The 137792-nt window shown below is 39.2% G+C and overlaps 10 protein-coding genes, 1 long non-coding RNA gene, 1 other non-coding gene and 2 pseudogenes across 14 annotated transcripts; 6 read left to right on the forward strand and 8 right to left on the reverse strand.

Annotated features, from left to right (window-relative positions):
- Positions 1–1784: 1784 nt before the first annotated feature.
- Positions 1785–5709, reverse strand: LOC126629858 (uncharacterized calcium-binding protein At1g02270-like; annotated as a pseudogene).
- Positions 5710–6798: 1089 nt separating this feature from the next.
- TRNAM-CAU (transfer RNA methionine (anticodon CAU)) lies at positions 6799–6883 on the forward strand. The gene is given in 2 exon segments: positions 6799–6836; positions 6848–6883. It is a non-coding gene; the product is annotated as a tRNA-Met (tRNA).
- An 898-nt stretch (positions 6884–7781) lies between these two features.
- LOC126629847 (NAC domain-containing protein 69-like) lies at positions 7782–13991 on the reverse strand. The gene is made up of 9 exons (XM_050299986.1): positions 13742–13991; positions 13337–13400; positions 12804–12872; positions 10245–10727; positions 9689–9957; positions 9227–9373; positions 8802–9116; positions 8394–8708; positions 7782–8299 (listed from the first exon to the last, which is right to left on the reverse strand). The coding sequence occupies exons 4-9, from the start codon at positions 10438–10440 to the stop codon at positions 8006–8008; spliced, it is 1536 nt and encodes a 511-aa protein (XP_050155943.1). The 5' UTR covers positions 10441–10727; positions 12804–12872; positions 13337–13400; positions 13742–13991; the 3' UTR covers positions 7782–8005.
- A 3132-nt stretch (positions 13992–17123) lies between these two features.
- Positions 17124–34395, forward strand: LOC126629843 (uncharacterized). The gene is made up of 3 exons (XM_050299984.1): positions 17124–17966; positions 18000–18334; positions 33703–34395. The coding sequence occupies exons 1-3, from the start codon at positions 17162–17164 to the stop codon at positions 34228–34230; spliced, it is 1668 nt and encodes a 555-aa protein (XP_050155941.1). The 5' UTR covers positions 17124–17161; the 3' UTR covers positions 34231–34395.
- Positions 19490–20141, forward strand: LOC126629856 (uncharacterized). Its single transcript, XM_050299999.1, has one exon. It carries the CDS (start codon positions 19596–19598, stop codon positions 20124–20126), a length of 531 nt encoding a protein of 176 aa, XP_050155956.1. The 5' UTR covers positions 19490–19595; the 3' UTR covers positions 20127–20141.
- On the reverse strand, positions 25517–46536 carry LOC126629849 (uncharacterized calcium-binding protein At1g02270-like). Of its 2 annotated transcripts, none has more exons than XM_050299990.1 (11): positions 46356–46536; positions 46033–46227; positions 45746–45850; positions 45482–45587; positions 44692–44912; positions 44506–44582; positions 44224–44332; positions 43982–44107; positions 26389–26499; positions 26206–26313; positions 25517–26079 (listed from the first exon to the last, which is right to left on the reverse strand). In XM_050299990.1, exons 1-11 carry the CDS (start codon positions 46356–46358, stop codon positions 25852–25854), a joined length of 1389 nt encoding a protein of 462 aa, XP_050155947.1. In that variant the 5' UTR covers positions 46359–46536; the 3' UTR covers positions 25517–25851. The 2 variants fall into 2 exon arrangements, with proteins under 2 accessions (XP_050155947.1, XP_050155946.1); XM_050299989.1 differs by lacking the exons at positions 25517–26079; positions 26206–26313; positions 26389–26499 and adding exons at positions 42749–43311; positions 43439–43546; positions 43622–43732 and having other exon boundaries at positions 46356–46527.
- Positions 27973–30987, reverse strand: LOC126629845 (protein BEARSKIN2-like). Its single transcript, XM_050299985.1, has 6 exons — positions 30661–30987; positions 30105–30373; positions 29699–29845; positions 29302–29586; positions 28770–29168; positions 27973–28675 (listed from the first exon to the last, which is right to left on the reverse strand). Exons 1-6 carry the CDS (start codon positions 30854–30856, stop codon positions 28376–28378), a joined length of 1596 nt encoding a protein of 531 aa, XP_050155942.1. The 5' UTR covers positions 30857–30987; the 3' UTR covers positions 27973–28375.
- Positions 46537–49078: 2542 nt separating the features above from the next.
- On the reverse strand, positions 49079–50028 carry LOC126629857 (14-3-3-like protein; annotated as a pseudogene).
- A 7216-nt stretch (positions 50029–57244) lies between these two features.
- On the forward strand, positions 57245–58432 carry LOC126629855 (uncharacterized). The gene has a single exon (XM_050299998.1). The coding sequence runs from the start codon at positions 57342–57344 to the stop codon at positions 58314–58316; it is 975 nt and encodes a 324-aa protein (XP_050155955.1). The 5' UTR covers positions 57245–57341; the 3' UTR covers positions 58317–58432.
- Positions 58306–61492, reverse strand: LOC126629853 (uncharacterized). The gene is made up of 11 exons (XM_050299997.1): positions 61125–61492; positions 60933–61013; positions 60702–60797; positions 60504–60587; positions 60322–60391; positions 60060–60142; positions 59722–59801; positions 59342–59440; positions 59120–59228; positions 58717–58806; positions 58306–58581 (listed from the first exon to the last, which is right to left on the reverse strand). The coding sequence occupies exons 1-11, from the start codon at positions 61347–61349 to the stop codon at positions 58543–58545; spliced, it is 1056 nt and encodes a 351-aa protein (XP_050155954.1). The 5' UTR covers positions 61350–61492; the 3' UTR covers positions 58306–58542.
- A 6573-nt stretch (positions 61493–68065) lies between these two features.
- LOC126629852 (WAT1-related protein At3g30340-like) lies at positions 68066–70783 on the reverse strand. Its single transcript, XM_050299996.1, has 6 exons — positions 70222–70783; positions 69969–70031; positions 69738–69854; positions 69069–69489; positions 68432–68583; positions 68066–68321 (listed from the first exon to the last, which is right to left on the reverse strand). Exons 1-6 carry the CDS (start codon positions 70401–70403, stop codon positions 68162–68164), a joined length of 1095 nt encoding a protein of 364 aa, XP_050155953.1. The 5' UTR covers positions 70404–70783; the 3' UTR covers positions 68066–68161.
- Positions 70784–83992: 13209 nt separating this feature from the next.
- Positions 83993–85587, forward strand: LOC126629859 (uncharacterized). Its single transcript, XR_007625875.1, has 2 exons — positions 83993–84053; positions 85411–85587. It is a non-coding gene; the product is annotated as an uncharacterized LOC126629859 (long non-coding RNA).
- Positions 85588–108547: 22960 nt separating this feature from the next.
- LOC126630196 (probable LRR receptor-like serine/threonine-protein kinase At3g47570) lies at positions 108548–118544 on the forward strand. Its single transcript, XM_050300311.1, has 6 exons — positions 108548–108694; positions 108758–108841; positions 110757–110838; positions 115342–117013; positions 117086–117951; positions 118052–118544. Exons 1-6 carry the CDS (start codon positions 108548–108550, stop codon positions 118450–118452), a joined length of 3252 nt encoding a protein of 1083 aa, XP_050156268.1. The 3' UTR covers positions 118453–118544.
- A 1316-nt stretch (positions 118545–119860) lies between these two features.
- On the reverse strand, positions 119861–122474 carry LOC126629850 (probable inactive purple acid phosphatase 29). 2 transcript variants are annotated; one of them, XM_050299991.1, is made up of 4 exons: positions 122048–122472; positions 121477–121871; positions 120877–121327; positions 119861–120136 (listed from the first exon to the last, which is right to left on the reverse strand). In XM_050299991.1, exons 1-4 carry the CDS (start codon positions 122367–122369, stop codon positions 120102–120104), a joined length of 1203 nt encoding a protein of 400 aa, XP_050155948.1. In that variant the 5' UTR covers positions 122370–122472; the 3' UTR covers positions 119861–120101. The 2 variants fall into 2 exon arrangements, with proteins under 2 accessions (XP_050155948.1, XP_050155949.1); XM_050299992.1 differs by lacking the exon at positions 119861–120136 and adding an exon at positions 120232–120570 and having other exon boundaries at positions 122048–122474.
- Between the last annotated feature and the right edge of the window lie 15318 nt (positions 122475–137792).

Here is a 137792-nt window from a genome sequence, read left to right on the forward strand (position 1 = left end):
GAGCAACTCCACCCATGGAGCCCTCCCCCTGGCAATCCACTATTGAATCCACCTTATTGAACAGTAACTGCCTTTAATGAATAGTAACTGCCATTAATGAACAGTAATTGCCATTTGCATCTCCACCATTGGAGCCCTCCCCCTAGCAATAGACAATAAAATATTAGTTTTTTTTGTTTGTTTAAATAATACAAAATAAAATTATTTGTAATTTCGAATAAGATTTTTTAAATCGTTCTCGTTGCGCCACGTGTCATTGTATCTAAAAATAATATCTTTAATTCTTTTGCCAAGAAAGTAATGATGAAAACAAAAAATGGTTTTTTTTTCTTCCTGTAATACAACACCTATCATAGAAAAAGTGAAAATAATGCATATAGATAAAAAAAATTAAAAAAACCGGACCCAACCTGACACAAAAAATGGTTTTTTTTTTTTCTCCCTTGCGTCAGCATGACCCCTCCCCCCTCGGGCAGCAGGCCTGTCAATTTTCCACAGGCCTGCAACTCGGGCTCCCACCCTCACTCAGGCCCTTCAACGCTGGACCTCCTCCCACTGGCCCTCGGGCCCTTTCCTGGAGCATGTCCCCCGAGCAAACTCCATGAGTGGAGTTGCTCTAATAAGGGTTTTTCTTGTTGATCAAGTACTTGTCTGAACTGGAGCAAATGTTTCCACTTTTTGGGTAGAGATTATGATTACCTCAGTTTCTTCTTGATTAAATTTACTTCTTTGAGCAATGTTCCATCAACTGGCAGAACCAATCTATAAAAGCAGAGACCTTGTAGCTATGGGGCTGTAGCTCATGATTACTTTGTGACTTCATCTCTCATTCCCAATGCTGCAACATACAACTAGGAAAATATTGTTTGATAAACCACATGATAAAAAATTTGTTCAATAGAATCTCTAAATGACCAAATAATTGTTAACGCATGATTATTTTAGACTCGTTAAAATAATATATAAGTTGTTTTGAGCTTAACATATAAAACTTGGATAAGCCCACCAGAAAATGAGAAAATTAAGACACAGGGTCTTCAAGCTAGCCCAAGAAATTCAGATGATAGAGTACAACCACGAGAACAAAAGACGACTGCCTTCAACAACCGCTCCTAGCCTTATCTACCGACAAGAAGAGAGGAGCGCAGAACTTAAAGCACTTTTTGACCGCTGAAGCCAGTTGGTAGGCTTGACAATTTTCTAGCATGGAGCTTCAAGACAAGTATGTCCAGATATCAACTTTGAACCATGTGTGTGTTGGCCACCGACGGGAAAAAAAATATATGAAGAGACATACATGTTGTCAGGCTTAGCGCTGTTTTTCAATTACTCTTGAACGAGCGTTGTGCTCAAGACACAACGATCTGGGAAATCATGCAAATAGCTGTGCATGAGTAATGCACAAAGCTATACATTGGTACGAGCGTATGAGCTATGAGGGCTTTGTCTGTAGTATCTCATGGCAGCTAAGATTTGCTTTGTCTTGCTTGTCAATCCAGTACTAGATTTCACGAGAAAGTGATTTTCTGCAAACCCGTTTTGACTTTTTGCAAGCCCATTAATTTTGGTCCCAAATTCTCGTCTGGTTTGTTCAGAAAAAACAAAAGGATGAGATAAAAACGGATGTGTAAAAATCATCCCCAATTACTAATTTAGCATGTGTATCTTCTCAATTTAGATTCTTTTTTCTGTGTACCAACAAACACAAAAGCAAACAATAACTTGGAATTTGATATGATTGTGAGCCCACCTGACATGGCTTGCAATTGCAAAGCAACAAGAAGTGAGACAAATCCATACAAATCAATAACTATTCAAAATCCATTTGTTTTAGGTAAAAGGCATTCCACATTACAGCTGCTGGACACCCACACACATGATTCCAGTCGTTTTAGGTAAAAAGCATTCCACATTACAGCTGCTGGAGACCCACACACATGATCCTCTCCCCTCCTTCCCCAACAACAACAACAAAAAAAAGATCGTACCCAGTGCACAAGGCTCCCGCTTTACGCAGGGTTTGAGAGAGGTGAATATCGGCTAGCCTTACCCCCATTTATGGAGAGGCTGCTTCCAAGTCTCGAACCCGAGACCTACCGCTCATGGGCGAAGGCACTTGCCATCGCACCAAGTGCGACCTCTCCCAACAACAACAACAAAAGAAAAAAAATAATTTGGCCAAGGCTAGTGAGAAACAGTTAAAAGAATGAAGAATATCAACCAGAAAAAACTCTCCAACCCTATATTGCTCTTTTCTTTCTTTTTCTCAAACACAAGTAGTACCACAGAAGGGACCTTTCCTCTGTTGGCTATACACATTTCCTACAGATTCTGGAAATCCCTTCCACGTGCGTCGTTAAGTGAGGTTTATGACTTACAACACCACATCCTTTCTGGTGAAAGTACAACCGAGAGTCGAGCGTGATCAGAGAGAGTATAATCTTCGGGCCATATTCCCTTCTCCACCTCACGGGGATATAGAACTGCATTCTTCACATTGAATCCCAGGGAGTCCTGCATGCCTCGTTTGGACTCCTCTCTACTACCGTTGAGACTTTCCTTATCCTCTGACGCTCTCGAACTCCAAATTCTATTCTGCAATGCCAAAGGTTTTAGACACGCGATGTTAATCTTGTAGTACTTTGGAAGGACTATTACATGACGGCAATGCTAATGTAATTTCAAAAGGAAAATAAAATAAATTATTATGGATGTAATGTACCTTAAATTCTTCGTAATCAAGAACACCATTTGCATCGGTGTCTGCCTGGATCCAGAGATCCCTTGTCTCCTGGAAACCTAGTCCCTTTAGGATGACCAATTAAATTAACCTGCAAATACCTATATGAGCAAGTTTGATCTTTCCATTTGAACTTTATACAGCTTAATAGCTAATAGAACCAACCTATTGTAGTGCTTCACAGAAAGCTGAGGAGGTAATAAAATCACCATGACTATCACCCTTCAGAAAGGCAAATGCATCATTTTCAGCCATCGAAGCTTTTCGAAGCTGGCGCTGAAAACCCCAAAAGGAAAAAGGAAGTTATAGGATTGCATGTAGAAACTGTCTAGAGCTTGCATGCCCTATAATATAAAGGATCGAAGCATCTTTTCAAAAGTTTTGAACAAAGCTTTCTGTGCACAATATATCTGATGAACTACGATTCTTGCCCTCTGTGGCAAGGAATTAGATAGTAGGTAGAGAAAATGTGAACGGATGAGTGTTAATGACAAAAAAATAGAATATGGAAACCAAATTGCTTACCCGTAATATTCCAAAAACAGCTTCACACCAACTAGTCTTTAGTGGTTTTCGTGACTTATTGGGATTACAAAGCCAAATGAAGTCAACACTGCAGATGTTTCCCCTATGATTGCGGTGGCTAACCCACTGTCAGATATAAAATACAAATATTCCGTTAAAACAGATGATGAGCATTGTATAGATGGGTCCTTTGGCAGCCAGTAAATCATTGATTTTAGAATTTAAATCCAGAAAACACCAACCTTGTGAGCATCCGCATTGGTATATTGATGAGCAGTATCATATGTTGATTCAAAACCCTGTGATCTAAGGAATTTGTACACATGGCCTCGCTTACTTCCATTCCAGTCACTGCATTGAGAATAACAAAAAAAGAAATACAAATATAAGAACTACCATCCTACACAAAAGAATACAACCAGAGAAAGCCTACCATTTATTAAAATTCCATTGTTTGTGAAGGCGGCCTTCAAAAGGATTTACCAGTTAGGATAGCTAGCACCTTCAAAAGGATGTATATTTTAAAGATTTTCTTCAGAGTATTAGAAATGAGATACTTTGACATGGAACATTATCTAAAAAAGACAAGGCAGGAGACTCACCCACAGAGTACGATGGGCATCGGGTTTAGCTTCTTTTCATTCTGATATGACTTCACAAATTGCAAAATTTTGTAAACCTATTAAAAAACTTCAAGAAACGGGTTAGAATGATTGCTAGTGCAGCTTGTTAAAATAAGTTGACAATTATATGCCATAAGTTGATAACTTGTTTGGAAACTCTGAATACCTGATGCAATCGTACTATAGAGAGACTGGAATCATGAGGAAACAGCAAATGAGTATTCACAATTAGCATTTCTTGTTGAACGTTTCCTCTTTCGTGAAAATGGGGCAGCTAACTGAACATGTAATAGCTGAGCAACACGGTCTCCAAAATCATTAAAATGCAACTCTTGGCAGTTTCGAACACTAAAACAGTCCCTCCTCACAGCAGTCAGCAAACCTGTATAGAGAAAATACAATAAGTCAAGCCATAGAGCATGGAATAGACTTAAAAAGCTCATTTTAATCATGACAACACTCGCAAAACAAGAAATGAGTTGATATCAAACTTGAGGACCATTCTAAGACACAACCTCTTTGGAAACGCTAGCCGATATATGAAGAACCAGTGGAAGAACTCTCCAATAACTTAGACTGCTAAATTGTACTGGGAAAAGATAACAAAGAAAGGCCAATTCAACTGCAAAGTGTTGTGACAAAGCACTCCAATGCATGAAACATGAACCCATGTGTGCAGAATAATGTACATTTTTTCTCTGAACTTTCAAGTTGTTCAGCATCTGACTTATATTGCAGTTGTGAACTTGGAATTAACATATGAATGTGAGTTAAAAAAAACCGCACATTTTACCCATGGAGCAATGCAATAATGAGATTTAACTAAACTCGAATCCAGATAAGTCTAATGTATTAAAATCGACATTAAGGGGAATAGATTCAAGATAGCAATATACCATCTCCCCGGTTGTTAGTTCGGGCGAGCTTAAAGGTAGTATAGCCTGCATCACCAAGCCTGTCCAGGTACATATTCACAAATTCTTCATTTCCAACCCAGAACTCTTAATATTGCAAAAAATGGGTTAGTGTCAGCACATATAGTTGGAAAGGGCCATGACCCTTAAAACCTCATATGCAACAATGGGTATTTTGTTTGAGGCCCAAAAAAGCAAAAGGGTACTCAAATATCACCTGCAGACAAATAAAGGCAGATGATTCACAGAGCAACCAATCCAAAATCCTGTGGTTCCTGGCCACCCAAAACGGCCCGTAGTCGCTCTCGCTAAGGCTTTGATTCTGTTTCACACACACCATAAAGAAATTGAGAAAACAAACTCAGATAAACTAAGTCCGTTTGATAACCACTTCGTTTTGAGAGTACAAACGGCTCTAAAAACGAAATAGTTATCAAACAAAGTGACTCTAAAAACGAAATACATCAAATCACAAAGAAACGCAAATGCGATAGAATAGGACCTGTTGATCGAGTCTTTTGTAGATTGGAGCCAAAATATTGAAAGTCATGCACGAGACTAAGCAAGGCCCTGCCAAAGTCTCTGGCTTTAGCTCTGCTATCGACGGCAACGATATGCAGCTGCCGCTGTAGCTCCTTGAAAGGCTCTCACTTTCTCTGCGATTAATCTTTGCCACATTAGAACCCGCACCTAAACCCTGCAACGTCTCAAAATTTTCAGTATCCATTATCCAATAAACGATTTCCTGAGTACCCATTTTCTCAGAAACCAAATCCATGGAAGAAAATCAGAAGCAAGAGAGAGAAAGAGGAGAGAGATACTATTTGTTAAAAGTTTTAAATTTTTCGTCGCCAGAAAAATATATACCCCACCGATGCGGTAGCCGGGAACGCATTATGGCACTGACGTTGGGGGGCTTGTGAATCATATTTAATGGGACAACAATGTAAACATTCATATGCTTATAAATATCTTGGCCCACAAATTGAGGCGTAATCTTTTTAAGGGAGGCAGATTGTCTGCCCTCCGTGTTGTAGTGCCCTTCCATGCCCTTGTATTTGTGCGGTCACGGTTAAGCCACGTTAATATTTTATATTTTTATTATTTTTTGTCTTATTATCTCTATTAAAAAATTAATATAAAATGTTGACGTGGTTTAACCATGACCGCACAAAATAGGAGGGCATTATGGCACTTACGTTGGGGGGCTTGTGAATCATATTTAATGTGACAACAATGTAAACATTCATATGCTTATAAATATCTTGGCCCACAAATTGAGGCGTAATCTTTTTAAGGGAGTCGGATTGTCTGCCCTCCATGTTGTGGTGTCCTTCCATACCTTTGTATTTGTGCGGTCACGGTTAAGCCACGTCAATATTTTATATTTTTATTATTTTTTGTCTTATTATCTCTATTAAAAAATTAATATAAAATGTTGACGTGGTTTAACCATGACCGTACAAAATAGGAGGGCATGGAAGGGCACCACAACTAGGAGGGCAAACAATCTGCCTCCCTTTTTAAGTATCAATTTTGAATGGTAATGCAGGTCTCCTTCAAACCATTTTTGACCAAGCAAAATTTTTGAGGCTGGTTGTGTGGGCTTTAAAGTTACGTAATACAACCTTTGAACTAGACTTGTAAACGAGTCGGGTTCAATCCGATCCGTTAAGTTAATGGAGCATCCGAATCCGACCCGTTAAGCTAACGGATCACCCGTTTTACCCTTTAACAATTATTATTATTATTTTGCATAGAGTTTATTTTTTGTTGTTAAGACTTTACTGAAATTACTAAAATATCCTCAACTAACGAGTGCTAACGGGTTGACCCAAGGTGACCCATTAGTTAACGGGTTCACCTGTTAGCAACCCGACCCGTTAAGCATCCACCCAAATACTAATATTAATGGGTCGGGTACAAAATGCCATGTCTGCCATGCATTTTGCATATTCCGTTTAAAGCTTACGTAACACAACTTTTGAACGACATTGGGGTGGTGGCGCAGTTGGCTAGCGCGTAGGTCTCATAGCTTCTGAGTGATCCTGAGGTCGAGAGTTCGAGCCTCTCTCACCCCATTCCTTTTTATCTTTTGCTATTATAGGAAAACAAAAACATTTTAACTTTCAACTTCTAACAACATGAACATGGCCTAGTAGTATTTATCTTTCACAATTTTAAATGCCCCAAGAGTTCGAATTTCCATATGATTTCTTTAACGTCTCAACTTCTAACACTATCATGGTCTAACATGATTTCTTTAACGTCTCAACTTTTTGCTATTATAGGAAAACAAAAACATTTTAACTTCCAACTTCTAACAACATGAACATGGCCTAGTAGTATTTATCTTTCACAATTTTAAATGCCCCAAGAGTTCGAATTTCCATATGATTTCTTTAACGTCTCAACTTCTAACACTATCATGGTCTAACAGTATTTATCTTTTACAATTTTAAGAAAATATCCCAAGAGTTCGAATTTCTGCTTCCCAAATGATTAAACAAAAAAACAATACCGTACTGAGATTCCATTTTATCTTTTGCTATTATAGGAAAACAAAAACATTTTAACTTCCAACTTCTAACAACATGAACATGGCCTAGTAGTATTTATCTTTCACAATTTTAAATGCCCCAAGAGTTCGAATTTCCATATGATTTCTTTAACGTCTCAACTTCTAACACTATCATGGTCTAACATGATTTCTTTAACGTCTCAACTTTTTGCTATTATAGGAAAACAAAAACATTTTAACTTCCAACTTCTAACAACATGAACATGGCCTAGTAGTATTTATCTTTCACAATTTTAAATGCCCCAAGAGTTCGAATTTCCATATGATTTCTTCAACGTCTCAACTTCTAACACTATCATGGTCTAACATGATTTCTTTAACGTCTCAACTTCTAACACTATCATGGTCTAACAGTATTTATCTTTTACAATTTTAAGAAAATATCCCAAGAGTTCGAATTTCTGCTTCCCAAATGATTAAACAAAAAAACAATACCGTACTGAGATTCCAGTACCAGCCATACATCATTACTTCTGGTCCGTAGAAACAGAAACATGTCAAACTCCATAGGCTATGCCAAATGTAAACATTTCATCACTGCAAAACATGGCTGATACTCCCACATTTTATAGCAGCAATAAGCAACCACTAAGTCTGGCATTACTCATTGTGTGACGCTCATCTAGCACCACTGCCCGTATAAAACTACTTCCCAAGCAAAAACAAGGAACAATATCGCACCTAGAACCGTGTTGAAAAGGTATACTGATGGGGGACTTGTTAATGGGGGGGAAGTTTCCCAGGAAATGAAAGAACAGCTCATCCAATTGCCGGCGGTGGTTGCATTGTGTGTCTGCTTCAAACCCTTTTCTGTTTTATTGCCTTGAACCACCTCTACGTCTTTGTTAGATTCTGTTATAAAGTTCCTCTTCGGGGGGAAATCAACAGCAGCTCGACGCTCTGCAGCTACTTTGGCCTGCAAAAATAAACCAGATTAAGTTGTGGAAATAGCCTCTCCAAAGAAACATTATTCATGTTCTCCGTGCTGCAGTTTGGGTTCTCTCACTCACCTTGCTTTGCTGCTGTTCTAATTCATTAGGTTTGCCTAGTGCTAAGAGGGCACTTGTTGGATATGTTCTTCTGCGTGTTCTCTCATTGTTATAGTATTCGTCGGAAGCTAACTGAATAGAGTTAATCTGAAGGCTATCTGCATCTACATCCAGAGAGGAAGCACTCTTTTTAATGGGTCTTGATGCACCAGAATCTTCATCACTGACTGATTGAAGACGATCAGTCTGAGGTTTAGGTAATACATTGGTAGAGGAAGCAGCCTGTATTAAGATCCGGTTACGAAGCGGAACACCTTTCCCGCCCTGGGACTGGCCCTAAAAAATAATAATAATCAGAAAACATGAGCAAGTTTCCAAAGCTTCCAGTACCAAAATGTTGAGCGAAGTTTTAGCAGAACGCTTTTTTACCTCTTCAAGTTCAACTGCATGTTGTACTTCTGTGGCTGAGCCACTGCTTACTCCACAATCCTTTAGATACACCTTCCTAGGTGACTGTGGCAGAGTGGAGTTATTTAAGACGTTAGCGTGAGTTATTTGTTCACTGAAATCCTCATCCGGGTCAACAATAACTGTATTTACGAACTCTTCTGAATCTCCATCCGATTCATTAGCTCCAGGTGCAGATTGCGTTCCATGGTAATCGTTATTATCATGCGCATTTGCAAGCATACTGCCCATATGCCACTGAAAAATGTCCAGATTTTGTGGTGGCTGATTATGTTCCTGTATAATGAACAACAAGCAAGCGAAGGTTTTGGATCTGTTTCTTTTGCTCCAAGTATATATATATATATGAAGAAGTTTTAATCACCATTCGTGCTCGACATTCTCACCTCTTCAACATGCATATTATGTGCTGGTTGCAGTTGATTTTCAAAGTCATGTGCATTGTTGTAATTACTAGATTCAACTTCATCACCGGTTGCAACATCCGTATTCTTACCTGATTTCTTCTTTACGTAACAGAGAACGAAATCCCTCTGCAAATAACTTGGAAAACCAATTATGTAATGAAGTAGCACCAGCAGAAAATTAAACAAGGTTCCAAACCAAAAGCCACTAAACTTTGCAGAGTTACAGAAGAAGCCAATTTGGCTAGAAGCGGCTTCGATTTTGATCCATTCAATGATTTCAAAACAAAAACCCCTTGGAACCAAGCCAAATAGACTTGAGTTTCACAACCAAAACCCCTCCAGCCTCCGGTTTAGAACTTGCCTCATACAATGCTGCAAATTGCACATCATATATCGATAACAATATTAACAAAAACCTGAAAATAGAAAGAGAATGATGACCTGATTAGCATTAGGATTGATTTGAGGGATGGAAAACTCATGCATGACCCAGTTGGTAATTGGGGCATTACAACCGCGACCTTGGCGAAATGTCAGAATCCTCTTTTTACCGATAATTTTGTTGTCTCGAGCCTTGACTATTTTTTCCTTCCCGGTGCTCTTCCAGAAGCCTGTGGCCGTCGCCCTTTCAACTTCGTTTCTGCTGTTTTTTTTGTAAATTGGTCGGTTGTAGAAGTACCATTCATCATCCGACTTTATCAGTGAAATCTCTGCATAAAACACAACATTTGGATTAAACCAATTGCATACACATTTTTAGACTCTTTCAAATGCAAACTAAAATGTATCAGTAAAAGTGAAGAGTGTTGAGTGCTGAAATCTCTGACCTTCGTAAAACGGTCACTCGAGATAAAAAAATAGTAACTTTATGAACTGGGATTGGTAATAAGTTACGTTTGGATTAAACCCAAATACCAATGGCAAATACAGATTATCAGACTCATCGGACTAAGAAAAATAATGAAAATTTAAGACCTGGGGCTTTGCAAATAATTACCAGGCAATTCCCTGGGCTCGTAGTTGCAGATATTGATTTCACGGATGGCGTCGCTGACGAGGGAATCCTTTCCCCGGAGCTTCAACTTCAAGTAATGGCTGATCAGCTCTTCTTCTGTGGGGTGGAATCGGTATCCCACTGGCAGTAACAGGCCTTCTACTTCTACTCTAGTGAAGCGGATTCCATTGGAAGCCATCCTCTTTCATGAAGGAGCAGGGGAATGCTGGCTGGGTTTTTGTAGGATTAAGAAAACAAGAGAAACAGTACGGAAATTGACTTGGTGTTGATCAAGTCTTCGTGGTTTTCAGCGGACGCTTTTTGCTTATGGAAGAAACTATTAAGCTTCGGCTTCTGCTTTTACATGGTGCGGTGGGGAATTTTTGTTGTCGTGACTTTTGGTGGGACCCCGGGGAATCCTACGTGTGGAACTGTTTGCCGTATGTATGGCTGGGTGGGTGTGCTTCCTCGGAGAGGACTGAAAAGCTATAGGGATCACGAGAAAATTTTGTATCCCCTTTTGTCAATCCAAGATTAAATGAGGGTAGGTGTAGGATAAAGAGTCGATAAGGTAGAACGAGAACGTCTAATTGAGAAAATTGGTAGCATTCTCATGGAGTTATTTTCAATTAAAATAGATCTCCATATATTGTCACTTCTCATATTTATTTATGAAAATTTTGTGTTTGCTTAAGAAATACTAGATACATCACTTTAGAGAGTACTAGTCATAGTGCCCCCGCGTTGCTGCGGGTGTTGGTGTATAAAACATGTAAAAAGTTGGACATTAAAGTACAAAACAAGGAGCAAAATTAGTGTCTTCAATATCAAAGTCTGCCAAAATGTTCTTGGATCTTCGACTCATGCTGTAAACCTGGGTACTAAAACAATGTAAATTATTGAAACAATGACAATAAATCTTGTCACTTGAATTTCATCTAGGTTTGATCTAGATTTGAACTACATGCTGATGATCTGAATGAAAGAAGGTAATGGTAACAGTAGAAATTGGTTTGAATTTCTGATGTCATGTGTCAGTGGGTTTTAATTTTTTAGACCACTATGCCTATTATATTTGTAGTAAGGAATGAACATTCACATATAACAAAAGGTTCAGGTTTTATCAAGACATTTCAACACAGTTAACTATCCATGCCGAGCTTTTAAATTAGTTTCCAAAAAGAAAAGTAACGCCTCGTTTCGAATTTTATTATCTAAATCTTACCCTCAAGCAATTTAAAACTCGAAAAGATGCCCAAACTATAGTGATCCCTTGCAAAAGAAACCGGCAAACAAAGAAAAAAGAACAAACGATGAGCAATAAAACTCACAAACCATAATACACAAAATTCCCTATAACGTAAATTGATAAAGCATTTTACCCAATCCAATTGAATTCCTAATCACAACACATAAGAAAAACTAATAAACCATTTTATCAAAATAACCATTTAATTTTAAACATTTAAAACCGAAGAGAACCAAACGCGCATATTTGGAAAAAAAAATGGAGTGTTTTGAGTATCTAAACCTCACCCGCATCACTTATAAAATGTAGCGGTCCCAATGGAAAGAAAACTTGCAAAATGGCGTCCCAGCACAAACACAACATATTAAACAAACAAATGAAGACAAAAAAAATTAAAAAAACCGACAATGAACGATAAAATTCAGAAATCCCAGGACACAAAATCGCAAACGAAATAAAAATTAGTAATAAAAGTTATGAAAAAACAGACACCACTTAACACCAAATGGCTTGACACCAACAACCCCAAAGGCAAGCAAAATCCCAAACCAGTTAAGAAAAAAATTAAGCGTCCATTCCTCTGTCATATTCTTTTCCCCTGTTTTGCTACCCCTAATCCCAAATGCGTCTTCGATGCTCTTTGTCCCGTTTTTCTCTCACCCTAATATCTCACTTGCAAAATCTTAACGCTGCTACTTTCCCCTGCCAGCAAACCCTCAACACCTTGTAATGCTATGTTCTTCCAAATCTATAACAAAAAAATGCATGCATAAACACGATAGAAATTTCCCAATAATCTCTCTTATCAAATGAATACTCCAAAAGAAATTCAATGGTTGATAACAACCCATTTAAAATTGAACCCAAAAAAATTAAAAGCTTCTGACATTTAAAATTGAACAAAACACAATCCATACATTATAACAAAAACTGCATGCATAAACATGCTAGGAATTCACCAATACCCACAGCACTGACCAAGACCCACAAAATCAGCCAAAAGATACAATATAGGGGAAAAAAGCTAAATCTGGAAAAGGAAAAAAAAGAAGGGGGCTGCAGATCGAAGAAGCTGAAAAGAAAAGGAAAAAGGGCGTTAAGGGAGTAGCCAAACAGCTTCGAAAGCAATTCGATGTTGATAACAACCCATTTAATTTGAACCCAAGAAGCTTCTACCATTTAAAATTCAACAAAACACAATCTATACAGTCGGAAAAAAACAGTACCAGATGCGTGATTAGAAGAACTCACCAAAAACAAAAAAACGATTCCATCCAACAAACGATTCAGGAAAAAGAATAAAAATTATATACCTTGTTGATAGAGAGCTTGCAAAGCTGCAGATAAAAACTGGAAAATTCGAGCAACAACTTTTGCTGCAACTAAAAATCAAAGCAGATCAGAAAAGTACACCCAAAGCTTGAAAAAATTAAATCACACACAATCAGAAAAATAGAAAATTCACCAGTAAACGTTTGATCGTATCCTTAACTTTTCCTGAAATCAAAAATCAAAACACATCAGAGAACCACGCATAAACCACGAAAAAAATATATAATAAAATCCCATGTGGCAAGAAAACCAAATAACTCACCAAAGAACTTTAGATCGCATATCACACAATAATGTTATTGTTAACATCCTCTTCGGTTCTATAAAATCAGAAAAAGAAAATTTGCACAGAAGACCCATTTTGATATTCTTATTTAATTATAAACCCACATCATGTGACATTTTTCAGATGCAAGAAAAAAGAAGAACAAATGAATTCCCACGAATGTAACTCTTAAAAAAATAAAATTAATTCTACAACAGAACCCAAAAGCGAGCAACGAAAGTTTCTCACCTTAAGCACAAATGTCTTCCAAAGCTGCAGACAAAAGTTCCAGAAAAATAAAAACCTGAATCCCCTGAAATTCAAAAGAAAACCTGATTATACACCCATATGCAAAACCCGATGGCACAAAAAAAAAACACAAAAAATGAGAAGAGAAACAATTTCAATATAAAATCCATTTACAAATCGAAAATCCATTTCTCAAGACCCACAACACAACCAAACTAAAAAAACTCACGGATTAAAAGTTTCTCCCCAAAAACCCCATCTCTGTCATCAAACGAAAACTCTGAAAGCAAGCCCATTTAAAATTGAACCCAAAAAAATTAAAAGCTTCTAACATCTAAAATTGAATAGAACACAATTCATACAGTTGCATAAAAAAGTAGTAGATGCAAGATTAGAAGAACTCACCGCGAAACCATCCACTTTGAGACCAACAGAGGCGAAGAGAGGAGAGAGCAAACGGCTACGGAAGAAGAGAAGCAAAAGAAATGGGAAAAAAATTGGACCAAAAGCAATGAAAAGGAATCACTGAAGAAAGAAGGAAAGAAAAGGAACCGGGCAAAAATGTTGAAGGGCAAAGTTGAAATAACAAAAAAGAAGCAGGGGCATTTTAGTCCTCACACTGCCCTAGAACAGTAACCAGATGTTTGAGTTTTAGTATATATAGAATTTCTTAAGGTATAAGTTGTTGGAAATTCTTTGGTTGTAACATGAGATTCATCTCAATATATTTATCTCACTAATTACTTAATTCACTTAAGCGTGGTTACTCTTGCAATAATCTTTCTAATAGTTTAGCTTGATTTAGTTTATAGATTCCAAAACAAATTGCGAGTCTCAAGAAGTTGTTTTAGGACGATAGTAAACGAGAGATTTTTTAATGTGTGTTTAAAATACAGAATGAATATAACATATCATTATACTATCGGAGAAACACTTGAAATGAATTTTGTCTAATCAAAAGACATAAGATGAATCACTCGTTAATAAAAATAACAACGATTGATGAGGCTACCCTTTGATTTGATTGTGTGAGTCCACCGTTTCCTCTCATCACATGTCCCTTGTAATAAAGATTTTCTTGTTGATCAAGTATTTGTTTGAACTTGGAGCAAATGTTTCCACTTCTTGGGTAGAGATTATGACTACCTCAGTTTCTTGTTGATCAAGTACTTCTTTGAGCAATGTTCCATCAACTGGCAGAACCAATCTATAAAAGCATAGAACTTGTAGCTAACAGGGCCGTAGCTCATGATTACTTTGTGACTTCATCTCTCATTCCAATGCTACAACTTACAACTAGGTAAATATTGTTTGATAAACCCCATGATCAAAATTTTGTTCCAATAGAATCTCTAAATGAGCATACAATTGTTTACGCATGATCCTTTTAGACGCATTAAAATAAGGGGTGTGCTATTCACACATCATATTTTACTTCTTACACACATTTTGATAATTTCTGTCCGTTGATCTTCTTTAATTTATCCGATCCGACGGCTGAAAATTAAAAAGATGTTTGAGAAGTAAAATGAAATGTGTGAATATCACACCCCTAAAAGAATATACAAGTTGTTTTAGGCTTAACATTTGAGACTTGAAAAGCCCACCAAATGATGAGAAAATCAAGACATAGGGCCTCTAAGCCAGCAAAAGGAATTTCTCCAAAAACTTGGAGGTCCAACTACAAGAAGACAAGTAGTCTGATACAATATGCTTTGTTACTTGTTACTTTTCATTTTGATTTTCTTTTTGTGATTTTTAGATGGGGTACCAGATAAATCTTGATTTGAATCACTGCCTTTTCTTTGACTCTTGTTCTTTATTTATCCAGGAGACGATCCCAAATAAACAGGTATGGAAGCTATAATTGTAAACCAAGATCGAATCTATGGAAGCATTGGTTTATACATTCCTTTTAGTCTCAACTCTAGGAATATTTTTTTTCGCTATCTTTTTTCGAGACCCGCCTAAAGTTCCAACTAAAAAGGTGAAATGATTTGTCATTATCTCAATTAAAGTACGGATCCTCCCAATATTGGGAGGATCCGTACTTCAACTAGTCCCCGTGTTCCTTGAATGGATCTCTTAGTTGTTGAGAGGGTTGCCCAAAAGCAGTATATAAGGCGTACCTAGTAAAACTTACAAGTAAACCAGATAAAAAGATGGCAACTAGGGTTGCTGTTTCCATGATTATATAGTTTTAAGACGTACCACCACGAGAAAGATAGACAACTGCCTTCAACAACTGCTCGTAGCCCTGTCTACCGACAAGAAGAGAGGTGCGCAGAACTTAAAGCACTTTCTAATTGCTCAAGTCAGTTGGCAGGCTTGACAATTTTCTATCATGAAGCTTCATGACAAGTATGTCTAGACGTCAACTTCGAACTATGTGTTGGCCATCGACGAGAAAAGAAATATATGAAGAAATAAAAATGTTGTCGGGCTTAGCGCTCAGTCCTTAATTCTCGTCTAGTTTGTTCACAAAAAACAAAAGGACGAGATAAAAATGGATGTGTAGAAATCATTGTAGACATCGAAATTTTGGTAAATAAATGTTGACCGATAAATCAAAGTGTCAACGCTCATGTATTACATAAATTTTACACGTAGTGTGTGACTCAACGAAAATTGAAATGAGTTGGAAAAGTCATCAAATAGGACACGTGTCAACACCTGGCAAAAACGACTTATTTCATCTGGGATATTATATTCAAAATTAGGCCTTGGAAATTTCTATAAATAGAAGGCTAATTCATTCATTTGGGAGGAACCAAAACCAATTCATATTACACCTTGAAGCTCTGAAGCTCTGAAACTCCGAAGCTCTCAAGCATCCAGGTTCCCGAAGAATCAAGAAAGCTCTCTTCGTTCTTCGTTCATCCTAAGACCAAGCCCCAACGACCCTTTGGATCAAAAATCATCCACCAATTCAAGATCAAGCCCCGATGGCCCTTGAAGAAAGTGTTCTTCGTTCTTCGTTCATCGCTCTTTCAAGATCAAGCCCCGACGACCCTTGAAGAAAGCACCATCGTTCATCATCCGTTCATCCAAGATCAAGCCCCAACGGCCCTTTGGATCAACAACGTCGACAAATCCACACACATCCAACCGTTCTTCAAGATTAAGCCTAAAAGCCCTTGAAGATCTGTTTATCACTGTTTCTTCAAGATCAAGCCCAAAAGCCCTTGAAGATCCGTTCATCACCGTTACTCAAGATCAAGCCCCAACGGCTCCTTGAAGATCCGCTCAAATCCACCTTCAAAGATCAAGCCCACGGCCCTTTGAAGAAACTTCCAACAGTTCATCCAAGATCAAGCCCCGACGGCCCTTGGATCAATCGCACATCCACCAATCAACACCTTACGGAGATCGAATCAGAGGATCAAAATAGAGAGAGATTGTAACCCAAAATCATCAAATACAAATATTTGTTTGTGCACGTTATTCTTGTCTCTTTCATTTCAGGAATTTTCCGTGTTCACAAATTGGCACGCCCAGTGGGACAATCTCTACCTCTCATCTCTTTCTCCGTTCAAGGAATCCAAGCACACCTCAAAGTCAATGACATCAAGCAAGGGACAAGCCGTTCTTGCAACCATTGAGGGAATGATCCTAAGCACTTCTGCCGCAAATGGACAATCCATTGGCGCCACAACGGCTCCTCAACATGCCATTTCAAAATTGGTGCCGCTAAAAGAGCAAGGGGAGCATCCAAGATGTAAGTCTGTCATCAACCTGACCTCGCTGGGGGCACCGAAGCATGATGCTGAGGCACACAAGATGACATCCCAAAGCAGCCAACGACGTTCTTCATCAGCATCCTGGATGTCTAAAGGAAAGTCACGGCTATTGGTCGCACAAGTCATGACTATCGGCGTTACCTCCGTTGAAGAACAACTGGTTCAAATGAATGAAGCAATCGCAAGGCTAACCCGAACTGTGGAAGAAAAAGACTTGCAAATTGCAGCACTAGTCAACCGATTGGAGGCGCAGGACGGCGATAAACCCGACCCAGAGAATGATCCACTAAAAAGAAGAGATGACGAAGAAGATGAGCCTCAGGTAGAGAGAATCGATGAGAAGCCGGAGCCAGACCAAGCAACGACGCTCATGGGATCTCTCTCTATCAAGCAATTGCAAGAGATGATCACCAGCACCATCAAGGCACAGTACGAAGGGAGCTCAAATACCTCCGGGTTGTACTCGAAGCCGTACTCCAAGAAGATTGATGCCCTGAAGATGCCAAGGGGTTATCAACCACCAAAGTTCATGCAGTTTGATGGAAAAGGAAACCCAAAGCAGCACGTTGCACATTTCGTCGAAACTTGCAACAACGCGGAGACGGAGGGAGACTACCTCGCCAAGCAGTTTGTGCGCTCTCTGAAAGGAAATGCCTTTGAGTGGTACACGGACCTAGAGCCCGAGTCCATCAACAGCTGGGAGCAATTAGAGCGGGAATTCCTCAACCGCTTCTACAGCACCCGCCGCACTGTGAGCATGCTAGAGCTAACGAGCACAAAGCAGTGGAAGGACGAGCCAGTCATTGACTACATCAACAGATGGCGCACTCTAAGCCTCGACTGTAAAGACAGGCTCTCGGAAACCTCTTTAATCGAGATGTGCATCCAAGGTATGCAATGGCGTTTGCAATACATCCTTCAAGGCATTAAACCACGGACCTTCGAGGAATTGGCCACCCGCGCCCATGACATGGAGTTGAGCATCGCCCATCATGGGAAGAAAGAACCGATCGCCGACTACAAGAACGACAAAGTTCTTGGGACAAAGGTGGAAAAGGCTGCATGGAAACCCACCAAGGAAGCAATGACGGTCAACACAGCTCCCGTCAAAATCTCCACACGAGGCAAGGCGATTCAAACCGAAGCTTTTCGTGATCAAGAGATGCGTAGACGCACTTTGAAGGAGCTTGAGGAGAAGACTTATCCATTCCCCGACTCTGATGTGGTTGCCATGCTGGATGACCTGTTGGACAAAAAGGTGATTAGTTTGCCTGAGTGCAGACGGCCGGAAGAGATAAATCGTACCGACAGTCCAAGATACTGTAAATTCCACCGCTTCATCAGTCATCCGACAGAAAAATGCTTCGTGCTGAAAGATCTCATCGTGAAGCTGGCTCAGAAAGGAATCATCGAGCTAGATCTTGACGATGTGGTGAAGTCAAACTATACCACCATCACTTATGACTCTTTCGACACAAAGTCTTCACCTCAACCGCTGGGGGCATGCTCCAAGCCAAGCGAAGTTAAAGTATGGACTCAAGTCACTCCTAAGAAATTTCACAAGAAGCATACGTCTCCTCCATAAGTCTGCCAATCGGAAAGGGGGCAAAGCAGCTCTTGTCAAGCTTCAAAGCAACGTGAACTTGTTGAAGATGATGAAATTTCGACACATAGATCGTCCACCCCCATCACGATGCGTGATTTCTTTCCTGAAGACTTTTTCAATCAATCAGTCAAGGCTCCTCGCTATGAAGATTGCGAGGAACAGCTCTCCCGGATCGCTTGACGAACCAATGCTCCTTGTTCGCACGAGCCTAAACTGCACGAACCGAAGCTCCTCGCCTGCATGAGCCTAAACTGCATGGCACAATGCTGCTGGTCTGCACGAGCATAAAAGGCAACACCAATGCTCCTGGTCTGCACGAGCATAAAAGGCAACACCAACGCTCCTGGTCTGCACGAGCCTAAAAGGCGACAACCCAAAGCTCCTTGCCTGCACGAGCTGAAACTGCAAACGGCACCAAATGCTCCTTGTCTGCACGAGCTGAAACTGCAACACGACACCAAATGCTCCTTGTCTGCACGAGTTGAAACTGCAAACGACACCAACACTCCTTGTCTGCAGGACTTGAAACTGCAAACGGCACAAAAAGAAAATACCAAAAAAAAAATGTATTTGAACTACGTTACGACTTGATCTCTTCTTTGGAGGGGTACGTAGGCAGCTCGAGCGTTCAATTTCGAGTTCAGTCATATCAAAATAAAAATAAATGTTTTATTAAAGAAAGTCAATTTTATTACAAAAAAAATAAATAAATACATATGTTATTATGTATTTACAAAGAAAAAAAAATAAAAAAAAATAAAAAAATAAAAAAAGGGGATATATATATATATCTCTAGACCCAATCAATAACACTCTGCAATTGGAAGTAGAAACATCTCCGCTTCCAATTTCCCCATTTCGGTATTTGGCATTTGGCATTTGCTTTTCCCAGAATTCCGAAGCCAGGGAATCCATGGATCCAAACAGGGTAGAAGCCGAGCGATTGCTCGGAATCGCGGAGAAGCTTCTACACAGCCGGGATCCCAGCAGCTGCCGCGACTTCGCAAATCTGGCTCAGGAGACCGAGCCGCTGCTGGAGGGGTCAGATCAGATCTTGGCCGTCGCCGATGTGCTCTTAGCCGCCGACAAACGCGTCAACAACCACCCCGACTGGTACGCCGTTCTCCTGTCCGATCGCCGATCCGACGACCTCGATCACATCAAGAAATCTTACCGACGGCTAGCGTTACTCCTCCACCCGGACAAGAACAAGTACGCCTACGCTGAGCACGCATTCAAGCTCATAGCCGATGCATGGGCGGTTCTGTCCGATCCGGCCAAGAAGCAGATTTACGACAACGAGCTGGGGCCGTTCAGCCGGATCGATCTCGGCTCTTCGATTTCGAACAAATTGCCGGTGCGGCGGGACAGCCGGGCCCGAACCGACGCCGGGGTGGGAAACGACAGCCAACAGCAGCCGAGGTCGAGATTGTCGACTTTCTGAATGACTTGTCCGTACTGTTACGTGCTGTACGAGTACCCTAGGGTTTACGAGAGCTGCTGTTTGAGGTGTCAGAATTGTAAGGGAGAGGTTGAGTGCTGTTGAATCCGAGAGAGGCAAATACGGTTTTAATTCGTTGAATAAGTTGAACAACGTTGGAGAGATTGAACAAATTGAACAACCTGCGAGATTGGGAACTGCGTCTTTGATTGAGGAATCTGCCATTTATGGCCGAGACGAAGATAAGAAGGTTTTGATGAGCAGGTTAGTGTCTGAGAGCAGCGAAGACGGTATAAGGCGCAATGTCGATGTCATCCCTGTTGTGGATGGGTGGGATGGAAAGACCACTCTTGCTCAATTGGTGTATAACGACGACAGGGTCAGAACCCATTTTGATTTGCGAATTTGGGTGTGCGCTTCCGAACCCCTTTCTCCGCCACCGTCTCCGCTCAGCTCCGCTTGGGATCTCCTTAATCTGTTCGATGCCTACGAGAGGAAGATTTACCTAGCACCACTTTATTCTTGCACTAATTTGGATCCTGAAGAAGCTGCAAATTGCATCTGTTGTTAAAACTCACTCTCCTGGGGATTGATCTGTTGGTTAGACATCTGCTACTTCATATACACCCTGATTGGGAGAGCTAGTTTGTTGGAAGCGACTGGAAGATAAGATAGCTTCTGTAGCTGAAACACCTGGAAAGCTTGAGACCCTGGAGGTTGGGTGAGTTGCGACACCACGTCCGACAGCTCACAGGAGCTCAAGTTTGGCGACACGATCTTTGACTCCACCATGAACAGCAACGGCTTGGCGAGTCCCTTCATTGGGGTGGATTTCGAGGGTTTTGTGGCAACACTTGGTGGTTTGGTAGGAAGCGCCCAGGTTGCAAATATGATCCCTTCCTTTGCGACGGCAGGCAGTACAGCGGCTGTGTAATGGCGGCGGTGCAAGGTAGCAAGAATGCAGTGGCGGAGCAATGGTTGTGTAGTGGCAGTGGCAAACATCAACGGCGGAGAACTTCAATAACCGCCGTCAAACGACTAGCCGGTCATGAAGCCTCGACTGCAGCATCTCCGTCATCTTCATCCGCTCCCTGCAAATTCCTCTACCCATCACCTAAATTTATACAGAAAAATATATAATAAAAAAAAGGGATGGTGGAGCAAAGTGGTGCTGCCACCACGTGAAAAAAAAAGTGCATTAGGCACCATGTGCCAGCAAAAAGAAAAAAAGGTGGAGCCGAAAGAAACAAAAAATAAAAGAAAATTTTGATGGTGCATCTGGCACCATGGAAAAGAAAAGAAAAAAAAAGAAAAAAATGATTAAAAGGGAAGTGATGGTGCATCTGGTGCATCTGGCACCATGAGAAACATATATACATATATATATATATATATATATATATATATATATATATAATGCATTTAGTAAAATCCATCTTTTATTTATTTATCTAAAAATTTACATAAATTCGCATTCCACATGTCATAAAAAAAAATCAAATCGAATCAAATTTACAAGAGGGGATCTTCAAGGACGATTAGGCGGCGCCTCACCACTCGGCATAGCTCCAGAAATGAGAGGCGCCAGATGGTGACTGTTTGAAGCCACACCACTCGGCGGAACTCCAGGAAGAAGAGGAGCCAAAGGTTGATCATCTGGAGCTTCATTACGCGGTACAGCCTCAGAAGACGAAGGCAAATGCTGCTGGAACAAACCCACAAACCTCCGATGATCAAGTAAAATCTGACCATCAGATTCCTGCATCTGGTCAATTTTCCTCTTCATGTTTGTGGCATAGTTGTGTGCGAGCTTGTGCAACTGTTTATTCTCATGCTTGAGCCCTCTAATCTCCTATTTGAGACTCATCACTTCAGCCGCCAACGATTCAACTTGACGGGTTCGAGCAAATAGGCGTTGGGCCATGTTGGACACAGAACCCGCACACTGCACACTAAGAGCCAGAGACTCCTTAACAGCCAACTCATCAGACCGCCTGGAAAGTAGTCTGTTATCTTTGGGAGTGACAAGGTTCCGAGCCACCACCGCAGCGGTCATATCATTCTTCATCACCGAATCCCTAACGGTAAGAGGACCAGTAGGGGATATGAAGGATGGGCGCCATATGTTGTCTGGAGAAGGCGGGACTGCCTCTTCACCAAGATTCAAGTCAAAACGACAGTCGGAGGGTCCGGACATTTTCAAAGTGTTGAAGAAAGAAAAGATCGGACAAATCAAGATCTTAGAAGTGCAAAAAGGGAGTTTTCACAAGCGAAAATTCAAGTGTGCTTTGAAACGAACTGCATTCCTCTATAAAAAATCAACACTCGACGGGATTTCAGAGATCAAAGAGGCGAGCTCAGAATTCGAAGAGGCCATTCAAAAATCGAAGAGGCAAGCTCAGAAATCGGAGAAGCATCTTGCTTTTCCAGACGCATCAGCATCCATCACACGCAAACTCAGCTTTGCGGAAATCACGGGTAATTTGTCGAAGCTCCAATCCCAGATATCGAAGAGACGCCAGTCTTTTCCAGACACGTCAGCACCTATCACACGCAAACTCGGCGTTGCAGAAATCACGGGTAATTTGTCGAAGCGCCGATCCCAGTTATCGAAGAGGCGCCAGTCCTTTTTTTCAGCCGCGTCAACACCTGTCACATGCACACTCAGCTTGGCGGAAATTACGGACAATTTGTCGAAGATTTCTGATAAAGAAGAAAGCACGTGAAGCCATACTGATCAATCACGCATTGGTTGCCGACACGAGTGAAAGAATAGTACCTCTACAGGTATCAAAGAACTTCCTATAACTGTCCACCTTCACCTTCCATAGCAAGGCAAACATACAGAGCCTTTCTTCATCTCCAAAAATGCTTTCCCAACGAAGCCTCTCGAGTCATTCAATGTTCCTTATTCCTTGGTGTACCTCTGCAAGCCAATGACTCCAAAGCAAAAGTATCTCATATCACCAGGGTAGAAAGCAAGAGTATCTCATATCATGCGTTCTCCCTGTCCTTTCCTTTGTCCTTGTTCTTACCTACAAAGACAAGGATAAAGAAAACAATATGCCGGAACTTCCACTCAAACTCGGGTAAAGAACCGACTGCTTGGAACCCTTCCCTAATTGCCTACCTAGCACTGCTCTCGAGTACTCGTCTCCCACTGCTGCTGTACTTCCAAAGAAGCTACCACATCTGCCTGAAGAATAGATAAGGCAAGTGAAAATGATACCTTGCAGCATGTGGAGACAACGTGCAGAAGGAACAAGCAGAGAAGAATGCAGTCTGCACAGTCAACTCAGCAGAAGGAGTCCGAGCTGAAGAACTCGAGAAGCTGCCACATCTGCCTGAAGAAACAAGCAGAGAAGAATGCAGCATGCACAGTCAACTCAGCAGAAAGAGTTTGAGATGAAGAACTCGAGAAGATGCCGCATCTGCCTGAGGACGGTGAACTCGTTTTGACCCTCAAATTCTTGGGTTGACTTACTAGGCGTTGTGGGCTGCACGTGCCGATTCACCACCCTTGAATCAAATCCTTAAAGATCAAGTCACCAACTGGAAGAATAGCCCATCAATCTTGAAGATCATACCGTTGACCAAACTGCTCAGGTGTGAATTGGAAAGATTGAACAAAGCAACAAGTAGCCACGACTTCCCCTCGTGCCTGCTTGCCATGTGTCGAGTCAACCTTCAAGAATCAAGCCTCGACGACCCTTGAAGAAGTTTCCAGCCAAATTCAAGATCAAGCCTCGACGGCCCTGGAAGAAATCACAAGTCCGATTCAAGATCAAGTGTCTACCACTCTTGAATCAAAACCTAGTTCAAGAATAAGCTGTGGAAAATCAACAATTAGAGGAATCCAGAAAATCCTCCAACCCAGTTCAAGATCAAAGTTATGGAAAGTCAACAAAGCACAAAAGAACAAAAACGTGCCGATTCATCCACTACCAAAGCCAAAGATCATCTACCACATGAAGCTCCTTGTGGTCCAATTTCAACCTTCAAGATCAAGTCTCAACGGCCCTTGAAGAAATTTCAAACAAAAAAATTCAAGAACAAGCCTCAACGGCCCTTGAAGAAATCTCAAGCCCAATTCAAGATCAAGCCTCAACGGCCCTTGAAGAAATCTCCAGCCCCAATTCAAGATCAAGTCTCGACGGCCCTTGGATCGACGTCTACAGTAAGGGACTTCAAAACGCATCTCCTACACGCGACAAGCACATGTACACGACGCGACTTGAAGTGGGGGCATTTGTAGACATCGAAATTTCGGTAAATAAATGTTGACCGATAAATCAAAGTGTCAACGCTTATGTATTACATAAATTTTACACGTAGTGTGTGACTCAACGAAAATTGAAATGAGTTGGAAAAGTCATCAAATAGGACACATGTCAACACCTGGCAGAAACGACTTATTTCATCTGGGATATTATATTCAAAATTAGGCCTTGGAAATTTCTATAAATAGAAGGCTAATTCATTCATTTGGGAGGAACCAAAACCAATTCATATTACACCTTGAAGCTCTGAAGCTCTGAAACTCCGAAGCTCTCAAGCATCCAGGTTCCCGAAGAATCAAGAAAGCTCTCTTCGTTCTTCGTTCTTCGTTCATCCTAAGACCAAGCCCCAACGGCCCTTTGGATCAACAATCATCCACCAATTCAAGATCAAGCCCTGACGGCCCTTGAAGAAAGTGTTCTTCGTTCTTCGTTCATCGCTCTTTCAAGATCAAGCCCCGACGACCCTTGAAGAAAGCACCATTGTTCATCATCCGTTCATCCAAGATCAAGCCCCAACGGCCCTTTGGATCAACAACGTCGACAAATCCACACACATCCAACCGTTCTTCAAGATTAAGCCCAAAAGCCCTTGAAGATCTGTTCATCACTGTTTCTTCAAGATCAAGCCCAAAAGCCCTTGAAGATCCGTTCATCACCGTTACTCAAGATCAAGCTCCAACGGCTCCTTGAAGATCCGCTCAAATCCACCTTCAAAGATCAAGCCCACGGCCCTTTGAAGAAATTTCCAACAGTTCATCCAAGATCAAGCCTCAACGGCCCTTGGATCAATCGCACATCCACCAATCAACACCTTACGGAGATCGAATCAGAGGATCAAAATAGAGAGAGATTGTAACCCAAAATCATCAAATACAAATATTTGTTTGTGCACGTTATTCTTGTCTCTTTCGTTTCAGGAATTTTCCGTGTTCACAATCATCCCTAATTACTAATTTAGCATGCGTATCTTCTCAATTTTAGATTCTTTTTTATGTGTACCAACCATGCATCCTCTCAAATTTAGATTCTTTTTTATCTTCTCAATTTGAAATGATTGTGAGCCCACCTGACAGGGCTTGCAATTGCAAAGCAACAAGAAGTGAGACGAATCCATACAAATCAATAACTGATCATATATCATCAAGTAGGATCTTGAAAATCCAGTCGTTTTAGGTAAAAAGCATTCCACATTACAGCAACTGGAGACCCACACACATGATCCTCCCCCCTCCTTCCCCAAAAGATAAAAAATAAGTTGGCCAAGGCTAGTGAGAAACAGTTAAAAGAATGAAGAATATCAACCAGAAAAAACTCTCCAACCCTATATTGCTCTGTTCTTTCTTTTTCTCAAACACAAGTAGTACCACAGAAGGGACCTTTCCTCTGTTGGCTATACACATTTCCTACAGATTCTACAAATCCTTTCCGTGTGCGTCGTTAAGTGAGGTTTATGACTTACAACACCACATCCTTTCTGGTGAAAGTACAACCGAGAGTCGAGCGTGATCAGAGAGAGTATAATCTTCGGGCCATATTCCCTTCTCCGCCTCACGGGGATATAGAACTGCATTCTTCACATTGAATCCCAGGGAGTCCTGCATGCCTCGTTTGGACTCCTCTCTACTACCGTTGAGACTTTCCTTATCCTCTGACGCTGTTGAACTCCAAATTCTATTCTGCAATGCCAAGGGTTTTAGACACGTGATTTTAATCTTGTAGTACTTTGGAAGGACTATTACATGACGGCAATGCTAATGTAATTCAAAAGGAAAATAAATGAAATTATTATGGATGTAATGTACCTTAAATTCTTCGTAATCAAGAACACCATTTGCATCGGCGTCTGCCTGGATCCAGAGATCCCTTGTCTCCTGGAAACCTAGTCCCGCAGGATGACCAATTAAATTAACCTGCAATATACCTACATGAGCAAGTCTTATCTTTCCATTTGAACTTTATACAGCTTAATAGCTAATAGAACCAACCTGTTGTAGTGCTTCACAGAAAGCTGAGGACGTAATAAAATCACCATGACTATCACCCTTCAGAAAGGCAAATGCATCATTTTCAGCCATCGAAGCTTTTCGAAGCTGGCGCTGAAAACCCCAAAAGGAAAAAGGAAGTTAAATGATTGCATGTAGAAACTGTCTAGAGCTTGCATGCCCTATAATATAAAGGATCCATGCATCTTTTCAAAAGTTTTGAACAAAGCTTTCTGTGCACAATATATCTGATGAACTACGATTCTTGCCCTCTGTGGCAAGGTATCAGATAGTAGGTAGAGAAAATGTGAACGGATGAGTATTAATGACAATAATATAGAATATGTAAACCGAATTGCTTACCCGTAATATTCAAAAACAGCTTCGCACCAACTAGTCTTTAGTGGTTTTCGTGACTTATTGACGGCAACGAAATGCAGCTGCCGCTGTAGCTTCTTGAAAGACTCTCACTTTCTCTGCGATTAATCTTTGCCACATTAGAACCCGCACTTAAACCCTGCAACGACTCAAAATTTTCAGTATCCATTATCCAATAAACGATTTCCTAAGTACCCATTTTCTCAGAAACCAAATTCATGGAAGAAAAGCAGAAGCAATTGAGAGAAAGAAGAAAGAGACACTATTTGTTATAAGTTGAAATTTTTCGTTGCAGAAAAATATATACCCCACCGGGTGGCCGGGAACTCATGACACTTACGTTGGGGGGCTTGTGCATCACATTTAATGTGACAAAAATGTAAATATTCATATGCTTATAAATATCTTGGCCCACAAATTGAGGCGTAATCTTTTTAAGTATCAATTTTGAATGGTAATGCAGGTCTCCTTCAAACCATTTTTGACCAAGCAAAATTTTTGAGGCTGGTTGTGTGGGCTTTAAAGTTACGTAATCCAACCTTTGAACTAGGCCTGTAAACGGGTTGAGTTTATCAGGTTTGGGTCGAGTTCAATCTGACCCGTTAAGTTAACAGGTCATCCAAACTCGACCCATTAAGCTAATGGATCACCCGTTAACAATTATTATTATTATTATTTTACATAGAGTTTATTTTTTGTTGTTAAGATTTTACTGAAATTATTAAAATATCCTCAACTAACGGTAGGTCTCGGGTTCGAGACTTGAGAGCAGCCTCTCCATAAATGGGGGTAAGGCTAGCCGACATTCACCTCTCCCAGACCCTGCGTAAAGCTGGAGCCTTGTGCACTGGGTACGACTAGACTAGATTAAAATATCCTCAACTAACGGGTTGACCCAAAGTGATCCGTTAGTTAACGGGTTCACCTGTTAGCAACCCGACCCGTCAAGCATCCACCCAAATACTAATATTAACGGGTCGGGTACAAAATGACAGGTCTGCTGTGAACAAGACCCATACATTTTGCATATTCCGTTTAAATATTACGTAACACAACTTTAGAACAACATTGGGGTGGTGGCGCAGTTGGCTTGCGCGTAGGTCTCATAGCTTCTGGGTGATCCTGAGGGCGAGAGTTCAAGCCTTTCTCACCCCCATTTCTTTTTATCTTTTGCCATTATAGGAAAACAAAAACATTTTAAATTTCAACTTCTAACAACACGAACATGGTCTAGTATTATTTATCTTTCATAATTTTAAATGATATCTCAAAAGTTCGAATTTCCATATGATTTTTTTAACATCTCAACTTCTAACTTCTAACACTATCATGGTCTAACAGTATTTATCTTTTACATTTTAAGAAAATATCTCAAGAGTTCGAATCCCCGCTCCCCAAATGATTAAACAAAAAAAAAATATATACCGTACTGAGATTCCAGTACCAGCCATAAATCATTACATCTGATCCGTAGAAACAGAAACATGTCAAACTCCATAGGCTATGCCAAATGTAAACATTTCATCACTGCAGAACATGGCTGGTACTCCCACATTTTATAGCAGCAATAAGCAACCACTAAGTCTGGCATTACTCTTTGTGTGACGCTCATCTAGCACCACTGCCCGTATAAACCTTCTTCCCAAGCAAAAACAAAGAACAATATCGCACCTAGAAGTAGAACCGTGTTGAAAAGGTATACTGATGGGGGACCTGTTAATGGGGGGGAAGTTTCTCCGGAAATGCAAGAACAGCTCATCCAATTGCCGGCGGTGGTTGCATTGTGTGTCTGCTTCAAACCCTTTTCTGTATTATTGCCTTGAACCGCCTCTGCGTCTTTGTTAGATTCTGTTATAAAGTTCCTCTTCGGGGGGAAATCAACAGCAGCTCGACGCTCTGCAGCTACTTTGGCCTGCAAAAATAAACCAGATTAAGTTGTGGAAATAGCCTCTCCAAAGAAACATTATTCATGTTCTCCGTGCTGCAGTTTGGGTTCTCTCACTCACCTTGCTTTGCTGCTGTTCTAATTCATTAGGTTTGCCTAGTGCTAAGAGGGCACTTGTTGGATATGTTCTTCTGCGTGTTCTCTCACTGTTATAGTATTCGTCGGAGGCTAACTGAATAGAGTTAATCTGAAGGCTAACTGCATCTACATCCACAGAGGAAGCACTCTTTAATTTTAAGGCATTAATGGGTCTTGATGCACGTCGCAGCCTGCTTGTTATTTGGTGTGTACCAGAATCTTCATCACTGATTGATTGAAGACGATCAGTCTGAGGTTTAGGTAACACATTGATAGAGGAAGCAGCCTGTCCTAAGGTCTGGTTACGAAGCATAACACCTTCCTCTCTTCCGAAGTGGCTCGAACTAGCTTGTGGCACACCAAGCATTTGTAAACTCGGGCCCTAAAAAATAATAATAATCAGAAAATATGAGCAAGTTTCCAAAGTTGAGCGAAGTTCTAGCATTTGACCTGTGGAAACCATAACACATTGACAAAATTTGATTTTAAGATTCTATGGGAGAAAGATTTTTTACCTGTGCAGCTTGATGTTGTACTTCTGTGTCTGAGTCACTGCTCACTCCACAATCCTGTAAATACACCTTCCTAGGTGACTGTGGCAGAGTGGAGTCGTTAAAGACGTTATTGTGAGTTATTTCTTCACTGTAACCCTGATACGGGTCATCCCCAAAAAGTCCATTTACGAACTCTTCCAAATTTTCATCCATTCCATGGTAATCATTATTACCACGCGTATTTCCAAGCATAAGATCCAATTCCCTCTGAAAAATGTCCGGATTTGGTGGTGGCTGAGTACGTTCCTGCATAGTGAACAACAAGCAAGCAAAGGTTTTGGATCTGTTTCTTTTGCTCCGAGTATATATATATATATATGAAGAAGTTTTAATCACCATTCGTGCTCGACATTCTCACCTCTTCAACATGCATATTACGTGCTGGTTGCAGTTGATTTTCAAAGTCAGGTGCATTGTTGTAATTACTAGATTCGCCTTCATCACCGGTTGCAACATCCGTGTTCTTACCTGATTTCTTCTTTACGTAACAGAGAACGAAATCCCTCTGCAAATAAGTTGGAAAACCAGTTATGTAATGAAGTAGCACCAACAGAAAATTAAACAAGGTTCCAAACCAAAAGCCACTAAACTTTGCAGAGTTACAGAAGAAGCCAATTTGGCTAGAAGCCGAATAGACTTGAGTTTCACAACCAAAACCCCTCCAGCCTCCGGTTTACAACTTGCCTCATACAATGCTGCAAATTGCACATCATATATCGATAACAATATTAACAAGAACCTGAAAATAGAAAGAGAATGATGACCTGATTAGCATTAGGAGTGATTTGAGGGATGGAAAACTCATGCATGACCCAGTTGGTAATTGGGGCATTACGACCGCGACCTTGGCGAAATGTCAGAATCCTCTTTTTACCGATAATTTTGTTGTCTCGAGCCTTGACTATTTTTTCCTTCCCGGTGCTCTTCCAGAAGCCTGTGGCCGTCGCCCTTTCAACTTCGTTTCTGCTGTTTTTTTTGTAAATTGGTCGGTTGTAGAAGTACCATTCATCATCCGACTTTATCAGTGAAATCTCTGCATAAAACACAACATTTGGATTAAACCAATTGCATACACATTTTTAGACTCATTCAAATGCAAACTAAAATGTATCAGTAAAAGTGAAGAGTGTTGAGTGCTGAAATCTCTGACCTTCGTAAAACGGTCACTCGAGATAAAAAAATAGTAACTTTATGAACTGGGATTGGTAATAAGTTACGTTTGGATTAAACCCAAATACCAATGGCAAATACAGATTATCAGACTCATCGGACTAAGAAAAATAATGAAAATTTAAGACCTGGGGCTTTGCAAATAATTACCAGGCAATTCCCTGGGCTCGTAGTTGCAGATATTGATTTCACGGATGGCGTCGCTGACGAGGGAATCCTTTCCCCGGAGCTTCAACTTCAAGTAATGGCTGATCAGCTCTTCTTCTGTGGGGTGGAATCGGTATCCCACTGGCAGTAACAGGCCTTCTACTTCTACTCTAGTGAAGCGGATTCCATTGGAAGCCATCCTCTTTCATGAAGGAGAAGGGGAATGCTGGCTGGGTTTTTGTAGGATTAAGAAAACAAGAGAAACAGTACGGAAATTGACTTGGTGTTGATCAAGTCTTCGTGGTTTTCAGCGGACGCTTTTTGCTTATGGAAGTAACTATTAAGCTTCGGCTTATGCTTTTACATGGTGCGGTGGGGAATTTTTGTTGTCGTGACTTTTGGTGGGACCCCGGGGAATCCTACGTGTGGAACTGTTTGCCGTATGTATGGCTGGGTGGGTGTGCTTCCTCGGAGAGGACTGAAAAGCTACAGGGATCATGAGAAAATTTTGTATCCCCTTTTGTCAATCCAAGATTAAATGAGGGTAGGTGTAGGATAAAGAGTCGATAAGGTAGAACGAGAAAGTCTAATTGAGAAAATCGGTAGCATTCTCATGGAGTTATTTCCAATTAAAATAGATCTCCATATATTGTCACTGTAGACATCGAAATTTCGGTAAATAAATGTTGACCGATAAATCAAAGTGTCAACGCTCATGTATTACATAAATTTTACACGTAGCGTGTGACTCAATGAAAATTGAAATGAGTTGGAAAAGTCATCAAATAGGACACGTGTCAACACCTGGCAAAAACGACTTATTTCATCTGGGATATTATATTCAAAATTAGGCATTGGAAATTTCTATAAATAGAAGGCTAATTCATTCATAAGGGGGACCAATTCAGATTACACATTGAAGCTCTGAAGCTCTGAAACTCCGAAGCTCTCAAGCATCCAGGTTCCCGAAGAATCAAGAAAGCCTTCTTCGTTCTTCGTTCATCGCTCTTTCAAGATCAAGCCCCGACGGCCCTTGAAGAAAGCACCATCGTTCATCATCCGTTCATCCAAGATCAAGCCCCAACGGCCCTTTGGATCAACAAACGTCGACAAATCCACACATCCAACCGTTCTTCAAGATCAAGCCCAAAAGCCCTTGAAGATCCGTTCATCACTGTTCTTCAAAGATCAAACCCAAACACCCTTGAAGATCCGCTCATCACCGTTATTCAAGATCAAGCCTCAAACGGCCCTTGAAGAAACATTCATCCTCAAGATCAAGCCCCAACGGCTCCTTGAAGATCCGCTCAAATCCAACTTCAAAGATTAAGCCCACGACCCTTTGAAGAAACTTCCAACTGTTCATCCAAGATCAAGCCTCGACGCCCCTTGGATCAACAAAATATCCACAAATCAACACCTTACGGAGATCGAATCAGAGGATCAAATTTGAGAGAGATTGTAACCCAAAATCATCAAATACAAATATTTGTTTGTGCGCGTTGTTCTTGTCTCTTTCGTTTCAGGAATTTTCCGTGTTCACAAATTGGCACGCCCAGTGGGACAATCTCTACCTCTCATCTCTTCCTCCGTTCAAGGAATATAAGTACACTTCCAAAATCAATGACATCAAGGAAGGCTCAAGTTGTTCCCATAACCGGCGCAAAGAACAAAGGCACCCTCGTCGCAAGTGGTGTCACGTTGGGTATCACGACTCGAAGCATGGCAAAAGCTACTTCTGCCGCCTCTTTCACCTCTGCATCAACTCTGCCAAGGGAACAAAAACACCCAAGGCACGAGCCTTTGATCACCTTAGCCTCACTAAGGGCACCAAGGGGGGAAAGCCCAAGGAAATACTCTGAATCCATGCTCTCCGATGCCGATTCAAGCGACAGTTCAGCCATGCAAGTCATGACCATTGGAGCAACTTCAATCGATGAGCAGCTAGCTCAAATGAATGAAGCAATCGCAAGGCTAACCCGAACTGTGGAAGAAAAAGACTTGCAAATTGCAGCATTAGTCAACCGACTGGAGGCGCAGGATGGCGATAAACCCGACCCAGAGGATGATCCACTAAAGGGAGGAGCTGGCGGAGACGAAGAACCCCCAGTGAAGAAAATCGATGGGAAGCCGGAGCCAGACCAAGCAGCGGCACTCATGGGATCTCTTTCTATCCAGCAGCTGCAGGAGATGATCACCAACACCATCAAGGCACAGTACGAAGGGAGCTCACATACCTCCTTGTTCTACTCGAAGCCCTATTCCAAGAAGATTGATGCCCTAAGGATGCCAAGGGGTTATCAACCACCAAAGTTCATGCAGTTTGATGGAAAAGGAAACCCAAAGCAGCACGTTGCACATTTCGTCGAAACTTGCAACAACGCGGGGACGGAGGGAGACTACCTCGCCAAGCAGTTTGTGCGCTCGCTGAAAGGAAACGTCTTTGAGTGGTACACAGACCTAGAACCTGAGACCATCAACAGTTGGGAGCAATTAGAGCGGGAATTCCTCAACCGCTTCTATAGCACCCGCCGCACTGTGAGCATGCTAGAGCTAGCAAGCACAAAGCAGTGGAAGGACGAACCAGTCATTGACTACATCAACAGATGGCGCACTCTAAGCCTCGACTGCAAAGACAGGCTCTCGGAAACCTCTTCAATCGAGATGTGCATCCAAGGCATGCAATGGGGTTTGCAATACATCCTTCAAGGCATTAAACCACGGACCTTCGAGGAATTGGCCACCCGCGCCCATGACATGGAGTTGAGCATCGCTCATCATGGGAAGAAGGAACCGATCGCCGACTACAAGAACGACAAAGTTCTTGAGACAAAGGTGGAGAAGGCTGCATGGAAACCCACCAAGGAAGCAATGACGGTCAACACAGCTCCCGTCAAGATCTCCACACGAGGCAAGGCGATTCAAACCGAAGCTTTTCGTGATCAAGAGATGCGTAGACGTACTTTGAAGGAGCTTTAGGAGAAGACTTATCCATTCCCCGACTCTGATGTGGTTGCCATGTTAGAAGACTTGCTGGAAAAGAAGGTGATCGGCTTGCCTGAGTACAGACGGCCAGAAGAGATGAATCGCACCGACAGTCCAAGGTACTGTAAATTCCACCGCTTCATCAGTCATCCGACAGAAAAGTGCTTCGTGCTGAAAGATCTCATCATGAAGCTGGCTCAAAAAGGAATCATCGAGCTAGATCTTGACGATGTGGTGGAGTCAAACTATACCACCTCCACTTTTGGCTCTTCCGACTCAAAGTTTTCACCTCAACCGCTGGGGGCATCCTCCAAGACAAGCAAAGTTGAAGGATGGACTCAAGTCACTCCTAAGAAATTGCACAAGAAGCATACGTCTCCTCCACATGTCCGCCAATTGGAAAGGGGGCAAAGCAGCTCTTGTCAACCTTCAAAGCAACATGAACGTGTTGAAGATGATGAAATTTTGACACATAGATCGTCCATCCCCATCACGATGCGCAATTTCTTTCCTGAAGACTTCTTCAATCACTCGGTCAAGGCTCCTTGTTATGAAGATTGCGAGGAACGACTCTCTCAGATCGCTTGACGAACTAATGCTCCTTGTTCGCACGAGCCTAAACTGCATGAACCAAAGCTCCTTGTTCGCACGAGCCTAAACTGCACGAACCAACGCTCCTAGTCTGCACGAGCATAAAAGGCAACACCAACGCTCCTTGTCTGCATGAGCATAAAAGGCAACACCAACGCTCCTTGTCCGCACGAGCTTAAAAGGCGACAACAATTGCTCATTGCCTGCATGAGTTGAAACTGCAAATGGCACCAAAAGAAAATACAAAAAAATATCTATGTATTTGAACTACGTTACGACCTAATCTCTTCTTTGGAGGGGTACATAGGAGGCTTGAATATTCAAAATTTGAGTTCAGTCACACCAAAATAAGGAATAAAGATTTTATTAAAAGTTTGATGCTATTACAATTTCTTTGTACAAAAAAAAAAATAAGAGAGAAAAAGAGATACATGTTTTATGTATTTACAAAAAAAAAAAAATATGTTTTTGTATTAAAAAAAAAATATATATATATATATAAAGGGCCTCAAAAGAAGCCCCTGTCCAAAACCAGATCAAATTAGGCCCAGCTCCCGTAGCCTACTATCTGCCAAAATTCTTCAAAGCTCCCAAGCCACTCCCACCTCCTCACGGGCCCAACTCAGCACTCGGCTCTTCAAACCCAGAAGACATCAAGAAGGGCAGTCTTGTGGTGGTTCTGGTGCACCCATACTCCGTCCTTGGCGGCTGCGAAGGCCTGTTGAGAGGAATAGCAGCTGGGGTGGCAGACAGAGGTGCCCCAATTGCAGGCTCCGCAGTAGATCAGATAGAACAAGTCGTGGAGCATAGTGGCTCGTGAAGCACCAAAAAACATACAACGACATCGGGGAGGAGGAGAGGAGGTTCGAGATCTTAAGGACAACTTGAAGTTCATCGACGAGTATAACGCACTGGACCATCCGTACAAGGTCGGTCTGAATGCTTTCGCTGACCTGATCAACCAGGAGTACCGTGCCAAGTTTTTGGGCACCAGGAGTGACCCTAAGCGCAGGGTCATGAAAACCAAGAACCCGAGCCTGAGGTACGCTTTTCGCGCCGGCGAGACGTTGCCGGAATCTGTGGATTAGAGACTCAAGGGTGCCGTCAATCCCATAAAAAATCAAGGAGGTTGCGGGAGTTGCTGGGCTTTTTCAACAGTGGCAGCAGTGGAGGGCATAAACCAAATAGTGACTGAAGAATTGGTGTCTCTCTCTCAGAGCAAGAGCTCGTCGACTGTGACACGTCCTACAACGCCGGATGCAATGGCGGTCTCATGGACTACGCCTTCGAGTTCATTATCCTAAACGGCGGCATTGACACTGAATCCGACTACCCTTATCAAAGCCCAAAGGAATCATCACCTCCGGAGCCCAAATCTATGAAAAGGAGCAGCCCAAAAAACCCTTCTTTCCCAAAGCTCTCCATCAGAGCCTCCTCCTCCGACTCCAACCCGGCGAACCCAACTCCTTTGGCCACTTCACTGCCTCTATCAGACATCAAATTGTGGTCGTCTACTGCCGTTTCTTCCAGAGGGTTCGACATGCCGGTGAGTCTTTGTCTGTTTACACAATGAAGGAACTACAGAAATCCAACTGGAAGAGCATCTGGATCCAGATTCGAAACCGCCAAAGCACAGAATCAAAAGCAATAGAGATTTCCCGCAGGAGAACGGGGGGCACTGCAATTAATCTTCACTCATTCCTTCCACCGTCGCTCGACTCGGACGCCATTGCAGACACCATAAAGTCCTTTTTTTCCCAACAATTGCGGAGAAGACGATCACTTTCCCTGGTTCGGGGTGGAGTGCTCGGATGGAAAAGTGGTCATCCTGAATTTAAGAGATATTTTCGTCTTAGTAGAACGTTGGCCCATGATTTAGGATTTCTTGGTTCCATATCTCCTGAACTCCACCAATTGAAGATGCTTTTGGAATGCCAGGTAGATCAGGATCAACGACTGACAGTTGCCGCTTTCTGAACGAGCAGATCTATCAGCTGGAAGCTCAGGAGGCTCAGTCTCTGATGCCAAACCAAGTGCCTCTTCCTCTGGAGCGTCAACTGCCAAGGTATCGACTGACAAGTACCGAAATTCTGCTGTTGTAGCTGGTGTTATAACTACTACTGCTTCTCTCAGTTGGTCTCCCAAAGCTAGTCGAAAGAAGGAAGAAGTGCAAGACTGAGGTTGTGACTTGGGTTGGTGCTGCAGGATCCATGCTTTCCATCTTCTCCATCCTCATCCTCCTTCAATCCAGATACATAATGTTGCAAGGCCCCTTCCCATTTTTGTTGCCAATAATGTCACTAGTTTTACGCTTGTGCTTGAGTTCAACAAGAGCAAGCTGCAGAACTTGTACTAAAAAAGGGATGGGTGCTCCAAATGTTCAGGAAGCTCCACCGCAAAAAAAAAAAAAAAAAAAAAAAAAAAAAAAAAAAAAACTATCTCTGCACATCCGTGGTGGTCCCTGCCAAGCTCAGCCTGCTCTCCGCCATCACCTTCTCCGACTGCATTGCGCAAACCTCCAGCGAGTCGAACATGGTCCAGTAGTAGTGCAGCGCCTTCGTAAACCGGTCCAAAAAGTTGGGTTTTGTTATGGTCTGCTTCCTGCTCCACTAACCACCCCTCGTACGTCAACATCACTTCATCGTCGGTCCTCCAGCTGCCTGACGACTTGCTGTGCTCGGTGGCTGGCCTCAATGACAGTGCAAGGATGACAGGCAGTGCAATGGTGTGCAGCAGGCAGTGCAATGGTGCAGCGACGGCGGTGCAGCAAGGACAGCAGAACGTGAGCAACCCGGTTCGATACATCTTCTTCTTCCTCTCTACCGTCGGTTTGGTTGAAAGTTATGGCCCTTCTACTATGCGATGAAGTGGGAGAAGGCAGCAATTCTTTTATAAAGCCACAAGAGGCTAAGTGGAATACCCGTGCTTTCCACTTTGCTTCTCCGTCGAAGAATCATTCTTCTGGGTTCTCAAGAATAAAAAATAAAAAAAATAAAAAATAAAAAGAAAGAAAAAGATAAATATATAAAAAGAGTGATGGTGCATCTGGCACCATGTGAAAGAAAAGAAAGAAAAAAATATATAAAAAGAGTGATGGTGCATCTGGCACCATGAGAAAGAAAGAAGAGAAATAAAAAAATATATATATAAAGAGGAATGGTGCATCTGGCACCACGTGAAAAAAAAAGAGGGAATGGTGGATCACACCATGTGAAAAAATAGAGGGAATGGTGCATCTGGCACCAAACAAAAAAAAAAAAAAAGAAAAAAAGAGAGGGAATGGTGGATCAGTCCACGTGAAAATATATATATAATATATGTATATATACATAAAAAATATATAAAAAAATATAAAAAAAAACAAAAACAAAACAAATGCATTGAGAGAAATAAAATCTATTTTTATTTATTTCTCTGGAAAAATTACATAAAATTGCATTCTACAAAAAAAAAAAAAAAAAAATACAAATGTGCAAGCAGCAAACATAAGGGGCCTTCATTGATCAGATGGCGCCTTATCACTCGGTGGAACTCCGGGAAGAAGAGGAGCCGGAGGTTGATCATTTGGAACTTCACTACGCGGTACAGCCCCAGAAGACGAAGGCAAATGTTGTTGGAACAAACCCACAAACCTCTGATGATCAAGTAAAATCTGACCATCAGATTCCTGCATCTGGTCAATCTTCCTCTTCATGTTTGTCGCATAGCTATGTGCGAGCTTATGCAACTGTTTATTCTCCTGCTTGAGCCCTCTAATCTCCTGTTTGAGACTCATCACTTCAGCCGCCAATGATTCAACTTGACGGGTTCGAGCAAATAGGCGTTGGGCCATATTAGACACAGAACCTGCACACTGCACACTGAGAGCCAGAGAATCCTTAACAGCCAACTCATCAGACCGTTTGGAAAGTAGTCTGTTATCTCTGGGAGTGACAAGGTTCCGGGCCACCACCGCAGCGGTCATATCATTCTTCACCACTGAATCCCCAACGGTAAGAGGACCAGTGGGAGATATGAAGGATGGGCGCCATATGTTATCTGGAGAAGAAGGGACTGCCTCTTCACCAAGATTCAAGTCAAAACGACGATCGGAGGGGCCAGACATTTTCAAAGGTGTTAAAGAAAGAAGAGATCGGACAAATCAAGCTCTTAGAAGTACAAGAGGGGAGTTTTCACAAGCGAAAATTCAAGTGTGCTTTGAAACGAACTGCATGCCTCTATAAAAAATCAGCACTCGACGGGATTTCAGAGATCGAAGAGGCGAGCTCAGAATTCGAAGAGGCCATTCAAAAATCGAAGAGGCAAGCTCAGAAATCGGAGAAGCATCTTGCTTTTCCAGACGCGTCGGCACCCGTCACACGCAAACTCAGCTTTGCGAAAATCACGGGCAATTTGTCGAAGCGCCGATCCCAGATATCGAAGAGGCGCCAGTCTTTTTCAGCCACGTCAACACCCATCACACGCAAACTCAGCTTTGCGGAAATCACGGATAATTTGTCGAAGCGCCGATCCCAGTTATCGAAGAGGCGCCAGTCTTTTTCAGCCGCGTCAACACCTGTCACATGCACACTCAGCTTGGCGGAAATTACGGACAATTTGTCGAAGATTTCTGATAAAGAAGGAAGCACGTGAAGCCATATAGATCAATCACGCATTGGTTGCCGACACGAGTGAAAGAATAGTACCTCTACAGGTATCAAAGAACTTCCTATAATTGTCTACCTTCGCCTTCCATAACAAGGGAGACATACAGAGTCTTTCTTCATCTCCAAAGATGCTTTCTCAACGAAGCCTCTCGAGTCATTCAGTGTTCCTTATTCCTTGGGGTACCTCTGCAAGCCAATGACTCCAAAGCAAAATTATCTCATATCACCAGGGTAGAAAGCAAGAGTATCTCATATCATGTGTTCTCCCTGTCATTTCCTTTGTCCTTGTTCTTACCTACAAAGACAAGGATAAAGAAAACAATATGCCGGAACTTCCACTCAAACTCGGGTAAGGAACCGACTGCTTGAAACCCTTCCCTGATTGCCTACCTAGCACTGCTCTCGAGTACTCGTTTCCCACTGCTGTTGTACTTCCAAAGAAGCTACCACATCTGCCTGAAGAACAGATAAGGCAAGTGAAAATGATACCTTGCAGCATGTGGAGACAAGGTGCAGAAGGAACAAGCAGAGAAGAATGCGGTCTGCACAGTCAACTCAGCAGAAGGAGTCCAAACTGAGGAACTCGAGAAGCTGCCACATCTGCCTGAAGAAACAAGCAGAGAAGAATGCAGCATGCACAGTCAACTCAGCAGAAAGAGTCTGAGATGAAGAACTCGAGAAGATGCCGCATCTGCCTGAGACGGTGAACTTGTTTTGACCCTCAAATTCTTGGGTCGACTTACTAGGCGTTGTGGGCTGCACGTGCCGATTCACCACCCTTGAATCAAATCCTTAAAGACCAAGTCACCAATTGGAAGAGGAGCCCATCAATCTCAAAGATCATACCGTTGACCAAACTACTCAGGTGTGAATTAGAAAGATTGAACAAAGCAACAAGTCGTCACCTTCACCTCGTGCCTGCTTGCCGTGTGTTCGAGTCAGCCTTCAAGAATCAAGCCTCAACGGCCCTTGAAGAAGCTTCCAGCCAAATTCAAAATCAAGCCTCGACGGCCCTGGAAGAAATCACAAGTCCGATTCAAGATTAAGTGTCTACCACCCTTGAATCAAAACCTAGTTCAAGAATAAGCTGTGGAAAATCAACAATTGGAGGAATCTAGAAAATCCTTCAACCCAGTTCAAGATCAAAGTTGTGGAAAGTCAACAAAGCGCAACAAAATATGTGCCGATTCACCCACTACCAAAGCCAAAGATCATCTACCACATGAAGTTCCTTGTGGTTCAATTTCAACCTTCAAAATCAAGCCTCGACGGCCCTTGAAGAAATTTCAAACAACAATTCAAGATCAAGCCTCAACGGCCCTTGAATCGACATCTACAGTAAGGGACTTCAAAACGCATCTCCTACACGTGACAAGCACATGTATACGACGCGCCTTGAAGTGGGGGCATTTGTAGACATCGAAATTTCGGTAAATAAATGTTGACCGATAAATCAAAGTGTCAACGCTCATGTATTACATAAATTTTACACGTAGCATGTGACTCAATGAAAATTGAAATGAGTTGGAAAAGTCATCAAATAGGACACGTGTCAACACCTGGCAGAAACGACTTATTTCATCTGGGATATTATATTCAAAATTAGGCATTGGAAATTTCTATAAATAGAAGGCTAATTCATTCATAAGGGGGACCAATTCAGATTACACATTGAAGCTCTGAAGCTCTGAAACTCCGAAGCTCTCAAGCATCCAGGTTCCCGAAGAATCAAGAAAGCCTTCTTCGTTCTTCGTTCATCGCTCTTTCAAGATCAAGCCCCGACGGCCCTTGAAGAAAGCACCATCGTTCATCATCCGTTCATCCAATATCAAGCCCCAACGGCCCTTTGGATCAACAAACGTCGACAAATCCACACATCCAACCGTTCTTCAAGATCAAGCCCAAAAGCCCTTGAAGATCCGTTCATCACTGTTCTTCAAAGATCAAACCCAAACACCCTTGAAGATCCGCTCATCACCGTTATTCAAGATCAAGCCTCAAACGGCCCTTGAAGAAACATTCATCCTCAAGATCAAGCCCCAACGGCTCCTTGAAGATCCGCTCAAATCCAACTTCAAAGATTAAGCCCACGGCCCTTTGAAGAAACTTCCAACTGTTCATCCAAGATCAAGCCTCGACGCCCCTTGGATCAACAAAATATCCACAAATCAACACCTTACGGAGATCGAATCAGAGGATCAAATTTGAGAGAGATTGTAACCCAAAATCATCAAATACAAATATTTGTTTGTGCGCGTTGTTCTTGTCTCTTTCGTTTCAGGAATTTTCCGTGTTCACAGTCACTTCTCATATTTATTTATGAAAATTTTGTGTTTGCTTAAGAAATACTAGATACATAACTTTAGAGAGTATTTCTTAAGGTATAAGTTGTTGGAAATTCTTTGGTTGTAACATGAGATTCGTCTCAATATATTTATCTCACTAATTACTTAATTCACTTAAGCATGGTTACTCTTACTTGCAATAATCTTTCTAATAGTTTAGCTTGATTTAGTTTATAGATTCCAAAACAAATTGCGAGTCTCAAGAAGTTGTTTTAGGACGGTAGTAAACGAGAGATTTGTTAATGTGTGTTTAAAATACAAAATGAATATAACATATCATTATACTATTAGAGAAACACTTGAAATAGATTTTGTCTCATCAAAAGACATAAGATGAATCACTCGTTAATAAAAATAACAACGATTGACGAGGCTACCCTTTGATTTGATTGTGTGAGTCCACCGTTTCCTCTCATCCCATGTCCCTTGTAATAAAGGTTTTCTTGTTGATCAAGTACTTGTTTGAACTTGGAGCAAATGTTTCCACTTCTTGGGTAGAGATTATGACTACCTCAGTTTCTTGTTGATCAAGTACTTCTTTGAGCAATGTTCCATCGACTGGCAGAACCAATCTATAAAAGCATAGAACTTGTAGCTAATGGGGCCGTAGCTCATGATTACTTTGTGACTTCATCTCTCATTCCAATGCTACAACTTACAACCAGGTAAATATTGTTTGATAAACCCCATGATCAAAATTTTGTTCCAATAGAATCGCTAAATGAGCAGACAATTGTTTACGCATGATTCTTTTAGACGCATTAAAATAAGAGGTGTGCTATCCACACCTCATTTTATTTCTCATACCCCTCTTGATAATTTCTGTCCTTTGATCTTCTTTAATTTATCCAATCCGACGGCTGAAAATTAAAAATATGTGTGAGAAGTAAAATGGGGTGTGTGGATATCACACCCCTAAAATAATATATAAGTTGTTTTAGGCTTAACATTTGAGACTTGAAAAGCCCACCAAAGGATGAGAAAATCAAGACATAGGGCCTCCAAGCCAGCAAAAGGAATTTAGATAATAGAGTGCCACCACGAGAAAGAAAGACAACTGCCTTCAACAACTGCATGTAGCCCCGTCTACCAACAAGAAGAGAGGTGCATAGAACTTAAAGCACTTTCTGACCGCTCAAGCCAGTTGGCAGGCTTGACAATTTTCTAGCATGGAGCTTCATGACAGGTACGTCCAGACGTCAACTTCGAACCATGTGTTGGCCATCGACGAGAAAAGAAATATATGAAGAAATATAAATGTTGTCAAGCTTAGCGCTCAGTCCTTAATTCTCGTCTAGTTTGTTCACAAAAAACAAAAGGACGAGATAAAAACGGATGTGTAGAAATCATCCCTAATTACTAATTTAGCATGCTTATCTTCTCAATTTTAGATTCTTTTTTATGTGTACCAACCATGTATCTTCTCAAATTTAGATTCTGTTTTTATCTTCTCAATTTGGAATGATTGTGAGCCCACTTGACAGGGCTTGCAATTGCAAAGCAACAAGAAGTGAGACGAATCCATACAAATCAATAACTGATCATATATCATCAAGTAGGATCTTGAAAATCCAGTCGTTTTAGGTAAAAAGCATTCCACATTACAGCAACTGGAGACCCACACACATGATCCTCCCCCCTCCTTCCTCAAAAGATAAAAAATAATTTGGCCAAGGCTAGTGAGAAACAGTTAAAAGAATGAAGAATATCAACCAGAAAATACTTTCCAACCCTATATTGCTCTGTTCTTTCTTTTTCTCAAACACAAGTAGTACCACAGAAGGGACCTTTCCTCTGTTGGCTATACACATTTCCTACAGATTCTACAAATCCTTTCCGTGTGCGTCGTTAAGTGAGGTTTATGACTTACAACACCACATCCTTTCTGGTGAAAGTACAACCGAGAGTCGAGCGTGATCGGAGAGAGTATAATCTTCGGGCCATATTCCCTTCTCCACCTCACGGGGATATAGAACTGCATTCTTCACATTGAATCCCAGGGAGTCCTGCATGCCTCGTTTGGACTCCTCTCTACTACCGTTGAGACTTTCCTTATCCTCTGACGCTGTTGAACTCCAAATTCTATTCTGCAATGCCAAGGGTTTTAGACACGTGATTTTAATCTTGTAGTACTTTGGAAGGACTATTACATGACGGCAATGCTAATGTAATTTCAAAAGGAAAATAAACGAAATTATTATGGATGTAATGTACCTTAAATTCTTCGTAATCAAGAACACCATTTGCATCGGCGTCTGCCTGGATCCAGAGATCCCTTGTCTCCTGGAAACCTAGTCCCGCAGGATGACCAATTAAATTAACCTGCAATATACCTATATGAGCAAGTCTGATCTTTCCATTTGAACTTTATACAGCTTAATAGCTAATAGAACCAACCTGTTGTAGTGCTTCACAGAAAGCTGAGGACGTAATAAAATCACCATGACTATCACCCTTCAGAAAGGCAAATGCATCATTTTCAGCCATCGAAGCTTTTCGAAGCTGGCGCTGAAAACCCCAAAAGGAAAAAGGAAGTTATAGGATTGCATGTAGAAACTGTCTAGAGCTTGCATGCCCTATAATATAAAGGATCCAAGCATCTTTTCAAAAGTTTTGAACAAAGCTTTCTGTGCACAATATATCTGATGAACTACGATTCTTGCCCTCTGTGGCAAGGTATCAGATAGTAGGTAGAGAAAAATTGAACGGATGAGTATTAATGACAATAATATAGAATACGTAAACCAAATTGCTTACCCGTAATATTCCAAAAACAGCTTCGCACCAACTAGTCTTGAGTGGTTTTCGTGACTTATTGGGATTACAAAGCCAAATGAAGTCAACACCGCAGATGTTTCCCCTATGATTGCGGTGGCTAACCCACTATAGGATAGAAAATACAAATATTCCGTTAATAAAGATGATGAGCATTGTATAGATGGGCCCTGTGGCAGCCAGTAAATCACTGATTTCAGAATTGAAATCCAGAAAACACCAACCTTGTGAGCATCCGCATCGGTATATTGATGAGCAGTATCATATGTTGATTCAAAACCCTGTGATCTAAGGAATTTGTACACATGGCCTTGCTTACTTCCATTCCAGTCACTGCATCGAGAATAACAAAAAAAGAAATACAAATATAAGAACTACCATCCTACACAAAAGAATACAACCAGAGAAAGCCTACCATTTATTAAAATTCCATTGTTTGTGAAGGCGGCCTTCAAAAGGATTTACCAGTTAGGATAGCTAGCACCTTCAAAAGGCAGGAGACTCACCCACAGAGTACGATAGGCATCGGGTTTAGCATCTTTTCATTCTGATATGACTCCACAAATTGCAAAATTTTGTAAACCTATTAAAAAATTTCCAGAAATGGGTTAGAGTGATTGCTAGTGGAGCTTGTTCAAATAAGTTGACAATTATTTGCCAAAGTTGATAACTTGTTTGGAAACTCTGAATACCTGATGCAATCGTACTATAGAGAGACTGGAATCATGAGGAAACAACAAATGAGTATTCACAATTAGCATTTCTTGTTGAACGTTTCCTCTCTGGTTTTGTGAAAATGGGGTAGCTAACTGAACATGTAATAGCTGAGCAACACGGTCTCCAAAATCATTAAAATGCAACTCTCGGTAGTTTCGAACACTAAAACAGTCCCTCCTCACAGCAGTCAGCAAACCTGTATAGAGAAAATACAATAAGTCAAGCCATAGAGCATGGAATAGACTTAAAAGGCTCATTTTAATCATGACAACACTCGCAAAACAAGAAATGAGTTGATATCAAACTTGAGGACCATTCTAAGACACAACCTCTTTGGAAACGCTAGCCGATATATGAAGAACTAGTGGAAGAACTCTACAATAACTTAGACTGCTAAATTGTACTGGGAAAAGATAAAAAAGAAAGGCCAATTCAACTGCAAAGTGTTGTGACAAAGCACTCCAATGCATGAAACATGAACCCATGTGTGCAGAATAATGTACATTCTTTTCTCAGAACTTTCAAGTTGTTCAGCATCTGACTTATATTGCAGTTGTGAACTTGGAATTAACATATGAATGTGAGTTTAAAAAACCGCACATTTTTCCCATGAAGCAATGCAATAATGAGATTTAACTAAACTCGAATGATGCCAGATAAGTCTAATGTGCAATGCAATAATGAGATTTAACTAAACTCGAATCCAGATAAGTCTAATGTATTAAAATCGATATTAAGGGGAATAGATTCAAGATAGCAATATACCATCTCCCCGGTTGTTAGTTCGGGCGAGCTTAAAGGTAGTATAGCCTGCTTCACCAAGCCTGTCCAGGTACATATTCACAAATTCTTCATTTCCAACCCAGAACTCCTAATATTGCAAAAAATGGGTTAGTGTCAGCACATAAGCACATATAGTTGGAAAGGACCATGACCCTTAAAACCTCATACAAGTGCAATTTGTTCTCATATACAACAAGGGGTATTTCGTTTGAGGTCCAAAAAAGCAAAAGGGTAATCAAATATCACCTGCAGACAAATAATGGCAGATGATTCACAGAGCAACCAATCCAAAATCCTCTGGTTCCTGGCCACCCAAAACGCCCCGTAGTCGCTCTCTCTAAGGCTTTGATTCTGTTTCACACACACCACAAAGAAACTGAGAAAACAAACTCAGATAAACTAAGTCCGTTTGATAACCACTTCGTTTTGAGAGTACAAACGGCTCTAAAAACGAAATAGTTATCAAACAAAGTGACTCTAAAAACGAAATAATTATCAAATCACAGACAAACGCAAATGGGATAGAATAGGACCTGTTGATCGAGTCTTTTGTAGATTGGAGCCAAAATATTGAAAGTCGTGCACGAGACTAAGCAAGGCCCTGCCAAAGTCTCTGGCTTTGGCTCTGCTATCGACGGCAACGAAATGCAGCCGCCGCTGTAGCTCCTTGAAAGACTCTCACTTTCTCTGCGATTAATCTTTGCCACATTAGAACCCGCCCCTAAACCCTGCAAAGTCTCAAAATTTTCAGTACCCATTATCCAATAAACGATTTCCTGAGTACCCATTTTCTCAGAAACCAAATCCATGGAAGAAAAACAGAAGGAATCTAGAAAGAGAAAGAAGAGAGAGATACCATGCTAAAAATCCTTGCCACTGTAACTGTTTCTGATACAAAAGTTGCTAAATTTCGAGTAGTTCTGATTAACAAGATGAAACGAGTGATGGGTTTGCTTCCAATTTTGCAATAACTTTCAAGTTATTAGAAGTTGTGGAGATTGAAGAGCAATGTGGTTGGATTTTTTGATGAACTGCGTTACTTATAGCAAAATGCGGGCATGAAAAATAAAGGTTGGAACTTTAATTTTGTCGTCCGCGTTGGAAGATAGAAGTGAAAGGAATTGGAAGCTTGTGTGGTGGGGACCATACCGAAGGTTCTGCTTCTATCTTAACCAAGAATATTGAGGCTGTCCAGCTAGACCTTGTGCTGTAATTGCAATCTTAAAATATGAAGGAATTGAAGAAGATCCTTCTGATCCATTAACCTGGACCGTTGAATTTTAATTCAACGGTTAAAATTATTATAAATGTCTTCCTCAATCTTCTCACTTTAAATAATCAAATCAACCATTTGGCAATTGCAATTTGCAAGCGTGTGTCCTACTCCTACTCCAACTAGCATAAAGTGGCACAGATTCTTACAATTTTAGATGCAACTGTGACGGTGTAAACCAAATTCAATAGCAATTCCACTTAGAAAATGATTTTTGCACATTCATATTCTTTTTTATGTACGAATAATTGTATTTTTCTGTTAGATTTTTTAAGGAGTGTGAGGAAATTAATTTTCTTTAGTTTATGTCATCTTGTAATGATTTGAGCATTAGGGTTAATCATTAAGTGCAATTTGAGTTCAACCACCTATACATTATATGTTTCACTTGCATCACAGACCAAAATTAGCCTCCGAATTTTGTGGCTTGAAACCTAGCGCTGCAACTACCACTGAGTAGTCCAGTAGTTGGTGACGAATTACAGGCCTGTATTTCACACGGCACGTCCTAAGTTCGATTCCTATCGCTAGTGAATCGCACGATGATGATCAAGAGGAGGTTGAAATGCCCATATGAGTCTTCTCGAATCCCGAAAGGGTAAACTGCCATTACGAAGCTACCAGGTATCCTTTTGGTAAAAACAAAAAAAAAAAAAAAACAACCCTAGCACTGCTCTTTGACACATCAGCAAATCCATGTTAGGCCCTAATTTATCCACATTACGCCCTGTGTATCTTTTGGTAAAAAACAAAAACAAAAAAAAGCCCTAGCGCTGCTCTTTGACACATCAGCGAATCCACGTTAGGCCCTAATTTATCCACGTTACGACCTGTGTATCAATATGGCTCACCCTGTCAATTGTTTTTTTTTATGCTCACTTTAAACATGATTATCATAAAAGCAAGACATTAATACCTTAAAAACAAAAATAAGAAGTCAAGTAAAGTGGTATAGCTTACCCTTAAAATAAAATTTCCTGAATCTACCATTAGTCACGCAATTTAATTTCAACTTTCTTTCAACCTTGATGGGTAAGAATTTATTAAATAAACCCAAAATAGTACTATGTCACATGAAATGAACCCAAACACGGGGCCGAAAGAAAAAAGAGAAATAATGATTTGTCACAAAAATCTTGTACCGAAAGCCGAAACATGTGTACGTACTGGACTACTACTAGTTGCACCTTAAACGCGCAAAAAACATGACAAGACACCGCGTCGGTGACGTCTGTGCATTTGTCGGTCCATCATCATTGATAACCCTTTTATTTTTATTTTTCTTTTATTTTTCATTTTTCTTGGGAGGGGACGTTTTATATTTTAGGGTTTTGTTAAACCACTTGGATTATTATCCTGCTTGGATGTCATTCTCATCTCCTTCTATTTGTGCGGTATCAGTTAAGTCACGTCAATATTTTATATTAATTTTTTTTATAAAGATAATAAGACAAAAAATAATAAGAATATAAAATGTTGACATGACTTAATCGTAACCGCACAAATAGAAAGAGATGGGAATGACATCCAAACAGAAGTGCAGACAATCTGCCTCCTATATACTCCCCAACCCTAAGCCAGGTGTCTCAAAGTGCATTACATTACAAAAAAAAAATTATTTTGAAATATAGGGTCAAAACTAATAATTAGTGGTATGTTTGATTATTTCTGTATTTACAATAATGTTATTGTAAACTAATTTATCCACAAGATAATAGTATTATATGGAACAATTTCCTGAGAAAATAGTATTGCGAAAACAATATAATAAAATTGCAATGGATGTGTTTAAGGTAACAGTCATCCAATTAACGTCTAGGCGTTTATAAAACTAAAAAAGCACCTATATTGCTTAGGTCATAACTTTTATTTAGACAAAAAATAGATAACTTTCATTTTATATTTTATTTTATCGAAAAACTGTAAGTGACTTGTTGAATACTTAGATGAACACTCATTATATCATTATTCCCCATGTTTTATATGTTTAATACTTTATATCTATATGTCACTTTATTTTACAATTTATGAATTCCATACAATTATGTATTTGTTAAAGTTTTAAGTAGACATTTATTTATGTTATATAATAAATTTAGCTGAAACTGAAAAAAAATCGCATAAATCCTTCTAGACATCTAGGTACTAGACCTCCTCCAAGTTCCCGACTAACGGTTTTTTAAAGTTTAAGCAACCTTGCTTACTACTTCTTTAGAGGAATATTTTTGCTTTAAAACAATAATTTCAAATTTCAATGGGCAGTTCGAGTAAATCGATATTTTCAACTATAAAGTCAGGTTAAACCGTTCAAGTCTTCAAGAAAACGTCTATATATCACTTTCATCATATTTACTTACTGTAAATATGATTGCACACGGACTGGCTACTTTATGAGGCCGAAAGAAAAAAGAGAAATAATGATTTGTCAAAAAAAATCTTGTACCGAAAGACGAAGCATGCGTAAGTACTGGACTACTACTTATTGCACCTTAAACATGAGTACCTAACAGTTATGATCAAGGTCTGAAATGCCGATATTATCGACGATATTTCGCTGATAATATCGATTTTTTGAGTTACCGATATTTTAATACTTATCCACTGAGTTTTCGTCAAAATATCGCGATATTATCGACAAATGAACTCGGCGGCCTCCTTGTGCTCGGCGCCGGTCTTGAACTTGGCAAGATAACGGTGGTAATCGCCCTTCATCTTGAGATAAAAGACCTTGGAATCGCCGCCGATGGCGGAGGGGATGAGCCTGGAGTCGAGGAGCTTGAGAATGTTGTTGCAGATGTTGGAGAGCTAGGTCTCGATCTTGGATTGGTAGTCACGGATCGTGGCAATGTGGTCGTCGTTGTCGCGACTCTCCTCCTTTTGCTCGATGGAGGAGATGATGCGCCAGGAGGCACGGCAGGCACCGATGACGTTCTTGTAGGCGACGGAGAGGAGGTTGCGCTCCTCGACGGTGAGCTCCTCTTTATAGGCGGAGGCGGAGACCTTCTCGACGAACTCAACCATCTCCTCGTAACGCCCGGCTTGCTCAGCCAACTTGGCCATGTAGACATTCTCTTCGCGAGGGGAGGGGGTGGTTGCCGCCATTGTTGTTAGGGTTCGGAGGTCGATGGAGGGGTTGGATCTGGAGATCTGAAAAGGATTGTGTGATTTTTGGTAGGGGAAGGAGAGGAGAGAGGTTTGAGGTTCGAGGGGAAATGGGGGTGTTATTTTTGGGAGTAGTGGAGCGATAATTGCGTTGGGAGGAGGGGAGATGTGGGCCGTTGGATTTGTACCGGCCTTGTTCCCCAATTGGATGGTGTGGAAGTAGCAGCTGGCAAAGCACCTTTTTTTTGTTAAATTTTAATTTTTTTTTTTTTTTTTTTTTATAAATCCTTGTGGTAATAATAAATATCGATATTATCGGCGATTCGTTTTTGTGAGAGGACGATATTTTCACACTTATCCACTTAATTACGCGAGATGAAACCCAAAAATACTTGAAAAATGCTGAAAAGTCTCAATCTTGCGCATAAAGGGATTCGAACCCCTCCCTTCGTATAAAGTGTAAAATATTGTACTAATTCATTATATATAAATGATTATGGTGTGTTTAAACTTCTTTCATTAATTACTACATATTTTCTACAATCACAATGTTTGCTAGCTCGCTATATAATCAACTTAAATCAGTTAAATCCATCATGCAATGCATTTCCTTCCAATTTTTTTGTGATAAACTAATAGATAATTGACTAAATAAACATCGTGCAAAGTTTCAATAAAAATTTCCAAGTTTTTCTTACAATTTCCGTGGTTTCCATATTATTTTTATCGATATCGATAATATCCCGATATTTCCATCGATATTTCCGTGTTTTTGGACTACCGATATTTCCGATATCATCGATATTTTATACCTTGGTTATGATCATACTTCTTTTTTTTATGGGGTATAATATCCACACACCTATTTTTACTTCTCACACATCCTTTTAATTTTCGGTCGTCGGATTGAATGAATTGAAGAAAATTAACGGATATAAATTAACAAATGATGTGTGAGAAGTAAAAAGGGTGTGTGGATAGCACACCCCTTTTTTATAAGAGTTATGATCATACTTTTATATAGTTTACTAATTTTCCTAATAATGTCATTCATTGGTTAAAACTTGTCATCAATAAGTTAAAAATCCCTCGAAGGTCTTTCTTTATACTTTGTTTGTAGTCACAAATATCAATTTCATGTGAAAATTCCAATAAGAAAATTATTTTAAAAATGCAGGGAGATAGGGTAAGGGGAAGATTTTTTCTGTGTCTTCCGTAGGAATGAGGTGGTCTGGTATTCTGATCTTAGAATTTTTTGCATTAGAGATGCTCTAAGAGCACCTCCACCCCAAAAAATCAAGGTTGGAGCCTGCGGGTAGGTGCACTCAGCCATTCAACAAGAAATCAGGGTTCGGGCCCCCGGGTAGGTGCACTTATTAGCCATTTTGAAGTGATGTGGCTCTTCCTGAGCTGTTGGATTTCCATCGGCTATATTTCTAGGACATTGGATTTTCAATGGTAAAAAAAGTTTGAAATCCAACCCCAACGTCTAGATGACGTGTAAACTTTTGGACTGTTTCGATCAATGGTCTAGATTTTTTGGCCTAAAAAAATCTGAAAATTTTCAATTGTTAATAATACGTGTCACAATCTAGGCTGTTCGATTACAATTCTTTTGTAATCCAACCGTCCATACTAATTAAATTATTAAAAATATATATTAAAAAAAAAGTTTACACTTTTTACCTGTAAATACCTAAACATTCTCTTCCACCTTACACCATATTCAATATTTTCAAATACTTTCAACTAATCTCAAAGTTTTCATATGCTTTTGTTTGCAAAAAAATGGCTAATGATGCAAGTTTGAATTGGTCAATCATTGAATATGTTACGTTATGTGAATGTTGAGGTCAAGCTACTCATGATCTGATTATGGGGCATGAGCAGAAGTTGTGAGAACTTTGGAAGATTGTTTGTACCTTGTTTTATGAGAAGTTGGGTGCTAGAAAAACAAATCAAGCTCTTCAAAGTTGGTGGAAAATGCTCAACCAATCGTTCACTAGTTGAAGAAACATCCTCGCTAAAGCTTGTTATAATCTTCAAAGTGGCAAAAATTCATTAGATTAGTTGACAATATTGTATTTATTTATTTGTATTACCCCCAAATTGACATTAATTAGTTTGAATACAACTTATTTTCTCCCTTTTTTATAGGCACTTCAAACACAAGCTTGGTACAATATGGCCAACAAGAACTAGGGATGTCAATTCTAACTGTTAAACCAGATAACCATGGATAACCACTCAAATGGAACAAATTTGGGTATGAAAATTCGAGTATATTTTGGATATGGGAAAAAACCGTGAATACTATTTGGTTATGGTTTTGGATGGTTATAGAGGTCCCAATCCGTATCAGTACCTGAATCCAACCCGAATAACATATAATATAGTAGTATAATTTTGTATATATGTGTGTGTGCATGTTCATTATTCACCGAATCTGTTATCTTGACAATACAAAAGTTGTATTGTGTGAGTTGCAATTTGTAGGAAAGTTCAAAAGTTTTGAATTAAAATCAATGAGAATACAATGATGCTTATGAGAGATATTAAAGATCAGCCAACATTATCAATATTTTAAATTCAATCTTTTAATTTTTATACTCCACAAGATCCATTCATTAAATCATTTTATATATCAAATGTTTAATATCTACTAAATTATAATGCGTTAATTAAACGAATATATGTTTTGTATTGACGAAGATGGATATAACCGTTAACCTATGAGAATCCGATACTTGGTGGGTATGGTTATGGATAACCCTCGATGGTTAATTCACAATTATGGATGTAGTTAATTTTCGTGGTTATAGGGATGGTATATATTTTCGTTCCCCAAACCGAACCGTTGCCATCCCTAGCAAGAATAAATCATTCAACCACTATGAATGTAGGAATGTTGTCAAAGATTGTCCCAAATACAAAAGTATGTCAATCGGTACAAAAGTTATCATGAACGACACCCCTCCACACTCTACGCCAGGAGAAGACTCGCCTGTTTAGGAAGGTGACACATTTGAAGTGTCAGAATCGACCAGTGAAGAAGTGCCGGAACAAACCTGTCATTCGCTTAGGCCTCAAGGTAAGAAGGCTGTAAAGAAAAAAAAGGAGATTGTGATTATACAAAATATATGGAAGAACTTAATCTCGGCAAGGTGAAGTGAGTTTGGCATGGTATGTGGCCAGAATTGAGGCTAAAGCTATCGCTACTAAGAGACAAAAGAGCTACTTAGGCTAAAAAGAGAGATGCTTAGAGAAGAAAGAAGGGGAGAAAGATTGTGAAATTATGAACAAGCCTATAGAACGAATGTCTTCGAATTCTAAATATTTTTGGAAAACGGAAAAAACGACGTAATGCGGATGAGGCGTGCAAGAGAAGAGGGACAAAGTGGAGATGGTCTCGAGCACCACAAATTCATTAGGTGATTTGTAGGGAATTTGTTGTAAAATCGGAGCCCATTATTTACTGTTCACTTTGGGTTGTAATTCGGTATTTATCCAATTTGGTATGTTATTAAAACTAAGAAAATCGTTAAAAAATCCTATCCGAAATTTAGGAATACAATAATCTTTTATTATTTTATAAAAAAATTATTCTAAACCAATAGCATGCTATTCAGTTTAAGGATGAAGATGCACTTGGACAGTTACAGTTCACTAAACACAGTAAGGCCATCTCCAACCGAAGGGTCCAGAGGGCCAGAGGGCCGAAAATAGCCCTAAAACCGTCTCCAACCGAGGGCTAGGCCAGAGGGCTCTGGAATTTGGGAGGACCCCACGGGATCGGAGAGGGCTGGAGGGCTGGCTGCTTTCGGCCAGCCAGCCAGCCCCGGGCTGGCTCTTTTTTTTGTTAATGTTTTGTTATTCCTGTCGGTTATAACCGACAGGAATACATGCTATTATTTAATATAATAAATAATGGTGTATTCCTGTCGGTTATAACCAACAGGATTGTTTTAAAAAAAATTCAAATGAAACGGCTACTAGCCATTGCATTTGATTTGTTTTTTTTTTTTTACATTATTATTATTCTTTTTTATTTACAACATTTTTCATATAACTTCTATTTTTTCCTATAACTTCTATTTCACAAAATTTGGTTTTTTTTAAATTCCATTTTTTTTTCCTATAACTTCTATTTCACAACTTCTATTTCACAAAATTTGTTTCATATTTTTTTTTCCTATAACTTCTATTTCACAAAATTTACTTCATATTGTTTTTTAAATTCCATTTTTTTCCTATAACTTCTATTTCACAAAATTTGTTTCATATTTTTTTTAAATTCCATTTTTTTTCCTATAACTTCTATTTGACAAAATTTGTTTCATATTTTTTTTAAATTCTATTTTTTTTCCTATAACTTCCTAAGCCATTATACAACATTAAATTAAATTAAGTAACATGAAACAACATTAAACAATATGAAACAACATTAAATAAAATTAACCAACATAAAAATTATACAACATGAAACTTAAACAACATTTTAGTTGTGGTTTTTAAATAATAAATTATGTATGGCCCTCGGTTGGAGACGGTTTTTTGTGATAGGGCTAAAACGAGCCCTCTGGCCCTCTGGCCCTCGGTTGGAGACGGAGGCAAATATGACCCTGTACTGTTCATTAAAATATTAATATCTTGGAGAATCTTGGAGGGCCAGAGGGCTAAAACGAGCCCTCTGGCCAGCCTTCGGTTGGAGATGGCCTAATTACCTTGCTCAATAGCCTTAACAGTAATCGCTTGGGCCATTTGATAGGGGTAAAGGTGCTCTAAGGATTACCTTATTTATTGTGTTGAAAAACAAAATCCAATATAAGGAAATACGTCTACTTTTAACAAAGAACAAAAATCCAACAACAAAAAAAGAAAATGAATAAAAAAGAATAATTCAAATGTCATCAATAATTTATTGTGGCCAGTGGCCATTGTCTGAGAAACTGTGGTCACTTATTGTAGCATCGTTCGATCTTAATTTACGGTAGGTGATCATGTAACTTTTATGTTTTGTATTTTTTCCTATATCGTTGAATTAAGATCAAATGGTACTTAAAACGAGATTCTATAAGTATAATCCAAAATTTGCAACATTTCACCACTCATATAATACCTTAGCTTCTTCAACTATTTCAAAGCCGCATTCGTCAGCATTAGGGATGGGCAAATACCCATTGGTTATGGGTAACCGTGGTTATCTGCTTATTTAAATTTGACGGTTATGGTTATGGGTAACCGTTTAGATAAATAAACAGTTATGGGTATAACCGTTTACCCGTGAAATTTAAATGGGCAATTATGTGTATTATCTGTGGAGTACCCATTTAACCATTTATTTTAATATATGTAAAACTTAAAAAAAAAAATTAGTTTCTAGCTAAGTTTAGTATCCCGAAACATATTTGGCTATAAAGGGCCATAATATATATGCCTCACTTGAGAGAAAAAAATAGTTAATAGAACAGGCCAATGTTTAATATATGTGATTGAATGTGCTAAAGCATTAGAGTATTCGACAGTTTTGTTTTGGAGTCTTTTGGAGCTTTGGCCAATTCAAGATAATGATTACTTTGAGTTTTTAGAAACACGTCATTGTCGGCTGATGTGTACCTATATATATGTGTGTGAGTATATATTTAATTGGCCTCGGGTTTTCAATAAGTATTTGACCCAAAATTTAGAAATCAATTAAATGGCTTGGATCTATGAACATATGTTTCTAAATAAAAATCCAAATATTTATCAAATTAGCTTATTAGCAGACTGATGCGTACTTACATATATATATATATATATATATATATATATATATATATGTATGTATGTATACAAGAATATTAATTAACCTACAACCATGCATGATTCTTGTAATAGATTGACTGTCAAATAATTGGGAGACATCACATATATTCATAAATAATATTGCCGTTAATACAAAAATTCATGTTAAATGTATTTATAACGGTATTTAATTGTTAGAAAAAGAAAATTATGACAAATTTCTTTTTAATTTTCAAGTTGTTAAAAAAATAGGTAGACGGGTGAAAAAAAAAAAGAGTAAACGGGTTTAAAATGGGTAAACTGGTAAGCGGTTATGGGTAAATGGGTATGCGGTTATGGGTATGGTAAACCGTTTATAAACGGTTATGGCTATGGGTATACCCGTTTATGTAAATACCCAACGGGTAAACGGTTATGCGGGTAAAAACTTTAACGGTTATAGGTAAATAACCGCGATTACCCGCCCGCCATAACCGTTGCCCATCCCTAGTCAGCATCTTAACCATTACTCACCCTCTTTTTCTCTATCTTATTTTATAGACTCGGCTGGGGTTCAAATTCCACCTTTATGTTTTTAAAAACCTCTTTGCTTAGAACAAAATTAAAGAACAAAAATAATACTCTCTTAATACTTTTTCTTTTTGCTCAAAAATCCATCGCCATTCCATCAGTTGCAAACTAGCAATCATCTACCAAACTCAAATAGCCATTCCTTTGAAATCAAGTTCCCTCAACCAGTCACACTCCCACCTCACCTTGTAACTCAATTCACTTCTCATGACAGTTCCTTCTTACTCGACTCTAGTTCTAAATAAAAAATATACCTCTAAATCCCATACTTGCCTTTAAGGACCCCGTACGTAGATGTGAGGTTTTATCACAAAATGCTTGGATTTTATTTTAACACAAGCTTTGTATCCAATACTTGTTTTAGTGTCTATGAGCTCGTTTGATACATATGATTGGATTGGAATGGAGAATCGTGTTCCCGGCACATAGAAAAATATCTTCTCCCCACACCTCATCAATTAATAATTCTTACCAGAACAAAGTCTACTCCGCATAAATTATGGGGTTAATGAAACATCCACAAGAATCTTTCAAAAAATTGTCAGCTACTCAAAACGGTTCATAATTAGACCGCAGTATTTGATTCACCAAACTGCCCAAACGCATTATTATTGTAGTGGAAGTACACACTTATAATTTGTATACTATTTTGTCAAGGTTTTGACGTGAGATTTTACATTCTTCAACACAAAGAAGGCGCGGGAAAATGTTAGGATTAAGGCGGTCCATTAATTCAAATCACCTCAAAATGTTCACAAAAACATACTTACAATAGTAAGCAGTTGGGGTTCAAATTCCTCCAGCAAAAGGGCGTAATAGAAAGCTTTACAAGTTGTCAAACTAATAGCAAATATATCCCTTTTTCTTAATAAAATGTGGTTCCCATGAAATTAAAATAAACCCTATAGTTATTTGTGGATGAGGAAATACAAGAATAGTTGGTTGATCTTTCTTAATCCATTTCACCTTCTGCAGAAACATTTGAACTAACAAATAAGCCAAAGGTTTCATTTCTTAGAGAGCAAACACCAACATTTCATGTCCTCGATATATATAAAACATGTTTTATGACCTGCAGGAAGAATCACGGTTCAAAAGGTTAACAACACAATGAATTGGAACCTCTTGCGTCCTGAGTATGCAACATGGCAACCCGAATGGACTGAGGAAGAAATCCGATCAACATTCTTCAAATGCACAAAATGGCAGGTGGAAGAAACGTTGGATCCAATCAACTGCCCTTACCACTACTACTGTACCAGTTCTTATGCCGGAAACTATTCGCAGGCTGTGGATTTTCTGCTTCTGTTCTTTGCAGCAGCTTCATACTTGGCAACCCTAGTCTTTATGGTAATGCACGTATCAGGAAAGGGCCAAAAAAGTATTCAGTCAAAAAGATATTTGCTCCCGTCCGGTCCGGTTGCCCTTCCATTGATCATCTTGGCCTTAGCCTACGGCCACCGGATCAACTCCGCCTTTCCTCTCTCATGCACTGGCCCGGCAATCCTCATTCTCGTTCTGATATCTGCGCTGACCTTCGACAATGGAGCCCAGTCAGACTTCAAGTACGTGTTTTTTGAGACATCAACAATCTCCGGAATTTTGCACGCCAGCATGTACTTGGATTCAGTCATCTTACCCTACTATACTGGTCTTGACGCTCTAGTGTCATCGACTTTTTCAGGCGAGTGCGCATCATGTGTGTGTCGTAAAGAGGTTTTGATTGTCGGAGGAACGTTGATATCCTACCGGGGATGGTCGCTGACCACTTTTTCGGTCGTGGGAACCCTATGTTCGAGGATTATATGCCGGGTTGCAGGAGCGAAAACCGGCAGGTCCATATGGATTAGTTCAATATTCGAGAGTTCGAGCTGGATCTTGATAATTGTAGATTGTGTTTATCTAACCGCAAACCCCCCGCCGGAGCGATTGGAGTTGCGAGTTGCTGCTTTCGGAGGTATCTATGTTTTGATTTGCCTTTATGTAATTAGAGAAGCATGCATTCATATCACACGGCTACATTCTGCGTATAAAAGTAGGACAGCAGTTGTTTGCAACGCAAGCAAAGTAGAAATGCGAAAATGATGGGATGTAAACATATATTTTCAGGAAACATGCACAAAGCATGATAATCTTTTTTCCAAAATTCAATACAGAATTCACAAGTCATCGGAATCGAACATCACAAAATTGGTCTTAAAGCTAGAACAATGGTCCGGGCTGATGTACTTCTTGCCGTGCAGTAGCGACTCTTCAACTGTAACACTTGTGTTCCATCAATGATAAACTTGAGCAATATGTCCAAAGCAAATCACAAGAAAAATCTCCTTCTGCTTGTGTCCATTTCCGGCTATAAAACAAATGGGTAGGAAGAAAAAATGCAGCAAACAGTGAGTACGAAACATGATGGAATAGTTTATTAAGAACAAAAAGAGATGACGCCAATATACAAAATGAATTGATTAGTAAATGTCAAATCGAGTACCTTGTGAACCCACTCATATTCCCCGCCTTTAGTATCGAAGGTCCCATGCTGCAGACTAATTAGTTTAAGGGTGAAACGAGGGCCACACTCCTGTGAGTTTAAGATGGAAACAGTGTTATGATTAACTACAAATGTTCTTGACAAGATACGCATTCAATTGCTTCCGAGTATGTAAAGATGGGACCTTATTAAAACCCATAATTTTATCCTAATGGATTGCTTTGTATGGAGGGCCATGCGTCACTAATTTTTTTTTATTTCTTTGTGAACCACACTGGCCACAATAATGGACCACAACAAAGCATGAAACATACTTCAAGTAGTGAAGTAAGGCCTAAGCCAAACAAAGCATAATGTATAAAAAGAATATGAAAGAAGAAAAGTTGAACTGAGAGACACCGACCTGTAGGCGAGCAATTACTTTCCCTTTAGGTCCGCTCTCACCATTTGCATCCTTGGTCTTTTTACCTTTGGACTCGATCTGTTTAGCCTCTTTTTCTTCAAAGATATACCTGAAAACATGGAAATGAAATGTATTCATTAGTAATGGAAGCTTTACAAGACGGAAAAAATAAGTAAAAAAAAATTCATATTTCTACAACTTAAAAATGCCAAAGAAGCACACCGATGATGCCGGAAGAATATAAAATCTCGCTGGTTGTGAAAAGTTACAACTCGCCGACCACGAAAATTTGGTTCTTGTGGGAAAAGTGACTGAATTAATCTGAAGAAAGCAGGTTGACAATGAAAACCATTAGAAACTGAGAGGTTGATTCATATCAAACTCGTATAGATATCAAAAGGCTATTAAAGCAAATTGTACAGGCAGAAGAATACAAAAACTAGGGTCCACTCATTTTGGTACCAGGTACAAGGATGTGTGCCTAAATCCAAAAGTACAAAATACATCACAAATAATTTTGAAGAACATTGTTCCTTTTCAAACAATAATAAAAATAAAATAATTTTGTTTGGAGAACATTTAAACAAGGTAAAGAACACAACCTTCCAATTCGATGACCAAGGCGTGTTGTAAAGTTGTTCAGCACAAGCTCGGGCTCATGACTGGTTGGATTTCCATGATTCTGCAGGTATATCAAATAAACACAATAAGAAAAATAATATACACGTGCAGTCATGCACACACACAAAAACAAAACTTTTCCATAAATCAACCATCTAATAGGCAGTTCAAGAAATCTAAGAAGCCTAAATTGTAGGATTTATCGTTGCACTCAACTTTAAGAAAAGAAAGTTAAAAACCCTTCAGTGCAGTATGTGTAAAGCAAGACTAGAACCAAAGGCTAGTGTTGTCTTGATGTGAAAAACAGAATGCGACTTACCTTGATATCCTTGCGTAAAACAAGCTTTGAGAGCTTAAAATGGGCAGTAGGCCCGGAAGGTAGGCCAATTATTAGGAGAGCATCTACATGATTATAACAATAGCTGACAGTTAGATATATTAACAAAAGGACACGAAGTGGAAGATAACACTTCAGAGACTTTACTAACAATCTCAAAGTTTTTGTCATCAGAAACAAAGCCAGAGGGAGCACTAGTAACACAACAATTCTAGAGAACCCTTCAAATAGAAACAGAACCAACCTGGTTCTCTGCGATTGGTGTGAACAACAATTAGAGAAGTGAAGTCCTTCTTATTTGCGTACTCCACAATCTGCAACCAAAGTTAAAAAACATACATATATAAATTGTTCGAATTTAATGATCAACATATTAAAAATGGAAGGGGGGAAGGAGGGGGGGGGGGGGATTCTAAAAGAAAGCACCTTTTTCAAGTCATATGTTCCTCTTTTGTAGTAGGTTGCATTTGGGATCACTGAAAGTAGTTCCTTTATAAACTCAGGCCCCCTCTGCAGACCCGAAACACAAAAAACTGTAAATCAACAATAACCAAAACAAAGAATTCCCTAACCACATCAAATTCGGAATGCTGTAAAAAGCAGGGACAATGGAAAAATACGTACAGAAGAATGGAAACGGCAAGTAGTGATTAATATCTTTGGGTTCATTTCGCGCTTTAAAATCGAACTGAATTCATCGGCATCATTTCCAGCAAACAGCTGCAATTGAACACATAAAACAAAGCCGAAATCAAGCAAACCATCATTCGATTTCCCACGCATAAAAAACAAAACTCATTCACATTTGCCACATTGTAAGCCAATAAAACACAATCGAAAGGTGCAAAAACGAACCTCTTCGTCGTCAGGCTTACAAATAGTCTCATCGACTTCCCTGGTGTTCTCAATCGTCTTGGGAATCTTCTTCGCCGGCGGCTACAGAGTGCAATGAACAACACCAATTAGCTAATTAATCCAAAATTAAACATCAATTAACAATAAAAATCCCAATTTCTCAATTCAGAATTCATAAATTCGTAAAATTACCTCCTCGCCGAGTTCGAGAGCGCGCTTCTCGGCGGCGTCGCGCGCTTTGGCCTTCTTGCGCTTCTCGAGCTTCTTCTGCTGCTTGAGCTTGGCGTGCACCGCCGACCTCTTCTCCTTGTTCTTTATCATCGACGGCAGAATCTCCATCTTCTTCTCCGGCGGCGGTTCTTCTCCTCCTCCTCCTTCGCTTTCGCTTCGCTTCCTTTTATTGTTATCGCCTCCCATTTTCGCAGTTGCCGAATCGATACCGCTGGTAGCTCAGATGTCAGATCACCTTCTTCAATTTCGCGCTAGGGTTTTTGTTCGGCCACTACGATAGCCGCTAGGGTTTATCCAATTACTGCGTGCTCCTATCCGCACCGTATTTCGCTCTTCTGTTTTTAACCTTTTAACTTTTAAACCTTCGAAACAAAAAAAAAAACAAAAAAAAAAAACTTTTAAACCGGTAATTAGCTATTTTATTTAACTTTTGTTTTGTTTGAGGCTTTTGCTCATTTAACTTTCGTCATCAATTTTTACCTGGTACTCTTTCTTCTTTTTTTCTTTTATATTTTTTTTATTTTTAAACAAACCATATTATCAATATTCTATATTAAAACCTACTCCAATCTTAGGCGAAAATTCAAATTTTAAGTTCTAAACTTACCCTAACTTGCTCCAATCATTGGGCAAATATGAGTTTTTAACGCAAAACTCATTTTTGGGGCAAATTCAGGTCAAAATTGTCTGGCTACGGGTTTGCTGTTCCGAAAGTTCTGTCTCCTTCATATCTCTTTTTTTTTTTACACGTGTTATACCAATTAACACCAATTTAACTCTGCTAATTTTTTAACTGTTAACAAATTTTTAAAAAATATAATCAAAATTAAAAAATTCTTAGGGCGTAGAGTTCTCAGTCCCTGCAATACACAAAGCAATTGATCGCAAATCATCCTAACCCCAGGGCGTCTGCAGAGGATAGAAGATTCAAGAGACGAATCAAAAAAATGTCTCCTTCATGTCGATGAGATGCATCGCGTCGACAGTGGCGGTTTCCCACTGCTGCTACGACGCCGACGACATTTGTATTTCCTGACAGATTTAGAAGATTTCAGAGAATTTGGTGTTTGATTTCAGAGAATTTGGTGTTTGAAATTTCAGAGATTTTGGTATTTTAAAATTTCAGAGATATTTAAACCAAAAAAAAAAAAAAACAAAAGACAGAGATATGTACCAACGCTCTCGACTCTTCGGCCAATTTGATTAAAAAAAAACCAATCTGAATATTAAGCCAAGAAAGTGAGGGGATTTAACTCAGGGCTGGGGATGGGTAAGAGGGGGGATGGGGGTAGGTGGGGACCGGAAACAGGAAACTGAAGAGTTGTTCCAGCCAAGGAAGAAAATATAAGTAATATCGGAAATATCGGTAGTCCGAAAACACGGAAATATCGATAGAAATATCGGTAAAATATCGATATCGATAAAAATTACATGGAAACCACGGAAATTGTAAGAAAAACTTGGAAATTTTTATTGAAACTTTGTAGGATGTTTATATAGTCAATTATCTATTAGTTTATCACAAAAAATTGGAAGGAAATGCATTGCATGATGGATTTAACATTATCAAGTTGATTATATAGCGATCTGACAAACATTGTGAGTATAGAAAATATGTAGTAATTAATGAAAAGTGATGCTATTATTCGTTGTCCATTGTCTGCAATTGTAAAAAGTGATTGAAAAATTCATGAGGTGAGTCAGATGGGGTCACTCAACCACAGAGGCACACACACACACAGACATGCCATCACACACGCACACAACACACGCACACATATCTCACACGCATACGGCTCTCTCTCTCTCTCTCATTCTCGATCCTTCTCTCTTCTTCTCTGAGTCTGAGGCGCCGGACCTCTCTTCTCCCCCTTCTCCATTCGACCAACACACACACAGATCTCCCCCTTCTCGATCCTTCTCTCTTCTTCTCTGAGGCCCTCGATCCTTCTCTCTTCTTCTCTGAGGCCTGACCTCTCTTCTCCCCCTTCTCCATTCGACCCACACACACACAGATCTCCCCCTTCTCCCACTCTCTCGATCCTTCGCCCACTCTCTCGATCCTTCGCTGCCGTTGATCGTGGCTCTGGCGAAGTCGGACTTGGCTCAGTCGTCTCTGGTGGTGTGCCGCTGAGCAAGGAGTTGGCCCAGTCATCGATTTTTCAGGTGAGATTCCATTGAAACCCTAAGCCCTAAACCGACATCACATATGTTGAATCGTTGATGCATGCGTGAAATTGGAAGCTTATATGTGAAATTGAAGTTAAAAATCGTGTTTTTGCAAGGTTTTTGGGACGAAATCGGCTCGGGAATAGGCACACCATCTCCGGCGTTCTTCTTCGGCGTTCGATATCGGAGTCCGATTGCACCGTTCAACAAAATATCTCGATATTTCCAAAATATCGCGATATTATCGATAATATCGCGATATTTTTACGAAAACCACACGGATACCTATTTAAATATCCATTCCCCGAAAAATCGATATTATCGGCGATATTTCGCCGATAATATCGATATTTAAATCCATGGTTCCAGCTAGGTTTTCTTACTTTTATTATTTTCTTTTATTTATTTATTAAAAGTTGAAAAGTTAACAGAGTTAACTTGAAGTTAAGTGTACTTTTTCAAAAAAAAAAAAAAAACTTGAAGTTAAGTATGATGACATGTGTCAAAAAAATGAAGAATGAGACATGAAGGAGACACTATTTTTGGGACAGCAAACCCGCAGCCAAATTGTCTCTGGGTTAATGGGGCTGACCCATTATATATGTGTATTTTTTAGTTTTATATTTATAAATTCATTGAATCCAATAGTTAAGATCTAATATGACCAAATCCAATGATAAAAAATAAAAAAAATAAAAAAAATAAAATTCTTTTATGTGTTTCATATTCTTTCATAGGGTCACGAGTTTCATGGTGTCGATTTAGTGATTTTTAAATATTTATCAAAATTTAAATATGTTTAGGTTAAAATGTTTAGAAAATTAAATTAGGATAGTTTACATTATTATTTTTTTTAAGTTACTTTAAAAAAATATCATAAATTCATTCTTTAATAATTTCAGATTAAAAATTTAACCCATAAGGATTAGAGGAGAAAAATTGTTTCTTGGTTAAAAAATTTAGATTTTAACCAAAGGGTTGGAGATTGTCTAAGTGAGAGGAGGTGAGTTAAGCTTCATAATGGCTCTGATACCAATATTATAAACTCTACTTCTTTCTCAATTGCACAATAACTTGTATTACTGAGAACTATTACAACATCAACAACTCCTTTTAATCCCTCAGCTACCTATTCATACAACATATACTATTAATATGATGCCGACGCGTGACATCCTAGCAGCTAGTTATAATGTGATCAAAATTTTCTTTTGATGAACATCAAACCTAAGACTTCTAATTTACAAGTGAAAAAGAAACTACTAGACAATAGTATTGCACCTTATATTTTTATTTTAGCCAATTTATACGCCTAAATTTTCATAAATATCCAATTTTTTGCACGGCCTATTTTTTCGTTCATATTTATCATGTAATTAACATGTGAACCACTTAAAATGGTAAAAAACATAACTTTATAGCAACAGAGACGTTATTAGACAAGACGAAGGAGAATTAGGTTTGCAAAAGTGAGTTTTAGTGCGGCAAAAAATCGTATTTACTTTAGACAAAAAGTGAATAGGGATCACGTGACAAACACCAATTAAATCTTAGGCATAATCTGATGTAAGCCCATTTTTGTAAAGCACATTAAAATTAAGTCCAATTTTGTTTTATTGTTCAAATAGATCCAATAACTAAAACTCCGCATCAGCTTAATTATTTTAATTTGCACCTTAGGCATATAAATTGTAGGAAGTACACATAATCCCTTCACTACAGGATTATTTGTGGTTGAACTAATTCATTATTTGTGACGCTTAGTACTACGATTTAATGGTATTCAACTTTACTTGTGATTGAGAGATTAAATTCGATTATTGCCAAAGATAAATTCGAACCAAATTATTATAGGTAACCCATTGTAAGGCTAAACAAACTCAACAACATAACTAATATGGCCTATGTTGCTTCAGTCTGTTTCATCCCTCTTTTTTTTTTTTTTCCTTTTTCTAAACTTTTCCCTCTCTTAGACCATGAAATCAAAATTATTTCTCAACTTCACCAATAAAAAAGAAAATTATTTCTCATCAAATCCTCCTCTTTATCTCTCTTCTTTCACGAATTGCAGGGTGATGAATCTTGTGTTCCTATCTCCAAATTCGTTCATCATGATTTCAATTGTTACATGTTTTTCACAATTTTATTTTGGGGTGTGATATCCACACACCCCATTTTGCTTCTTACATACCTTTTTAATTTTTGGCCGTCGGATCAGATGAATTAAAGAAGATCAACGGACAAAAATTATCAAGGGGCGTGTGAGAAGTAAAATGGGGTGTGTGGATAGCACACCCCTTTTATTTTTTTCTACCTGTTAATTCGGTAAGACAATATTCTTAACGCGGGTCTCCAGAATAACTTGGTCCTACTTTTGGCATGTCATCATTGTGATAGAAGACTCTTTAATTGGGACCTAAATTGTCGTTAGATGGAGGAGACCCTTTGGCACGTGATAGACCACCTCTTCCAAGTGATCAAATCTCTAATGGCCTACTCTTTAGTGATATGTGCTCAACGAAGACCACTAGACAAGAGTGCTCCACTGAGATCACTAAACCAGGGTGTTCTATACTAAGACCATCAGACAAGGGTGTTCTACTAAGACCACTAGACTAGGGTGCTCTACTGAGACCACCAGACTAGGGTGCTTTATTGTGACCACCATACTAGGGTGCTCTATTGAGACCACTAGACCGCCTCTCCAGAGCGCTTTATATATATACTACTATTGAATGAAGACTCGTTGACTAAGACTAGATATTTGTTGGTCTAAATATTTATTGGGTGTATTGGAAGAGGCCACATCACCTCTTCTTTGAGGCCACACACTTGACCTTCCTTAGGATGGTGGCTTTTTTTCTATATAAGGCCATCTCTAACAGAAAGCTGGCCAAATGGCTCGTTTTATCCCTTTGGTCTTCCAAGAAATTAATATTTTAATGAACAGTGCATTGTCATATTTCTTACCATCTCCAACCGAGGGCCATAGGGTCATAGGGCTTGTTTTAGCCCTGTCACAAAAAATCATCTCCAACCAAGGGCCAAAGGGCTATAGGGCCAAATATAATTTATTATTTAAATTTAAAAACTACAACAATTTACATTAAATGTAATATAATTAAATATTTAAAATAAATTGTGAAAACACTTACTTCGTCGTAGTAATTGGCACTGCTGTCTTGTCTACTTGCGGCTGTTAATAGTTGTATGTTAAATTAATTTTTTAATTTAAGTGTCCAATTACTAGTACAACTTAGTTTGAGATAGTTACATGTATAAATGCACATTTACCATCTCTAATAGGAAACTTATATTTGGGGCACCCATTATATTTGTCCCACATCGGGATAGAATTGAACAAGCAAAAGCTTGCATGTGTGGTACCCATTATATTTGTCCCACATCAGTTGTGGGAGAAGTTTGAGCAATCAAACATGTTTATAAAAACAACATCCCCACATAGAATCAATCACCTTTTCGAGCCTTAATTAAATATTCTTTTTAAATTTTTGGCCCAAAAAAAAAAAACTGTATATAAAAAAAAATTTCAAAAATAACGGCTAGCTGACGTCATTGAGATTCAAACTTTTTAGCTCGGCTCGGGATCGGCTGGCTGGCTCATTTGGGCCACCCGATCGGCCCTTTGGCCTTTTTTGTCCAATGGGGTTCACGAGCCCTTTGGCTTGGCCCTCGGTTGGAGACGATTTTAGGGCCATTTTCGACCCTCTGGCTCTTTAGATCCTTCGGTTGGAGATGACTTAATGAAAAGGAGGACGGAGGAGAGAGGATGACTAGCTAGATGATAAAAGCCTACTGTTCTTTGGCTACAATGCCAACTAGAAGCTTTGAGCGGTTTCATGTAGCATTTGTAACCTCACACAAATATATATACAGATGACAGTGGACATAGCCCTTTAAGCTAACCTCTCAATTTTAAGCGTTAACAAGCATCGATTGCAAACATCATCATGCATTTAGTGGATTTTTTTAGGTCGACAGGCCGAGGGCCCACTCCAACAACACCAATATTGTCCTCACTTAACCACCTGCACAATCCTTAGGTGTGGGGTTTTATCACAAAAGGCCTCAGTGTTAGTTAGATAGGGGTATTTTTATTTAAATAGCTCTTCTCTTCTCCCTTTGTCCAATGTGGGACAAATGAGGGTTCCAACACTCCCGCACGTGAGACCCCATTTTATAGGTCACACGCGGAAATCTACATCGGCAATCACGTGGAGCCAATGGGGGCTCACCCATCGTGTGGGGCCAAACGGGGACCCACCCAATCACGTGGCTTCTTTGGCCTACGTGGACATCGCGTAGGGCCAAAGGGGACCCACCCAATCACGTGGAAGTATGGGCATGTCCCCTGGCTCTAATACCAAGTGGAATTTTTCAGGTCGACGGGCCGAGAGCCCATTCCAACAACACCGATAATGTCCCCACTTAACTACCTGCACAATCCTCAGGTGTGGGGTTTTATCACAAAATGCCTTGGTGTTAGTTAAAGAGGCATATTTCTATTTAAACTGCTATTCTCTTCCCCCTCGGTCCGATGTGGGACAAATGAGGTTCCAACTCATTTGCTCTATATACGTATCATAAAGGTAAAAACAAAATTGGCAAGGTGGTACAAGTTCCCTTTGTAATTGTCTATTTGATGCATCTACTTCACATAACAACCCAAGTTATGGGTTGCCAAAACCAGAAAGAAAGAGTTTAGAGGTTGCAAAGTTCTGCTTCTTATTTCAATTGGTTAGCCGTGCTTACAACATTTGATACGACCAGTGCGGAAAAAAGTTAAAAATCTCAACATTTCAGAAGGGTTATCTGTTTACATCAAGGGGCATGCCTTGTGGCGTTGGACCAGATTCTGGATCTTGGTCAACTGCTTGTGTCTGCTTGATCACCATTTCCTTTTTATCGTTGCTTTTACCCCACAGTAAAATGTACATGCCAATTATGACAGTAACAGATCCCACCATGCTGATCAATTAAATAAGGCCAAAAATTAATTAGTAACGGGTTAATACGAAGATAATTAAAATTAATGATGTATGTAAACATTCAACATTAAACATAATTGAGTGAATTACCTTCCGAGGTAAATTTGTTCATGCAAGAAAGAGAAGTCCAACATGGCCACAAATATCTGGGTGACGGGGGTAAATGCTGCTGTGAAGAGTGCACCCTTTTGTTTCACACACCTTGACATCCCTACATAGCATAACCCTGATCCTACTGCTCCCTGCAATGTCAACACACATGAAACCCTAATCAGTTCTTGAAATAATATTCTAGACTGTAGCATTTGTATGGATTACAAAATGAAATCGAAATTACCGAACACATCCACTAGCTGTTAAACAACCACTAGACCTAAAGCTTATGTTGTATGGAAATATTGACCTATAACAATATTGTATATCAAGGTTACACCCTTCTCGCGTGCATGTTCATCTTGTACGTGGAGAGATGAACTAGTAGGCGAGAAAGAAACATATAGGTGCAGCCATGACACCATGTTAGACAACCAGTAAACCCTAAAAACTTAATTTGTTAGAGAATGAGCACCAACAATATGTATGAAAATACTAAACCCTAAAAGCTGCTTGAGTTGTCTCGGAGGGAGATACTATTTTAGGCAACCATTATAGCCTAACGCTCAAGCTTACATTAGCTAGGAAAGATTTGAACGGTGAATATTGGAGAGATGCGAAAGAAAATACTCACAGCATATACGACACTCAAGATCTCCAACTTCCCCTTGAGAATCCACATTGACATGATGATGTGCCTCTGGGTTATGAAGCACAAGATGGCGGATTGAATGGCGCCGAAGAAGGACAATATCGCGGTGCTAGAGTACTGAAAAGGGTAGCTCTTGCCGATCTTTGCTTGGATGAGAAACCACGAAGACCACAAGAGGCAGCCTGATGCCAAAAACGCTGAACCAGCCCACCTCTCAGTCATTTTAGCTGTTGATGAAGCCATTGTATTGGCATGGTTTTGCATTTGATGTGTGGATTCTGAATGTTGGTTGGTTAGTGGCATTCCTTTGTATAAGATCAATGATACAGCTCCACCAATACATATGAAGGCACCCAGGATTTTAGCTATCCCATCCTTTCTCTTTATGTTCACTTTCTCTAGACTGCAAAATCAAGTCCGAAAAATTGAAGTTATAATTCCATTAACAACATGTTTACCTACTTAGAATGCGAGAAATTGTGAATGGGGAAGTCGGGCACATGAAATAGAGGGAATGAGTATATTTTATCACATACTTTTTTATTACGTCTGTATTAGTAAACATAGAGGAAGTCAGGATTCCAAATTATATATTCCAATACCCATTTCAGATAATTAATCAGACTTAAAAACTTATTCTTTGTACTTTACCCAAATGGTAGAGCCAATAGGAAAGTGTAGACAGGCACCATGTTGACGAATGCACAGGAATATGTAGCAGAGGTGTATTGAAGTCCAAGAAGAAATAAGTATTGTGTGAAAGTTACCCTGAAAGACACAAGTATTTGCCACAAAATTTCACAAAAAGATAACAACTCAAATGAAAAAACATACAAATATAAAATTTGAGAAACCGTATCAATTGTAAATACTATTACTAACCCAATAAGAGCACTGATGAAAAGGAGGCATAATATTCGAGTTGTAAGCTCCGGTCTGCTTTTGCTGCAAGAAAACTAACTATACGTTTAGTATACTAGTGGCGCAAATAAAACTACATATACCATATTTACTGATCATATTTTTTATAGAGATAAGATTGACTCGATCGTCAGTGTTCTCTACGTGGAAGATATCTAATATGATACATGTAGCATTAAACATAAGTAATAACTCAAGTAAATATAGGTTTTACCTTTCCCAAAAGAAGGCAATGGGTGTCAAGAAAACAGCAGAAACCGACTGTCGATAAGTAACAATTACCAAACCGTTTAATCCTCCATCAAGAGTCTTCTTAAGAAGAACATTTACAATAGCTAATGCAAGGTTAATGACCAGCATGACAATAACAAGCTTCCATTTTCCCCAGCAATTCATCTTAACAATATATAAGTATACTGTGATTCAAAGCATAATGTTGTAAGTTATTAGACTCGTTATATGCTTATATATACTTATAGGTGAACCAACCAGCTGCTTCCCTCCTACATATGAGGATATCAATGGTTAAAATTCTTGGCATCATTTCAACAGATTGATGCAATCAACATGCAATTCTTTATAATATTTTCATCCCTTTTAGATGTCTTTTTACTGCAACATTTTTTATTAAGTTAAGCAAAGAATCAATTACTATATGTGGCCTCAGATAAAATATATTTCAATTTATTTTTTTTATGTTACTTCATTGTAACTAATTAAGAGTATTCTTCTTGAACACTGTTTTACTTCTTGACATTATTTTACAATTCAAATATCATAATAGAAATTGTTTATTCTCTTTATTATCATCTAAAGATCATCGATGACAAAATTCATTTAGTTTGAAATCCGTTCAGTAATCCGTAGGAATCAAACAAATTGACGTTTTATCATGAAAAGTTACTTAATAACATAATCGTCAATTTGTTCATCTCATATAGATGGCTAAAGTACTCCAAATTGAATGAATTTTTCTACAAATGATAATAAAGACAATGACAGTTCAAATTGTACAATAAAATTATGTCACAATATTGTTGAAGGAAGAACATTACTCCTTACATATAAGAAGCAAAGCATTTTGACTATTATTCTTGCCATCTAGTTTTTTCTTTTCTTTTGAATAATTCATTGCAAATTAATCTGGAAGAAACAATACTGCATCAATGAGCATCTTCTCAAAAACTACTAGTGGTTGATATGATGGCACACTATCATTTCTTCAAAGTAGTATCTAATACTTCCATGTAAGAATGCAATATTGCATTATTTGGATGACAAAGTATTGTTCATTGCTATTGCATTGTTTTGAAGAACAATATGTCACATCTTAAAAAAAAGATATAACCCAAATATAAAGCTAATGGTTATTGCTAGCTGGGTAATTGACACGCCAATTATTTTGTTATTTAACTCAAAAAAGAATGTTGCTGATGTATGTTTAGGCGCGTCATATAGCCAAACACATGCTGAAAATGGTAATATACTTTATATTATATATTTATATAATGTATGAGAATGAGAACTTTAATGAAAAGCTCCTGGTACTGTTCACTTTAATGAAAAATTATATTTTTACACTAAAAAGTTAATCCTGGTACCGTTCACTGTACCATTTATTTTGTCATTGTCGTTAAAATTCAAAGTTTTCAAGCCATGTTCATTAGTTTTCCTTAGTAATATTCCAGAGTCCATTTGATATCTGTGTGAAAGCATATGTCTATGCAATGCACATAGAGGCCTTTCTTTACATCACATTTTAAAAGTTTTTTTTTTTTTTGATAGTTAACCCTAATGATCCGAATTTTTATCAAGTACAAAGTTATTATTGTAGAGATATAAATTAACCACATCCAATAGGATAAAGACACTGGACAATATGCTCAATATGACTATCTTACCTTTGACGTCGTGAGTAGACCACAAATCACCTCAAGGGAATAAGACATAGTCTGCCCTAGGGTAATGAGCCTTTATGCCACTAAAAAACCATGGACTCTCTGAGCTATCCATCGTACAAGTCAAGTCATGGGTTCTCCAGGCCATCAATACATATATTATGAGATCTCCGGCCCGTCCATAATTATTGTCAAATTGATTTTCGACAAAATAAAAAACACATAAAAGGTAGAACTGTAACTATAGAATACGACCCTAATCGAAATGCATACATTTGTCTCATACACTATGAGGATGGTGAGAAAAGATATATTTTATTTTAGGTTTTGCCATTGGGTCATACCTGGCCCACTGGTGGCAGGACACCGATTCTCCGAAGTCTCCCTTTAGGTGTTTGACGCGACTATGCTATTACCAACAGGGACCTTTAAGATTGCGGAGACTGGCCTGCATCATCAAGGACTGCCTAATATGCTCTACAGCCCCCCATTCCTAATTGCTAAGGTTTAGTCTCTGTAAATAGCCAGGTCAAAGAAAAGAAAATGTAATCGCCACTTACGACTCATAACTCTCTCAAGTTCTCTTTTTTATCTCCACTCCTTAGGCATCAAAGGCATGTGGCAGACACATTTCCTTATTTAGAATAGAGAAAATCACGAATCGAGAAAGTCGAAAATAGGAAAAAGACAAAAGGGCTAACTAGTGTTACTGAATATCTAGGTTTATTTTTTAAGAGGGTGATGTTATCCACACGCTCATTTTTACTTCCTACACATATTCCTTGTTAACCTCTATCCATTAGTCATATTCAATTCATTCAATTCGATGGCTGCAAATTGAGAAAGGTGTATGAGATTTATAGATTAAAAAAATGTGTGTGGATAGCACCACCCTTTCAAGAAACCATAATAGTTTTGATACCTACGTGTAACCTATAGGAAGTCAGGACTCTTAACAATTGTTTTTTTTGGTCAAACAAGATTACTTCCATTAAAAACTAGAACAAGGCCCAAAAAGAGCCAACAAAACAAAAATAGATAATGTAAAAGGCCTAAGCAAAAGAGGAGCAATAACCCATGATACAATGGGAGTCCTTCACAAGCTTAGGCCCGAAGGCAGTAAAAACAAACAACAAAAAAACCCTAACCTAAAGCAGCTTAGGCGATCACATCCTTGGAGGAAGACATACTCAAAACCGAGAAAGTAGACATCGAATTTAAGTCCCCTTCACATACCCTTGCAAATATATACAAACAAAGTACCTTATGGATATAAAAGAGGCTACGGGGCTGTAGACATCAAAATTTTGGTGAAACAAATGTTCACCAATGCATTAAAGTTTCGACGTGCTAGGGTATACGTGGCATGCACATGTCGCACAAATTGTACATGTGGCATGTGACTCAACAAAATCGGACGAGTCATCAAGAAGGACACGTGTCAACACTTGGCATAAGGGAATTATTTGATTGTAATTAAATTAAATCAAATATTAATTGATTGAGACAAATCATGGACTGGGGCCCACAAATCGATTATTGGTTTTTTCGTTAATCAAGCCCACAATAGAGCTCAAATCCATCAATGAGCAAGGCTTGGAGAGTCTATAAATAGGAGGTTCCAAGACAAAGAAAAGGGTCCAGAAATCATTTCATGTCCAAACGCTTAAGCTTTGAAATTTTGAAACTCTAAAGCACTCAAACCCCATAAACACTCAAACACTCAAGAAGACTTGGAAAATCCTTTGTGTTCTTCGTCAAATCCCGTGAAGAACCACCAAGCACCCCTACATATGCCGGTTCCTTCATTGCCAAAAGCCAAAACCTTGTGGCATTCGTTTATCTAAGATCAAGTCATCGGGACCCTTGGATCAACAACACTGCACATCTACACATTTCTGAGATCGAATCAGAGGATCAAGTTGTAAAGAGATTGTAACCCTACAAATTCATTAATAAAAACAATTATTTTTCTTGTCTCATTTACCGTAGGAAAATCATGTTTGCAAATTTGGCACGCCCGGTGGGACCATCTCTACCTCTCATCTCTTTCTCCATTTAGAAGTCAAGTCATCCAAGCACACTCAAAATTCAATGGCATTAAAGAAGGGACAAACAGTTCTTGCAACCAAGAGAATAACCATGAGCACTTATGCTGCATGTGGAGAATCCGTTAGCATCACAACTCAGACCAAGGCAAAGATGGTTGCCACTCTTCAACATGCCACTTCAAAGTTGGTGCTGTTGAGGAAGTAAGGGGAACGTTAGAGGCGCGAGATCGTCATCAGCCTGACCTCGTTAGGCACACTGAAGCATGCTGCTATGGCACACACGAGGACACCTTAGAATGGCGAGCAAGGTTCGTTCATGTCAAAAGGTTCACGAGAGCACTCATTGTCACTAGCTTCGAACTCAGACTTAAGTGTGAAAGCTTATTGCAGATCACCAACCAGCAACCGCTGCACAGAGACTTTGTTAGCACCCTCGATGTTTGGAGGAGAGTCACATCCTTTGGTTGCGTTAGTCATGACCACTAACGCCATCTCCATTGAGGATCAACTTGCATAAATGAATGAGGCGATCATGAAGTTGACAAAGATCGTTGAGAAGAAAGACGTGTAGATTGCTACGCTTATGAGATGGTTGGAATCGCAGCATGATGGAGAAGTCGACCCTGACCTAAAGAAGAATCACCATGACGAAGAGTATGGCGAGGAAGAAGTGCATCATATTGACAAAGTTGAAGGGAAACAAAAGCCATAGTCCGAAGCTACATCAATGGGCTCTTTTTCCATCTAAGAACTTTGTTGGTACCATATTATATTGGGCCTCGTTACTTGGGCTTCTAGACATTGAGCCCATGATTTATGTAAAAGGGGAGGAGCCCTTAGTCTATAAAAGGGACTCCTTACCCTCATAATCCTGAGGCATCACATCCCTAAATAGAGGCTCTCATATTCAGAGCAACCCTCTCACAAACAGAGAAACTCTCTCAAACTCTCTCTTTCTCTAGAGGACTCCCCCTCACACTTGTAATCCATACATTCATATAGAAAAATACAATCAACATCAGTGTGGATGTAGCTTAAACATTGGGGTGAACCACGATACATCTTATGTTCTTTACTTTCTTGCAGATTCATGGTCGGATTTACGTTGTTCCAAGATCCCTTCGGTTTTGTGCATCAACATTTGGCGCCGTCTGTGGGAATCGACATAAAAAGCTATGTCGGTTATCTCTCAAATTTTCATCTCACCATCGTGAAACCTTCACAACCTCACCACTGTCCACCGTGGATATGCAAAACCCAAGAGACACCCAACTCTCTCTCCATCTGTCTCAGTAATGGAAAATATCGAGCACAAACATGTGGAAGTAAGAGGACTCAAGCTTCACGTAGCTGAAATCGGAAGCGATCCAAAGGTTGTGGTTTTCCTTCATGGATTACCAAAATATGGTACACATGGAGGCATCAACTAGTTGCTTTGGCAAACAAAGGCTATCGGGAAATAGCCATTCATTTCATGGGCTATGGACTGGCTGATCCTGAAAATGACACCCTCATTGATCTTGTCCACGATGTCGTAGCCCTTTTGGATGCTTTGGCCATTAACAAGGCTTTTCTTATTGGGAAAGATTTTGGAGCACTACTTGCATACTTAGTAACTGCTATCCACCCGGAGCGTATATCTGGTGTCGTTACACTAGGTATTCCTTTCACGCTACCAAGTCCCTTTGTTGTCTAAAATCATCTCATTTTTGAAGGATTCTACATATCAAGGTGGCAGAAACCTAAGAACCAAACAGGAAAGCAGGAAAGTAGGAAAGTACGCCGAACGTGTCGGTACTGGAGCTTTAGTCCACCTCTCCGTTGTCCTTGAATACCTTACCGCTGAGGTCGACGAATAGTTTCGACCAGAGAAGTTCAGAGGACTCCAACCCAAGTCTCCGACGAAGAAACCAGTCTCATCTCTTTCTCTCGGTCTTTGCTCATAAAAGAGCCCTAAAGATTCTTTCTTTTTTACAACAAGTTCGCAGTGCTCCAGCCGGCGACGATCAACAACGATGCGCTCCAGATCACGCCGGACTCCGCCACAAACTTCACCCTCAACAACCGCTTAGGTAGAGTATTCTACAACCACTCTTTCACGCTCTGGGAAGATTCAGGTTCAAGTTCTTCTGATCCCGCAGTAAACGGAAGCCATGTGGCGTCTTTCAGTTTGTCACTCCTCATTAACGTCTTTTATCCCAACAGTTCTACCATCCCTAACGAGGGCCTGTCGTTCCTCATCGCGCCAGATATGACCCTTTCGGTGACCAGTCACGACCAATATCTCGGTTTGCCCGACGTCACCACCGACGAGGATCCCAATAACCACATTCTCGCCGTCGATCTCAGCGATGATAGTGCATTCGCCATCAAATGGGCCATCCAGAACTATCTCTGCCCTAGCGATGTTGTCATCTTCCTCCACGTTCGCCCCACCAACGGGCTCTACGGCGGACTGGGTAGCCACCGACGTCTCCATCTCACGACTTCCCAGGTCTTAGGACTCTCAGGGACTTTCTAGAGGAAGAGGAGGACACTTGGACCCGCTATCTGCCGAAGCTAGTTGAACTACCATTTCTATTGTCTCTCATCGAATTCAATCGAACAGAGAAAGTTTGAGTGGTTGGGGGTATATCTACCATCCAAGCCCAGATCTTTCTTTGCGATGGCGCACCACAGAACCAAGCTATTATGAAATACCGCAGGTGCCCAAGGGAGCCTCCAACGAACAGATCAAAAATATCTGATTGTGGGCGCTCAGATTCCGCTGGGACGCTGATTGGCTTTTGGGCAGAAGTACTCCAAGGATGAAATTGTGACATTTGCTCTCTATGGTGACGGTGTGGCCAAGCATGATTACAACTGGTCACATGCTGCCATCTCCACTGTCTAGGGGAAGATAGAGATGTGAACTTTATTATCAGGCAAAATGGCTTTTGTCGACCACTAAAGAAGATGCCCACCAACAATAAAACTTTCATCATGAAAGCGAGTGGATGTTCCATGCCCATTTTCTGAAAAAAACCACGGGAAAAGCGGAGATAAGATTCTTTTCTCATAACAACTTTATTATTATTCCCTGCCATCTGCCAAAAGAAAAAAGAAAAGAGCTTTACTATCAAAGTATGAGAGACCATACCTGCTAACCAAACCTGCCTCCACGTGAAGGTTTCCTCCAACAGCTGGACCGCTGAGGTTGATGTGAATGGAGAAATCTCGCTGTTACCAAGTCCCAGTAGTTTTATTTTTTTTTTAATGATGTGATTTACTTTTCTTATCTTTTAGAGACATCTATATAGCCCCACTAGAGGGTAAACATAAATAAAGAAAGAAGGCAGCATGCCAAAAAAAAAGGGGCAAAATGTCGGCAAGCCCAAAATAGTGAGCTGGAATGTTATGTGAGGGGGGCGAAGGCCTATATGCCCAAAAGAGCCAGGCCCTATGGCTTCAAACTCTAACCTCTATCCATCCACTAAAGGTTCACCCTCTATTATCACTAACCAGGTGATCAAAAGTACGTCCAATACTCCAAAATTATTCGGCATCCTGCCGTTATTATCACCAACTAGGTGATCAAAAGTACGTCAAGTACTCCAAAATTATTCAGCAGCCTGCCGTTATTATCACCAACCAAGTGATCAAAAGTACAATCTGTGTAACACCCGCCCCCTAATTATAAAGATATATATTTGTAATTACCCCTAAGTGTTTTAAATATATCAATTTCATCCTTTTTGGTCTACCAAATCAGGATCCAAAGCATTGGATCCCTTTCTTTCTAAATCTGCCACGTGGCAGCATCCCCTTCACTCCCCTCACTTCTCTCTCTGTCCCCCCCCCGTGAACCTTCTTTCTTCTTTTCCTTTTCTGTTTTTCTTTTCTTTCTTCTGTCTGTCCCTCTCGGTTCTCTCTCGGCTCTCGCTGCTCTGCACCGCAGCAAGCACACACACGCACACATTGCACCTGCGCAAGGAAGAACCATCACCCTTCATCATCGCGTTCTGCTCTCTCTCTCTCCTTCTCGTTCCCGCAACCCCATAAGCCGAAAAAGGAACTCCGACGAGATTTTGTAATTTCCCGGTGAGGTAAACCTCAAATCCCTCTATTTCATCCTTGAATCTTGTGGGTTGTGATGTAATTGAGTTTATTTCATGATTTTGGAGGTTTTTAGGACGAAACCACCACAGGTGTAGGCGCACCCATCTCCGGCGACCTCGGGAGTGTCGGGGGACTTTCCGGCCATCTCCGGCCGTTCCATGATGAAAGGAAGGTATATAATTACTTCCCTCGTCTTGCTCTTCGTTTTGGTACCTAGATCGGGGTCTAGGTTTGTGTTTAGTGGTCGGCCGAAGCTGTTGAAGCTCCGGTGGTTGTGCTTGGCGAGACCAGGCCTCCCAGGTCGGTTCCAATGTCAAGCGGGCCTTAGGCCCGTGTGAGGAGTCAGCCCAAATCCTAACCCTTTTCCTTTTAAATTGTTTTTAGTTTTTTTTATTAGTTGTTTAGGACCTTAAGGCCCTCGGGCCGTTTATGTTTAGGGCTTATAGCTCGTGACCCAACCCAAAACCTTTTAAGGTTTTAATTAATTTCTGTTTTAGAAATTAAGGCCTTAGGCCATTTAGAAGGTGGGCTTTCAGCCTTTTTCCCAAAACCCATTAGCTTTAGATAAAACCCAAAACCCTTAAGGCCTTTCGGCCCAACCCAAAACCTCAAACCCAATCTGACTTTGACCTTGACCAGTTGACTCTGACTGTTGACTCGGTCAACGGTCAGATTTGACTTTGACTTTGACCGGTCAACGGTCAACGTTGACTTCTTGAGTTGACTTTTTGGGGTTTCGTCCAGGACCCCTCATAGGCTAATTTCGACGTCCTGGACCCGTTTTTGAAGTCCATTTTCCCAAATTCAATTGTTAAAATAGAGTTTTATTAATTGAACCCTTTATGTGCTTATGGGCAATTATTGGTGACGTTTTCTTGTTCGTTAGTTTGCGTGGCTCTTCGGCGGCTAAGTACTGTGAGTGGACGCCTTCTAAAAATGCATGTTTTAATAGTAGAAATGCATACATGAAAGGCATGATTTAATGATTACGTTTTATGAAATGTTTTGAGATAATATGCTTACTAAGGCTAGTTTGAATTATTACTATTTTTCTTATAACCCATGTTCTTATAGAATATCCGATGGATGACGATATGATATTTAGAACTTGTTTCGAACACCTCTTTATAGTATAGATGATGGATGACTTTATACTATGAAGTTGTTTTTCAATATATATATGTTCAATGGTTTTGTACTTACCTAGTGGTCATTTCCGCTACGGGACGTAGTGATAGATTCCGGTCCGTCCCGGGCGACGGTTTGGTGTTGGCATAGGGCCTGGATGGTGTTTCCTCTGGCATTTAAAACCAGGGACGGGGAGCCGGCATGGGGCCTGAAGTGTATTTTCCTCTGACTGTCTGCTCAGAGACGGGGAGCCGGCATGGGGCTTGGGGGTTATCGGACAATTCACTAGTGATTATTATATATGAGTTATGATTTGAGATACTGCACATCATGCTAGGTTTCGGAAAACCTATGTTTATCATTATATATGTGTTTTCATAAACCTGGGGGTTAGTATGTTGATAATTGTTTTATTATAATTATATCAAATTGGTCCACTCATGTTTGTTTTGCGCCCCCTTCAGGATTTAGAACCGAGGCGTACAATCCAGGCATCCAGGCACTTCCGCTTCGGTATCTTCGAGTCCTCTTGGTGTGGGACCCATTCTTTTATTCATTAAATTTTATATTATTTCTTTTAGTATTCTAGTTAGTTATATGCTCTGAACACGTTCCTTAAATGCATATTCCTTATTCTTTTACATTTATAAGTTTTATCTATCCTTTATTTTCAGCAATTGCACTCAATAAATGGCTTTCGTCACCCTCGGGTTCGGCCAGCACGTGACCATCCTGATGTCCCAAGGATATCGAGATCGGGGCGTGTCAAATTGGTATCAGAGCGTGGTTTGTTCAGAGCATACTTAGGATTCTCTTCTATTATCGTAGAGTGTTGGTTTTGACATCATTTGGATGTCAGGACTTCTAGATTTGGTGCCATTCGGCGCAGTCGTGCGAATCTTCCTCTGTTTGAATTGTCACATTCGGGTTGATATACAAGAATTTGTGTCGAGATTGTGCCTCATCGGTGACGTGTTTGAATTGTTAGATGACTTTCAACTTCGGATCGATGCTCTGTGACGTGCATTCCCTGGGAATGACGAGCAGAATCGGTGTTACCTAGAAGCGACGTGTTTGAGAAATCTCAGTTTGAGGAAATCTGGTCAAGACCAGCTGTAAATTCGAAATGGCGATGCCACTCTGCAACATGCGTTCCTTAGGAATTGCGGGCAGAGTCGGCTTTGCATCAAAATCTTGGGACTGGTGATACGAATTGGTTAAGACCAACTGGAGATCTGAAGTGATGATATCACTCTGCAACATGCGTTCCCTAGGAATGGCGGGCAGTCATATCTCTTGGAAATTGCTTGAAATATTCGAAGTGCGTGCTAAAGAAGTGAGTAAGTGCTAGTGGTGACGACGGTTAGTAGGTGGTAGTTAGTGGGAGCAAATCAACGTTCTCGGACTCATTACCACCGAAGAAATTTGGGTGAATCTTTATAACAATTCTCGGCAATTGTTCTATCGATTACCTTCTTGTTTACTCAATGACGAAGACAAGTTCACGAACCTTTGATCTTCGACTTCACATCAAATTCTTTGAGTGTTGACTTCATTTATATTAATTGTTTTCTTAGGAAACTCCACGGTAGCAGACGTTATTCTCACCAATTTCCAAATGGAGTTGCGATTCTTGTTGTTGTAGTTGGATTTGGATGATGAAGATCCAGTCTTGTTTGGATAACAGACTCCTTGAACTTTACCTGGGTCTGGTACTCAGTGGTAAATCCTAGCTCCTTGTCCACGTACTTTTTGGTAAAGGTGAACTTAGCTTCTTGCTTGTAGCCCAACTGAGCAGTGCTCTTGTCCACTAACTGTTTAGCCTTGTAATTTTCAGTGTAATGGTTTGAGACTCTACCATATTCATCATTGTACGAAGATCGAGCTTTACTTTGAACTTCTTTGGACTCATTGAGCTTTGGTTTGCTCAAGAGGATCACTTTAAGGTAGCCAATCGTGTCACTACATGTATACACAGGCTGTTTTGTATCTTTCTTCTTTGTCATCCTGTTGATTCGGAGGTTCTATGTTTAATTTTGGAACTTTGAAACAAATCTCACAAAGTATTGTGAATTTCGAAATGTCTTTAGCCTCGTCAAATCTTATTAACAGTTCTTAACTATTCTTAATCTTAGACCTGTTTCCCTTTTTGGCTAAGAAACCCGTCAACCTTATTGTGATGATTAGCCAAATAATCATAAACAGTGACTTCTATTTCTGCATCTTCATTTTCCTTCGCTTGTTTGTTTCTCAATGTGAACTGGATCATGCCAGGACATTACACGAAGGGTGTAAAAAAAAAAAAAAACGTTTGTTCTCGGCGTGGTTTCTCGTTCAAATCGCAATATCTTGTACTCCAGTTTTAATGGACTTGTTTTGACTCTCAAATTCTTGAGTGTTCTTTTAGCCTTCTCGACATGGTTTCTCGCTCAATCAGTGAGGAATTCACGATCGATCGATTCGGTAGAAGTGTGCACCCAATTCTTATCGTTTTGGACAGGAATGTTGGGAGCATAATATTTTGACAAGCTTACCAGACTTACCAAAAAGAATTCCTCGTGGGTGTGAAGTTTGAGTCGTCTTTTGGTAAGAGACCGGTGAAAGATTGTGGTGCAGATGAGTAGCATATTGCATCACTATCTTCTTGCTGAATTGAATGGTCACCACTCATTATCTTGTTGCAATTCATCACCATCATATCGTACTCTGGTAGATCTCTTCGATGATGTGATGTGTTCGCCTCAACGCACCGCAGTGTAACTTTCCACTTCCTCGCACCAGGATCTTTCTGTTCGAGAGCACGTGGGCATAAGGTTTAAGCGGTCTTTTAGTAAGAGTTGGTTGAAGGTTTTAGTACAAAAGGTCAGCATATTGTATAACCATCTTACTAGAATTCATAGGCATCACATCGGTTATTTTCCAACGATATGTGTTCGTCTCAACGCATCTTTCCACTGCTTCACTTCCGAACCTTATTGTTATGAGTACATGGTTGTCGAAACACTTATAGCATATCTGTTTGGTGCACTCTGGAATGACACCACAACGCTGTTGAGGCGAGAATCGGAAGATCTTTAAACTTCTCTGGAATGGGGTGTGCTCTCATGGGGTTTTTACGTTGATCACTTGAGAGTCCTTATTCTTTCCTCCAACTTTGACTTTGTTTGACTAGAAGTCTGCAACTAAGCAAAAATGGAGAGTTGGATTGAGCATTACAACAACTCCCAAGAGATATTGCGTGTTGAGGAAGATGACTTCTCATTTTCTGCTCGCTTGGTTCGAGCTTTTGGGTCTACTACTAACATGGTAGCCACTTCTCTTGAATCTCAAGGTACAATTTTCAAATGGGTTCTTTACTGGTGACACTCTGGAGTAGTTGGTCACATTTGGAAGAATTGAGGAGGATAGGATGCTTGGTGCTGGATAAAGTTTTACGACGACAGTTCTTATTTTGTTCGGTTTGAGTATGGCACTTTTGTGACATGGTACGAGGGTTTCTACATGCAACACTGGTTAACAGAGGAGTATTGTGAACTGGTATTTGGAGGATCGAATTTACAACGTGAAAAATTGTGCACCCTCAGGAAATTACTGCTTGCTTATCGAGACAACAAATATGTGATCGATATCACGGGCGACCGATTGTTGAATCGATAACTAATTCGTTGGGTTCGTTAAGCAAGTGGGCAGGAAGATCCGTCTACGACAATTGTTACAGATTAGCTATTCTTGGGATTCGACCCAAGGGCACATTTTTTTCTCGGAGTACGTGAAGCTACGAATTCTTGGGCGAGACCTACTTCCATTTTCAGTTTTGGTTTTTAGTATAAGTATTTTAACTTCCTTTACTTTAGTTATTTGTTTTTGTCGTTATAAATGTTTTGGGGGAAGTATTTCTGTTTTCAGTTTTAAATTCAGCTCGAGTTTTCGACCTATATGTTAGTACATATCTATTTTTGACGTTATAGTATTTTGCGTACTTATTTTTGACCTTACGTCAATATATGTTTTTGACCTTATATCTTATTAAAGTATGTTTTCTACTTTTACACTGATGGGGAAGAAAGTAAGAGTTTGGAGGCATGATAGAGGATTTTGCAAATCGCTCGCGACGGTGTGGCATATTCTCTTTGATGCATCCACTCTGACTTGATTTCTCTTTATACATATATTCTTCTTACTATTTTCGAGTCTTTCAGTTTAGTAAATGATTTTAAATTTCGGGGACAAAATTTTTATAAGGGGAGTAGATTGTAACACCCGCCCCCTAATTATAAAGATATATGTTTGTAATTACCCCTAAGTGTTTTAAATATATCAATTTCATCCTTTTTGGTCTACCAAATCAGGATCCAAAGCATTGGATCCATTTCTTTCTAAATCTGCCACGTGGCAGCATCCCCTTCACTCCCATCACTTCTCTCTGTCCCCTCCCCCCTCTCCGTGAACCTTCTTTCTTCTTCTCCTTTTCTGTTTTTCTTTTCTTTTTTCTGTCTATCCCTCTCGGCTCTTTCTCGGCTCTCGCTGCTCTGCACAGCAGCAAGCACACACACGCACACATTGCACCTGCGCAAGGAAGAACCATCACCCTTCATCATCGCGTTCTGCTCTCTCTCTCCCTTTCGTTCCCGCGACCCCAGAAACCGAAAAAGGAACTCCGGCGAGATTTTGTAATTTCCCGGTGAGGTAAACCTCAAATCCCTCTATTTCATCCTTGAATCTTGTGGGTTGTGATGTAATTGAGTTTATTTCATGATTTTGGAGGTTTTTAGGACAAAACCACCACGGGTGTAGGCGCACCCATCTCTGACAACCTCGGGAGTGTCGGGGGACTTTCCGGCCATCTCCGGCCGTTCCACGACGAAATGATGGTATATAATTACTTCCTTCGTCTTGCTCTTCGTTTTGGTACCTAGATCGGGGTCTAGGTTTGTGTGTAGTGGTCGGCCGAAGCTGTTGAAGCTCCGGTGGTTGTGCTTGGCAAGACCAGGCTTCCCAGGCCGGTTCCAATGTCAAGTGGGCCTTAGGCCCGTGTGGGGAGTCAACCCAAATCCTAACCCTTTTCCTTTTAAATTGTTTTTAGTTTTTTTATTAGTTGTTTAGGACCTTAAGGCCCTCGGGCCGTTTATGTTTAGGGCCTGTAGCCCGTGACCCAACCCAAAACCTTTTAAGGTTTTAATTAATTTCTATTTTAGAAATTAAGGCCTTAGGCCATTTAGAAGGTGGGCTTTCACCCTTTTGCCAAAACCCATTAGCTTTAGATAAAACCCAAAACCCTTAAGGCCTTTCGGCCCAACCCAAAACCCCAAGCCCAATCTAACTTTGACCTTGACCAGTTGACTCTGACTGTTGACTCGGTCAACGGTCAGAGTTGACTTTGACGGGTCAACGGTCAACGTTAACTTCTTGAGTTGACTTTTTGGGGTTTCGTCCAGGACCCCTCTTAAGCTAATTTCGACGTCCTGGACTCGTTTTTGAAGTTCGTTTTCCCAAATTCAATTGTTAAAATAGAGTTTTATTAATTGGACCCTTTATGTGCTTAGGGGCAATTATTGGTGACGTTTTCTTGTTCGTTAGTTTGCATGGCTCTTCGGCGGCTAAGTACTGTGAGTGGACCCCTTCTAAAAATGCATGTTTTAATAGTAGAAATGCATACATGAAAGGCATGATTTAATGATTACGTTTTATGAAACGTTTTGAGATAATATGCTTATTAAGGCTAGTTTGAATTATTACTATTTTTCTTATAACCCATGTTCTTATAGAATATCCGATGGATGACGATATGATATTTAGAACTTGTTTCGAACACCTTTTTATAGTATAGATGATGGATGACTTTATACTATGAAGTTGTTTTTCAATATATATATGTTCAATGGTTTTGTACTTACCTAGTGGTCCTTTCCGCTACGGGACGTAGGGATAGATTCCAGTCCGTCCCGGGCGACGGTTTGGTGTTGGCATAGGGCCTGGAGGGTGTTTCCTCTGGCATTTAAGACCAGGGACGGGGAGCCGGCATGAGGCCTGGGGGTTATCGGACAATTCACTAGTGATTATTATATATGAGTTATGATTTGAGATACTGCACATCATGCTAGGTTTCGAAAAACCTATGTTTATCATTATATATGTGTTTTCATAAACCTGGGGGTTAGTATGTTGATAATTGTTTTATTATAATTATATCAAATTGGTCCACTCATGTTTGTTTTGCGCCCTCTTCAGGATTTAGAATCGAGGCGTACAATCCCGGCATCCAAGCACTTCCGTTTCGGTATCTTCGAGTCCTCTTGGTGTGGAACCCATTCTTTTATTCATTAAATTTTATATTATTTCTTTTAATATTCTAGTTAATTATATGCTCTGAACACGTTCCTTAAATGCATATTCCTTATTCTTTTACATTTATAAGTTTTATCTATCCTTTATTTTCAGCAATTGCACTCAATAAATGGCTTTCGTCACCCTCGGGTGTTGGCCAGCATGTGACCATCCTGATGTCCCGAGGATATCGGGATCGGGGCGTGTCAACCTGTCCTAAAAAAATCATACATGAGCATCACTCATGACAATCACCATCATAGATGAGCCTCACTCATGTCAATCATACATAAACATTCATGAGCATCACTCATGTTAGTCATACATAAACATTCATGAGCATCACTCATGTCAACATCCATGAGCATCACTCATGTTAATCAACATAAACATTCATGAGCATCACTCATGTCTATCAGCTTCGAAAGCTTCATTTACAAAGCTCTAGCTTCGAAAGCTTCATTTATATAGCTCCAGCTTCGAAAACTTCATTTACAGAGCTCCAGCTTCGAAAGAGTCATTTACTTCGAAAGCTTCATTTATAGAGCTCCAGCTTCGAAAACTTCATTTACAGAGCTCCAGCTTCGAGAACTCCAGCTTCGAAAGCTTCATTTACAAAAGCTCCAGCTTCGAAAGCTTCATTTACAAAGCTCCGACTTCAAAGCTTCATTTACAAAAGCTCCAGCTTCAAAGCTTCACTTTCAAAGCCTTACCTATAAAACTTCACTTTTAAAGCTTCACCTACAAAGCTTCAGTGCATGGTATACAAAGACCGCCTCCGAACAATTGCCACTTCGGCCCATACATGGATTGAATTTGAAGTCTCCAGCCAACATACTCTATTGACTGAAGACTTAGGGGACTACACTATATACCATATATTGGGCTTCCGCAACTGGGCCTCATAAAAAATACTTAGGGGACTTAGCCCATTATTTATGTACTGAGGAGCGAACCCTTATTCTATAAAATGGACTCTCTCACTTTCATTAGAAAGCGCCCATTATTCATGTATTAAGGAGCGAACCCTTATTTTATAAAAGAGACTCCCTCACCTTCATTAAAGAGAGACTCTTAGCCCATCACTTATGTATTGAAGAACGAACCCTTATTCTATAAAAGGGACTCCCTCACCTTCATTAGAGAGCATCGCCACCAGTTGAGCAACCACCTCGCAGCGAGCATCACTCCTAAACCATCACTTATGTATTGAGGAGCGAACCCTTATTCTATAAAAAGGACTCCCTCACCATCATTAGAGAGCATCGCCGCCTGCTGAGCAACCGCCTCGCCACGAACATCAACTATAGCCCATCATTTATGTATTAAGGAGCGATCCCTTATTCTATAAAAGAGACTCCTTCACCTTCAACGCCACAAGCCGAGCCAACCAAGACAACATAAGCCACAAGCCGAGCAGCCTCGCAACATGTGCTACTTCTAGTTGAGCATCATTTCACGTTGAGCACCGCCTCATATCGAGTATCAGCTCTGGACGACATCTAGTTACTTCGGCCCACACATGGACTGAATTTCAAGTCTCCAGCCAAAAGACTCTCTTGACTGAAGACTTGGGGGACTACTGTTGGTACCATATTATATTGGGCCTCGTTACTTGGGCTTCCAAACATTGAGCCCATGATTTATGTAAAAAGGGAGGAGCCCTTAGTCCATAAAATGAACTCCTCACCCTCACAATTCTGAGGCCTCACATCCCCAAACAGAGGCTTTCATATTCGGAGCAACTCTCTCACAACAGAGAAACTTTCTCAAACTCTTTCTTTCTCTAGGGGACTCCCTTTCACACTTGTAATCCATACATTCATACAGAGAAATACAATCAACATCAGTGTGGACATAGCCCAAACATTGGGATGAACCACGATACATCTTGTGTTCTTTACTTTTTTGCAGATTCACGGTAGGATTTACGTCATTCCAAGACCCCTCCAGTTTTGTGCATCAACAAACTTTAAGACATGTCACAAATACCATCAAGGCACAATATGGAGGCACTTTGAAGGATGCATTGATGTACTTAAAGCCATACACCAAGAGGATTGATAGCTTGCAGGTGCCGACGGGGTACCAACCACCAAAGTTCATGCAGTTTGACGGAAAGGGAAACCCAAAGCAACACATCGCTCATTTCGTCGAAACTTGTAACAACGCTGGGATGGATAGAGACTACCTCGTAAAGCAGTTTGTTTGTTCTTTGAAGAGAAACGGGTTTGATTGGTACACAAACCTAGAGCCTGTGTCCATAAATAATTTGGAGTAGATGAAGCGATAATTCTTGAACCGTTTTTATAACACCCATCGCACCGTCAGCATGATGGAGCTTACAAATACAAAGCAGTGGAAGGACGAGCTAGTCGTCGACTATATCAATTGATGGTGCTAATTGAGTCTCGACTACAAAGATAGACTTTCGAAGATCTCCTCGATCGAAATGTGCATACAAGACATGCATTGGGGACTACACTACATCCTTCAAGGTATTAAGCCTTGAACCTTTGAAGAGTTGGCTACCCACGCCCATGATATGGAGTTCAGCATCGCCAATCATGAAAATAAAGAGCTGATTGCTAATTATAAGAAAGACAAATTTTTTGGGCATAAAATGGACAAATCTGTGAAAGAGTCTGCCAAGAAAGCAATGGTGGTTAACATGGTTCTCGTCAGAATCTCCACAAGAGATTAAAATAATGAGGTGAAGCAGAACGAACCTTTTCATGATCAGGAGAGTTATAAACACACTTTGAAGGAACTTGAGAAGAAGAGTTACCTATTCCTCGACACCGATGTGGCTGCCATGTTGAAGGATTTGCTTGACAAGAAGCTGATCGAGTTACCCGAGTGCAAACGACCAGAAGAAATGAATTGAGTAAACAACCCAAGATATTGAAAATAGCACCGCATCATCAGTTATCCAGTCAAAAAATGCTTCGTGTTGAATGACACACCCCGACCAGAGTCAAGGCATGCTAGCCGTCACCCGAAGATGACATAACCAAAGTGTGAATGATGTAAAAATGTGGATAAATTAAAACTGAAACTATAACTTATTTAAACTACTAAAGTGAGTGCGCACTAGTGGGTAGAACTCATAACATACAAATGATCAGAGCACAGATGACAAATACTGCAATCGAAACTAGAAAAGTACTTAGTACATAACTGGAAACAGTTCTTACATTAAATAGACATATGTCATAAATTTCTCATCGAAGGTAACCGTCTACCCCAAGATTTGCCAAGAATCCTCGTCGATATGAAAGCTCAGATACTAAAACCTGGAAGACGAAAAACAAGGGTAAGTGGGCCTGAAAATAAAGTTTTAATAAAAACCTTTGAAAATGTTATAACCCATCACCGTAAAATATGTATAGTTTCCAAAATATACATATTACGTATAGTATGAAAATACTTACCATAGCCTGCAAAACGTAAATAAGGCATGACATCCCAAAATCACAAAATCTCAACAATAATATAAGTAAAATCAGGTGCTCAACAACCTATGCTAGCACACCAGCCGAAGTCGCCTAATGCGACCTGTACGATTGAACCTATTGCTCATTAATCTATACTAGCACATGGTTGATGAAACTTTGATACGAAGATCATCCATCCCCATCACGATGCGCAATTTCTTCCCTGAATTAATCACTCGATCAAGACTCCTTCCTATGAAGATTGCGAGGAACGCCTCTCCAAGATAGCTTGACAAATTCAAACCAAAGGCTCATTGCTTGCATGAGCTGAAACTGCAAAGGCACTACACGCTCATTGCCTGCACGAACTGAAACTACAAAGGCACTACACGCTCCTTGTCCGCACGAACCTAAAAGGTGACACCAAATGCTTTTCATCTGCACGAGCCTAAAAGGCAACACCAAAGCTCCTCGTCTGCACAAGCATAAAAGGTGACAACAAATGCTCATGGTCCGCAAGAGCTACGTAAGGCACCAAATTTTTTTTGAAGAAAACGTTCGTTGAGTTGAAACCCGAAAGGGCGACTCAAGCAAAAGTTAAGACACCAAAAAAACATATTTGAACTACGTTATGACTTGATCTCTTTTTCGGAAAGGTACATAGACAACTTGAAAACGAGAGTCAAGTTCAGTCACATAAAAAAATAAATGTTCCAACCTTATAGACGAAGAGGCAAGATCAAGGCATCATTCCGAAACTAAGTCTTCGAAGTTGTTATGCAGAATCTTGAGCAAGCATTCCAATGTCTATATTCCAAGAATGAGCAAGCATCAAAAGTATTGTGGAGCAGAGAGTCTCAAAGGCGGTGCAAGCACAATGTGCATCAAAGGCAACGCAGTCCCAAATGCGGCACCTGTAGCAGTGGCAGCCAGTAGCGACGTGTCCTTGTCCTCTCAGGTAGCAATGTGTCATTTTCCTCACAGTGGCATCAAAGCTTGTCATAGCAGCATCACAGCAGCGATTTGTCCTCACAGACAGCGGTGTGTCCTCGTCTTCGCAGGTAATGGCAATACGTGTAGTCAGGTGACTCCCTTGCAGCAGTGGCAATACGTGCACTCCATCGACTTTCTTACGGCTAGCACACTCTTTTGTAGCTATCACACTCCCTTGCAGCGAACACACTTCTTTGCAGCAGTCTCTATTACGGCAAACAACATTTCTTGCGACGAACAGATTCTCGTGCGGCGAATAGCCTCCCTTATGGCAACCTTCATTACGGTAAACAAACTCTCTTGCAGCGACCAGTCGCTATTGCGATAAGCAGCAATCCCTTGCGACGATCACACTGCCTTACGACAATCACACTCCCTTATGGTGAGCACACCTCCCTTACGGCGATCACATTTCCTTGCGGCGCGTAGCCTTTTTTACGGCGATCACACTCTTATATGTTGAGCAACCTCCCTTGCGATAGCAACAGCTGGCGTTGCAGAACCAATGCCGAAAGTTGCACCAAACTAAAAAAAAAAAAATAGCCACCACCTATGGTTGGAAACTACACTCGAGGACGGCACGCAGACTTGATTCGAAGAAGGTAGAAACTTGCAGAGAGCTGCCACTAACTGCAGAAATTTGCAGAAAGCCGCCACTAACTAAAAACTTGCAAAGAGCCACCACTAACTGCAGATACATGTAGAAAGCCGCCATTAATTGTAGAAATTTGCAAAAAGCCACCACTAACTGCAAAAACTTGTAGAAAGCTGCCACTAACTACAAACTTGCAAAGAGTTGCCACTAACAGGCAATGCAATGAGAGTGCCGCGATGGTTGTGCAGTAGTTCTGCAACGAGAGGGCAGTGACGGTAGGTTATCATGCAATGCAGTTGCTGTGTAGTGTACAGTGGATGTGCAGTCCAATCAAGCCCAGTTTTGACAATGCAAGTAACAGTGCAACACGGAAAAAAAACCCTACAAAGAAGAAGGGTGTTAGGCTGCTACAAAGAATGTGACAATAAAAAAAAAGTTTCACTTACTCAACAAAGAGCCAAAACCTTGTGGCATTCGTTCATCCAAGATCAAGTCATCACGACCCTTGGATCAACAACACTACACATCTACACATTTCAGAGATTAAATCGAAGGATCAAATTGTAAAGAGATTGTAACCTTACAAATTCATTAATACAAACATTTAATTTTTACACGTGTTATTGTCTCATTTGTCGCAGGAAATTCGTGTTTACAGGGGCATGTAAAATATCCTTACTGTAACGAAGGCCACATAACACTTGGCCTTGATGGGAATTTGGCATGCTGGTTGGGGAAGGGAAATGGATCTGATATCCAATTTCTGATCGGAGCGTACAAATTTGAGCACATGATAGGGTGGGAATGGAATATCATGGCTAAGGAGGAGGGATGAAGGAAAAGTAAAAGACAAAAAGCAGTAAAAACATGAGAAACTCCAGATAGGTGGCATAAGGCCCAAATCTGAGACAAGCTCAGAGATATTATGGTCAAGCTCAAGGAAAACTGGAAAAGGGAAGGAAGAGGAGGAGGGCAGAGGAGATAAGAGGGAAAACGTGAGGGTGTAGCGGGCTACGAGGGGGGAAGGATGAGAAAGGGGTTGCTGTAAGAGAAAATGGGCAGAGGAGATAGGAGGGAAAAATGGAGCATGCAGCGGGCTTCGAGGAGAGAGGGGTGGGCACCAGTACCCAAGCCAAAGGCAAGGGCCGACGACAAATGAGCTTCTAGGTTTGTGTTACTACAGAGAGAGCTTTTTTTTTCTTCACGCATTTTCTCTCTAAGCTTCCACTTCGTCTTCTGATTTGCCATCCGAACTTGTATGTTATTTTTACTTACCCATTCCATATACATCCTAAGTAAAGGTGACTTCAGCGAGATTATGAGTTTAATAAAGTGTGCTTAATCGACAATGAATGCTCGCCTAGATTCTGAGGTTGCCAGGGTTAAAGAAGATGATAAGAATTTGTCCACCGATACTGATCAGTGGTCATCATCTCAACATATGGATCAGTTGGCTAATCAACTTAGGTCCACCGACCACTCATCTCATCTGTTTTCATTGTCCAGGGGGCAAAGAGTTCAAGCAAAAGAGGAAAGCACTTTTATTTTGACATGGTTAGTACCTTTTTATCCTTATTCTTGGCCAAGGGAAAGCTAAGTATAACGTGCAAATTTTTTTAGAGTGCTGATAAAACTACCCACATGTCCTATTTTCCCATCCACCTGTTAATAAAAACTTTAACGACATATTTAACCACTTGTCAAAAGACTTTAAAAAGCCTATTTAAAACTAATTTAATATATTTTTGACAAAAAAAAAGAAAAAAAAAGAGCTAAAAAATAGGATGAGGGTCCAGCCCGTTCTTTCTTCCTCCCCTCCTTCCTCTGTCTTCCTACCCCAACCATAATTTTGTCTTCCCCCTTCTCTCTTCTCTCTCATTTATCTCTTCTCCGTCCCCCTATCTCCCCCCAAACTCTCTCCATCCATCCCTTTTTCTCTTCCTAATTTTCAATTGCAACACAAAATGTGGTAAGACATTTACTTTTGATGTGGTATTGTGTTAACTATAGATTTGGTGCGGGAGACAAATAGAGAGCTAGGAAGACAAAAGAGAAATAAAATAGGTATGTCACTGCACAGGAGAAGCACATATGCTTTTAGAAACAGGGAAGAGAGCATGAGATAGTTAAAGAAGCAACTAACACTATTCTTTAAGGATGAACCCAACTAACACTTGTGAGTCTATGATAACCGAACACTCCGTAGTAGCTACCAATAGAAAACAAATCTATATATACTAAAGCCCAATTCCCCTCACTGTTCATCATGTGAGAGGGGTTACTGTTCACGGACAGTGTATGGATACTAAAGCCCAGTTCCCCTCACCGTTCATCATGTGAGAGGGGTTACTGTTCACGGACAGTGTATGGACGAAAACGCCCTCCAAATGCTTCTTTCTGTGGCATTTTTTGTGTTTTTTCACAGTAAAAAGGTGGTTTTACCCTCATTAGCCTACGCGTCCCTCATTGCTCCGCCTTCTTCCTTTGTTTTTCTGCTTTCTTCTTTCTCTGTGCCATGGAAGAAAATATCGATAATATCGGCGATATATCGCCGATATTATTGGTTTTTTCCCGAACCGATATTTTAAATGGTATCCAAGGTGTTTTCGTCATAATATCGCGATAATATCGATAATATCGCGATATTATCGCGAAATTTCGGAACTGTGCACGTCGGAGACGAACGCCGAAGCTTCTACAGCTCCGGTCGACTGTAAAACTGCCCTCTAGCCTCGCCGGAGATGGGTGTACTTATTCCCGAGTCGATTTCATCCCAAAAACCTTGCAAAAACACGACATATAACTTCAATTTCACATCTAACCTTCGATCTAGAATATAAAAAGAAAAACCCGAAGCTTACCTACCTGAGAAATTGAAGGAACTCGCTGGAGCAGGTGCGATGGTGTGCGTGTGGGTCTCGGTGCAGAGAGAAGAGAGATCTCTGTGTGAGTGTGTGTGGTTGGACTGGGAGAAGGGAGAAGAGAGATCGAGAGATCTCTGTGTGAGTGTGTGTGTGGTTGGACTGGGAGAAGGGAGAAGAGAGATCGAGAAGGATCTCTGTGTGAGTGTGTGTGTGGTTGGACTGGGCGAAGGGATAAGAGAGATCGAGAAGGATCTCTGTGTGAGTGTGTGTGTGGTTGGACTGGGCGAGAGAGAGAGAGAGAGAGAAAGAGAGAGAGACTTTAACATACCACCCAAGGTGGACGGGTAGTGGACGGGAGACTTAAACAAACAAAACCATTGGCTTTGATGGTTGTAACTTGTAATTATGAGGTGGACAGGTGACGTGAAAGAGGTGAAGTGCACCTCTGATGGTTTTAACTTTTAATAAATGTTATATAAATTATAAATTATAAATTATTTAGATAATATTTTGTTTTTTTTACTAAGCAAGCAGATTATATTCGAACCCTCCCTTTGTCAACCACGCACCTAAGCTTTATCCAACTCGCTACAGATGTGTTTGTGATTACATATTCAGCCTGTAATATTTATATGGTCGTTAAGATGTCTGCAAGGCTTGCAAGCTAATATTTATTATCTAGGATAAATTTCTATATTTTAAAAAACACCAAGGTGAAAATTTTGAACCTCATAGGAACTCTATGTGGTACTAAGTCACTCATGTATCTTACCATGCAATGTATAAAGTGTAAAATATTGTACTAATTCATTATATATAAATGATTATGGTGTGTTTAGACTTCTTTCATTAATTACTACATATTTTATACACTCACAATGTTTGTCAGCTCACTATATAATCAACTTGATAATGTTAAATCCATCATGCAATGCATTTCCTTCCAATTTTTTGTGATAAACTAATAGATAATTGACTAAATAAACATTCTGCAAAGTTTCAATAAAAATTTCCAAGTTTTTCTTACAATTTCCATGGTTTCCATGTAATTTTTATCGATATCGATATTATCCCGATATTTCCATCGATATTTCCGTGTTTTCGGACTACCGATATTTCCGATATTACCGATATTTTCTTGCACATTGCACACGCGTCCTCATCGTCCTCATCCGTGTGCCTTTTCGTTGGATTTTCTTACTGCTATACACATGTTCTTCATCCCAAAACGGAGGAAAGATGGAAAATCAAGGCTCTTCCATTTGCTTCCACAAATTTCTTGATCTCTCTCGAGCTCCGGATCCTAGCCTCCGCATGAAGGTTCGTCTCTTTCTCTTACCTTTTTTTTTTTCAATTCGTGATCGAATTTTCTTTCCAAGAATGTTAGATCTGTTGCCTTCGGGAAGAAAGTTTAAACCTAGAAAAGTTTGGTTTTCAGGAAATCGTCAATCTTGCTGAAACCTTGGTTTCCTGGTGAGTTCTCCGGCATATTTGTTTTGGGTATGGTTTTTGAGTTCTCTTTTTTTTGTTCAATTTTTTGTGATTTTAAATCCTCTCGGTGGCTACAGATTTCATCAGTTTTTCGGTTCGATCAGGATCACTTTTTTACCCACGAAATCTAGCATCTTCTGGTGAGTTTCGCGACTTTCTTCGTGTGGCTTTTTTGAATTTTGTTTTTGTGGTTTTCGATGTCCACATGGGTTTTTTGTTTGAATTTTGTATTTGTGATTTTGCTGGTTGTTTTGAATTTATAGATGGCTTTTCTGTTCCAATTTTGATTCTGTGATTTTGAGAGTTTGTTTATATTGTCAGATCCGGCTTGGGTGTATGATCAAGAGACCTTGCTGTTTGTTTTTGGGCTTTGGTGTATAGACTTCGAAGTCCTTTGTGCACAAGGTAAATAATTTAGTATCTTCCTTTGAGGATTTTGTGTCACAAAATTTTTACTTTTTGTGTGTTGTGGAGGTTAAATTTTGTGTATTGTGAACGTTGAATCTGTGCAATTCCATTTGTTCTTAATTTTTTTGTGTATTTGGATAATGTCGTTTTTTTTGGTGTTTTAGGTGGTGTTGCTTAAGTTAGTCTCTTTTGTTCTAAGTTGTAAATGATTTTCATTCCATGTTATGTTGAGTTATGTTATTGCAGCATTGAAAAGAGATTGAGGGTTTTGGTTTAGTCAGACGGAGGGGGAGATAAAGAGAGAAGTGGATTATGTGCATGAATGGGGTATGTAGTTCAGTTGTTTCTGAGTATTTGAATTTCAGTTTTTATTTTTGTGGTTCACCCGTATTCATTTTGGATTGTTTTTTTTTTTTTTTCAATTTTATTTTACATATTGTTTTGGATAATGTGATTGGAGCTTTTAAAAGAGAAATATAGAGGTTTTTCTTTAGCTAGAGAAAGGACATGAATTGTGTCCCCAAATGGGTTTGTTGGGTAAGGTATAAATCTTGATTAAGAGTGAGTTTTAAAAGAAAAACAAAAGAAAAAATGAACTCAATGCAATCTCCTTTAATTAGCTCTTAAACCTAATTTCTCTCTCTCCTCTCTCTAAAATCCATTTTTCATTTTCTGAAAAGGGTTCAACATATATTGTCTCTTTGTGTAGGTGGTACTCGGAGAATTTTGTCAAGGGCCAATGGGACAAGGAGGATTGCATTTCAGATTGGCAGAAATACAAGGCCTCCCATCTGTGTGTTTCCAATCTTTCCCCTCCTCCTAAATTTTCATCTAAATCACAATTTATATGATTATTTTGCTGATTCTATTTTTTGGTATTTGAGTTTTTATCTCCTGATTATTTTTTTTTTCCAGAGAACTCCGCCGTGTAAGTTTATCTTACATTGCCGGTCCCAAGTCCGGATAAAGGAGGAGGGGGAGGGCGTCAGGTAGTCGACAGCCGGCATTCCATGATCACGTCGAATTCTAATGAAAATGAATCCAGAACAAAATCGCGCTAAAGCTAGGGCGTCACCCGTAAGTGGCGCGTTGTGTGGCCCGAGCACAGTGATAAGTGAGCAAGGGTCGCTGTATCTCCATCGGCACCCGGATGCAGTGTTAAATGAGCAAGGGGGCTATAGAAACTTCTTTTCGAACGACTCCACTCAAAGTTGTTTGGGAGCATATGCTCCTATCAACTTTACACGGGACACACAAAAGAAGTACTTTGATCCTATTAGACGAGGAAGGGTGAAGAAGCTAGGACAGAAGGGTAGAGTTCAAGAGAGCAAAATGCGTTTAGGAACGTGGAATATAGGAACCTTGACGGGAAAATCTATGGAAGTAGTAGAAGTTATGGTGAGGAGAAGGATAAATATTATGTGCCTACAAGAAACTAAGTGGGTTGGTCGTAAGGCAAAGGATCTAGAAAACTCAGGGTTTAAACTATGGTATTCGGGCACAAATAGAACGAGAAACGGTGTTGGCATCATCGTGGACAAGACCTTGACACAAGATGTTGTAGATGTCAAGAGGGTAGGAGATAGAATCATGGCAATCAAGATTGTAATAGGACAAGAACTTATCAATGTGATTAGTGCGTACGGACCTCAAGTAGGGTTGGATACGAGTTCGAAGGAGAAATTTTGGGAAGACCTTGGAGACTTGGTGCAAGGAATTGCTCAGACGGAGAAGTTATTTATAGGAGGAGATTTAAATGGACACGTAGGCAGGGAGACAGGCAACTATGGAGGTTTTCATGGTGGCCATGGTTTTGGGGAGAGAAACGAGGATGGGGAAGCTATCTTGGATTTTGCAATGGCATATGATCTCTTCTTAGCCAACACCTTCTTTAAGAAGAGAGAAGAACATGTGATCACCTACAAGAGTGGGTCGTCAAAAACACAAATAGATTTTCTTCTAATGAGGAAAGGGGATCGTATAACTTGTAAGGATTGCAAAGTTATACCAGGAGAGAGCGTGGCTAATCAACATCGCTTGTTGGTGATGGATGTACATATCAAAAGAGTGAGAAAAAAGAACAAGACTTGGAAGTGCCCAAGGACTAGATGGTGGAATCTAAAAGAAAAAAAACAAGCCATTTTCAAAGAGAAAGTAATCACCCAGTGTGTGTGGGATAGAGAGGGGGAAGCTAACCAAATGTGGGATTCCATGGCTAGTTGTATCCGAAAAGTAGCAAAAGAGGTATTAGGAGAGTCCAAGGGCTTTGACCCACACCAAAAGGAATCTTGGTGGTGGAATGAGGAGGTACAAACAAAGGTGAAGGCTAAGAAGGAATGTTGTAAAGCCTTATACAAGGATAGGACCGATGAAAATGGTGAAAGGTATAGAAAAGCGAAGCAAGAGGCGAAGAAAGCTGTGAGAGAAGCTAAGTTAGCGGCTTATGACGATATGTATAAGCGACTAGATACCAAAGAAGGAGAATTGGATATATATAAACTAGCTAGAGCAAGGGAAAAGAAGACAAGGGACCTAAACCAAGTGAGGTGCATCAAGGATGAGGATGGAAAGGTTCTTGCTACAGAGAACGCGGTTAAAGACAGATGGAAAGGTTATTTTCATAATCTTTTCAATGAAGGACATGAAAGGAGTGCTTCTTTAGGGGAGTTGAGTAACTCAGAAGAGTGTAGAAACTACTCTTTTTATCGTAGAATCCGGAAGGAAGAAGTGGTTGTAGCTTTGAAGAAGATGAAGCATAGAAAAGCAGTAGGCCCAGACGATACACCAATCGAAGTGTGGAAAGTTTTGGGAGAGATAGGTATAACATGGCTCACTGACCTTTTCAATAGGATTTTGAAAACAAAGAAGATGCCAAATGAGTGGCGAATGAGCACTTTGGTGCCTATCTACAAGAATAAGGGCGATGTACAAAATTGCATGAACTATAGGGGTATTAAGCTAATGAGTCATACAATGAAGCTTTGGGAGAGAGTCATTGAGCATAGATTGAGGCAAGAGACACGGGTTTCGGACAACCAATTTGGGTTCATGCCAGGGCGCTCAACCATGGAGGCAATCTATCTCTTACGAAGATTGATGGAAAGATATAGAGATGGGAAAAAGGATTTACACATGGTCTTTATAGATTTGGAAAAAGCATATGATAGGGTCCCAAGAGACATTCTTTGGAGGATTTTAGAGAAGAAAGGAGTACGAGTAGCATATATCCAAGTTATAAAGGATATGTATGAAGGAGCAAAGACTGCCGTAAGAACTCATGAAGGACAAACCGAAAGCTTTCCCATAACTGTAGGATTACATCAAGGCTCATCCTTAAGTCCTTACCTTTTTGCGTTGGTAATGGATGAGTTAACAGGACATATTCAAGATGATATTCCTTGGTGTATGCTTTTCGCAGACGATATAGTGTTGATAGATGAAACTCAGGAAGGGGTAAATGCAAAGCTTAACCTTTGGAGAGAACTGTTGGAATCTAAAGGTCTTCGCCTAAGCCGATCAAAGACAGAATATATGGAGTACAAGTTCAGTGCAAATGGAGGCCAAAACGAGTTAGGGGTGAGGATCGGAGATCAAGAAATACCAAAGAGCGACCGTTTTCGTTACCTAGGATCTATCTTGCAAAAGAACGGAGAATTAGATGGAGATCTCAACCATAGAATACAAGCTGGATGGATGAAGTGGAAGAGTGCATCCGGCGTGTTGTGTGACCGCCGTATGCCACTGAAGCTCAAGGGAAAATTTTATAGGACAGCAATAAGGTCGGCGATGTTGTATGGCACAGAATGTTGGGCGGTGAAGCATCAACACGTACACAAAATGGGTGTAGCGGAGATGAGGATGCTTCGTTGGATGTGTGGGCACACGAGAAAGGATAAGATTAGGAATGAGGATATCCGGGGTAAAGTAGGAGTAGCCAAAATTGAAGGAAAGATGAGAGAAAATCGATTATGGTGGTTTGGACATGTGCAAAGAAGGCCTACTGACGCTCCGATTAGAAGATGCGACTATAGGACAGAGGTTCAGGGCCGAAGGGGTAGAGGAAGACCTAGGAAAACTTTGGAAGAGACCCTAAGAAAAGACTTAGAGTACTTGGATCTAACGGAGGACATGACATATGACAGAACACAATGGCGTTCTAAGATTCATATATTCGATCCCACTCAGTGACTTGGATTTTCCAAGTCTCCAACCGAGAAGTTTTCCTCACTCGGGAAATTAAGGGAACACTACCTCAACCTACATGCTCCACTCACAAAGCTTCAACATACAAGCTTCAACAAAAGAAAATTCAAAGAACTTAGCGAAGAAGGCTTTGGTGTATTTAACACAATACGTTGAAATGAAAGAAAGCTTATTTATTGATATCCCCGATAAGTTACAAATATGTACATATACTTGAGTCAAAATAAACAAACAAGAGGGAGCCTTCACAAAGGTTGCTTAGGAGAAGTCTCAGCAGTCGGTAGAGCCCCAGAAAGAGAAGGCACCGGAGGGGGATCATTCGAAGCCTCAGTACTGGACAAAACCCTAGAAGGAGGAGGCATCAGAGGTTGATCATTTGGAGCTTCATTACGCGGTACAGCCCCAGAAGACGAAGGCAATAAATGCCTTTGGAACAAACCCACAAATCTCTGATGATCAAGTAAAACCTGACCATCAGATTCCTTCATCTGGTCAAGCTTCCTCTTCATGTTTGTAGCATAGTCATGTGCGAGCCGGTGCAACTGTTTATTCTCATGCTTGAGCCCTCTAATCTCCTGTTTGAGACTCATCACTTCAGCCACCAATGATTCAACTTGGCGGGTTCGAGCAAATAGGCGTTGGGCCATATTAGACACAGAACCTGCACACTGAACACTGAGAGCCAGAGAATCCTTAACAGCCAACTCATCAGACCGTTTGGAAAGTAGTCTGTTATCTTTGGGAGTGAGAAGGTTCCTGGCCACTACCGCAGCGGTCATATCATTCTTCATCACGGAATCCCCAACGGTAAGAGAACCAGTAGGGGAGACGAAGGATGGGCGCCATATGTTGTCTGGAGAAGGCGGGGCTGCCTCTTCAACAAGGTTCAAGTCAAAACGACGGTCGGAGGGGCCAGACATTTTCAAAGGTGTTGAAGAGAGAAAAGGTCGGACAAATCAAGATCTTAGAAGTGCAAGAATAGAGCTTCTACTGGTGGATATTCAAGTGTGCTTTGGAACTTAATGTCAGCCCCTATAAAAATCTGCACTCGACGAAGCTTCAGAAATCGAAGAGGCGCCTGCTCAGAAATCAAAGAGGCGTTTGCTTTCTCCAAAGATGGGCTGCTCAGAGACCACGAGGGTCGATCTCAGAAATCGAAGAGGCGTTTGCTTTCTCAAAAGCTGGGCTGCTCAAAGACCACGAAGGCCGATCTCAAAAATCGAAGAGGCTTGCTTTCTCAAAAGCTGGGTTGCTAAGAGACCACGAGGGCCGATCTCAGAAATCGAAGAGGCACCTACTTTTCCAGCCTTGTCAGCACCTGTCACACGCACACTCAGCTTTGCGGAAATTATGGGCATTATGTCGAAGATTTCTGGCGAAGTAGAAAGCACATGAATCGTACTGTTCAATCACCCACTTCCCACACGCAACAGTAACTCATGGGTACCACAGATAACTTTGCCAAAGTTCTCTGACAAAGTTGAGACACGTGAAGCTTGCAGCTCCCGCTACATCGCTCTGACCAAGAAGGGTAAAAGAATTGCAAAGAAACAACACTAACAAAGTTTAGACACATAAATTTTGAAGGTCTAGCTACCATATTATTACCCACAAGGGTAAAGGAACAGTACCACTGCTGGATAATTGGAAAGTCCCGGTGTGTTAACCTCTGTGCTTCGTGACAAGGTAGACTAGCAAACATGCCCAACCTTTACTCACATTCGAGAAAACACTCCCAACAGGATTGCTTGCTCCAAAATCGAAGAGGCACCGCCCTCCGAATCTCGAGAGCCAGACTCCCAACATGATTACTTTCTCAAAAATCGAAGAGAGGGTAAAGGAATAGTACCACTGCTGGATAATTGGAAAGTCCCTGTGTGTCAACCTTTGTGCTTCGTGGCAAGGTAGACTAGCAAACATACCCAACCTTTACTAACATTCGAGAAAACACTCCCAACAAGATTGCTTGCTCCAAAATCGAAGAGGCACCGCCCTCCGAATCTCGAGAGCCAGACTCCCAACATGATTACTTTCTCAAAAATCGAAGAGATGGTAAAGGAACAGTACCACTGCTGGATAATTGGAAAGTCCCTGTGTGTCAACCTTTGTGCTTCGTGGCAAGGTAGACTAGCAAACATGCCCAACCTTTACTCACATTCGAGAAAACACTCCCAACAAGATTGCTTGCTCTCAAATCGAAGAGGCACCGCCCTCGGATCTCGAGAGCCAGACTCCCAACATGATTACTTTCTCAAAAATCGAAGAGACACCGCTCTCCGAATCTCGAGAGCCAGACCCCCAGCAGGATTGCTTTCTCAAAAATCGAAGAGGCATCGTTCTCTGAATCTCGAGAGCCAGATCCTCGACAGGATTGCTTGTTCGAAAACCGAAGAGGCACCACTTTCCCAACTTCAAGAGCTGGATCTCCTTGGATAAAGCTTGTCTGTAATCTTCACACGCAACATCAGCTTTCAAGATACCACAGACCACTTTTTCAAAGTGCTCTGACAGAGTTAAAACATGTGAAGCTGGCAGCTCCCACTACCGTGCTATGACCAAGCAGGGTAAAGGAATAGCATTATTACTTGATGTTAGGGAGACTCCTATATATGTCGACCTCCATCCCTAACGGACAGGCAGACCTGCAAAAATGCTCAACCCTTTCTCTTATCTGAGAGGGCACTCCCAACGAAGCCTTTCGAAATATTCAGCTTTCTTTCCCCCCGATAATACCTCTGTAAACAAGCTATACTAGAGCAAGAATATCTCATATCATCAGGGTTAAAAGCAAGAGTATCCCATATCATGCTTTTTCCCTGTCTTTTCCTTTGGCCTTGTTCTTACCTGCAAGACAAGGAGAAAGAGAGCAATCAGTCAGCACTTGGAATCAAACTTCCAGCCAGGAACTGACTGCCTGGAACCCCTTACCTGATTACTTACCTGGCATTGCTTTCGAGTACTCATCTTCAACATCTTATGCTTCCAGGGAAGATACCGCATATGCCTGAGGAACAGATAGGGTAAGTGAGAAGGATACAAGGAAGCATGTGGAGACAAGCGTAACAGCACACGTGCCGATACATCCACTACTCTGTTAAAAGCAAAAGTATCCCATATCAGCAGGGTCGAACGTACTCTAGATTTGATGGACTTGTTTTGACCCTCAAATTCTTCAGTCGGCCTTATACTCTGGAGGAAACCAGAAAACCCTCCAGCCCGGTTCAAGAATAAGCCTGTGGAAAGTTACTTCTTCAAAAGCAAAAGTATCCCATATCATCTCTTCTCATTTTTCTTCTCTTTATCCTTCATGCTGCCTGCAAGATAGGGAGAATGTGAACAATCAGCCGGAGCTCTGATTGCTTACCTTGTCTGTCACCTCTTTCAGCAGATCCCCTAGCCCGACGACTTGGGGGACTCCTACTACATGGTTTGTATCGCGCTTGACCAAGCCTGAAACTACAAGTAAGCTTCAAATGAAATTGATACATTACCTTGTGCATCTCCACCAGTTACAGATACCACCCCTGGATGGAGGAAGAGTACTTCCAGAGAAGATGCCACATCTACCTATGAGACAGATAAGGCAAGTCAAGACGATACCACACTTCGGTACTTAGAAGTTTCGTGGTTACGAGATCATTCTCCCACAATATTTCCTAATGTCATTTGTACTAAATCATTCACTTGTACTCACTAAAGGAGAGCTTGAACCTATGTACTTGTGTAAACCCTTCACAATTAATGAGAACTCCTCTATTCCGTGGACGTAGCCAATCTAGGTGAACCACGTACATCTTGTGTTTGCTTTCCTATCTCTATCCATTTATATACTTATCCACACTAATGACCGGAGCAATCTAGCGAAGATCCTACCTAGGATCTATCTTGCAAGAGAACGGAGAATTAGATGGAGATCTCAACCATAGAATACAAGCTGGATGGATGAAGTGTAAGAGTGCATCCGGCGTGTTGTGTGACCGTCGTAGGCCACTGAAGCTCAAGGGAAAATTTTATAGGACGACAATAAGGCCAGCGATGTTGTATGGCACAGAATGTTGGGCGGTGAAGCATCAACACGTACACAAAATGGGTGTAGCGGAGATGAGGATGCTTCGTGGGATGTATGAGCACACGATAAAGGATAAGATTGGGAATGAGGATATCCGAGGTAAAGTAGGAGTAGCCAAAATTGAAGGAAATATGAGAGAAAATCGGTTCCGGTGGTTTGGACATGTGCAAAGAAGGCCTACTGACGCTCCGGTTCGAAAATGTGACTATGGGACAGAGGTTCAGGGCCGAAGGGGTAGAGGAAGACCTAGGAAAACTTTGGAAGAGACCCTAAGAAAAGACTTGAGTACTTGGATCTAACGGAGGACATGACACAAAACCGAGCGCAATGGCGTTCTAGGATTCATATAGCCAACCCCACTTAGTGGGAAAAGGCTTTGTTGTTGTTGTTGTTGTTGTATTATTTTTTCCAGAGGTTGTATTAATTTTCCTTTGAGTGGAAATTTGGGGTTTCTTCAGATATAATGTTATCAACTTCTATTTTTTTAATTTTCTGATTTTGGGGTTGTACAGGAAGTGATATAAACTGAATTTTTTGGGTTTTACAGGTCTAATGTTATCAAATTCTTTTTTATTTTTTATAATTTTCTGATTCAGGTATAATGTCATCAAATTCTAGATGAGGTGCATCCAGACATCAGTTTGGTAAAGGTAAAGATTTGCCTAATCCTATTGGTACATACTCATATGAGAAAAGAAGGATTTGAACATGTTAATTAGCTAAGAATTAGTTTACATTAGAGAATATATATGATTTTGGATTTGTGTTGGTGTAGCTAGGGACAATTATATATGTGAATAGATGCTGGGTTGGAAGGTCTACTCATAAAGAAGAACAAATCTAAGGGTAGAGTGAAAACGATTTGGTGACATAGGTTTTGCAACTTATCATGTCAGACTAATAATTTTTCCATCAATTTCTTAATTTTTTTTTTTGGTTTACGAACGTTAATTGTTTGATCCATGGCATACTATATTGAATGATAACATGTTAACAGTAGTTTTAAACTGACATGATCTTACCCCATTTTGAAAGCAAATTAAAGAAATAATTATGGACATGCATGTAAAATATTATGAATTTAAAGAGGTGAAACCGAACTTACAACTGCTACCTGTTTAGTTTAACACAATTTTGCTCTGCTTAGTTGCTGAGAAAATGTTGGGAAACAAAGGAACAAGATTTGAGTGCTATTTTTATGATGGATGCTTATTTTGATGAGCTTATTAAGTCTTGGATAATTTATGAATTTAAGATCTTCAATTTTAGTATTTAAAGAGTAATATGTGTTATTTATTTATTTATTATGCAGCAGTTAAAGAAGGGTGCGAGGAAACTTTATAAAAGATTAAGGAAGGTGAATTGATCATGGTATTTAAATTTTAACAGTTCAATTTCTTAAAATTGGGTAAATGCTGGCTTTTAATAGTACTTTGAAGATGGATTTTTTACTTTGAGTTTTGACTCTTTATTGTGCATTTTTTTTATTCAGTCTTTGGCAAGCCATAATACATGATAAACAAAATAATTGGGTTTTAGTAAATATTGATTTTGTAAAATTCTTTATTTAAATTTCTAGGTTCTGATGAATTCTCATTTAGAGTTGGTGACAACCAATTGACTCACCACCGACTTTAGATCAAGATTCAAGTATGCCTTAAATTTGTAAGTCATATTTTCATTCTATTTTGTTGATTTTGTCATCACAATTTATTACAAAGTTGGGATATCGGTTAATTTTTATACTTGGATTTTAACTTTTTATTTGTATTTCTGGAAAATTGCAGAAAGAATGCATTAAGATTCAGCTCTCCGATCCGAAGGACCTTAAGATTGAAGGCTGAATTATTGTAAGTCTGTCTTCTGTCACATGTTTACCCATATTCTTCTGTCCAATCATTTCTTGACACTATGTTAGTAATCCCAATTATTATAGGGATTAACAGATTAAGATATATTTAGATTCTTTTGAATGTAAATAGTATTAATCTTCTTACAATCTTTCATATGTTTACACAATCTTCCATACAATTTTTAATCCCGCAGCAACGCGCAGGCATCGATTTCTAGTAAAACCTAAGACCCAAAAGAGAGAGAAGTCAACCCATTGACGAGGACAATTTTCAAGCAAGACAAGATTTTAAACTTGTCATTATATGATTTTAAACTTGTCATTATATGCATTGAATTGTAGTAGTTTTCTAAATATATGAAGGCGAGGAGGAACCACAACCTAGTATCTTGGAAAACCATGCCAAATGCCGTAAAAACAAAGGGCAGCATAAAAGTAAAGGAGCTGCCGCCAGCAGGGTTTGTGCCAGATTTATTGTCGTCGGCTGGGGTGGGTGGTGTTGTGGCTGTTGGTTTATAGTTTTAGTTTTTTAGTCTTTTTGTTCTTATTTTTTACAACTTAAGCTAGTAGGGATAGTTTTAATTATTTTAATGAATTTAGGTGTATTCAATCAAGATTTTAAGTGATTCTCTAAAATTCAATGTGTATTCAATCAGGATTTTAAGTTAGTTTATTAAAATCCTTATTTAATTAAGATTTTAAAGAAGTTTATAACATTTCAGGTGTATCTAATTAGAATTTGATTTTAAAGAATTTGAAAAGGTTGAGGAATTAGAGGGAATTAGAGAGATTTCGTAGTGTATTTTAAACTTCCACAAATCTTACCTCTCTCCATGAGATTTCGGGAGAATTGAATCAAAATTTTATATGGAATCTTTACAAATCAATTAAACTCCATAAAAATCCATGGATTTATAAATCCATTTAAATTTTATGGTGGGTGAAATTTTATGGGGTGGGTCTAGTAGCACTCTTTTTATATGGTGAGATGTGTAAATTTTATGGTGGGTGAAATTATCATGTGAGTAGGGAAATAAGACAATGAGATAAGTTCAGTAGCACTCTTTTTTATTAGTACCCTACATATTGCCAAATACAACCCACAATAAAACTTGTTGTAAATGACTTATATACCCTTATATAAAATGACTATTTAGGCCCCATAAGATTTTAAAAGTAAATTAAAAATTCTAAATACACTGCAAATCACTTTCAATGTGTATGACCTAAGACTATTTTTTTTTTCAAGTGTTCAAGGTCATTCTCATCCACTATTGTAAAATAACACCCTAACCAATAAAGTATAAACATGTTGATAAAAAATGTTATTTTTTGACGATCAATGTTTGGCGACTTCTCATGATATAAGACTTCAAATGTTTCGTTCTCTTAGTGATTTCAATGACATCATATGTGTATTAAGGTTGCCAATAGACATTTTGTCAAAGAGAACCATGATTGACAGTAAGACTACTAATTAGTTGATATCTTGATAGGATGACTTTTCTTTCGTTATTTATTTGGTTGTATTTCTCTTACTGTTTTTGAGTTGCGTTATGAAACTCCTTTTAGAAGAACAATTTCAACTATTCTTGTGCTTATTGTAGAAGAATTTCATAACCGATCAGTCTAGAAGGTATGTAGTGAATCTGTGGTGGGGTGTGTTTTCGGCGCAGGGGGGGGTGGTGTTTTGGTGTTGTGTGTGGTGTTGAATAGTTCTTGTTGACAGTTGGTGTGCGGCCTTGGCTCCACCACAGATACGGAATACAGTTTGATGTGGGGCTGCACATGTAGAGTGTGGGATGTATGAAAGTGCGGGGTGTGCAAGTAATATGAAAAAAATATGTGGGGTGTATTAGGATAAATTTGAATTAAAAAATTAATTGTGAAGTGCACTTAATATGTGGGCGTATTCAACATTATGTCGAGTGTGAATAAACAACCCAAAATATAATTCTCGTCTCATTCTTGTTTCAATTCCAAGTTTGATAGAAAAAATGAATTAAACATGAAGAAAAATCAGAAATATTTCTAACCGCCTTTGTGAGAACTTTCCGTCTAATAGCAGAATATGTAGAAGAAATTGGAATCTCAAATGCATATGCATATGAAAACTCTTAAAATGGTACGGATCCTCTCAAACAGATTCGGCTTCCCTTCTAATAACCTTTAAATTTCAACCATTCATATACATTCAGTGGTTGATTCATAGTATTTTACAATTTTTTGCCTTCTTAAAAGTAAATTATTTGGGTGACAAACTCTGAAGTTAAGAAAGGAAAAGAGGTAAACTGGGAATAGTGCAGCCAATCGAACTCTGAAAGAGGATGCAGATGAGATTAGGTTCTCCATACAATAGTTAGGTTTTTCAATCGTGATTCATTCTTTATTTGTTTGCACTTTGCACTCAAACGCCCAAATAGAAGTGAAAAATGCCTTGAATTCAAAAGCAATTCGAATATGGAAAACCGACTTCTAATTCTTGCACGTTCATATGTTATGATCTCTCAACCCCATATCAGATTCTCATTTCAAGGTTTAGACAATTTTGTATCTCATTGGTTTCTTTTACCTTGGAAATATCAAGTGTAAACATGTAAATTTCGGTGAAATGAACACTTTACGGTCTAATGGTATTCATTTTCACTTGTAAATGCGAGATATTGAGCTCGATTCTTATCAAAGGAAAATTTGAACCATATTATTGCTAGCCCATTGTTAGGCTTTAGTCCATTCCCCCACTTCTTTAGTGTAGATAATATCGTTTGTTAAAAACAAAGTGATTAAGGCTATCTTAATTAGGTCATTGTAACTACAAGAGGTTTTCCTTGGTTTTAATTATCTCTTGTATCAATGAAATGTATCTCCTTATTCAAAGGGCTCCATATGTAAGCTTAAGTTTGTGAATTAGTGATTTAAAAATTAATCTAAGAAGAGAGTGTTTTTCTCCTTAAAAAAACAAGCATTTGATTTGGTCGTGTTGAGTGATTCCATAATTAACAACGTTGACAAGCACCATTGCCCCTGGTTGAATGATTCCCAGGTTCTATCCCCTGTCTCCTCGAGATACATTGGTTTTTCCCTACATCAAGTGGCATTAGAGTAGGTTTTCTGCTGCGTTTGAAGACCATGGTTGTGATTTACAATCTGTTAAAAGATCACACTGTCAAAGAAATTAGTTTCGCCGATTGGAATTCACCACCAATTGATGAGCATGTTGATAACGATGAAGTCAACCATCCTTCTGTAAATGAAGTTGATGAGGATGGTAGAGAGGTAAGCAAGTTATACTCCTCAAATTTGTATGATTTCTTAGAAGTTGATATTGTTATTCACTAGATCAATAAGATTTTTGAACCTAGGGTTGAGCACCAAGTCAAGATTGTGTATGTGAAGGAAACTTTAGAGTTTATGAACGAGGTGGTAAATTCATACTTAAATTCTCAACTTCTATAGTAAGCAAAAAATCCTTACTTTGAAATTCATAATTATATATGGGATAAATTTCTTTATCGTGGTGATTTAGTTGAAAATATTTGAAGAAGAGAAGCCTTGCACACCTGGGTCATGTGTCATTTCGACCATATCCATTTGAAGAAAGAATGTGGAAGTCTTCTATACATGATACTCGATTACATTGTTAAGAAGAATCAACTAATATGTTAGAAATTTAGAAAGTGAATGTGCACCTCTCTGGCAGCTAATCATTGTTCATTAGTGAACAAGTGAATTAAAATTTATCTAAGAAGAGAGTAATTTTCTCTTAAGCATTTGGCTTAACCGGATTGAGTGAATCTACGATTAGCAATGTCGAGCAAGCTCTGTTGCCCTGATTGAGTGATTCATAGGTTCTATCCCTATCTTTTCGAGATACTTTTGTTTTTCCTTGCATCATTTTCCAACACGAAGAGACACTTATTGGGCATCCTTTTCTTCCACTAACAAAAGTTGGAATTAGATACAATTAAACCTCGTAGAAAATTACTCTATTTTGATATCTAACTTATCTTCTTTTACTTGTTTAAGTATCTGAATTACATGAATTTGGACCACATATTGAAGAAAGAGTTCATACTATTACCATTCTAGTTTGACAACGTACATGATCACATAACATGTCAGATTATTTAAAGAGAGATGTTTTTCATACGAAGGTATGCCTCGCTGATACACAAGAATCTGCCGAGAGAAAGAGGGGCAAAGAAAGTTGTCAGGATTGTGATGGATGTTGATATCCATCTTAGCTCTAGACTAGTCAACTCACTTAGTCTAAGAATTCCATTGATGCTTTCTTAGTCAGTTGTACTCTCTTAGTCTAAGGTTGCTTCGAGTGATTCTGAAAATTTTCCAAAGTTGTCTTTACCAGAGTCTTCTTAAAGCTACTGAAGGATTCTCTTCTGCCAACTTGACTGGTACGGGAGGTTTTGGGTCAGTTTATAAATAATTTATTTGATCAAGGTGAAACAACAATTGCCATGAAGGAATTCTGCCCCGTTTGATGGGAGCTTCCAATAGTTTCAAAGATGAGTGTGAGACATTGAAAAATATTAGACACTGTTAGTGGCGAAGTCAGAAATTATAGGGAGAAGGACGAAATTTAAAAAGGGCAAAAAGTAAAAAAAATCCAGACAACTAAATCATTTTAGATAATAGACGATACTAATGTCGCTCATAATTTGTCAATAGAAACTAACTAATTATATTATATTAAACTATATCAATTAACCATATAAATTAATCTAAATTAAACTATATAAATTAATTTAAATTAAACTAACAAAAATTCATATAATTAGGAATTTAAATAACTAAAATTTGGAAAATTAGGGATTGGTGTTGCATGCTCCGCAGATGTGCCTGGGGAAAGGTCGGACATATCGCTCATGCTATGGCTGAGATGTGTCGGATCAAAAAAGATAAAATGTTGGATTAGAATAAGCAAACTGATACTATTAAGTATTAGCATGTACGTAATAATCTTATTTCCTTAGGCCATCTCCAACCGATCCGGCCAGAGGGTCATAGGGCCGAAAATAGTCCGAAATAACATGAAAACCGTCTCCAACCGAAGGCTAGGCCAAAGAACTTGTGGGCCCCACCAGGTCAAAACCAATCAATCAGGCCAGTGAGCTAGCCATATTCAGCCAGCCAGCCCACTTTAGGGTTTAGGGTTTAGGGTTTTCTTTTGCCCAACCCACTTTTTTTTTTCTTTTTTTGCTCAGCCCACTTTTTTTTTTTTTAATTTCTAATTTTTTCCTACACTATTTCTCACATATTTTTCATCATTTCATACTATCTTACCTCATTTTATTTCAATTCTTCACATTCCATACTATAGCTCTTTGGCCCTCGGTTGGAGATGGTTTTTGGTCACAGGGCTGTGTTTGGCTTATGGCCCTCTAGCCCCTTGGTTGGAGATGGTAAGAAATATGATCATGCACTTTTCATTAAAATATTAATTTCTTAGAGGGACAAAGAGTTAAAACGAGTCATCTAGCTTTCATTCGGTTGGAGATGGCCTTATGTGAAAGTAGAAGTTTTCAGATTTTCTTGATCAATATAAACAGTATAGTTGATAACTTGTCTGAAGTCGATTTACTATTTCGTCCAGTTGAGTCGTTATACTTCTATGCCTTTCTATAATGAGTTTGTTTGCCAAGAAGGGCTACTTCAGTGAGGTTTTCCCCACAGACATAGCTACATACATTTTGATAACTCAAGGTTTGGGGTAGATGGAAAGAGCAAATTTAGCGAGTTCTGTCCCGATAAGCTAATGAACTCGCTAATGAAGCAGGGGGTTTATCAACACCTTGATTAATGCGATAAGGAAGACTAGCCGGATTAATTGACGAAGTAAACAAGCTCTTTGTGATGAAGAGAGGTTTATCAACTTTTCTTTCTTTTTTCAAAGGGAATTGCTATTGACACTCCAAAATCTCATTCTGCACTCCAACTTTTTATAATTTGAAAAAAAAAAACATTTGTGAAGAGTCTAGAATAAGATTTTTGGAGTACTAGTAACAATTTCTTTTTTAGAACTCTGAAACATAATTGAGATTTGTTAAGCAATTATTTGTTCTTTCTGCAATTTTGAAAAGATGTTACGAATAATCCTTCATATATATTTCCTATCTAATTAATCTTTGTTTCGATTCTAACTTCGATCAAAATAAGGACCGAAACATGAAGAAAAATCTGAAATATTTTCAACTCAAATTGTAAGAACTTGCCATCTAATTGCAAAAGTATGTAGCAGCAGACATTGCAAACCCTAACAGCAAGTACTTATTTTCCCCAACTTTTAAGTTTGAAGTAGATAGAAAAGTCATGCAGAAAATATTTTCCAAACGCACTAGGTCGTTAATGGTTGATTTAAAACGCAATGCATGAAATTTCCCAACACCAAGAGAGAATTATTAGGGCATATTTTTTCTTCCACTAACGAAAGTTGGAATTAGATGCAACACTATTTAGAAAGATAACATCAAAGTTACTTTGTTCAACATACAAAATTAAACTAAATTCTGTTGACATACGGGACAACATATTTGAAAACGAGTGCACTCTATCACTGTTTTAGTTTGAAGGAGTGATAATATATAACATTTACGACTACCTAAAAAAATTGATTTCCTACAAACCCTATATTTTTCTATTTTTATGAAAATAAAATGCTTCAAACTCTTTTTCTATATACACCTTGTGTTCTCTCTTAAGATGGGAGAAAAGTCATGGATGTCCCCGAACTTATGTAATGATTGTTGAGAGTATCAATTCCACATCGAGAAAATGAGGGACCATGCACTACTACAAAAAACACTTTGCGTGACGAAATAAGTTTGTTTCGCAAAGTACAATTTCTTCGCGCAAAACCTTTTGCGACGAAATTTTGGTCGCGCATGTTTCGTCTTGCAAAGCTTGTGACGATAGGGTTTGCGCGACGAAAATTAATCTTCATCACGCATAGCTACTTTGCGCGACGAATTAGTTTGTCTCACAAAGTATCTTTGCGCGATGAAGTAGTTTGTCGCGCAAAGCTTGATGCAACGAAATATTTTAAATTTTAAATTTTTGTTTTTAAAATATTTTAATTAATTTAATATTTTGCGCGACGAAATATTTTGGCACGCAAGGTTTTTGACTTTTTGTTTTATTATTTCTCTTATATTAATTTAATTATATTAATTGTTTACGCAACGAAATATTTGGTAGTGCAAGATTTTTTGAATTTTTACTTTTTTAATTTAATTTAATTGTATGATTTTATTTTTTTTAAATACTTTAATTTAAATTGACATATTCAAAATAAAATTGCATATGAAAAATAGTGATCAAATTATCCAATATATATATAATATATTCAAAATGTACACATAAATTAACAAGGTACAATAATAAAATTCTAATACAAGTCTATTGTGGTGGTGGTGGTGGGGGATATGTTTCGATAGCGTCCTAATCCTCAACTTTAGCCGTCAAAGTCTCGATGATTCCCTACAAATATATATATATATGGTCAAATAACAAAAAATTGGCATAATCTCCACTAAAATTGGTATACCCCAAATCCGACCCCAAACTCCACTCCTCATCCTATACTCGACCCCAAACCTTGCACCAAACTCAAAACTAACTCCAAAAACACATATTAATGAAAAAAAATTAAAATGTGGGGAGAATATACATTTTGGAAAGATTGAGAGTGAGTGAGAATGAGAGGGAGGAGCAAGTGTGAGAGAATTAGAGGAGATAGTGAGAGAGAGATGAGAGAGTCAATGAGAGTGACAGGTAGTGAAGAGAGAGAAGAGAGATTAAGTGAGAGGAGTGAGTGTGAGAGAGAGGGTCGGATTTGGGGAGAGGGAAAGAGAGAGGAGAGGTAAGAGTAGAGAAAGACATTGAGAAAATTGTGGAGGAGTTATTTTGGTTTTAAAACCGTATCACTTTGCGAGATGAAGGATACGAGTTTGCGCGATGAAATATTGGTCGCACAAAGTCTTAAAAAAAAATTTTAAAAAAAACTCCCACGTCCCATTTTTTTGCCCGCCCAAATTTTTAGAGTTTTGCACAACGAAGTATTGGTCGCGCAAAGTTTTGAGCAACGAAAAATTGGTCGCGCAAAGTTTTGCATGACCACTAAAAAAAATTTAAAAAAATTCCCGCAGCCCATTTTTGGTGCCCGCCCAAATTTTTAGAGTTTTGCGCAACCACTTGAAAAAAATTAAAAAAAAATTCCCGCGTCCCATTTTTGGTGGCCACCCAAATTTTTAGAGTTTGGTCGTGCAAAGTCTTAAAAAAAAATTCCCTCATCCCATTTTTGGCTCCCGTCCAAATTTAAGAATTTTGCGCGACGACGCAAAATTTATAAAAATAATTTTTATAAATAATAAAAAAGAAAATAATAAAATTTATTGAAAATGTGACTTTACTCCCTTCAAATTCAATTTTTTTTATATAAAACCCACAATATTATATTTTTCTAACAAAAACCCAATCCGTACTATAATAATAAATTTAAAGCTACATAATAAATATATATCATTCAATTCTTAAGTGTTATACGTACAAAATAAATAAATTTAAAGTTACTTAATATATATATATACACACACCATTCATCAATCCAACCGTCAAACTTGTTTGTATATACTTCAAGATCGTATACTCCAAAAATCTCAAAAAACAAATATTCAGAGATCAAGTAACGAGACAAAACTTTTCGACGGTTATAAACGAAAAATCACGATTTAACGGTTATTTTAACTCCGATTTTGATGACTTTTTACAGCTACACTTCTTGATCCTATATGAATAGAATGACTGAATTCGATCTTCAATTTAAAATACTTACACTAGTGATGTTATACATAATGAAAATATAAATAAACTCTTTAAGTGTTAGTGAATCTATTGTTTTGATGGGATATGCATTCTACAAAACTAGTTTCAACGATCCAACCGTCAAACTTGTTTGTATATACTTCGAGATCATATATACCAAAAATCACAAAAAACAAACATTTAGAGATAAAGTAATGGGACAAAACTTTTCGACGGTTATAAACAAAAAATCACGATTTAACGGTTATTTTAACTCTGATTTTGATGATTTTTTACAACTACACTCCTTGACCCTATATGAATACAATGACTAAATTTGATCTTTTTTATGGGATATGCATTCTACGAAACTAGTTTCAATGATCCAACCGTCGAACTTGTTTGCATATACTTCGAGATCATATACACCAAAAAACATTAAAAAAACAAACAAACATTCAGAGATCAAGTAACGGGACAAAGTTTTTAATAAATTTTCATCGCGCAAAGTTTCATTGCGCAAGACTTTGCGCGACGATGTGTGTTTCGTCGCGCAAAATTTCGTAGCACAAGGGTTTTTTTTTACTAGTGATGCAAACGCTTAAAAGTAATTTAACTACTCCTCATATTACCAATTGATTTTATAGTAGAACCTTAACTACTTTCTGTCGAAAAAAAATTGCGAAGAAAACTAGTCAATTCTCTAATTAGTCTAGAATTCCATCTTAGCTCTACACGTCAACTCTCTTTAGAATTCCAGTAATGCTTTGACTAGTAGTCTGTACATGTTTAAGGAACTGATACACGCACATCCGTTTTAGCCTCTCGCTGCCAATATTTAATCATATTCATTGTTTGTACTTGATTTATCTAGTTCGATGACTGGAAATAAATAGTGTGTTTGAAAATCAGCGACCTTTATTTACCAAAAGATGCATGCTTATAAATTGGGTTATCCTCAAGCAGCTAGACAACCACAACTTACACACTAGACAACCTTAGCTCACCCAAACACACCATGGGGATTTACAAGTTTATTTCATCACTTCTCTTTTTCTCATCTTTTTGCATCCATGTTGTTGTTCTTACCTCATGTCTTAGTTCAGGCCTCGCCGGATCAAATGAGACAGATAAACTGGCCTTGCTTGAATTCAAGGCCAGGATAACCAGTGACCCCTTTGGTATCATGACTTCATGGAACGAAACCATCCACTTTTGCCATTGGTACGGTGTTACATGTGGTCACCGCCACAAGAGGATCACAATGTTGAAGTTGCGGTCCTTGAAACTTGGAGGCTCTATATCACCACATGTTGGAAATTTGAGCTTCCTCAGAGTGTTTAGTCTCATAAACAACAGCTTCCGCCATCAAATTCCTCCAGAAATTGGCCGCATGCGCAGGCTGCAACGTTTGGTATTGCAAAATAATTCATTGAGTGGAGAAATTCCCGCTAATTTATCAGGTTGCTCAAAACTCAACCGGATATATGTTGGCTTCAATTCGTTAGAAGGTAGTATCCCTAAGGAGCTTGGCACCTTGTCAAAGCTAAAAGAATTTGTTATTGACTTCAACAACTTTAGAGGAAGAATCCCCTTCTCTTTTGCCAATTTGTCATCTCTTGAAGTGATTGCTACACTTTTTAATAATTTTGGTGGCAGTATTCCAGATATCTTTGGTCGACTGACCAATCTTTATTTTCTTGGATTGGATGAAAATGAATTTTCTGGTATGTTCCCTTCCTCAGTTTTCAATCTCTCTTATCTCGAAACCTTTGCTGCCGTAGAAAACAAACTTCATGGCACTTTTCCTTCAAACTTAGGCATTGCCTATCCAAGACTGCGAACCTTTGCCATTGGTTTGAATCAATTCAGTGGAACTATTCCCGTTTCAATATCTAATGCCTCTAATCTATTTGAGCTAGGACTCGGATCTAATCAATTGCATGGAGAAGTTCCCTCTTTGAAAAATTTACACAAGCTCGGGAGGTTTAATCTTGCTTATAACCATCTTGTAAGCGGGGGAATTGGTGATGACATGAGCTTTCTCTGCGATCTGACTAATGCCACCCTTTTACAATCTTTGTATATCAATTCAAACAAATTTCGTGGTACGTTGCCTCAATGCATAGCCAACCTATCTTCTTCTCTTGTATCTTTTGCTATAGCCGAGAATGATATATTTGGCACTATCCCAAATGGGATGGAAAATCTGCATAACCTGGAAAGCCTAATGATATTTAGCAACCAGTTTGCAGGTCCCATCCCCCCCAAAATAGGAAAGCTCCCCAAATTATATCAAGTTGGTATGGCCATGAACTCTCTCTCTGGGACTGTTCCATCCTCTTTCGGAAATTTAAGTCGATTAACTAATCTATATCTAGAGGATAACAACCTTCAAGGCAGCATCCCTTCAAGTTTGGCCAAGTGTCACAACTTGGAGATCTTATCTCTTAGCAGAAACAATTTAAGTGGTACCATATCTCCCGAAGTCATTGGTGGTCTGTCTTCTTCGTATATTTTTGTGGATTTATCTCGAAATCATTTGACTGGCTTTGTTCCCAAGGAAGTCGGACATTTGATAAATCTAGAGCATTTTGATGTTTCCGGAAACATGTTATCTGGTGAGATTCCAGCAAGTCTTGGAAGTTGCAAAATCATACAATATCTTGACATGCAAGAGAACTTCTTCCAAGGGACAATTCCATCATATATGAGTTCACTAAGAGGTATTGAATTCTTATCTCTCGCTCGCAACAACTTGTCAGGCACAATTCCAAAATTCTTGGAGCAATTTACATTTCTACAATCTTTGAATTTGTCTTATAACAATTTAGAGGGAGTCATACCAACTGAAGGAGTTTTTCAGAATGCAACTGCCACATCAGTCCAAGGGAATACAAAGCTCTGTGGGGGCATACCAGAGTTTAAATTGCCAAAATGCAAATTTCGACATTCCAGCAAGAGAAGGTTGAACCTAACCTTGAAACTGGTAATCTCTCTCCTTTGTGGGCTTTCTGGAGTCACTTTTTCATTGGCGTTTTTGTACGTTTGTTGCTTTCAGAGGGTAAAGAAGGAGCATCCTTCAAGTGATTCTGAAATTTTTCCAAAGATGTCTTACCAAAGTCTTCTTAAAGCTACTGATGGATTCTCTTCTGCCAACTTGATTGGTACAGGAAGTTTTGGGTCAGTTTACAAAGGATTACTTGATCAAGGGGAAACAATCATTGCCATCAAGGTACTCAACCTTTTTGCTCATGGGGCTTCCAAAAGTTTTACAGCTGAGTGTGAGGCCTTGAAAAATATTAGACACCGCAACCTTGTGAAGGTACTTTCTACATGCTCAGGATCTGACTATCGTGGTTGTGATTTTAAGGCTTTAATTTATGAGTACATGGTGAATGGGAGCTTAGATGAATGGTTGCATCCAACTCAGACAAGTATTGAGATGAATGAGAGGCCACAGGGCTTAACTTTTTCTCAGAGGTTGAACATTGCTATAGATGTTGCAATGGCATTGGATTATCTCCATCATCAGTGTCACGTGCCAATAGTTCATTGTGACCTCAAACCCAGCAATGTTCTTCTCGATGATGATATGATTGGACATGTAGGTGACTTTGGGTTGGCGAGATTCCTTCCAAAAACTCCTGAAGATGGTTTTGGTAATCAATCAAGCTCCATTGAAGTAAAAGGAACAATCGGGTATACTCCTCCAGGTGAGTACTTACTTTCTTCTCACCTTAATCTGTTTTCCTTAATATTTTAGTAGGGCCTTGAGCAGATATTTAGACTGTTAAACAAATTGTATAAATGCAGAGTATGGTATGGGACATGAAGTGTGGACACAAGGTGACGTGTACAGTTACGGCATCCTCTTGCTGGAAATGTTTACTGGAAAGAGGCCAACCAGTGACTTGTTTCAAGGAACTTCAAATCTCCACAACTTTGTCAAGGTAGCTCTGCCTAAGCACGTGGTAGAGATTGTGGATCCTGTTCTTGTTCAGGAAAAAGAGGAAGGGGAGACGAGCGCAGACCAATGTTTTACTAAGGCTAGCACAAAGATCCACATCAAATTTGAAGAAGGCTTGATTTCAATTTTGGAAATCGGCCTTGCCTGCTCTGCAGAGTTGCCTAGAGAAAGATTGGACATCACTGATGCTGTGGCTGAGATGTGTCGGATCAGAAACAAACTTCGATCAGATAAAATGTTGGATTAGAATAAGCATATTGTTAATTTGTTGCATTAGCATGTAATAGTTTTGTTAATCAGCACTGTGTTAATTAGCACTGTGGTCGAGGCGTTGCATGATAATAGGAGGAATAGCCCGAGGAATTCTATCTTCACGAAGATTCAAGTCTTAGAGTTGTACATAGCGATTTGAAACCGAGCAATATCCTATTAGTTGTTAATATGAATCCAAAAATATCATACCTTGGGATGGCCAGGATGTTTGGAGTTTATGATGAAATTGAAGGAAACACAAGAAGAGTTGTCGGTACTTAGTAAGTTTCTTCAACTTAATTATCCCTCTAGGATTAATCATCTCAAACAACTTACATATATATATATATATATATATATATATATATATATATATATGACTTTGAAACTCATCTTTGATTGCAACTATATTTTACGTGCAATTAGCGGTTACATGGCTCTCGAATATGCTATGGGCAAGATTTATTCCATAACTAGATGTTTTTAGCTTCGGAGTAATCATGCTTGAGATTGTAGATGGGAGAAGGAACTTTTTAGGGAAAGGGATCCTTCCGGATCCCTTCCACCTAATCCTATTAATCAACAAATCAGGGCCCTTAAAATTTGATCCAACGGCAAAAATTATTATAACTTTTAAATGAGCCTCATGTTTTTAGCCGTTGAATCAAATTTCAAGAGTCCGGATTTGTTGATTGGTAGGATTAGGTGGAAGGGATACAGAGGGATCCCTTTCCACTTTTTAGGCTTTCATCTCACAGACAGTGCAGCTACTCTTTTATTTTAGTACATGTAAGCATGATTATACAAAATATTTTCCAACTAATTAATTACCTATCTATCAACTTAATTAGTTGTGTTACTATTACATCCTCGATCGCATGCAGGCTGGGCAGTTGTGGAATGAAGGGAAAGGGTTGAAGCTGATGGATCCATTGTTCAAAGATTCATGCAGCGCTGACGAATTTTCGAGACACATCCATATCGGACTATTATTTGTTAATGTTATTAAACGAATATGGCAAGAAGATCGATCCCGTATGAAGCCACCGTCATAGTATGTCACGCACCCTACCTTCCAAGATTGAAGGTTTTGCGGACAAACGCTTCAGGGTCTTAATTACGGAGTGAGTTTCTGCAACAAGATGCCAATCATCGGCCAACCATGTCATCAGTTGCTCTGATGTTGAAAAGTGAAACTGTTAAGTCTATCCAAACCCGAGCAACCGGCCTTCTTTGCAGGAAGATGTACGACTCACCGACATCAAACAAGTGCTCATAGTTGGTCTCTGCAAATGGTTTGACGATTCCAGAAGATGTCCGACGTTGAGAATTTGATGGGCGACGATGGCTTGCACGATCAACACAAGCCACTGTCACCAATTGTAGATAAACAGTGTGTAGTATAAATGACAATCAACCTTGTTACATCATTTTTCTGGGTCCTGTATACCATATTTCACAATGCACTTATATAGCATACAAACAGTACATTTACTCCCTTTTTTTTTCTTAGATTTCATTTATTGTCTGTTACGTTACAAAGAAACAAATGACAATTTCCTCGCCAGGATTTTCACAACTTTCTCATGCCTGGTTTCTTGCCTATAAACTCTCCCTACTTACTGTCTGGCTTGTGGTCGTTACTCAGTTACCGCCAACAGGTTTCTTTCTACGCATGCCTGTTCAATATAGATGAAATAAGAAAATGAGATGAAGCGGGCGACAGCATGTGAGAAATAGTAATGCATTTTGATCTTTGTGATAAGGATTAAACCGTAATGACAGTTGAAGCAGAGGATACAGTATTTAACACAAATCATCACTATCATAGATCAAGATCAGATGTTTCCAGTTTCTCTTTTCAGATTTCGAGCGAGAAATGGGGAGAAGGTGTTTGGTCAAGATGGTATAGAGATGTACGAGGAACTAGTGTCTGTGTATAAGGGATTCCTTTAGCAGCAAGCAACGATGGCTTGTGATCAACACAATAAGGGAAGTTGAGAAGCGGAAGAAAGAATTTTACTGTTGTATTGTTGTGGCAAAGCTGCTGGACAGATAAAAACACAACTCTAGATCCAGTATCACATAAGCATGGGATCGAACAATTTACAAGCTGTTCAGAAAAATGCAAGTTTTAGTGAACAGGCAGAAGTTTTGAGCAGTAAAACATCTCCGCATTGACGGGCATAAAAGAATTATCCATGGAATGAAATCAAGTAAAAATCCTACATGGATGCAAATGCATATTTAGTCAATGGATCCCTGGAATCCATGCCACAAGCTTGTTACGTCATTATGTTATGTATAAACGTAACAGAGACCACTTATTATGTTCCTAGAAGACCATTTATCAATGTCTAGAAAGAACTAGGAATAGGGCAGTACTGAAATTTTTCGTGCTCCTTTAAGGAATACGTACCCACAGAGCTCTTGCTCCAGAGAACCTGACCATTGATAGCAGTGAGGTGCTCATCATCAAGGCGGTTCCATGTTTTGATTGACTTGACCGCTCCCCAACCTCCCTTAACCGTTTTCTCTAAGCTTGCTACCACCACCCTTGCTCTCCTATCCCATCCAGCCTTCCCATAAGCATGGTATCCAAATCCCCCAGCATAACAAAGGTTTATACCACTTAGCTCCCCACAGAAGTCATTGAGGTGATCATGACCTATGAACGCTGCCTTCACATCTCCTGCTGCAACCATGGTTGTGAAGAAGCCCGAGTTCACAGAAGCAGAGCTAATGCCTTCTTGTTTCACTCCTGTAAAGTTTGATGAGTCAAAACTAGCAAATTCCGGCAATGGTATGTGAAAGTATGCGATCCCTGGCGCAGGCGCTTTCTGGGGTAGGGGCTTGCTCATGTATGCTTTCTGCAGGGAAAAAGCTGGTGTCATCAGAACTAATTAGAAATAAGTTAATCATCACAGACAAATATTGTGCAAGGGTTGATGGAAATGACTAGTTCAGGTAAATGTGAGCCATAAAAAAAGAACGGTGAGCAAAGTAGCGAGGTTAGTACCTGAAGCTTTGCAGAAGTTCGTTCAAACCAATATTGTTGGGAGGGTTTGATCCAACCATAGCCACCTATGGAGGGAACCGTGGAGTAATCTCCGCTGTCAAGGAAGTAAAGATTGAGAACCGATTTGTTTTCAAAACTAAAGCCCTCAACTCCGGCGACTTCTAGGTTATAGTTCCCAAAACCATCAATAACATCTTGGCCTAAAGGATTAACTTGAGCCAGAGTGTTCTTCAACCCAACTATGTGTTTCATTACCCCTTCCCTCGAGAGGTCGGATTCCTGATCATGGTTCCCCAACACAGCTGCCCACGGGATGTTGGACGCGATTGCTGGGGCGAACGCCTCGTTCAAAGATTTAGCAGCATTCGTGGCATCAAACCCGTATATGTTATCTCCTGTCCCACAAAGTTCAGATTGGAGAACCAATCAGAAATCCCAGTATCATAGCTAAAATCAAATCTTTGCTAAACAAAATCCAATGCTCATCGTGTCCTATCCGATCCTATCTAATCCCATCCCAACAACAACTCATAAACATAAACAAGAACAATGAAAGGGGAAGAACAAATACCGGTGAAGACAATGAGATTCGGCTTCTCCGCCTCGATCATGCGGCGGACAAAGGCGGTGGTGTTGAGGTCAGAGCAAGTTGCAAATTGGGACGGCAGCACATCCTCGCAAGGCGTAGTCTTGCCATTGCCGTAGTGCATATCCGCCACTTGCAGAATCTTAAACTGCCCATCTGTCCCAAACCTCAGCTTCTTATCCCCAACTCCTCGTTGGCGGTGGTGGTTCTGTTGTTTTGCGGCAGCCATAACCCATATCGGCAGCAGCGCCGCCGCCACAACCGCCGCTAAAAATGGACTCCTTAGCACCTCCCTGTCCCTCTTCATCCTCACTGCACCACCTCATCTCCCAGACCACCGACTCTGAACCACCATTATAAACTCACGAGTTGCACCAACAAAAAACCTTCTTTTTCTCACCTCTTTTTGGAACTTTAACAAAAGGCAAAGCCCCGATACTGTTTATTTTAACGAAAAACCATATTTTTACACTAAAAAGTCAATTCTGATACGATTCACTTTACCCTTTATTTTATCTTTATCATTAAAACTCAAAGTTTTCAAACCCTTCCTATTAGTTTTCTCTTTTTTTTTCCTTCAAAGTTTTAACTTTTTCTCGGTAACCAAACAAAAGTAGGTCTCAGTCTGCCTGCCATTAATTAAGCAATAAATACCAAAAACCGACAGAATTCCTGTGTAAGCATATTTTCCAGCCGATCAGGTATAGGCAGCAATGCAGCGTCATCAGCACGGCACTTCGATTTCTTGTCGCCACGTGGCAGTTCTCCATTGGAACCTCCGCCACATTAAAAAGGATATTATTGTCTTTAAAATGGATTAATTGGTTTTTGAGTTTTTAGTCGAAATTGGTTTTTTTTTTTTTACATATAAAAATTACGTCCGCCGGCTGCAATTGGTTTGCCTGGTTTTCAGTTCAGTTTTTTGACTAAATCAAATCCAAAATTAATTATCAAATCAAATTTCTGTAATTCACAACCTTAACAATTAATTTGACAAACATAATTGTAGGTTTTCTTCGGTGTTTAAAAATGTTGGAAGTAAGCATGAGTTAACAGCAACATCATGAACCAATAATGCATCATTAGTTCGAGCCGGCCCTGAGGGTGTGCAACAAGTACTACCGCACAGGGCCCCCGATTCGGAATGACCTCTAAATTTCCATTACATGTATACAGATACATATAAAATAAATTAGATGCAAAAGATAATCTTATCTGTGGTTCTAGCACAAGCGGTTTAACTCTTCTTTCTTATAGCCCATGTGCAAAAGAATCCCAGTGATATTGTTTTGTTATATTTTAAGTTTTTACAAATTTGTAAACAAAAGATAACAAAAAAGCATTCAACGTGTATCGAACTCAGGACCTTTGAAGGTAAGGAAAAACATCTTGTTGATCAAACAACTTATTTTTATTGCAATAATTTATAATATTTTGATTTTATAGATAAAAAAATTGAAAAATATAATAATAAAGAAATATAACATTAAAAAAATAAAAGATCTCTATCTAAATTTTGCACATGACTTTTCAATACTCAGGGGCGGCCCTGCCTTTGTTGAATTGTTTATTTAAAAACTATTATTAGGAAACATTAGATGCGGGTATGAAACGCTCAAGCTGAGGCTTTTGAGTTAGTGCGAATAAAGTAATGAGTATTAGAATAGGACGAGAGTTCCGTTCCGTTTCCTCCAATATCTTAATAAAAAATAAACACTTGGACAAGAGTTCCGTTTCCTCCAACATGATAAAAAAAAAATTTTTAAAAATCAAAAACTTGTAGTAGCACGTTATATATGTCTTGACTTCTTGTTACAACTTGAGAGTCTGAACATTATCATTATTGTAGTCAATACATGCCAGCTATTTATTTTGCATTCAGCCCTTCACATGTTATTGAAAGTCTGAACATGATCTTTATGTAATCTCAATAGTTTTTTGAGTTTGAAATATTAACAGGTTCTTAAAGGATCGGAGGAGCATATTGCCTAAGTAAATTAAAAAATTATCATCCCTTAATCTAATTATCTTACAGTAAATAAAATTAAAGTAGTTAAACCAATATTTGATTGAATTTGTTATAAATAGGCAAAAGTTAGAGAGATAACTTTTGCTAGTGACAAGAGCGAAACATGTGTAAAATATCACATTGTAACTATAATACAAGAGGATGATGATAAAAGAAATGTTATTGATATTTTCTTTTCACAGTATAGTTTAATAGCACACGGAGCGCTCTATTTATAGAGCAACCCCAAACGAACATAATAATTACATCTTGAAAGGCACACACTTTTTGAAAGTATCACACAAATACAATCATCATTCTTTTCCCAATTCCACATTACTATGTAGGCATTCATTAATCCACCAATGTTTACAACACTCCCTTGGATGTCCACATATCAACATCAGTTGCCTCGTTAAAACCTTGCTTGGAAAAAACTAGTGGGAAAAAACCATAGCGAAGGAAAAAGTGTACAACTTTACCTGGATTGTTGATATAGTGTTATGTATGCTTATGTTGCCTCGTTAAAACCTTGATAGGAAAAACCCAGTGGGAAAAATCCTAACCGAAGGAAAAAGAGTACAACATGCATGTATCATGGATGATGCCCCTGATATATATCTCTTCTTGATTCCGCATTCTTCAAATTTAGCTGATTGGTAAGTCAACGTAATCCGATACTTTGCACTAACTTCTGAAACGTGCACTTTGGTAGAGATTTGATGAATAGGTCTGCCAGATTTTCATTGGAACAGATTTGTGATAAGCACATATTTATATATATTTTACATCAAATTCACTTGTCTTTGTCTTAGTCAAAGAAAAGAAAAATAGCACAAGTGGGATTTTAAGTAACAAATTCGTCAAAACTGCCTGTGCAGATCAGCTAACTTTGGAAGCAAGTTGCGAACAGCTCAGAATGAATTAGAGAATGAGTCTTATATGCTTAGAAAGCTAAGGATGTCTATTTTCTGGAGCATTTCACGAATTGCTAATATCATTTTTCTAGAATAAGTTATGGTCGTTTTAATATTGAAAGGTTACCAAGAGGCTGAGCAGTTTGTAACTGTTATGAAAGCAATAAACCCAATAAATCTAACAACCAAAACTGATGCAGCCAAGAACAAGTCAGTTGACACTTATTAAAATATAAAAGGGAATGGAATTAAGATAAGGATTAAGATGGAGTAATTGGCATAAAGGCTACCCAAAGAGTTACAATTGTTTTACCATTTCCTCTCACTTACTGTCATCACTAAATGGCTATTAGTGGGTGAGTTAATGAGAAGAAAAGGATGCAGCAAGAATTGGTTTAAAAGCAGCATTGGGGAAGGAAGGAAAGGAAGGAAGAGGCCTCGGTCGATTTCTTTCGGTTCTATCTTCTCAAACTCATGTCTATCTTTTGTTTTAACTTAAGGATTGTGTGTAACTAAATTTTTAGTAGTTAGGGGCTGTTTTGAAGCCCCAAATATGATTGCAATTTTGTTATGACATTTTGTTTGAATTACTTTTATGAATGGATGAAAATTGGTTCACTACTTGTCTCATTGATGAATTCTTTATTTGTTTTCTATGGATGCATATGTAGTAAGCATATCTAGGATTCTAATGCTATGAATATGTGTGTGCCTGCCCTTGTCGAATGAGGACCTACATATGTTCTAGAGTAGTACTTGTTAATTGCGATTAACATGTGAACTAATTTCTAGGATAAGTAAGACAACGCCAGTACTTACGATGTCTTGTGATGACTCAAACTCTTTTCGTTCTTAATGATTTCTACTTGTTAAATCTATGAACACGCCATTCTAGATTGCATGTTAGGGACTAAGTTAAGTTGAAAACGTCATTCTCTTAGCATACTACATAAGAAAGAGTAATAGGTTGAGTTCTAACATTGAGCCAACTTGAGCATCTTCATCCGGAAATAAAAGGAATTTGAATGAAACATAACATGTTTGCATGATTATTTGGTGGTGGATAGCAATTCCCCTAACTCGTTTTTCTTAATTTGTGAACTACTTAAAATCTTTTTCTGTCCTGTTTTTGTTCAATTTAATTTAAAAAGAAAATCAACTCCAAAAATCCCAAAAATTTGTGTGAGTGTAGCTCTGTGTGTCTAGTGTGTTCATATAAAATTTTGTAGACTTTAGATAAGTGTAAGTCAATCTAATAATTATTTTTCGGTGGCTGATCAGTAGGGACAGCAGCCCAATTTTTGTGACATTTTAAGTAGTTAGATTAAACAATTTTCTGCGGAAAAGACCCTTATTTTCATATGCTACAATTGAAAAATCTTAGCTTTAATAAGGAAAATCAATAGGACATTTGTGTGCTACTTTGTGGTGTGCTTTTAATCCTAGCAAATTTTTGGTACCGTTGCTGAGGATTGTTGTTTCTAATTAGTTATTTCTCTCTTGTTTTCTTTTCTTGTCTAATTAGTGTTTTTGTTTTTATTTTTATGTCAAGTACTCTTCGTAGTATATGCATACTCGAAGGTCCAAGAACCAGCCCCCCTTGGATGATTACTCCTCGGAAAGTTTGATCATGTCCACCCTTGAAGTTGATTGTAAAATTGGAGTTTGGGGGCCATCGCTTGATTTTAATGGAAATTGGGGAAGTTTTCAGTCCAAATGCTTTATTTTGTTTCTTACAATTTTATTTTTATTTTATGCATTATTGTGTTTTCTGACATTGGCGACAATGTCCAGTTTAGGTTTGGGGGTAAGGATTGAAAAACTGACGAAATTGAAATTTTTCAAACCTTCGACTAAGAACTGGTTTGATTTGTTTCCGTGTTGTTTCTTTTTGTTTTCTTAATTTGTGGTGTTCTTTTAATCCTAGCAATTTGTCTGACTTCAACAACTTTAGCCTTCTGAAGCTCATGTGCACTAAAAAACTTTGGAGATATGTGTTTAGTCTTATCGCCTTTGATGAATCGTTCCTTCATTTGGGCAACACAGGCTGCATTATATTCATGGATGATAATTGAAGTGTCTGTCTTTGAAGGTAGACCACATGAATCCGGATATGATGGATCATTGATCTTAACCAAGAACATTCATGACTTGCTTCATATAAAGCAAGTATTTCTGAGTGATTTGAAGATGTAGCAACTAATGTTTGCTTTGTTGAGCGTTATGAGATTGTTGTATCTCCATTAATGAACACATATCCAGTTTGTGAGCGGGTTTTATGGGATCAGAGAGAAAACCAGCATATGCATATCCAACAAGGATTTGATCATTTGTGGATTTCTCTGAGTAGAAGAGACTCATGTTTGTTGTCCCACGAAGGTATTGCAATGCATTTTTGACTCCATTCCAATGACAAATTGTTGGAGCAGAGTTATACTTTGCTAACAAGTTGACTGAAAAAACTATATTTGGTCGAGTACACTGTGCTAAATACAATAAAGCACCTATAACACTTAGATCTGGTACTTCTGGGCCAAGGACCATTTCATCATCTTCTTTTGGATGGAATGGATCTTTCTTAATGTCCAAAGAACGAATGACCATTGGCATTCTGAGTGGATAAGCCTGGTCCATGCCAAATCGCTTTATGATTTTTTCAATGTAAGCTGATTGGTGGACCAAAATTCCACTAGCACAATGCTCGATCTGCAGGCCGAGGCAATATTTTCTTTTCCCAAGGTCTTTCATTTCAAATTCGCTTTTTAGATATTCAATAGTTTTATTGAGCTCTTCAGATGTTCCAACTAGGTTCATGTTATCGACATATACTGCCATTATAGCGAATCCAGAATTAGATTTCTTAATGAACACACAAGGGCAAATGACATTGTCGGTATATCCTTCTTTGATCATATACTCACTGAGACGATTATACCACATTTTCCCATATTGTTTCAGCCCATATAACGATTGCCTTAATTTGATTGAGAGCATACCTCGTGGTTTATTAGTTGTTTCAGGCAACTTAACTCCTTCTAGGACCTTTATGTATATGTCAGTATCTAATTCCCCATATAGATACGTAGTGATGACATCCATAAGTTGCATGTCAAATTTTTCTGAAACCATTAAACTTATTAAGTAACAGAACGTAATTGCGTCCATTACACAATAGTATGTCTCCTTATAATTAATTCCAGGTCTTTTGTGAAATTCATTGTGCAACAGGTCGTTCTTTATATCTCACAATCTCATTTTTCTCATTGCGCTTTCTTGTGAATTCCTATTTGCAACCCACAAGGTTTACACCAGGTAGGGTTTGGACGACTGGTCTAAAAACATTTCGTATTTCCAAGGAATTTAATTATGCCTGGATTGCATCTTTTCACTTAGGCCAATCCTGTCTCTATTTGTATTCATCAACAGAGCGGGGCTCAATGTCATCGCTTAATATGATTTCAGTTGCTACTATGAATGCGAACATGACGTCGATGATTATTTCATTCTGATCCCACAATTCATTAGTACATGCATAATTTATGGAGATTTCTTTGCTTTCATATATCTCTGTCTCTTCAGGGATATGTGTCTCATCAAGGACATTTTCCTTTTTTGGAAATACAGAATCATGAATTGTGGATTTGTCATTCATTTTCTCTTCCTGAATGATTTCATTCGGATTTAGTTGTGCCCTCGTCTTTCTCTTTCGAGTGGCTGAATCTTTTGAACCTAGGGGTCTACCACGCTTCAGGCGTGCACTAGATGAATCATTCACTACCACTTTATTTTGTCCAACAGGGACATCAATTCTTGCAGGTGCATTTACAACTGGTATATGTGATTTTGTCACTATCATAGCATCATTAAATGCATCTGGCATTTGATTAGCAATACTTTGAAGATGAATGATCATTTTCACTTTGAGTGCTACGTGGATCAAAATGAGACAAGGTGGGTACAACCCATGTTAGCTCATGTCGTTCTTCTGGAACGATATTTTCTTCCCTTAATGTCGGGAAGACTGTCTCATCAAAGTGACAATCAGCAAAACAAGCTGTAAACATATCACTTATTAAGGATTTTAAATATCTAATGATAGATGGTGAATCAAAACCCACATAAATTCCCAGCAGGCGCTGAGGTCCTATTTTAGTGTGTTGAGTCGGTGCAATAGGCACATAAATAGCACAACCAAAAACTCGTAAATGTGAAATGTTTGGCTGATGCCCAAACATGAGTTGTATTGATGAGTATTGGTGGTTGGCTATAGGTCTCAATCGAACTAATGATGCAGCATGTAAGATGGCATGTCCTTATGCAGAAACTGGCAATTTTGTTTACATGAGCAGAGTGCGAGCTATTAATTGAAGCCGCTTGATAAATGCTTCTATTAAACCATTTTGAGTATGGACATGAGGAACAGGGTGTTTAACATCAATACCCAATATCATGAAGTAATCATCAAAGGTTTGAGATGTAAATTCACCAGCGTTATCAAGTTAGATCGACTTAATGGGGTAATCTGGGAACTGTGCTCGCAACTTAATTATCTGAGTAAAAAGTCTTGCGAAAGCTACATTTCGAGTAGACAAGCGACAAACATGTGACCATCGGGTAGATGCATCAACCAAAACTATAAAATATCGAAATGGTCCACAAAATGGTTGAATATGTCCACAAATATCCTCTTGAATTCTTTGCATAAATGATGGGGATTCAGCATCAACATTTAGTTGTGATGGTCTAATTACCAACTTCCATTGAGAACAAGCCTTGCAAGGGTTATCATTTGAGATAACAATGTGTCTTTTCAATAATAGATGTCCATTAGAGTTAGTAATGACCCTACGCATCATGGTGGATCCTAGATGTCCTAGACAGTCATGCCAAAGCATGTAAAATTTTGAATCAATAAACTTCTGGCTCATGACAGTATGTGATTCAATTGTCTTTATGCATCTATAATACAATCCACTCGACAAACCACGCAACTTCTCCAGTATACGCTTTTGGGTATCATTGGAGGTAATGCATAGATACTCCACATTTTTTGCACTTTTCGTTTCAATGTGGTATCCATTTAAACGTATGTCTTTAAAACTCAACAAATTTTGAGTAAATCGAGTAGCATCACGCATTCTGTATGGACAATATTGTTCCATTCGGTAACATGATCTGGGCTTTTCTTGAGCCTTCAATTACATTTGATTGACCTAATTTTGTTGTTACCTTTACTTTTGTAAGCATCAAGCTTGAGAAATACCTTCGATCTCAAATTATTATATGCATGGTTGCGCTGTCTGCAAATATCTCCACCATTGCTCTTGTTTTGAGAATGACCATAGTTTTTATCCATGTTTTCTGAGTAAGGAAATCACAGTTAATTTATTTATAATAAAAGGAAATTGACATGCCACTTTTATTGATTTTGAAATGCAAGCATTTAGACTATAAGTTAAGAATAATAAGAGTACATTAAAAAGAAATGATTCAATCGGACCGATACATTTCATTCCCTCTTTCCACAATAAAGTCCGAGACATCTAGGTGAGTTGTGTTCAACTGTCCTGATAAGTTGCACACTGGATCAGGCATATCCATTGGTTTAGCCTGGTCGAGGAAATTGGTCTTGACACCCTTCTATTTAAGGGATGCTTGATACAAATCCACCACATGTTTTAGGGTACAACAAGTACGCCCATTGCCACCACACCTATGGCAAACTCCTTCAGGATTTCTAGGAGTGTAATTCATATGAGCTTTGCCTTTATGACGATTTGCATTCTTGAAGCTTGAGCCTGAATTATGCCTTGGAATCTGGTTATGAAACTGAATACCATGATTCTTGCCTTTCCTGTTCCACCGACCTCGCTTGTGGCCATGTCCTCGTTTGTAATTATTGCCACAAAAGGATGTGGTATTCATTTTGAGGGAAACAACATTCACTTCTGGGAATGGCGCAAATCCAGTAGGCCGAGACTGATGATTCTTCATCAGAAACTCATTATTTTGTTCAACTACCAGGAGCACAGATATCAGCTAGTTGTATTAAGTGAAGCTTCGCTTTCTATACTGCTGTTGCAGGAACACGTTGGAGGTATGAAAGGTGCTGAAAGTCTTTTATAGCATATATTCCTTAGTGATGTTTTCCCCACAGAGTTTCATCTGGGAGATAATTCTGAACATCGCATAATTGTACTCAGCCATCGTCTTGAAATCATAGATCATCAGGTAAGTCCACTCATAATGAGTCATTGGAAGAATCACCGTTTTCTAGTGATTATATCTATTTCTTAGTGTCTTCCAAAGGATTAATGGATCTTCAACCGTCAGGTATTCGCTCTTTAGTTCTTCATCAAGGTGGTGACAGATAAAAATCATGGCATTTTCCTGATCTTAAGAAGATGCATTGTTCTCCTCCTTGATTGTTTCTCCAAGATTCCCTGCCTCCAGATGGATCTTGGCATCCACTACCCAGGTAAGGTAGTTCTTCCCAGTAATGTCCATGGCAATGAAATCAAGCTTTGCCAAGTTCATCATTTTCTTTTCTGAAAGAAAAATGAGATATGTAAGAACTTGCAATAATATGTATTCTGGAAGGATGTAGTGTTAGAACTTCTGGTTCTTACAATTTTTTTTTTCATTTTGATCTTCAGGCCAAAATGATAAGCACTCAAAACTTCAGACTTAAGATTTACATGATTAATGAGGAGGACGATGGTACCGCACCATTCTCATTGAAAACAAAATATAGCATAGGATGGGCGATTATTCCGCATCACTCAAGTAGCAGGATAATTTAAATATGCAAAGCAGAGTGAGCGATTATACCACACCACCTAAATTGCAATAAAATTAAATCTGCAGCTCAAGATAGGCAATGATACCGCACCATCTTGGATTACAGTAAGATTAAATTTGCAGTTCAAGATGGGCAATTGTACTGCACCATCTTTGATTGCAGTAAAATAAACACTGAGTTAGTAATAAGGAACTGCACCAAACAAGAAATAAAAGATATATGTAATCGTTATATTGAGAACTAAAAGTAGGCATGGTGTTAGCAGATCTTCATAAGGATATATCAGGAAGATGAGGCATAAGAGGCAGAAGAACAATAAAATCCTTGGAAGAAGCATTTTTCAATGAAGGGAGATGAGAACTGGTTAGAGAATCGTGCTGATAACGTGTTATAAATAATCAAAAGTTAGAGAGATAACATTTGCTAGTGACAGGAGCGAAGTAGGTGTAAAATATCACACTGTAACTATAACACAAGAGGATGACAAATAAAAGAGGAAGGGAAAGATATTGATGTTATTGATCTTTTCTTTTCGCAGTGTATTTTGATAGCACACGGAGAGCTCTATTTATAGAGCAACCCCAAACGAACATCTTGAAAAGCACAACTGTTACAACACACACTTTTAGAAAGTACCACACAAATACAATCATCATTCTTTTCCTAAGTCCACATTACTGTGTGGACATTCATTAATCCACCAATGTTTACAACAGAATTGCCCTTTTATATATTAGAGAAATAGTTTTAGAGTAGATATTACCAAAAAACAAAAAATAAAAACAAAAACAACGTGAACATGGTAACTTGTACCCTGTAATAATCTAAGCAAACACAAAACATCTCAAATCCTACTATTTCATCATATCAGATCATCATCCTAATTCCAGCTAACTGTTGGATTCTTTCAAAACAGATCGTTAGATCTGCAACAGCAACTTCTGGGCGCCGACAAACAGGCTGGGCATCAGGCCAAGCTTTGACAGCTCGATGGCCTTTCGACCACGTTTCGGCTTGATGGGTTATACTAAATTTTAGCTCAGATTTCGGTTGGAGATGGATTATGTGTAAATTGGGTCAAGTTTTGATCCTTTGGCCTTTCAGCCCTCTCCATTAAAGATGGCCTAAGAGCATCACGGTGGTGGGCAACAGCCATTGGAAGGCAATTGTCTCACTATTCACTTTTAATAGTAATTACCATTGTTTAAGTCTACCTGTTTGGAATGAGGAATGGCAAGGACAATTGCTATTCACAATATTTTTTTTAAATGTTTTCTTTGTCTTATACCCACATATTATTATTGTTGTAGATTTTTGGGTAATTCTAATTGTTTAATTTGCAAGTGTGTTGAACTTTATTTTTAAAGTGTGAACTTTGTAAATTTTTTTGGTAATTTTTATGATTTTTTTTAATTAGAGTTAGATTAATTATGCCCGTTGAATCAATTTTTTAGAATCCAACGGTCCTAATTCCCCTATTGTTGCATCAACATTGAGCCATTTCGGTATGCTTCTCCACTCGGCAAAAGCTCTTGCAAGAATTGGTAGGGCAACAGCTCTTCCAACAATTGCCCTCCTATTTTTCCACCGGTGGAGCAACTTTCTTTGGGCAAGAAGGCAAGTTTACTCAATTACAATGGCAATGAGGATGAGTGGAGATGCTCTAACACATATTGAAAAATTTATCCAATTTGACCTCAACCACCCATTATCTATTCTAAAAATTCTAATAATGACATGTATAGATTAAATAAAGGCATCACCCTTAGAGTTAGATGTGCGGCCAATTAACAAACTAAAGATTCAACGGCTAAAAATTACTGTACATAGGGGTGGGTTCAAAAAAGCGAAAACCGAAAAAAAATCAGACTGAAAACTGAACCGAAAAAAAAACCAAACCGAACCGAATCTAGTTGGTTCGGTTTCGGTTTCTGGGATTCGAAAACCGAACCGAATTGAAAATATATTAAATTTATTTATTTATATTGGGTATTTATGTTTTTAGCCCAATTTTAAGCCCAATTTTCAAACCCAAATGTCTTGAAAGGCAAACTTAAGGCCAAATGTTTTGAGCCTTTTCACTGTAAGCTCTTCTCATCTGAAAATCCACTTCGCCACTTCGGATCAATCGATTCGTCTTCCTCCTCAGCTCATCGGAATCCATGGTGAAAGAACCAGCTTGCATCCTCATTACTAAAGGCGTAGGTACTATATCGAATCCATAATCTCACAATTTCTTCGAATTTTTAACAAGTCCTAATCGATCTTCTAGATCTACAACTTTGTTCTTGCTTGTTAACTTCTAAATTCATATGATGGATGCACCATCATGGTGGGTGGCTTCCCAAGGAAAGAAGGCATGAAAATGAAAGACTTCATGACAAAGAACGTTTCCATCTACAAGTCCAAAGCTTCTACACTGGAAAAGCATGCAGCTCCTAACTGCAAGGTAAAAAATATTTGAATAGAACAAAAATTATTGGGTAGTTTGTTGATTTTTATAAGGAGTATGTTACTTCATTATGATATGAATTTGTGCACGATTCAAATACATCTTCATGCGGAATCATGACTAATTTCACGATTATGTTTATATAGATTGTGATTTTTAGCAAAAAACCGAAGGAAAAAACCAAACTTGAACCGAACCGAAAAAAAACAGAAGGAAAACTGAACCGAACGGTAAATTCGGTTTGGTTTTCGATTTCGGCAAAAAACCAAACCCACCCCTAACTGTACACACTCGAAAAGTCTTATGTATTTTGTCATGCGAAAAAAATTGATACACAAAATGCAACAACTACTTTATAATAATTGTTGGGGAAGGGCAATCTAGTAAGACAAAGTTTCTCTTTTCTTTTTATTCCAGTCACATGTTTATGGTTCCGTCTAAAGCATACAAAGCTGAGTGGCCCTAACAAGCCTAATAGGCTAATATGCTCATTGAATCACCTCCCAGTAAAACATTCTGAACTTACACAAAGGTTTTATCTTTTTTACACTTGCATACAAGGTTAAGTTCTCAACTATTTTTTAAACCTTGAACTTCGGATTCAATGGTAAACGCTCTAAAACAATACTCAAAGGTTTCGTCTTTGAAACCGTCCTAAATTTATGACACTCGTAAAAGTGAATATGTACCTTTTTTTTTCCAATGCTCGTCTTATTTTCTCCTCTAAATCAGTGTTCTTTGAAGGAAGAACATGATTCATTAGCTTAATTTCACAGTACACATATGGTTAAGCACATGGCAGGACAGCCATAGCTCTTCTTTTGCAAGAGATCCATCAGTGGGATTCTTGGACTTAAAAATGAAACAGGCTCCTAGTACTTCCTACAAAATTAGGGGCAAGGGTTCCTGTAACTGTATTTTAAAACACTGGCAAAAAAGCTAACATCTACCTGTCCCATGAAAATAGACAAAAGCTACGTAAGTTATGGTGGGTCAAGCTGATGGACAAGAATTGTCTGCCCTCCCACATCCGGTGCTCTCTCGTTTTGTGTGGTCACGGTTAAGCCACATCAACATTTATATTTTTTTTTATAGAAATAATAAGACAAAAATAAATGGTAATATAAAATGTTGACGTGGGTTAATCATGACAACACAAACAGGAGGGCACGGGAGGACACCGGAAGTGAGAGGGCAGACAATCCTTGTCCCAAGCTGATTCCACTTTTACAGCTATTATTCCAATAGATACGGACTCTCATGAAACGAGTTCGCTGTTGTTGTGGCGTTGTAATATAATAATATTATATTTGTAGGTTTCTCTTTACATGAATTTGCATGATTAAATCGGGATATCATGTGGCGGAATAACTATATAACACAACGGTTCATCCAAGATTCCTTAGAGAAAGAAAAAAAATGATAATCTCTTCATCTATACTGTTCTATTGATCAAGAAAATCTCCATCTCACACATCAGGAAACAATATTATTACATGCTTAACACAACGTATATTTTATGATCTGCTCGAAGTTTGTTTCTGATCCGACCAGGGCTGGCGCTAAGAATTTAGGGGCCCTAGGCAAACCTTCGAAGTGGGGCTCTAAAATTCTCTAATATCTTATTCTTTGTATATTGATTTGTATAAAAAAAAAATTCGTTAAATATATAAAAAAGTTTTATTTTCACATCAAATATCATTAAAAATTAATATCAAAAGAAGATAAATATACGAACATTATTAATACATTACACGATTCACTTTTTTAGACACAAATGTACTGAATGTTTGCAGTTAAGAGTCTAAGATTGAGAGTGAAGAACAATAAAACTTGATGATCAAGAGAGTAAATAACAACAAAACTTGATTGACGAGTATAATAAATTCAACGCCAGTTGTTTCTCTTGTGTTTTTTTTTCTTCTAAAAACATCACACTAACGAATTGAATATTAAAATAATCTTATAGACATCGAAATTTCGGTAAATAAATGTTAACCGATAAATCAAAGTTCCAACGCTCTTGTATTACATAAATTTTACACGTAGCGTGTGTCTAAACAAAAATCGAAATAAATTAGAAAAGTCATCAAACAGGACACGTGTCAACACCTGGCAGAAACGACTTATTTCATCTGGAATATTATATTCAAAATTAGGCCTTGGAAATTTCTATAAATAGAAGGCTAATTCATTCATTTGGGGGAACCAAAAAATCATTAGGCAAAATTTTTGAAGTTCTGAAGCTCTGAAACTCCGAAGCTCTCAAGCATCCAGGTTCCCGAAGAATCAAGAAAGCTCTCTTCGTTCTTCGTTCTTCGTTCATCGTTCATCCTAAGATCAAGCCCCAACGGCCCTTTGGATCAACAATCATCCACCAATTCAAGATCAAGCCCCGACGGCCCTTGAAGAAAGTGTTCTTCGTTCTTCGTTCTTCGTTCATCGTTCTTCCAAGATCAAGCCCCAACGGCCCTTTGGATCAACAATCATCCACCAATTCAAGATCAAGCCCCGACGGCCCTTGAAGAAAGCACCATCGTTCATCATCCGTTCATCCTAAGATCAAGTCCCAACAGCCCTTTGGATCAATAAACGTCGACAAATCCATACATCCAACCATTCTTCAAGATCAAGCCCAAAGGCCCTTGAAGATCCGTTCATCATCGTTCTTCAAGATCAAACCCAAAAGCCCTTGAAGATCCTTTCATCACTGTTCTTCAAGATCAAGCCCAAAAGCCCTTGAAGATCCGTTCATCACCGTTATTCAAGATCAAGCCTCAACGGCCCTTGAAGAAACACTCATCCTCAAGATCAAGCCCCAACAGCTCCTTGAAGATCCGCTCAAATCCACCTTCAAAGATCAAGCCCACGGCCCTTGAAGAAACTTCCAACAATTCATCCAAAATCAAGCCTCGACGGCCCTTGGATCAACGAAACATCCACAAATCAACACCTTACGGAGATCGAATCAGAAGATCAAATTTGAGAGAGATTGTAACCCAAAATCATCAAATACAAATATTATTTTGTGCACGTTGTTCTTGTCTCGTTCGTTTCAGGAAAATTTCGTGTTTACAAATTGGCACGCCCAGTAGGACAATCTTTACCTCTCATCTCTTTCTCCGTTCAAGAAATTCGAGCACACTTCCAAAATTAATGGCATCAAGGAAGGCTTAAACTATTCCCGCAACTGGCGCAAAGAACAAGAGCGTCCTCGTCGCAAGTGGTGTCACTTTGGGCATCACGACTCGAAGCAAGGCAAGAGCTACTTCTGCCGCCTTTTTCACCTCTGCATCAACTCTGCCAAGGGAACAAGAGCACCCAAGGCACGAGTCTTTGATCACCTTAGCCTCATTAAGGGCACCAAGGGGGGAAAGTCCAAGGAAATACTCCGAATCCATGCTCTCCGATGCCGATTCAAGCGGCAGTTCAGCCATGCAAGTCATGACCATTGGAGCAACTTCAATCGATGAGCAGTTGGCTCAAATGAATGAAGCAATCGCAAGGCTAACCCGAACTGTGGAAGAAAAAGACTTGCAAATTGCAGCACT

The sequence above is a fragment of the Malus sylvestris genome, chromosome 7 (assembly GCF_916048215.2).
Source record: "Malus sylvestris chromosome 7, drMalSylv7.2, whole genome shotgun sequence".
NCBI lineage: Eukaryota > Viridiplantae > Streptophyta > Magnoliopsida > Rosales > Rosaceae > Malus > Malus sylvestris.

What these genes read in the sequence shown, in the direction of transcription:
- LOC126629849 (XM_050299990.1), bottom strand. An exon ending in ACAAAAGACTCGATCAACAG is followed by an intron (nt 45,851 to 46,032) that starts GTCCTATTCTAT and finishes TGTGTGAAACAG; the next exon opens with AATCAAAGCCTTAGAGAGAG. An exon ending in ATGCCTATCGTACTCTGTGG is followed by an intron (nt 44,333 to 44,505) that starts GTGAGTCTCCTG and finishes TTCTCGATGCAG; the next exon opens with TGACTGGAATGGAAGTAAGC.
- LOC126629855 (XM_050299998.1), top strand. Translation starts at nt 57,342, where the DNA reads ATGAATTGGAACCTCTTGCGTCCTGAGTATGCAACATGGCAACCCGAA.
- LOC126629850 (XM_050299991.1), bottom strand. Translation starts at nt 122,369, where the DNA reads ATGAAGAGGGACAGGGAGGTGCTAAGGAGTCCATTTTTAGCGGCGGTT. An exon ending in GAATCTCATTGTCTTCACCG is followed by an intron (nt 121,872 to 122,047) that starts GTATTTGTTCTT and finishes TTTGTGGGACAG; the next exon opens with GAGATAACATATACGGGTTT. An exon ending in GAACTTCTGCAAAGCTTCAG is followed by an intron (nt 121,328 to 121,476) that starts GTACTAACCTCG and finishes TTTTCCCTGCAG; the next exon opens with AAAGCATACATGAGCAAGCC.
- LOC126629843 (XM_050299984.1), top strand. Translation starts at nt 17,162, where the DNA reads ATGTCTAAAGGAAAGTCACGGCTATTGGTCGCACAAGTCATGACTATC. An exon ending in AATCGAGATGTGCATCCAAG is followed by an intron (nt 17,967 to 17,999) that starts GTATGCAATGGC and finishes ACATCCTTCAAG; the next exon opens with GCATTAAACCACGGACCTTC. An exon ending in ATGACCTGTTGGACAAAAAG is followed by an intron (nt 18,335 to 33,702) that starts GTGATTAGTTTG and finishes CTGGAAAAGAAG; the next exon opens with GTGATCGGCTTGCCTGAGTA.
- LOC126630196 (XM_050300311.1), top strand. Translation starts at nt 108,548, where the DNA reads ATGGTTGTGATTTACAATCTGTTAAAAGATCACACTGTCAAAGAAATT. An exon ending in TAGAGTTTATGAACGAGGTG is followed by an intron (nt 108,842 to 110,756) that starts GTAAATTCATAC and finishes TCCATACTATAG; the next exon opens with CTCTTTGGCCCTCGGTTGGA. An exon ending in TAGCCCCTTGGTTGGAGATG is followed by an intron (nt 110,839 to 115,341) that starts GTAAGAAATATG and finishes GTCTTAGTTCAG; the next exon opens with GCCTCGCCGGATCAAATGAG.
- LOC126629853 (XM_050299997.1), bottom strand. Translation starts at nt 61,349, where the DNA reads ATGGGAGGCGATAACAATAAAAGGAAGCGAAGCGAAAGCGAAGGAGGA. An exon ending in GTAAGCCTGACGACGAAGAG is followed by an intron (nt 60,798 to 60,932) that starts GTTCGTTTTTGC and finishes GTTCAATTGCAG; the next exon opens with CTGTTTGCTGGAAATGATGC. An exon ending in GAACATATGACTTGAAAAAG is followed by an intron (nt 60,392 to 60,503) that starts GTGCTTTCTTTT and finishes CTTTGGTTGCAG; the next exon opens with ATTGTGGAGTACGCAAATAA.
- LOC126629847 (XM_050299986.1), bottom strand. Translation starts at nt 10,440, where the DNA reads ATGGCTTCCAATGGAATCCGCTTCACTAGAGTAGAAGTAGAAGGCCTG. An exon ending in TCAATCCTAATGCTAATCAG is followed by an intron (nt 9,374 to 9,688) that starts GTCATCATTCTC and finishes AGTTATTTGCAG; the next exon opens with AGGGATTTCGTTCTCTGTTA. An exon ending in TAGAACAGCAGCAAAGCAAG is followed by an intron (nt 8,300 to 8,393) that starts GTGAGTGAGAGA and finishes TTATTTTTGCAG; the next exon opens with GCCAAAGTAGCTGCAGAGCG.
- LOC126629845 (XM_050299985.1), bottom strand. Translation starts at nt 30,856, where the DNA reads ATGGCTTCCAATGGAATCCGCTTCACTAGAGTAGAAGTAGAAGGCCTG. An exon ending in CGAGCCCAGGGAATTGCCTG is followed by an intron (nt 30,374 to 30,660) that starts GTAATTATTTGC and finishes TGTTTTATGCAG; the next exon opens with AGATTTCACTGATAAAGTCG. An exon ending in TAGAACAGCAGCAAAGCAAG is followed by an intron (nt 28,676 to 28,769) that starts GTGAGTGAGAGA and finishes TTATTTTTGCAG; the next exon opens with GCCAAAGTAGCTGCAGAGCG.
- LOC126629852 (XM_050299996.1), bottom strand. Translation starts at nt 70,403, where the DNA reads ATGAATTGCTGGGGAAAATGGAAGCTTGTTATTGTCATGCTGGTCATT. An exon ending in TTCATCAGTGCTCTTATTGG is followed by an intron (nt 69,855 to 69,968) that starts GTTAGTAATAGT and finishes TGTGTCTTTCAG; the next exon opens with GGTAACTTTCACACAATACT. An exon ending in TCTTGAGTGTCGTATATGCT is followed by an intron (nt 68,584 to 69,068) that starts GTGAGTATTTTC and finishes TTGACATTGCAG; the next exon opens with GGAGCAGTAGGATCAGGGTT.
- LOC126629856 (XM_050299999.1), top strand. Translation starts at nt 19,596, where the DNA reads ATGGATCCAAACAGGGTAGAAGCCGAGCGATTGCTCGGAATCGCGGAG.